This window comes from Lemur catta, chromosome 2 (genome assembly GCF_020740605.2).
Source record: "Lemur catta isolate mLemCat1 chromosome 2, mLemCat1.pri, whole genome shotgun sequence".
NCBI classification, from domain to species: Eukaryota; Metazoa; Chordata; class Mammalia; order Primates; family Lemuridae; genus Lemur; species Lemur catta.
The window spans coordinates 789,152-925,767 of NC_059129.1; the positions used below are offsets into that span (position 1 = coordinate 789,152).

Below are 136,616 nucleotides of genomic sequence, written 5' to 3' on the forward strand. Positions count from 1 at the left end.
CCTGCTAGCCTGGAGGTGTGTGCATGTGTGTGCATACATGTGCACAGGCTGCATGTGCGCACAGGCTGTGTGCAAGGCTGCATGCATGTGTGTGGGGCTGTGTGCATGCATGTACATGTGTGCACAGGCTGTGTGCAGGGCTGCATGCATGTGTGTGGGGCTGTGTGCATGCATGTACACGTGTGCAGGGCTGCATGTATGTGGGGCTGTGTGCATGCATGCACCTGTGTGCAGGGCTGCATGCATGTGTGTGGGGCTGTGTGCATGCATGTACATGTGTGCACAGGCTGTGTGCAGGGCTGCATGCATGTGTGGGGGGCTGTGTGCATGCATGTACACGTGTGCAGGGTTGTGTGCATATGTGCACGGGCTGTGTGCGGGAGATGTCCAGGCAACCACCTTGTCCCAACACCTGCTGATGGCACAGCTTTGGGTTGTGGCCTGGTGACGGTGCTGGTGGGTGCGGCCGGCTGAGGGAGCCTGTGGGGGCGGGGTCAGGGGCTTCCTGGCGCCTACCTAGGGAGCCGGGACTGCAGGGTCTTGGGACAAGGGTGGCAGGGCCTGCAAGCCCCCCGTGTGGGCAGACAGCACAGACGCCTGCCCAGGGTCTCGGACCCGTCGCCCTCCTCTCCCTGCTCTTGTGATGGCACCAAGCTGGGGGTGGGTGGGGGGCGGAGTGAGAGCCGTGGGCGGAGTGCAGGGAAGACTGACAGCAGCCGGGTCCTCTGCCTGCCTTTATGTATGTATGTATTTATATATTTATGTATGTATTTATGTATGCATTTATGTATGTATGTGCGCATTTATGTATGTATGCATTTACGTATTTATTTATGTATTTATTCATATATTTATGTACGCATTTATGTACGCATGTATTCATGTATTTACATGTGTTTATGTATTTATTTATGTATGTATTTATGTATGTATTCATGTATTTGTCTTTATGCATTTATGTATTTACATATTTATGTATGTATTTATTTATGTATTTATGTATCCACATATTTATTTATGTATTTCTGTCTTCATGTATGTATTTATGTATTTATTCATGTATGTATTTATGTATCCACATATGTATTTCTTTATGTATTTATGTATTTATTCATGTCTGTATTTATGTATTCATGTATGTATGTATTTATGTATTTATTCACATATTCATTTATGTATTCATGTATGCATTCATGAATTTATTCATGCATGTATTTATGCATTCATTCATGTATGCATTTATTCACATATGTATTTATGTATGTATTCATGTATACATGTATTCATGTATTTGTTTATGTATTTATGTATTCATGTATGCATTTATGTATTCATGTATTTGTGTATGCATTTATTCATGTATGTATTTATGTATGTATTCATGCATGTGTTTACGTATTCATTCATGTATGTATGCATTTATTCATGTATGTATTCATGTATTCATTGATGTATGTACTTATGCATGTATTTATGTATTCATGTATGTATTTATTCATGTATGTATTTATTTATGCATTTATTCATGCATTTGTGCATGTATTTATTTATTCATGTATGCATTAATTTATGTATTCGTGCATATATTTATGTATGCATTTATTCATGCATGCATTTATGTATTCATTCATGCATGTATTTATGCATTTATTCATGTATGTATGTATTCATGCATGCATTTATTTATTCATGTCTTTATGTATGTATTCATGTACTTATTTATGCGTTCATGCATGCATTTATTCATGCATGTATGCATTTATGCATGTATTTATGTATTCATGTATGCATTTATTCATGCATGTATGCATTCATGTATGTATTTGTGTATGTATTTATGTATTCATGCATTTATTTATGTATGCATGTGTTCATGTATGCATTTATGTATTTATTCATGTATGTATTTATGCATTTATTTATTCATGTATTTATTCATTTATTTATTTTTATTTATTTATTTGACAGCGTCTTGCTCTGTTGCCCAGGCCAGAGTGCCGTGGCATCAGCCTCGCTCACAGCAACCTCCAACTCCTGGGTTCTAAGTGATCCTCCTGCCTCAGCCTCCCGAGTAGCTGGGACTACAGGCATGCGCCAGCATGCCCGGCTAATTTTTTCTGCATATATTTTTAGTTGTCCAGATCATTTCTTTCTATGAAAGAAGTGGGGTTGTGCTCTTGCTCAGGCTGGTCTCGAACTCGTGAGCTCAGTCCTCCCACCTCGGCCTCCCAGAGTGCTGGGATGACAGGCGTGAGCCACCGCGCCCGGCCTTTCTGCCTTTCATTTCACGCTGCGCGTCTAGGTGGCCTCAGGGATGGCCACTCCCGCACCCTGAAGTAGTCCTCCAGGTCCCGCAGGCCGACTGCGGGGAAGTAGGGGCCGATCCTCTTCCGGACCCACCACTTGCCCTCGGCGGCGTGTCTCCCCCCGGGACGGCTGAACTTGTACCTGTAGTGCTCGCCTCGGACCCACCTGCGGGGGGACAGCACGTCAGCCTGGTGCCCACCCGGCCCCCCAGCCCGAGTCTCGTCCGCCCGCCGGGCTGTGGCGCTCAGAGGGCTCCTCAGGCCCTCTGAGCCTTCGCAGCCCCCCCCCCCCCCGTGGAGGGGCCGCCCCGGGGAGCCCCGCCCCGAGCACACCGGGCCCTGGCAGGTCCCCAGCTGGCAGGGAGCCCTGCGCGGAGGCTCCCTGTAGAGTCGGCAGGGTGGGTGTGGGTGCTCCGGGGGAAGAGACCCCTCAGGGGCCACCGCAAAGCACCCGCCCAGGAAGGGCCCAGAGGGCAGCACCCGGGCAGGGCCCGAGGCCGGTCACAAGGCCTCAGGTGACCCCAGCTCAGGAAGGAGTCGATGGGACCTGGGCAGGTGGGTTCTGGCACATGTCCAGGGCACCCAGGTCTCGGGCAGCTGACCTATCTCTGCAGCGTGCGGGGGACCCGCCTCCCTGGATGGGAGCCCAGAGAGAGATGCGGGTGGGGGTGGTGGGGACTCTCCCCCCACCCCATGTGCTCCCCAGTGACCCCGGGACTTAGGCCAGGCCGGGTCTCTGTCCCAAACCCAGCTGAGCCCGCCGAGGACCTGGGGTTTTCTGCTGGCGCCTGCGACTTGGGGTGGGACGCGGCCCTGTCTGCACCGTCCACAGTCACCCAGCGGCCGCTCCCCAGTTGTGCAGCAGGAGCTGGAAGCCTCTCGGCCCCTCGGGGCAGCCCCTGCCTGCGCCGCCCGCCCGCGGTGAGGGCTGAGCCTGCTCTCCAGGCTGGCTGCGCTGTCCTGTTCCCACCAGCAACACGTGTGACCCGCCTGGCTCCGTCTCCCCTTGTCTCAGCCATGCTGACGGCCTTGCGTCGCGGTGTGACCTGCGCGTCCCCCCACCCCTCACCGGGTCACACCCGTCAAGCGCCCGTTTGCCACGCGTTTATCCCTGTCCGGGAAGCGGCTCTGCACGTGGGGTGCCCGTTTCCAGTTGGGTTACTTTACTGTTGAGTTTCACGGCTCTTTATCTGTTCTAGGTTTCGGTCCTTTGTCAGACGCACTGATAATGCTTTGGAAACGTCTTCTCCCCGTCGTAGCATTTAAGAAAACCCTGTTAGCAGAGTCTGAGAGCAGAAGGTTTTAATTTTGATAAAGTGCAATTTACCGGGTTTCCTTTTCTGGGTCCTCCGGTTAGTACCGAGTCCGAGAACCCTTGGCTGCCTCGCGTCCCAACGCTTCCTCCTCCTCCGCTCCTGACGGTTTGCCGCTGTGCGTTTTACGTCTAAGTCCACACCCACTCTGCGGGGATCGTCCTTTGCCAACGGGCTCCCGGCTGACGAGCTGTCACACCGTGGGCACGGCTGGGTCCGTGTGTGGCACTCGGGCTCTGCGACACTGACCTGCGGGTCCAACCCCCTGCGACGCCGTGCTGGTTGCTGCCGGTGTGAGTCTTGGCACCCCAGACGGCTCCTGCACTTTATCTCTCGGAATGGTTTAGCTATTCTAGTTCCTTTACCTTTCTATATAAAATTTCGAATAACTTGTCTTTATCTACAAAAAAATCTTGCAGGGATTTTGATAGGAATTGTGTTAAACTTGTACATAAATTTGGAGGGTCTTACCCAGGCGTGGTGGTGCCTGTAGTCCCAGCTGCTCGGGAGGCTGAGGTGGGAGGATCACTTGAGCCCAGGGTTGGAGGCTGCTGTGAGCTGGGGGACGGAGCAAGACGTGTCTCTAAAAAAATAATAATGATGACTTGGAGGGCGCTGTCATCTTTACCATGTGGAGTCTTTCAACCGAGCAACACGGCAGGTCTCTCCGTTGATTAGATCTTTTACTTTGGCAGCTTTGCACTCCAGTGCTGTGCGTGTCCTGTTACATTTACACCAAGTATTTCACTTTTGTGAGTGACTGTATGTGGCGTCGTGTGTTTAGTTTAGGTGTCCGTGTTCCTTGCTCGTATTTGGGAATCCGACGGGGATGCCGGGGTCTGGCCTAGCAGCTGCCCCCGACACGGGCTAGGGATATTTGCATGAATTCTGTGCAAACATCACTAATATGCCCAATATAGTAAGATAATCAATGGAACATGTTCACTTGTCACGGGCCATTAATGCTTATTTGTCCCTCTCGTGCAGGGCTTGGCTGTCCCCGGCGCTCTGCTTTTGCGCAGGGCTGAGCGCCGTCCGCACACCTGCTGCCCGACGGGGCCCTCTGGGCTCCCCTGGCCTGACGGACAGAAAGGGCAGAGTGATCGTATAACCAAACGTGCACTGCAAACAGTGCAGCAATTTAAAATTATGATTCTAGCAGGAGGAGAGAAATACGTTTTTAAAAATGCCTTGGCCAGGTGGATCTGAACGACAGAAGAGAAATACAGTTGGGTTTTGTGCGTTGATCTTGTATCCTCTGGCTGTGCTGAATTCACTTACTAATTCTAGGAATTTTTGGAGTGGATTCCTTGGGATTTTCTGCATAGACAATCGTGTCATTTGCAAATGGGTGCAGTTTTATTCCCTTATGACCTGTAACCCTTTTCTTTCCTGTTCTTGCCTTATTGCAGCGGCCAGAGCTTCCGGCACGTGCGGAGCAAGTGGTCACAGCGACGTCCCTCGCCTGCCTGGCCCTGGGGAGGCGCTCACGCTCCCACCAGCCTGACCTTGGCTTCGGGGCTTTCACAGATGTTTTCCTTAACAAGGTGAGGAAAGTCCTCTCTTTTCCCATTTTTCCAAGAGTTTTTATCACGAATAGGTGTTAAGTCAAATGCTTCTTCCACAGCAATTGACCTGATCATGTGAGTTTTCTAGTTGGTTAACATGGTGGATCACGTTCATTTTCAAATATTGAACCAGCCTTCACTCCTGGAATATACCGTACTTGGTCATGGTGTAGCATTCTTTTCTATATATTGCTGAATTCCATTTACTAACGTTTTATTACAAAATTTTGTGTCTGCATTCATAAGGGATATTGGTTTGTAATTTTATCTTCGTGTGGCTTTGGTATCAGACAAACGCGAGGTTTATGATATTGAGATGTTTTCCCTTCTATTTTCTGGAAAAGACTATACAAAATAGATATTGATTCTTCTTTAAGCCTAGAAAGAATTCCCCAGTGAAACCATCTGGGCGTGGAAATTTCTTTTTGGAAGTTTTAAATTTCAAATTCAATTTCTTTACTACTTAAAGGGCTATTCAAATTGTCTATTTCATGCCAGGTGAGTTTTGGCAGTTTGTATTTTTTGAGAAATTGGTCTGTTTCCTCAAAGTTGTGAAATTTATTTGTGTATTTGTTCGTAGTATTCCCTTATTATCCTTTTTACAACTGCAGGGTCTGCCACCACACCCGGCTGAGCTTAGGTTATTGATCTGAGACCGGCTCTCTTCTCGGATGTACTCAGCGCTTTCCATCCGCCCCCGCCCCCCCCCCCCCCGACTGTCCCACAGAGTCTGACGTGTTGTGCTCTGCATTTCAGCCAGTTCAGTGGGAGGCACATTCTGTAAATGTCAGTTAGGTTCTTCTGGTTGACAGTAGAATATCGCCGTGTTCTATGTTCTTGCTGATTTTCCCTCCGGTTACTTTATCAGTTGTTGAGAAGGGTGTTGGAGAGTCTAGCGGTGGTTGTGGCCACGTCTACTTCTCTTTCAGTTCTGACTTTTCCTCATGTGTCGTGCAGCTCTGTGCTTAGTGCACACACACTTAGGACTGCTGTGTCGTCTTCTGTCATCATAGAGTGTCTCTGTCTCTGATCATTTTCTTTGCAGGGACGTCTGCCTTATCTGATATTGACACAGTCACTCCTGCTTTCTTTTCATTGATAGTTACATGATACGTCTTGCCCTATCCTTTTACTTTTAATCTGATCATAAAGTTGGTCTCCCACTTACAATGTTTTGACTCTGTGATGTTGTGAAAGTGACCTGCATTCAGTAGCGACCACACTTCGACCCACACGGTCATCCTGCGTGTCCCTGTCACAGTGCAGTAGTCAGTCCATTACATGACGTGCAACACGTTGTAACAGAGGCTTTGTGTTAGATGATTTTGCCCACTGCAGGCTAATGTACGTGTTCTGAGCATGTTGAGGGTAAGCCAGGCTGAGCTATGCTGTTCAGTAGATTAGGTGTATTAAATGCATGTTTGACTTACATTATTTTCAACTTATGATGGATTTTCTGGGACATAACCCATCATGAGCTGAGCAGATGCTCAACTGTGTTACCATAGTCGAAGTGACTTTCTTTTAGACATCATGTGGGTAGGTCATGGCCTTTAATCAGTTCTGCTGATCTCTTTTATTTATGTTATGGTTTAAGTCTATCATTTTGTTTTTCATCTGTTCTGTTTTTTCACTGGTGGTTTTCCCCTGCCTCATTATGGGTTATGGAAAAGTTTTTTAGAATCCCATTTTGATTTATCAATAGTTTGTAAGTGTACCCTTTGTATAGGTTTGTTTTTTTTTTAATTGTTGCTCTTCATACTACATCGTACACACACAACTAATCCTAATCTGCTGGTGTTGCCATTTCACCAGTTCAAGTGATGTACAGAAAACTTCTCTCTTTATGTCCATTTGCCCTGTCCCATTTATAATTATCTTAAATATTTCTTCTACGTAAATTTTGGACCACTTCAGAGAGTTTTATAACCTTTGCTTAAGCAAACATTGTGGACTGAACAGAGGGAGTCCTAGAAGGAAAAGAAAAAGATTTTGGGGCTAAAAAAAAAATACAAGAAATAATAACTAGAAGAAGGAAGGTCTACTGTTTTTACCCGTATTTTAATTCCTTTCTTTTAATTATCCCGGTGACAAATTCTCCTACTTTTCCTTCGTCTGAGACTCCCTTGCTTTCTCCTTCATTCCCGAAGGACGTTGTCGTCGGTCCAGGGTTCTGGGCCCTCACCCTGGGCCCCCACGGCTTCGGGTGAGAAATCTGCTGTGGTTCTGGTTGCTTCCCTTGTGTTTCTCGCTGTTTCCACAACTTTTTTCACTGTCTTTATTTTCAGAAATCTGACTTTGATGTGTTTAGCTCTGAATTTCTTTGGGTTTTTCCTGGGTGGGGTTCACTCAGTTTATTGACTCTTTAGGTTTGTGTCTTTTACCAAATTTTGTAAGTTTTCAGTTATTATTTATTCTAGTACTTTTTTAGTCCCAGGATCTTTTCCTTCTGGGACTTTGATGACACAAATTCTAGACCTTTTGTTACCATCCCACAGGTCCCTGAGGCTCTGTTCATTTGCTTTTGGTTTATTGTCTCATTACTATTCACACTGGGTAGTTTCTATGTTTCTGCCTTCAAGCTCATCGATTCTGTCCACCCCCCATGCTGGTACTGAGCCATCATTGAGTGTTTTATCTCAGTTATCTTGTCTCTCAGTTCTAAACTTTTCATCTGGTTGTTTTTAAAATCTTCTATGTCTTTGCTGAGACTGTATGTTTAAAATTTGTGTTGTGTCTGTAATGGCTCATCAAAGCACCTTTACAATGGCTGTTTTATGATCTTTGTGAGATGACTCTAATGTCCCTGTCATCTACTGTTTTTTTTTTTTCCCATTCAGTTTGCTATCTTCCTGGTTCTTGGTGTGACAAGTGAGTTTTCAACGGAAAAGTGAGTATTCTGGATACTGAGTCAGGAGAGTCAGGATCTTATTTGAACCTGTTGCAGGTGGCTTCTTCTCCGACTACGCTGGCAGAGGAAGGAGGGGCCCCACCCTGCTGCCAGGTGGGGGCAGAAGCCCGGTGGACACAGAGGTGGGTATTCCTTGCTGCCGCTGGGTAGGATGGGAGTTTTGGGTCTGCACTAGGCCCCATGACACCACGGCAGGGTGGCCCCATCACTGCTTGGTGGTGGTGAAAGTCCCAACTTTCCACCAGGCGTCATCTTGCTCCACTCCTGGGGAGACAGTGCTGCCAGGTGTGGGTAGGAATCCGGCCCATGTAGTCCCTGTGGACACCACCCAGTGGGGGCTCGTTCTTGCCCACGAGGATGAGAATCTCAGCTTCTATTCAAGTCCTCTGACGGCACCTGGTGAGGGTGGGCACCTCCTTACAGCCTGCTCGGAGTAGGGGTCCGGCCCCCCACTAGGTCTTCCTGGCACGGTGAGGCCACCGCTTCCCATGGTGTTTGGCCAGAGCAGCGTGATTATTCTCCGTAAGTTTCCGGTCCTTTGGCCAGAGCGAGCAGGCTTTTGTGGGGGAGTTTCTGTCCATATCTGCTGGCATTAACAAGTCGCCAACTTCCTCGTCTCCCAGTCTAGGAAACAAAGCAGAAAGAGAACCGAGAAACTCACTCCCGTCGGTGTTGCCACTTGGGTGCAGAGTCTCCTACTGGTGAGCCTTCCTCTCTCCACCTTCAGAGTCTTCCTCCATCTGTTTTCTATGTGGCGTCCGGGGTCTGTAGCTGCGCTCGGCGGGGGGAGCAGGGAAGAGCGTCTATTCCACCCTCACCCGCTGTAAAAAGTGAACTAGGGATGAAGTAAATGCAGACCCCGGCCAGGCAAGGAGTCCACACTCAGGCCCATGGTGAGGCCGCGGCCAGGCCCTGCCCGTCACGAGGCTGCACGTTCCAGCTGCCAGACAAAACACGCGTCACCAAGACATGGCAGAGGGACGTGTGCTCCACGGCAGTTTTAAATATTTCCGATGTTTTAAATGTTTCCCCTAAATATAATTCATTACCAGTTCACGTAAAAGATTAACTGATTTTTAAGTCTCAATTTTCATAACATCCATCCTCTTTAGACAGGACTGTGGCATCCAGAACACGCGGCTGTTTCTTTCCGTACTTCCTGGCTGGGAAACAGAAGATCTGACCTGTGCACTTCGCCGGAAAGAGGCTTCGCTTTGGGCCTGAAGGCGGCAAACCTTCCTCCTGGACGGCCCCGCATGCCCAGGAGGCTGCGGGCTGGGCTGGGTGCCCGTGTGGGGGCCTTGGGGTCACCCCCACCAGCCCCTGTTGGGGGACAAGGGCGCTTCAACACCAGGACGTGGCTGGTCTACCTGCCAGCTCTCACCTGGGCAGCCCAGACAGGACAGTAACAGAGAAAACCCATGTAGAGCTGGAGGCATGAGCTGGCTGGTGGCTGGCACACCTGGGGACGAATGTCTGCCTCAGGTGACTGTACTGTCCAGGCTCCACGCTCGGCCATCCTCTGTCCACCCCCAGGTTTGCTGGTGGCCCTGCCTGAAGGGGCACCAAGAGGGAGGGGCGGCATCAGTCCCTGGACAGCCTGAGGCCTGGCCCACGCAGAGGGACCCCCCCCAATCTCCACACTCCCCAGCCCCCCAGGGTGGGGAAGGGGTTCTGGATGCATCATTGGCCAGACTTGGGTGCAGCTGCTTCTCTGCAGACCCTCGTCCCCGTCCTGCCCCCAGCTCCGGGGCTGGGGCCTCCTTACAGCTGTGAGCGACCGACTCCAGGCTGCAGCCGTCCTGGCTCCCAGTGAGGGAGACCCCGGAGCTGCGTGTGCTGACAGGGCGCAGCGGAGGGGACCGAGCTCCCTCTGTTCCCAAACCTCCAGGTGGCCGCTGGGTTCTGAACCATGTCAGGGGCAGGGACACAAACGTTCAGAGGGCCCACCCAGCCTAGGTCTGCAAAGGAGGCCACCTGGGGGTCTCTGGTCACCCGCTGCCATCCCCAAATCCCCTCCCCGGCTGCCCCCCGAGCCCCTGGGCCCCAGCAGGGAGTCTGGGAGGGTCAGCCCGGCTCTCGCACACCCACCCATCACCCCGGACCCCTGCCACCTTTGGCTCCCACAAGTCTCTGGCCCCACATGGCCACCTCCCTGGGATGTCAACGAGTCACTGCCCAGGGTGGGCCAGGATGCAGGGCCCACAAGGCCCCACCCCTGCTGCACTGGCCCCCACATCCTCTGGCTTGACCTCCCCGAGGGGTCTGCAGCTGCCCCTGGCCCCCCCGCCTGCTGCCCCTCTAGGCAGGTGCAGAGCGAGCGCCTAGAGAACACAACAAAGCTGTATGGGGCTGGCCCTGCGGCTGTCACCTCTGCCTGGCTGTCCTGGGCTCTTCTCAGTCGTGACAGGTTCGGATGGGGGTCACACGAGGTAGGGGTTGGGGCCAGCCTCGGCTCTGAGGCTCCGGAAGGCCCCATCCCCCCGCCCCCCACGGACGGGGGATGGCTGTGAAGGTGGGCGGGGCTGAGGGCCCCAGCAGACGCCTGGCCGTGGGGGGAGCAGATCCCGCTCGGGGGCCATCCTACCTGGGGGGGTCTCTGCCAGAGAAGGGGTTGAGCGCCAGCAGGGACAGGGCCTCGGGGTCGTTGGCGAGGAGCCGGCCAGCCAGGTGGATGATCCACTCGTTGTGCTCATAGGTCTGGGGAGGTGAGGACAGGCGTGGAGACAGCGTGTGCCCCCCAGGCCGGCCCCCCCAGACCGTGTCCTCCTGGGCCTCGGGCAGTCCTGACTTCAGTGTGTCCCGGCTTTCCTGGAGGGGCTCCCGGGGGGGTCCACACCTCTGGGGGTCGCCTGCCTCACGTTCTCCCGTGGACCCTGCACCCGTGGGGCACTGCCCTGCCTGGGCACCGGGGTCTCGAGACAGGCCCCCCCCATTTCCTCAGGGTAAGCTGGGGGTGAGGTCACCGGCACGTTGGCGGCAGGACCAAATGGCGAGTCCCCCCCCCCCCCCCCCGCCCGCACCCCTGAGGGCTCGCGGGAGCCGGGCTCTCAGATGACAGCCCTCCCTCCCCCTGCCCCCCCGCCCCGGCTGGGCGTGTCGTGGGCTCCGTCATTGTCTCTGGCGGGATCGAGCCCCTCCCCCAGCGGTGTTCTAGGGGCCTGCGCCCCCCCCACCGCGGTGCTGGAGTGACCAGAGCCGGGACCCGCCGCCAGCACCCAGGGCACGCCCAGGAGGGAGGCAGGGGTTGTGCACTGAGGGACGCATTACCTGGAAGGCCGCGAACCACATGAGCCAGTCCAGGCGGTAGTGGTAGGGGGAGATGAGGCAGGGCCGTCTCCGGGGGTCCCCGGGCTTGCACTTGAACTCGTAGTCCTCCCACACCGCATCGGGGGCGCTGGCGTTGGGGCTGGCTGTGCCCTGCAGGATCACCTCCGTCCGCTCCTTGGTGACGCTGTGGGGAGACCGAGGCAGGCCTGGGGGGGCTGCAGCACGCCCACTCACACGCAGGTGTGCCTCTGCTTCTCCCGGGGCTGGGGGCTGGGGGCTCCCTGGCTGCCCACGTGCCCTCCGGGGACAGCCAGGCACCCCCACCCATCTCTGGTTGGGGTTACTGAGACGGCAAACGAGGTTCCTGGCTTTGGGCCCCCTGGGCCCCCATGGGCTGTTTCGGAGCCCCGGCTGGCACACGCCCCGCCCCTCCCAGCAGCCGAGTAGGAGATGGGGGCAGAGAGCCGGGAAGCCAACGCCAGTGCCCACCCCCTCTGAGAGTGACTGAGGGGCTGGCCCCTGAGATGCCACCTGTGTGCAGGGAGGACCACCAAGAGTGGCCAGGAGCTCCCTGCTGTTCCGGGTGGGGGCGCAGCCACACCTGTCTGGTGGCCTGGGCCCTACTGCCCACCCTCCCCACAAGGCCAGGACCAAGGTCGGCCTCTCGTGCGTCCGGCCCGCTGTGAGCCGCGGGTGCCTGAGCCGCTGGTTCCCTCCCGACCCTGTGCAGGAGCCTGGGCCGTCCACCCCAGGCCCCCGTGGACCAGCCCTGCCCAGGGACAGGGACTGCACAGCTGTGGCCGCCTTACCCAACCCCCTGCCGCTCGCCCACAACCCAGGTCCCTGGCGCTAAGGGTCAGGTGACATTCCTGCATCACCCAGCGCCCCTGGACGAGCACACATGGTGTCCTGGTCAGGGCCGAGTCTCCCCGAGAGGAGAGAGTGGGGAGAGCCCGCCCCGAGCCCCAGCCCCGTACCTTCCGAAGGCCCCGTAGGTGTTGACGATCCTGAGAGAGCTGAAGGAGGCGTTCATGACCTGCTTGTCGTTCAGCAAGTTGAGGACCACGGGGACGCTGAGCCAGGCCACCAGCACGCCCAGCGCGAGGTTGGCCGCCCGCCGCACCACACAGCCTGGGCCGAGAGGGGGTCAAGAGGGTCCACCAGGCCGGCTCCCGCCGCTGGGAGGAGCCGCGGTGCCCCCTTGGCCTGTGCCCGCGAGATCCAGCTGCCGTCCTGCCCCTCCAGGCCCTGGGACACCAGGGAGGTGCCTGCTGGCTGTGCAGGGAAGGGCCACCCACAGCCCCCGTCCCCACGCCCGGGGCACCGTTCAAGGCAGCTGCGAGGCTGAGTCCTGGCGGTCCTCACTAAGGGTCGGCAGGCCCTGAGGTCGCCCGCCCCACTCCCAGGGAGGACGCACGTCCCCCCTGCCACCGCCCTGCCCTGGGGGAGCCTGGGCCACCTACCGAGCCTGGGCTGCGGCCCGGCCCCGCAGGCGTCCTCTTGCTGCAGCGCCAGGACACGGGCCTTGAGGCTGCCCGGCCCGGAGGGAAACAGCGGCCCCAGGGTGGCATCATCGAAGCAGGCGAGGCTGGGCACGATGGTCAGCCAGTTCAGGAAGCTCAGGTTCCCGCTCACGATGAGCACCACCTGGGAAAGGGGCGGAGCTGGGGTGGGGACGGGGGGCTGCAGAGCCCTGCCCGCCCGGAGGAGGGACAACTGAGGGAAACACACAGGCCCCGCCCGGCCGGCGGTCTCCGAGCCGTCCCCCCGAGGCCCCGGGCGCAGCTGGCCCGAGACAGGCCACGGGGTGCAGGACCGCGGGGACACGGGGCGGAGCGGGGACTCGGCTCCCACGCGCCGGCGGGAGGCAGGAGCCTGGCAGAGACGCGGAAAGTGACGTAGCAATAAAGCGGGTTTTAAAAAATAACCAAACACAGAACGGACCCGTTTTAAGTGTACACTCCAGTGGTTCTGACAAATGTCTGCGCCTGTGTAAGCTACTACACTCCAGAACATTCCATCCCCAGCAAGTACCCTGGAGCCTGCGTGTGGTGACCCCGCCTCCCCGCAGCCCTGAGCCGACCTCGCACGGTCACTTTGCACATCGGCCACAGCGGGAGGGGGCGCCGCCCCCCCCACACCTCCCCCCAGGCATGTCAGGGCACACGGGGGGACACCCAGTTGCTGTCACCGGTCACGGTCCGGGTGCGTCTGTGAGCACACGCTGGCCCCGACTAGGTCGCAGGGCAGGGGTGGGGCGGGAAACAGACCGTGTTCCCCGAGGTGGCACCTCCATGTCCCGCCAGCCCTGGGCACGCGGCGTCGGTGGCCGGCCATTCTACAGATGGGGGCTTAACCAAGTGGCCCCGCTGACGACACTGAGGGTCTTCCCGGGGCTTAACGGGCAGCGGCGAGTCCCGTGTGGCCTGTGTTCACGTCCTTCCCACGGCGGTAACCGGGCGGAATCGCTGTGCAGCCTCAGAGTCTGTCGCAGCTGCCGGATGCAGGTCCTCCGCCCCGCGCACGCCCCCCGGGGCTCTCTGCTGCTGGGGCTTTGCCTGTCCCTTTTCTTTACCGTGTCTTTGCAAGAGGCGAAGTTTTCAATTTTCATGAAATCCCGTTTAACATTTTTTAAAATTTCACACTTTGTGCTTTTTGTGTTCCCTCTAAGACATCTTTGCTCACTCCGAGGTACAAAGACGTCCCTCTAGACATTCCATAGGTCTGGCTGCTGGCCAGTCTGATCCGTGCTGGTCAGTCTCTCACCGACGGCGTGGGGCTGGCTCAGCCGCACTGAGGGGCCAGACGGGAGTGAAACAGGCACCGTCTGGACCGAGGGGCACCTGTCCCGTTGGGGTCTGCAGCTGCCGGTGGGCCCTGGGCCAGCTGTGCCGAGGTGTGTCCTCCCAGGATGGCTCTGGTCACATCCTGTTGGCCGAAAGAGTCCCCCGGCCGAGCCCCAGCCAGCAGGGGGCGGAGGGCCTGAGCTCTTCCCACGGGGGAGGGGAGGGGAGGATTAAAACTCCACTGATGGTTTCTGCTTCGGGCTGAGGGAGCAGGCGCTGGGCTGGGGCACGTGCCAGGCAGGACAGACCAACCCTCGTCCCAGGACGCTGACTGCAGCTCTGACCCGAGGGAGGGGAACGGGGCCCCGTGACAGCCACGGCTCTCTCTGGGAGCGTCTGCTGGGCCCCTGCAGGGAGGGAAACCCCAGGAGCGCAGAGACCCTCAGGGCGTTGAGGAGTCAGAGGTCAGACGAGACCCACGCATGTGCCTCAGAGCCACGCAGAGGGCTCCGATGTCTCCCCCGTCACACGCCAGGCTTGTCCCAGTCTCTCCCTCGAACGGACCAGAGCTACGTGCATGTTCAGTGGCCGGAAACTTTCTCCCAGCAGACGCTTACCCAGTGCCACACACGCCAGACCCCAGCAGCATCCTCGGTCGTCCCCACGTCACAACCTCGCGGGAGCTCTGAGCAGAGCCCGGCCCGCCCGGAGCCCAGGTGTGGCCTGAGGCCACAGAGCCGTGTGGGACAGACACCGGCCTGGTGCAGCCACAGGAGCCCCGGGGGCTCGGTGCCGGCGCCGTGTGGACGAATTCGGCGGTGCCGGGACCCGCCCGGCCTGCTCTGGGTTGGCTCCGTGCACCTTGCCGGCCGTCCTCCTAAGAGAACAGGACCCTGTGCAGCCCGCGGCCCCCGCACTCCGAGGGGATCTCATCCTTCCTGTTTGCCTTTGGGGTCACGGAGCCCGTCCCTCGGAGGGGACAAATCTCACCACACGGCCCAGCTGTGCTCACCGCCGGCCACAGACAAGGGCGAGTGTGTCCGTGGCTGCAGAGGAGCGGCCCACGGAGCCCGGAGCAGGGTGAGGCCCGCAGGGCGCCCGGGGGCGGCACAGGAAGCCGGGGCTGCGGGGGTGGAGACGGCCCGGGAGACGCAGCAGCTGTTCCAGCCGAGCAGCCGACCCGGCAAGAGAGGGGCTGGGAACCTGGACGTTGCCCGCGGGGCTCTCGGTGAGCGGAGGACACGCGCCCGCGGGGGACACGCTCAGGGTCTCAGGAGGCCTGTCCCGTGGCCACGGACCAGGACGTGGGTCAGCGTCACGGAGACTGGAGACGCACCATGCGCAGCCGCGGGCCGAGAGTCTGCACCGACGCACCAGGCCACGCCGGGCGCAGGACAGACGTGTCCACACGGCGCAGAGCGCGGACACACGCCTGAGACTGTGCGTGACAGGTGCAGCCCGGGCAGGTCCGCGGGGCGGGAAGGCCACCGCCCAGAGGCTGCAGGGCGAGCGGGTGGGGGCTGCGCACCGTCACCGTGGCGACGCCACAGAGCTGCTCCCCCTGAGGAGACGTCCGCGGTCCGTGTGCTTTGCGGGAGCCCAGGGCGCCGTGCGCGCGAGTTCCCACCCAGCCCCCGGCAGAGGCGGAGGCCGGTGCCGGCCGGGTGGTCTGGCCGTCCCACCGTGGCTCACATGCTCCTCCCCAGGCAGGCAGGGCTCGGGGCCTGCGGAACCCTCCGGAGCAGCTGTGCAAACGGAGCGTGGGTGGAGGCGCGCACATCCCAGCCCCTCCCAGAGGAAGGAGCAGAGGAATCGGGCGGCTCCAAGGAAGTGGCTGCACTCGGAGCTGCCCCTGGGGTCACAGGGTGCTCTGGGCCCCAGATTGGCACGGAGAGGAGAGTGCGGCCCCGGCAGGGCACACGGAGGGTCACTCTGTCCCCCGCCCCACGTGCCCGAGAGGACCAGGCGGGTCGCAGGCGCACTGGCCTCCCCCTCCTTGGGAGGGCCGAGCCGGGCCCCCGAGCAGAGCCGGAGCCCTGGACCCGGCTGCGGCTGGAGAGGACGCGGGGGACAGGCCTGACCTCTGGGGACCTGGCTGGTGCCGGGGCCAGGTCTCCTGGGGACACCCAGAGCCCAGGGTGGTGACGGCCCTGGAGGCCCCGCTCTGCCTCCTCCCCGCCATGTCACCGCGTCACACCGTGCAGGTGTCTGGACAGGCGCAGACCCCAGGACCGGCCCGTCATGCCCAGGAGGCCCCTCCACATGCGGGGGGCCGTGGGGCCGGCGGGTGGAATCCTCGTGCTCGCCCTCCGCAGGCCCCGCCCGGTGCTTTCCAAACACGTGAGGTCTCGTCTCAGAGGTCAAAGGGCGCACCCCCAGTTCTGTGTCCAGGTCTGAGCCCTTCCCAGCGGCACCAGTGACTCAAGCTGCCCGAGCTGCTTCCGTAACGGGACGACCCGCCTTCCCTCGAGCTCCAGCTTGCACGGGGGAGCGGCCGGGTCGTCGGTGCAGCCGAGGGAGGCCGAGGCCCCGCCGGCCGGTCAGGTTCGCGGCCCCTGAGGGTGGGCACCAGCACCAGGGCTGTACAAGCAGCCAGTGGGCTTATTAACGCCCCAGCCCCGTGTGTCTGTCACCGTGGCGACCACGGGGCGTGAGCGGACCACATTCCTCCCCCCATGTGTCGTTTCCCTGGCGTGGCGGCTCCATGCACTCCACCGGGGGGAACAGGTGGGCTGCGACCCTCGGTGACAGAGCCCAGGCTGGTGGCTGCTCCTGGGGAGGCTCGAGCCCCTGCCCAGTGCCTCCCCCCACCGGCGGGGACCCCAGGAATCGGGCTCAGGGGCCACCCCTCCCTGGCACCCTGCAGTGCGGGTCCCAGCACGTCCTCGACAGCAGCCGCGGGGGGCTGGCGCCCCCGTCTGGGCCCTTCAGTGGGTGACGGGTAAACCCGCTGCGGTGCAGCCCAACGGTGGGGAATCAGGGCCGGAAGAAAACGGGTGACAGAGCCACGAGAAGACACGGAGGAACCTCAAACGCATGTTGCCAGTGAGACGTGACCTGGAAAGGCCACGCCCGTGGGGTCCCAACTCTGTGACACTCTGGCAGAGGCAGAGCCACGGGGATGGAAGATCAGTGGCCGCTGGGTGCTGGGGAGGGGGACGGACAGGGGAGCATGGGGACCTTCAGGGCAGCGAGGCCACTCTGCATGAGACTGTAGGGAGGACACGTGTCACGGTGCCTGTGTCCACACCCAGAGGACGTGCACATGTCCCCGTGTGAACCACGGACATCAGTCAACAATCCTGTCCCCGGTGCCCCCACCCAAGGCACAGCAGCGCCCTCGAAAATGTCCACGGAAGAGCGAGAGCACAAACGTCACAGCAGGCTCATGGCAAAGACTGGAAGCCACCCCACAGTCCACAGACAGACGGTAAACCGAGGCAGGACATCGCAGTGGACCCGGCCAGCAAGGGTGAACCCGACACACACACCGACAACGCGGTCGGACCCCACCCACGGCTGCACCGCGGCAGCTGCTCACAGAGGACGAGCCAAGCCGCACGGCCACAGCCAGCCCAGCCGGCGGGAAACTGACGGGAGAGCGCGTGGGACCCCTCCCGCCTGCAGGAGGGTGCGGAGCACTCAGGTGTATCGTTCGTCAGGACACCTTAGAGCTGTGCACCCCGGATGCAAGTTTTGCCTCCATAAAAACAAACAATATGTAAGACACAAAAATTTTAAAAATCCCAACTATCGGCCAGGCGTGGTGGCTCACGCCTGTAATCCCAGCACTCTGGGAGGCCGAGGCAGGAGGATCGTTTGAGCTCAGGAGTTCGAGACCAGCCTGAGCAAGAGCGAGACCCCGTTTCTACTAAAAAAAGAAGGAAATTAGCTGGACAACTAAAAATATATAGAAAAATTAGCCGGGCATGGTGGCGCATCCCTGTAGTCCCAGCTACTCGGGAGGCTGAGGCAGGAGGATCGCTTGAGCCCAGGAGTTTGAGGTTGCTGTGAGTGAGGCTGACGCCATGGCACTCTAGCCCGGGCAACAAAGCAAGACTCTGTCTCAAAATAAATAAATAAATAAATAAATAAATAAAAATAAAAGTCAATCCCAACCACATTTGTCTTGGAAACTGACAGGTGGGCGATCATGTTTGCGGGGAACAGCAGCAGAGATCCGAGACTGGTCACCCCCGGAGGAAGCGCGCAGGGCCCTGCCCTGGGAGTGACATGGGCCCCCCGGCCGTCCCCGCCAGCAGGGAGAGCGACCGCCCTGCACAGGGACCCCTCTGGCGAGTGAAAGGAAACTCTGCGACTTGGGAACCTTCAGGGCAGGGTCCCCCGACGTGGGAGTGTCCGTGCTGGGTGTGTCTGGCCCCTCCCGCCGCCGAGCCCCAGCCCCGGCCGCGCCTGGCGCTGCTGCAGGACTCGCTCGCTCGGGACTGAGACGCTGTGCGTCCAGCCAGGCGGCTGCAGGGGCCCTGGGGGCTGGGACGCTGCACCGAGGAGGCCCGGACACGAGCACAGGCAGCAGGGAGGCCGCCCCTGGGAGGGGCCTGTGACCCCCCAGGGCACCCCCCGAGGGTCCCCGCGGCGAGGGGCCTGGCTCACCTGGAAGAGGATCTGCAGCACCCCGTGCAGGACGCACATGCGCCGGCCCAGGAAAAGGAAGAAGGGCACCACCAGCTCCAGGAAGTGGTTGCTGAGCGTCTCGAAGCGGTGGAACCACCAGGGCGACCTGTGCAGGTAGTAGGCCATCGGGTTGGGCACCGGCTGGGTCTGCGGGGAGAGGGGCCCGTGAGCCTCAGGGACGCCGGGCAGGTGGCGCTGCGCCTGGCCCTGCCTGTCCAAGAGCCGGGGCCTTCCGGGGAAGCTGGTTTCTGAAGTAAAAGCAAGTTCTTTATCTTTGTTTTAAAACCGTCACCATCTAAAGCCATCGAGCACACACTTTCACTGAAGGAAACGCGGCAGCTTGAAACCGTCGGTGCCTAATCAAGAGCACCTGCCGCCCGCCGCCTCCTCCGGGCACTCCCGTGGGGCAGGCCCCGGAGCGCAGGGCACAGAGGGGCAGCGGCCACTCGCCCGCAGCCAGGAGACCAGCAGGACGTGGGGGCAGGCACAGCCACCTCTGGGCCCAGACCTGGCCCCGGCCCAGGGCGATGCGGGGGCAGGAGCCCCCCACGTGCCCCTCGGCAGCCCTGTGGGAGGCGGGCGCTGCCCTGGGCCCCTCGGAGCAGCCGTCCCTGGCTGACGGGGGAGCGAAGGACTCGGCGCTCGGGTGGCAGAAGGGAAACCTTCTGCTGGGCCCTTTCCAAAAAGCCAGTTGGGGTCCAGTGTGTCCCGGGGGCTGCAGCGCGGGGATGGGTCCCGCACCCTCCCTGCTCCTACAAATCCAGCGACAGTTTTGTTTTCGTTTGCAGTGAGGCTGGAAAAACCACCTTGACCTAAAACTCGGCTGTAAACCAGGGAGGTGGGGGCGGCAACGTTGCACCCCATAAAGCACAGGGCCCAGGGGCTCCCGAACTGCCGGCGTCGCGGCGGCCTCTGCTGGGACAGTCGGCCGCGGTTGGTTAGGGGACGATGACGACCTGTCGGAGCCCAGGCCAGCCCTGACCTCAGGTAACAGTTTACAAATTTGTGCTCCCCGAAAGAAAGAATTTTCAGTAAGAAAAACAGCAGGGAAATAGGAAGGGTGATGACAAGCGATTGGGGATCCAGGAGGCAGCACATCTTGGGGTTCACGCTCTCCCCTCGGAGCCCCCTCCCCCAGGCCCTGTGGGGAAAGGGGTCAAAGGGCAGAGACGTCTGGCCACCATTTTCCCACTGCAGAGGCTGAATCGCAGTCTGGGTCGGTGAGGAAGGGAATGTGTGTAATTCCCGTCCGTGGAGTTTCTTACAACGCTCAGGCTCTGCAGATTCACTTCACGGAAACCCACACCAGGTGCGCCCTCCGCCCACCCACGTGGGCGCCCAGGTGGTGAGACCCTCGCAGGATGGCCCCAGCTTCCCTGGGCTTGTCAGAAACTTGCATCTCTGGGCCGCCCACCCCCCTCAGCCCCAGGCAGGAGGCCATGCACGGGTTCCCGCAGTGGCCAGAGGGACTGGGTGTCAGCAAAGACCCTGTCCTCCAGCCGCGGGTCTGTGCCATGACCGTGACGCTGCTTCTGCTCACAGGGGCCCAGAGAGGCCACGGTTTCCAAACCTCCCCAACCACCGTGAGCTCCTCCCCCTTTGCCCCTTTAATTTTGCTCTTTCCCCTTTGAGAGAGAAATATGTAAGAACAGGGACATTCAAAAGCAACTGCATATGCAGGAAATCAGGGAGTGGCTGTGCAGGCTCAGAAAAGACCCGAGAGACCTAAGTCGACAGCTCGGGCTGATCCTCAACACGGACACTTCCTGTAACAGCCACAACCCAACAACAACAACAAAATCCACAACCAACCCTGGGGGAGAGAAGGGAATCTGATTTACATAGTTATACACCATTCGATTCAAATGTCCCACTTTTAATTAAAAATCACAAGGCACACAAAGAAACATGAAAGTACGGCTTATTTAAGAGAAAAAAAAACTGTCCCTGAAAAAGACCAGGTGGCAGATGTACTAGACAAAGACTCCAAAACAACTGTCGTAAAGAGACAAGAAACCAGAAATTCTGAAGCTGAAAAATATAATAACCGAAATGAAAAAATCACTAGAAGGATTCAAAGGCAGATTTGAGCAGGCAGGGGAAAGAGATCAGGGAGCTTGAACATAGGACGATGGAAATGAGTGAGTCTGAGAAACAGGAGGAAACAAGGTTGAGGAAAACCGAGCAGAGAGGCTGAGGGACCCAGGGACACCATCCCGTGAGCCGATACAGCCCTCACTGGAGCCCCAGGAGGAGGAGAGGAAGAGAGAGGAGCAGGGAAATTGTTTGCAGAAATAATGGCTGAAAACTCAAATTTTATGAAAGACATAAACAAACATCCAAAAAGTTCAAGGAACTCTAAGGAAGATGACGTCAAAGAGGCCGATGCCAGACGCACTGTGGTCAAGGCGTCCAGAAAGCAGCTCGTCACACCCAAGGGACCTGAGCAGGTTTCTTGTCAGGAGCGTCGAGGACAGACGCAGCGGCCGACACGCTCAAAGTGCTAAAACAAAAAAGCCACAGCCGGGCGCGGTGGCTCACGCCTGTAATCCTAGCACTCTGGGAGGCCAAGGCAGGAGGATCACTCGAGGTCAGGACTTTGAGACCAGCCTGAGCAAGAGCAAGACCCCGTCTTTACTAAAAATAGAAAGAAATGATTTGGACAGCTAAAAAAATATATATATATATAAAAATTAGCCAGGCATGGTGGCGCATGCCTGTAGTCCCAGCTACTCGGGAGGCTGAGGCAGGAGGATCGCTTGAGCCCAGGAGTTTGAGGTTGCTGTGAGCTAGGCTGATGCCACGGCACTCTAGCCTGGGCAACAGAGCCAGACTCTGTCTCAGAAAAAAAAAAAAAAGAAAAAGAAAAGAAAAAAGCCACAACCCCGACAACCAAGAACTCTCTGTTCAGCAAGGCCGTCCTCCAAGGGTGAGGGTGGCGTCCAGACGTTTCCGGATAAACGGAGCTGAGGACGTCGCTACCACAACCTGCCAGCAGTGCCGGGGAGACCCCCGCAGGGCGGGACGAGGACGCTGAGCAGTGAGAGAACCACAGGGAGGATCAGGGAGGATTGGGTCCCAGCAGAGGCAAGTCCCCGGCGATGGCCAGAGCGGGCAGTGTTGGGACAACAGCTTGTCATGCCACACCTTGTTCTCAACATGAGATACTGACACGTTTTACACAATTGTTAGTCTATGGTTGGGGACACACAATGTCTAATGATGCAATTTTGTGACATCCACAGCTGGAAGGAACAGGGACAGAGTTTTCGTATTAATATGTTACTGAAGTTAAGCTGATATAAATCCAAATTGGGGTGTTACAACTTTAGGATGTTAAATGTGACCCCCATGGTCATTATTTAAAAAAAGCTACAGAATCCACACAAAAGGAAACGGGAAAGGAACTTAAACGTGTTACTATTAAAGAACACACAGGATAGGATTATCAGCAGATAAGATGTGAAAGAACAAAATATTAGTGAATTTGAAGACATGGCAACACAAACTGTCTCAACTGAAAGACACACACATGCACGCACACACATGCATGCACACACATGCAGGACACACATACGCACACATGCACGCACATATACACGCACATGCACACACACTGGACACACGGTGCTGGTCCCACCTGTCCCAGTCACAGTACCCCCCCACACACACTTGCACATGCACAAACACACATGCACACACGCATGCAGGACACACACGGTCCCGCCCGTCCCAGCCACGGCACCTGTGCTGCCCTCAGGGCCGGCCGCGGTGCGAGCCGGCTGTCATGCCCTGGCTCGGAGCTGAAACTTAGAAGCTCAATTAACACCACACAAAGGCTCCTTTCACGGCTGCCTTGGGGACTTTACAAATAACAGGAGGGGAAAGTGATTTATATCCCCGGATCAGAGGTCAGCTTGGCACGGCTGACTTGGGAGCAAAACAACAACGTAAACTTCCACCAACTGCTCACGCGCACCCCATGCACCCCGAGGGGGAGGGGGGGAGGGAGAAGCTACGTGCGGACTCGAACGCTTGGCGCAGAGGGGACCAGGCTGGCGGCCGTGGGCTCCCCAGACACCTTCCGACACCCTAGTGACCAAGACCACGCCTGTCCTCGTCACAGCACAGCCGTGAAGTTGCCGGGTGAAGCATTTCTACGCAAGTGACATGTCCAGTACAAGGAAATTTTAAGGTACAGATTTGTGTAATCCAGTATTTCAAGGTTAAAAGTGTTCAAATTTGATTAATTTGTACAGAGCAGAGGGGTCCACACAGGAACCCAAGTTTGCTGCTAACGGCGTTTTCTTGCTGCTCCGAATGGAGCGTTGTGTACTTTGAAGCCAATCGAACAGGACACAAAGCTGCCGGCAGGTCAATTGCATTTATTTTTCTCCCCTTCACTGTCTGAAAGCTGCGGGCTCCCGTGGGCACGTCCGTGGACGGTTTCACTGAGCCGGCTGTGACCACACACAACCCGTGGGGCGGGGCCGTGCGCTCATTGGCGGAGGCTGTCAGGGCACGTTCGTCACTCCACGGTGGCGGCTCTGGTGTCCACGTGCCCCACCAGCTGTGTGACGTCAGCGGCTGAGCTGGGCGCCAGGGCCCCACCACTGAGCTTCCTGGGAACCGTGGGGAGCCACAGGGACGCTGGGCCTCTCGTGGTCACAGGGGCATGGGATTCAGGCTTCTGGGGACAGACGCCGCCACACGGGAGGCCCTGGGGGACCTGGCCGGGCCCTCGCTACTGTGACCTGGTGAGAAATTTGTGTCTGGCCGTGGCCCGGCCCCGGCTCACAGCTTCCAAAGTCCCTGGACGTCCTGAGTGACGGGTGAGAGGAGCCCGTCAGCCACACCTGTGATCAGAGGGACGTGACTTTTGGCCCCAGCCCCGACCTCTGGGACTGGGTCACCAGCGGCCAGGGACTGAGCCAGTTGTGCCCACACAGGAAGTCTCTGCAAACAGGTTCGGGGCTTCGCGGTTGGTGAGCGCAGGGGCTGCTGGGAGGAAGCCTGGGGGGCTTGGGGGTCCGAGCACCCCCACCCCCGCCTCGCCCTGCGTCTCTTCCCTCCGGCTGCTCTGAGCTGTGTCCTTCAGGACACACTGGTAACCGTGAGCACACGTGTCCCTGCGCCCCGCGAGCCGTCCCAGCAACTTGTCCGCCATGAGGAGGGGTCATGGGAGCTTGACCTGTAGCCAAGGCGGGCAGAACGTGGGGTGACCTGGGGTTTGAGAGGTGCCCGCTGTAGGGGCATCCTGTGGCCTTAGCCCGGGGGCCTGTGCCACCCACGGCAGGGCTGAGTCAGGGGCAGGACACCTGGCGCGTGACCACGGGGAGCCGAGAATGTCGATGTGTGAAAATCCGTGCGTTTGGGGTCACAAGTGCGGTGAGTGGAGACACAGCGTTTTTCTCTTTTCTCCCCAGGGTGGGAGGGGGACGGCAGCCACCCGCCTTTCTCTCGGTGTGACCACGAACATGGGTGACGTGTCCCCAGGATTTCTCCTGCTGTGGCTGAACCCACCGACAACTGCTGGGACATGTGACAGCACCGCCCCGTCTCGGGGACAGAGGACGGGTCTGCTCACCCCGTGCTCCGAGACTCGAGGGAGGGATCCCAGAGACAGACGTCCCTCCGGACGGCAGGGCCGTCACCTGCTCTCTGTGCGGCTGCAACTGTGCCCTCAGGGCTCCTCCTCAGAGGCTCTCTGCGCCCCCCACAGGGCAGGGGTGGCTCTGCCGGGCGGGGGGTCCCTCCCTGGCTCCTTGTCTGAGCCGCGCAGGGGACGGACAGCAGACGGCCTCACACCCCAGAGCAGACGCGCGAGGCAGACACATGGCAGACACACGACAGACACGCGACAGACACGCACAGCTGGGGCACCAGGCCCCCCGCAGCCCCGTGTTGTGCCCGGAGACAGAACTCGCCCCGAGCACCAGCCGCTCCCAGAGCCTCACCAGGGCCTCCTCCCAGCCACGTCTCAATCCCTGGGACCACGCGGCCACCATCCCTGCCGTCTCAATCCCTGGGACCACGCGGCCACCATCCCTGCCGTCTCAATGCCTGGGACCACACGGCCACCAGCCCTGCCGTCTCAATCCCTGGGACCACGCGGCCACCAGCCCTGCCGTCTCAATCCCTGGGACCACGCGGCCACCATCCCTGCCGTCTCAATCCCTGGGACCACGCGGCCACCAGCCCTGCCGTCTCAATCCCTGGGACCACGCGGCCACCATCCCTGCCGTCTCAATCCCTGGGACCACGCGGCCACCATCCCTGCCGTCTCAATCCCTGGGACCACGCGGCCACCATCCCTGCCGTCTCAATCCCTGGGACCACGCGGCCACCATCCCTGCCGTCTCAATCCCTGGGACCACGCGGCCACCATCCCTGCCCTGGAGGTGCAGACGGCCTCCAAGGGATAAATCGGGTGGCTGCTCCCTGACCCCTGCAGCCCCAGCGAGGGGGAGATGTCGCAGCCGCCTGGGGCTGCCCCACCCCAGGGAAACAAGGAGGCGGCTCGCCGGGCGTGGGCAGGGCCCTGGAGCGGGGCGCGGGCGCGGCTCACCTCGTAGTGGAAGTCCATGCAGGTGAGGCCTCGCCAGCACGGGTCCCCCCGGATCTTGATCAGGCCCTGCCGAGGCAAGACAGAGGCGGCGTCAGTGACGGCCACGGCCGAGAACCTGCCGGGCAGGACCGGCAGGGAACGGATTCACCTGGTGCCCGAAATGCCCCAGAAGGTAAAGCTCAAGCAAAGCTTCACGAAGGCGCGCTCAGACCTCTGTCAGAGAGCGTAACTCGGCAGGCACACGGTACAAGCACAAACAAACAGCGGCTCCTTTTCGCGAGGCCAACGTCCCCTGGGCTTGCGCAGACGTCCGAGCGTCACCATCGTGACACTGTGCTGCAGCCGGGGGCCCTGCTCACGGAGGAGCCTGCAGCGTCCTGAGCACAAACCCCCCTGCAGACGCCGAGGACCGCGCCAAAGCAGTGACTCCCGACTGCTACCGCCGCCGCCTAGCCACGAGCTCAGTGGGCCGGAGAGAAAGACGCGGCCGTGTCCGACCCGCGGCCGCCCCCTCTGCAGCACGCGAGGAACCCCAGGCTCAGCCTGGAGCACCTCCCCGTGAACCGCTGTGCCGCCCTGAGTCCCGAGGTGAGGACGGGGGCACCAGCGGGAGACACGGGGCGAGGCCGCCGTGGGGCTCCGTGAGCAGTCGGTCCTGCGGCCACCTCAGCCACCAGCGAGCGCCAGGAAGGAGGTGGCACCTGTGCCTGTCTGCTCTCTCCTGGGCACTCGAGACTTCCGACAAGTGAGAAACTGTCCCCTACCGGGACCAAAACCACAGCTTGTGACGCAGAGATTCTCCTCCAGTGTCTGTCTCTTACTCACTCGCTGAGTCGGAAGGTAAGAAACTACACAGATGGCGAAACAGCCCCAGCCTCCTCCTGAGACACACAGCGGCTGCTGCAGCTCCGACTACTGGTCAAGTCCCGCTGCCTCCATCCACCCCCCACCCCCCATCCACTCACCGCCCACCTGTCCTTCCACCCACCTGTCCTTCCACCCGCCCGCCATCCACGCATCCAGCGCACGTGGACCGAGTGCCATGGGGTGCCAGGCCCTTTCTGCAAGCCCAGGTCCAGCTGGGCCCGGAAGAGGCCACATCCTGGGGAGGGCAGCACGTCGGAGGTGCAGGGGCCAGGACGGGGTGTCTGTCTGTCCTGGTGGCTGTGACAAAGCACCACAGGCTGGGTGGCTCATAACAAGAGAATTTATTTCTCATGTTTCGAGGCTGGAGGTCTGAGCCCAGGGTCCTGGCAGGGCCAGGCTCTGGTGAGGGCTCACTGCCCGGCCACAGACGGCCATCTTCCCCCACATGCTCACATGCAGACAGAGGGCGAGGGGTCTCCGGGGTCCCTCGTACAGGGGCACTAGCCCTCGTCACCCGGGTGAGGGCTGCCGCCCGCAGAGGTGCTGGGAGTCTGGGTCCACCTGACACTGTCACCCTGGGGTCAGAAGTCCAGGTCACAGCAGGGCAGCCCTGGGAGGCAGGAAGGGCAGGGCACAGGCATGGCGGAGCAGGGAGGCCACCAGGGAGGACAGCTGGGCCCCAGGGCGGGATTTCTTCCCCTCCAGGGAGCCCCGGCCTGTCCCAGGCCGGCCCCAGCCCTCCTCCCTGCAGTGCACTCTCCCTAGACTTCCGTCACGTCTGCAAAGCAGCACCGGCAACGTGAGACCAGCGCTTGGTGATCACCAGGGACCACTGCCCAGCCAGCGGAGGGCGGAGTGGGGACAGGGCTGTGCAAGTCTCTGGCCACCGTGCGCTCGGCAAAGGCAGGGGCCTCTGCACCCTGCCAGCAGAGTGACCCAGGCAGGGCCGGGCCCTGGTGCGTGTCCAGCCCCAGATGTGTGCGGGCCGTGCAGCCCACAGGACAGGGCAGGGGACTGCGAGGGGCCGCGGCCACCTGACCCCTCTGGCCTGGGCCACTGGACCGCGAGCCCCCGACGTCACGGTGCCTGGGAGGGGGGCTGTGCGGAGGGTATCCGGGAGCGTTGCCACGGGAGATTTGAAGGACGAGTTAACTTGAAAACCACGGGGCTCGTCCTCTGGAAACGGGTTTGCTTAGACCACAAGAACATGGAGAGGCAGCGTCCGGCTGACGCTCCCACTGGGGGCACGGCACGTTGGTGTGAAAACAGCACTTCAGAAGTCAGCGTGTCCCGCGACCACGCTGCTGGCCACGGCGGAGCGCCGGCTGCAGGAACACACCACCGCACCGGGCAGGGGCGCGGCCGCCAGCACCCAGGTGCCTGGGAGCACCGCTCGGCTCAGAGCCCAAGTGGGACTCTTCGGAGATTCAAACCAGGAGCAGAAGAAAAAAACAAAATAATTAAAATGTCATTCAAATTCTAAGCTGATATGAGACACTTAAAAATCTGAAACATTCTTGCAGGAGCGGAGGATAATTATATTCCTCCCATCTAGCGATTCCTCCCCACGCTGCACATGTCACATTTTCCACGGATTTTTTTTTTTTTCTTCCAGAGCAAGTGTCAAAGGAACAAAGCCTTCTTTGAGGCTTTTTCAGCCCAAAATTAATTCTGAAAAAAATGGCACAGACAGGCCAGTAACGTGCCAGACCCGAGGAGCACAAGCGGCCACGTCCCTGCCGCCCTGGGCTCGGGAAGGGAGAGCGGGAGATGCCAGAACATTCCAGGGTGACAAAAGGTGGCTCAGGCCCTGCTGTGATGGGGGAAATGGACAGCTCCTATCCCAGTGCTCCATGTCCCTGAACATGCTTCTTAACAACTCCAGTCTGGAAAAGTAAAACACCAGCCGAGCGTGGTGGCTCACGCCTGTAATCCTAGCACTCTGGGAGGCCGAGGCGGGAGGATTGTTTGAGCTCAGGAGTTCAAGACCAGCCTCAGCAAGAGCGAGACCCCGTCTCTACTAAAAATAGAAAGAAATTATCTGGACAGCTAAAAATATATAGAGAAAAATTAGCCGGGCATGGTAGCGCATGCCTGTAGTCCCAGCGACTCGGGAGGCTGAGGCAGGAGGATCGCTTGAGCCCAGGAGTGTGAGGTTGCTGTGAGCGAGGCTGACGCCACGGCACTCTAGCCCGGGCAACAGAGCGAGACTCTGTCTCAAAAAAAAAAAAAAAAGAAAACATAAAACGCCAAGGTCCTGGGCCACGGACAAAAGTCACAGCCCCAGTGCTGCTGTGGACGCCGTGTCCCTGGCCCACCCAGGGCCCCACCCCAGACCCGCCCCTTCCCCCTGCTGTGCCCCCAGGGCCAGCGTCCCTGCTGACCAAGGGGTTCCCCCATCTGTACACGGGGATCATTCTCGGGGCTGCTCCTGTCTGCACAGGACACCAGGGGAGGAGCCCACCGACCCCCCAGCAGGAATTGAACGTGGGGGGCTGGGCTGGCACGCCCGAGCGGGTGGGGGGTCCCGGCTCCTCTGGGCGGCCACTTCTCTCTCTGGAGCTGAGCTCGGCGCACAGACGGGCCCCCGTGCTTGAGCGCCAGGCGACCGCTGCCTTCGAGATTCAGTCTGTGACCCGGGCGGCTCCCAGGGCCCACCTGTGCCCACCCTGAGGGTCTGCCTGGCTGTGGCCTCTCCCACCCCGGGCCGGTGTCTGCGCTTCCTGACCAGTGTTTTGTCGCGAGGACACAGGCAGCCGCTCGGGGAGGAGAGACCGAGCGAATGAAACTCCTGATGGCCTCCGCTGTGGGTGGCGAAGGAAGCGAAGCCGCGTCTCCCGGCTCCCGACACCGGGACCTCGGGGCTGCCCAGAGGATGGCACTTTCCACTGGGAATCGCACCTGGCAGCTCACCCGAAACCAGCTGCTCTGGGATTTGAGTTCCAAGGGACCTGGGCTTGGATTAACGCCCGGGAGTGAATTCCCACGAGCTCTAGGGCAGCGCCGTCAGCCCCCCGGCAGACAGCGGGGCGCAGGGCCTGGGGTCCCACCCAGCCCTCAAGCGCAGGGACGGCATGTGCATGCGCCACGCTGCGGCTTTCCGAGCATGCGGGCCAGGCAGAGCCCGGGAGTTCCGTCCGCCTCCCCCGCGGCGAGGCCCGTGGTCCCGCTATGTGCAGCTCTCGGGGCCCCAGCCCGGAGCCCCCCAGGCAGGGGCAGAGCCCGGGGGCCACCTCTGAGCCTGCACACCCAGGACGTGGGCCACCTACTGCCGCTTCCCCACAACACCCCTGCCTAACCCGAGCAGTGACCCGGGGCTCAGCGAGGGACTAAAGGGACGTGATTCCGCAGCTTGGGGTCTCAGGGCACTTCCTGCAAAGGCAGCGTCACCCGCCTGTCTGTGGGTGCCCACCCTCCTCCCGGAAGCCACCGCCCTCTCTCAAAGCAGCCCCAGCACGTGGGTCCACCCGGTCTACTGCGTCAACAGCTGTCTGGGAAACCTGACGGGAGATTTCGAGTTTACTACATATATATAAATATATATACGTATATATACACACAGATAGATATGTATCTGTGTATCTACATGCCTATATATATATATTTTTTTACAAACAACGTGTGATTAAACAGAAAACCACCCCCTGAATCTGGGACAGAACACATGCATGTGCACGGCAGGGTCAGCCGCCAGTTGCGGGAAACCACGTGGGCTCAAACGCAGTTAGGAAGAGACGTCACTAACGCTGTCCTCGCAGTCTCATCCTCACCCGCCCCAGCCTGGGGACCCTCTGGAAACCGTCTCCACGACACCCGCACGGACGGGCTCTGGGGAGGCTGCGGGGGCGGGCGGGGGACGTGGAAAGTCCACGGCGCTGGGCCGCGAGGCCTCTTTATGCCACAGAGGAACAGCCCATCCTCCCCCATGACAAACGGCCGACACCAGAGGCACACAGGGGTTGCCAGGGTCCTGCCCGGGGTGCAGCTGGGGCCAGAGGTCAGACACCGCAGACCTCATCTTCCAGAAATTCCCGTGACGCCTCCGCGGCGCAGGCAGAGGTCTGCCCCCTCTGGGTGCCCGCGGGCCGGGTGCCGGGACCTGAAAGAGCCTCTTTTCCTCAGTGCTGCCCCCGCTAACGCAGTCAGGCAATTAGAATAACCGCCCTCGCCGTGGAGTGGGGAGCCGGGACCAGGCAGGCCTGTCAAGGACACGACAGCCACGTCCCCAGGGCTGTGGCAGACGGCGGGAGAAAGGTGCCTGCCCGACCCCTGCCTGCTGCTCACCTATTCCAGCAGCTGCTGTGACTGCAGGACTCTGGATCGGGCGGGCTGAGGAGGAGGAGGAGGATGAAAAGGAGGAGGGAAGGGGCTGCTGAGGCCATGCGAGGCAGCACCCACGGCCCTGCCCGGCCTGCCTCAGTCCCCGCCACCCAGCGTGGGCCCGTCTCGTCCCCTTGGCACTCCCCTCCCCAGAAGCATCTCCCTGCGTGGCACCTGGCCACGTCTTCTGCCCACTCACTGCCAGGCGGCCTTCCTCAGCCATGAGAAGTCCCCTGTGGCACCAGGTTCCTTACGTGGCTGCTGCTGGGCAAGGACCACGGGAGAGCCCCTGCGTGGGCCACCTCCCCTCCCGGGAGGGCCTGGCGGCCCCCCTCGTCCTGCCGCCCAGCCCGGCACGCCCGCCACGCCCCACTTCCGCCTGTCCATCCGTTATAACCAAGTCACTCGCTCACTGGGCGTGCGGAGCCCACTGGGCGCATCTCACGCAACCATCGTGGGTAGAGAGCAAACCCGCGACACTGGATCTAAGCCAATGGGCTGAGCCACGATCCACAGGACGCAAACCACAGCCTGAGCACTGGGTTCGGTGCGCTCTGCCGTGCAGCGTCGGGCGTCGGCCACCCACCACGCAAACAGGACTGGGGACATCCCCCACAGAGCCGTCCTCGCTCGTGGTCTCCTTCCCGTCAGGCCCAGCCCCTCCCCCGCCCCCGCCTGCTCCAGACGCCACCCAAACACACTGCAGGCACCTGGCCCAGCCCACTGTCCACGCAGCCACCTGCAGTGGGGGCTGGTTCTTGCCACGGCTGCGTCCTGCTCCGAGCACGCAGGTGCCACAGCCCATGGTTCCGTGGCTGGAGGACACGTGTTGTTTACAGCATCCGGCTGTCATGGACGAAGCTCCTGTGAACGTTCCCGTCCGAGCCTGTGTGTGCGAACACGCGGCTGCTCTGGGAAGTCACCAGGTGATGCCGCTGGCTCAGGGGCAGGGGTGTGTTCCCCCGCACGGACCTGCCCGAGAGCCCCACGGGGTGGCAGTACCGTCCACTCCCGTGTGCGGGAATGCGGCTGCCCGCCTGCTCACAGCACCCCATGTCGACGGTGAGGTCTGGATCCGGGCAGCCCGAGCCCACTGCTGCCCCTGCCGGCGTTCGGCTCCATCAGTCTTTAATTCTAGCTGTTTGGGGGCAGGACGTAACATCGCAGCGCAGATTTACTCCCAATTTCCCTAAGAGCCAACATATCTGAGCAATTTTTCAAGTGCTTTTAATAGCCATTTGCATATTTTCTTTTGTGAAGTGTCTGCTAAAATCCGTTCCTTATTTTAAAAATCAAATTGTCTTTATTATTGAACTTTATGAATTCTTTATGTATTCCAGATACAGGTTCTTTGTCACGTAGAATGGTATTATGAATATTTTTCTCCTAATCCATGCCTTGCTATTTTCTCAATGGCATCTTTAGAAGAATAGAAAATTTAAATTTTGATGAAGTTCAAATTATCTACTTTTTTCTTTCATGATTAATGTTTTCTGTGTCATAAGAGATCTTTGCCTGCTGCAAGAATGCAAAAACAGTCTACGCCACCTTCAAGGGCTTTGTGTTTGTGACCAGTCTCAAACTCCCGTCGTGTGCAGCGTGACGGAGTGGTCGTGGTGCATTTGCCCCACATGGATCTCCAGGAGTTCCGGCAGGTGCGGAGGAAGCTTCTCTCTCTCGGTTGACTTGACTTGGTGACTTGTCCCAAACCCTGTCCGTGATGTCGCTGTGTGCCGAGCTCTACACCCTCCAACCCGCTCCGTCGACACGGTTATCTGCCCGCCTGCCCACGGCACCGTCTCCGTGACTGCGGTTCTGCAGTGAGTCTCGGAGCCAAGCAGTGAGGCTCCGACAGTCGCATTCCTGCTCAGCACCATTCGGCTATTGAGATCCTTGGCATTTCCAAATACGCCGAAGGGTCAGCTTATCAGTTTCTGAAAAAAAATCCTTCTGGGATTATGTCTGGGGTTTCACCCACAACCTCAAACACTTATCGCTTCTCTGTGTCAGGAACACCTGAAACCGCCTCTCTGAGGTTCCTGAAAACAGACACTGGGTCACTTTGGCTCTGCTCATCCACGGTCCACCGGGCAGAACGACTGCTCCCCGGCTGTGACCGTGCCCCCCACCGCGCTCTCCCCAGCTCCTCCCGCGCCAGCCCGGCCTCTGGTAGCCACTGTTCTGCTTCCCACTTCTCCCCGGCCACCGTCCTCGGCTCTCACACGCGTGAGAACAGGAGACACGTCTCTGTGCCCGGCTGATTCCACTGCACATGGCATCTTCCAGCACTACCCGTGTTGCTGCCAACGACAGGATCTCGTCCCCTCATGGCTGGACAGTGCCCGCCGTGTGCACACGCCACCTCCCCTGTCCCTTGACTGTGCCTGGCTACCGTGGACATGCTGCGGCAAACACGGGGGGTGGCGTCTCTCCCACAGACTGGTTTTCTTCCCTTTGGGACTGCTGGGTCGCGTGGTAGTTCCCCTTCCAGTTTTCTGAGGAACCTCCATTCTGTTCTCCATCGTGGCTGCGAATTTACGTCCCCACCAACCGTGCGCAGGGGCTCCGCACCCTCCCCGGCACCTGTCATCTAATGTCTACACCACCCAAAGTGATCTGCAGAGTCCACACAATCCCTGTCAAAACTCCACATGCATTTGTCACAGAAATAGAAAAAATAGTCCTAAAATTTGTGTGGAGCCACAAAAGACCCAGAATAGCCAATGCGATCTTGAGAAAGAAGAACAAAGCTGGAGGCAATGGCCAGGTGCGGTGGCTCACATCCATGGTCCCACCGACTCCGGAGGCCGAGGTGGGAGGATTGCTTGAGGCCACGAGTTCAAGACCTGCCTGGGCAACATAGCAAGACCCCATCTCTAAAAAACAACAAAAAAAGTGGGAGGTCTCCCACTTCCCGACTTCAAACTATACAGCAAAGCTGTGGTGGTCAGAACAAGAGGCTACAGGCATAGAAATAAGAGCCATTGACCAGTGGAACAGAACGGAGAGCCCAGAAGTAAACTCACTCATGTACGGTCAACTGTGATTTGACAAGAGCTCCACGAAGACACAATAAACGGGAAAACTGGATATTTACACTTGAAAGAATGAAACTGCACTGTATCTAACACCACTCAAAAAACTCACTCAAAATAAAGACTTGAATGTAGCACAGGACCTGAAACTGTAAACTCTACAAGAAACCATGGAAAAGCTCCTTGACGCCAGCCTCGGCCGTGACACGGCACCAGAGGACAGGCAGCGAGAGCAGAGGGACCGGCGGGGCCACGACAAACCGCAGAGCTTGTGCGTGGCACAGGGACGACCGGCTAAGTCAAAGGCGACCCACGAATGGGAGGAACCGTTTGCAAACCACGTGTCTGACGGGGGCAACGTCCAAAATGTGAACATCTGCGAAACTCATGTTAAACAGCAAAAAAACAACACGGTCATAATAAAAAGCGGGCAAAGGGTCTGAGCAGACATTTTCCCAAACACAATACACGAACGGCCACGGGTGTAGGAACAGTGACGGCTTCCCAGTGGAAGCCACAGCGAGACGGCCACAGCCACAGCCCATCCGCGTTCCCCCGGAGTTCCCGCCAACACCTTTTCCGTGCCAGGACCCCATCCGGGAAGTGTTTGACCGTCACGTTCTCGAGGTGGACAGCTGCCCCAGCTGTGCCGTCTCCCGGGACTTTGTCACCCGTCAGAACGCTGGTCGCTTGTTTGGAAGAACGTCTCTCCGCGAGGGTCTGTCTGAAGTTTCTCGTGACCAGACGGTGGCCGGCATCTTCTCAAGAACACAGGAGTGACGGCGTGTCCTTCTCGGACCCGCCCCCGCACGGATCCCTCTCCGCACCCCCCCTGGCTCCAGCAGCATCTGGAGGGGCCACGCCTGTGCCCCTCACTGACCTCTGCTTCCCGCCCTCTAGGCCTGGCCCCGCGCTGCCCACCCTCTGCCTGGATCCGAGGCCCAGAGCGCTGCCGCAGGGCGGACACGCGGAGGGGCCTCCCCGCAGACGGCCACCCAGGCCAGCGTCCACACGGCCCTGCGCTGGGTCCCGTGGGGTCAGGAGGGGCTCAGCGCCCTGGGCTGGGCGTCCCGCGGGCGTGGAGGGCGAGCCTGTCCCCGCCTTTCCACTCAGCTCCTCACCTGGCGGCCATGGGGCTCTCCCAGGACGGGCACCTGAGACACGCCAGCCACAAAACTGCAGGTGCCGGTTTCTGCAGGAACCCACCAAGCCGACCACGGGCTCTGGCTCTGACCCCAGAGCACATGCGTGGGGTGGGGTGCTGCCCACCGGCCCACCCGCGTCTGCCGCGGCTTTTCCCCACCTCGCTGCCGTCACTCTTGCCAACTCCATCTTTCTGCCTTCCGCTGCGGAGGTTCGTCACGTCCCACACCAGACCGTACCACCTGAGTACTGCTCTCCACGCGCCGACTGTGTCTCACCCGCTGGCACCAACCGTCAATCACACGCCACGAAAGGTGCTCTGCGTGTGCTGATGACTCACGGCCTTCTGCCAGGCGTCGTGGGAGTTAGTTCAACTCTTGGCACCACGAGCCTGGCACGAAACAGTCTGACAGCTTCTCCACGGGGCGGGGCTTCTCCATGGGGTGGGGCTTCTCCTCAGGGCGGGGCTTCTCCACCCAGGGCTTCACCTCGATGCCACCTCACCTACCCAGGCTGTGGTCCACATAAAGTCCTTTGAAACATTTCATACATTTTTATGCTTATTAAAGCCCCGGTGGGGGACGGCTCTAGATTAAGTCCCAGACGGATGAGGAGCCACAGCCTAGGAACATCTGTGCTGTGATTAGCGACGAAAAAGGCTTTCAATATTTTACTAAATGGAACTGCATAAACATCTTGTCTTTCTAATCACCTGGAAAAACATGTGTGGAGACATCGCACCTCACTGTGGGGGCTGCACACAGGGTGGCTGCTTGGACCCCACCCCGCGGGCTACTCCCCGATATCTGTGGCCACTCATGCTGGCCCTGGGCTGGGCCCTGCCACGGGGCCCCAAAGCTCCACCCCGGCCCGGTGGGAGGCAGGTACCAGCCTCTGGAGTGGACGTGGCCACACCCTGCTGCTCCAGCGCCCTCCGGGGCCCCGGCCACTGAGCTCCACACAGCGCTAACCCCGGACGGCCACTATACAGGGCGGGTGTCACGGCGTAGAGGGTGGGCTCTGGGAATCGGGCCAGCCTTGGACGTCCACACGGTCAAGACCATAAGGATCTAGAGCAGCAGAGGTGACCAAGCTGCCAGGTGTGCCCCGCCCATGTCCCTCACGTGGAGTGGCCTGCCCCTCCCTGGCCGCCAGGGCCACGGCAACGTCCGCGGGGCAGGAGCACCAGGGGCTGCAACACAGGGAGGGAGGAGGGAGACTCCCAGCCCGCGACGGCCTGGTCCCGCCTCCTCGTCCCCGGCTGTGAGGGGCCTCGGCGCTGGGGCCGTGCTGGGGTCTCCTGCTGCTGCAGCCGGGCTGCCGAGGCTGACGTGGCCGCGTCTGCTGAGACAGCAGGGAGCCCGGCCCTGGGGAGAGGCCTCAGGGGTCCCCGCGCCCCAGGCGCCCGTCCTGTCCAGGGGCCGGGCTGTCCGCTCCCTCGCAGAGGAGACGTCCACGGGCTCTGGTCAGGCTGGTGCTGGCTGAGACGTGAGGAGGGCGGGCGAGGGCCTCGGGGGGCCGCACGCACCAGCCGACGGGCCCTGGGCAGCTCCCACCGGGAACTTCGCCACCCACGTCTGCGGCTAGTGCAGCTGAGACGGCACCACAGCCCCGCAGGGCCCAGCCCTGACACACACGGCCCCAGTGCCCAGGTCAGGGCTGGCGGGGAAGCCGTGGAATGCTCCGGGCTGAGGCAGAGGAGGAGACGGCAGGATGACCACGTGAGGTCCTGGCACGGCAGCCGCCACCAGGGCCAGGAGCAGTCCTCGCGCCACGCCTGACTCCTGGTCAGTGGGCCCCGACCCCTCGAAATCTAAACAGTCACGCCCAGCACATCTGCACAAGGTTTCGTGTGACAAATGGAAAGTTTTATAGTAATTCTGGTATAAAAATTAAGGTCTAATTAACAAAGAGTGAGAAGCGGAAGAGAGAGAGTGAAGGCTGTCAACCTTTCTGCTCAGCGCAGTCGGAAGGAACCACAGACGTGGCCCCCTGAGCCCCCAGGGACCAGCAGGGACGCAGAGGACGGGCTCAGACAGAGCACCAGACATGCGTGGCCCGTTACGTCCACTAGAATCCAGTGAAACATCTGCCCCACGCACCTGGCTTTTTTATTTTGTTTTGTTTTTTTGAGAGTCTCACTCTGTCACCTAGGCTACAGTGCAGCAGCCTCACCACAGCTCACAGCAGCCTCAAACTCCTGGGCTCCAGCCATCCTCCAGCCTCGGCCTCCCGAGTAGCTGGGACTACAGGGGCACGACGCCCGGCCCGTACCTGGCTTTTGTAAGCGACACGCCTAAAACCAGGTGAGCGGGTGTCCACGAGAAAAGACCAGCAGGAGAGGGTTTCTGGCAGGAGAATCACAGACAACACGGCACGTGACTTTCATCCTTTAAAAACGATCTCTGCTGTGTTTCAGACACCCCAGAACCCACAGGAGGGACTGGGGAGAGGGAGCGGCCCAGGCGGCTGTTTCCTGCAGACGTGGTCATGCACACGGCGGGAGGAGCCAGTTGAGTTCCAGGCGCTCAACAGGCCCCTGCGGGAGGCAGGGGGACACGCGCTGGCCGGGCCGGGCCGAGGGAGGACAGGGAGCCGCAGACCAGCGAGGGGGACACGTCCCGCCTCACCTGGAAGCCGCACGGCCAGGCAGAGCCGCGGGCACAGGTCGGGAACGGTGCTGACAAACCGGAGCTCTACTCACCGCGCCGAGCATGATCCTGAACACCAGCCAGCGGAAGCCCCACAGGACGACCCGGGACGTGGGGCTGAGCCTGGGCAGCCGCGCCAGCGTCCACAGCGGGCACAGAAACACCCCTAGGAACCCTGTTTCCAGGAGCTGGGACTCCCACCCTGAAACAACAACCGAGATGCCAAGTGTTAGCAACGGCCGGACGTGCACAGAGAACCCACCTCTCCCACTCAGTGTAGCCAGAACCGTCCTTCACGTGGGACCGACCTCGCCACCCAGAGGCAGGACAAGCCGCCTGCCGTGTCCATCTGAACGGCAGCAGCGTCTCTGCAGGGGACAAGGGTGCACCTCGTCTGCCGTCCCTGTGCTCTGCCGTCCCGTGTGGGGCGGGAGCAGAGGGCACGGCACGAGAAACCCGACGGGTTCGTCCGTCTGGGCTCTGCACACGGTCGGGACGGCCAGTTCTCACAGAAACTCCCAGAGCTGAGCCCGTCGTGGACCTGGCTGTCCACGCAGCTCACCACCCTGGGGGACCAGGGACCCCACTGGCCAGCCTCCGCCGGGTGCTGGACAGGACCAGAGCCGACTGCTCCCACGTGACGCTGATGGACGCCTGGCACTGAGAACAGCACCTGTGTGGGCACACGGGGACGTGGCGGGGCTGGCAGGACCCGCGGACGGGCTCCCAGTGGGGTCCTCCTGCCCTGATGGAGACTTCCCTACGCCACAAAGTGTTTTAAAATTAAAAGCTTTTAAAGAAGCAGCTAACAAAGTAGCACTGAATGACACCTGGAAATATAAAATAAGCATCCCTGAGTCCCCAGTGACATGAATCATCAAATAACAGGTACACGGGGACCAGGACACACCTCCCTGCAGAAGAATCCTCACGACCCACGTAGACCCCAGGAGGCGGAGCGACAGGCCCGCGTGTGGCCGCGCACAGGCTCCTCCCACAGAGCGCAGGACGGGGCGGGGGGCATGGTCGCTGCGTGGACAAGCCCAACAGCGTGGGCGGCGGTGCCTGGGGACCGTGTGCAGGGAAGGCCATCGCCTGGTGTCGTCCTCCCCAACCCAGCAACGGTGAGAGAACCAACGACACCCGTGGACGGGCACCCGGTTCACATCCTAGCACCCCCAAAGCCGTCCAGGTCACCAAAACAAGGAGAGCCCGAGACACCGTCACAGCCCCCAGGAACCTGAGAAGACATGGTGACCGAGAGTCACTGGGATCCTGGGTCAGGAAGGGCCCCAGGGAAGGACCGAGAGAGCCCAAGCCTGTGTGGATGTCGGCTCACAAGCTGGGTGTGGAGTACGTGGAACTTGGTTTACTGGCTCTGCAATTTTCCTGTAAATCTAAAACTGTTGTAAAAGATAAAACCTATTTTAAAAAGTAGGAGCTGCAGGCCGGGCACGGTGGCTCATGTAATCCCAGCACTCTGGGAGGCCGAGGTGGAAGGATCACACAAGGTCAGGAGTTCGAGACCACCCTGAGCAAGAGCGAGACCCCATCTCTACTAAAAAAAGTAGAAACAAATTATCTGGATAACTAAAAATATACATAGAAAAAATTAGCCGGGCATGGTGGCGCATGCCTATAGTCCCAGCTACTCGGGAGGCTGAGGCAGGAGGATCACTGAGCCCAGGAGTTTGAGGTTGCTGTGAGCTAGGCTGACGCCACGGCACTCACTCTAGCCCCGGCAACAGAGTGAGACTCTGTCTTAAAAAAAAAGAAAAAAAAAAAAAAAAAATAGGAGCTGCAGGCTGTGCCCCAGCGAGGAGCCCTGAGGGTCCGCATTTCACTCTAACGACTGTGTCACCCACAAGACGAGACGTCAGCCTGCCGCGGAGGAGACAGCTGACAAATGACCCCAGTGCCCCCGCCGCGGGTCACTGGACAGTTCTGTCGGGAACCTGTGGTTGGAGAACACCGGGCTCTGACCGCAGGTCGGAAGGGGCCCGACTGTCTGGGGGCAGCAGACGCTGGAGCCCGAGACGGGTGCTGCAGTGTGTGGGGGGCACGGCTGCAGCAATGGGGTCCTTGGGGCCTTCGGGTGGGAGGACGCAGTGGGGGCAGGTGGGCCCTGGGACCCCCGAGCTGTCTTCCAGGGCTGTGCAGCTGCGGCTTGTCACCAAGAGGAGGAACACTGAGGGGCCGGTTTACTGGGGACCCACCTGTCACCAGGGACCCCAGGATCACACAGTGACTTAATCCCAATGAGATGGATCCCCAGACGTGCTGAATAAACGAGGCTTTAGACAAGGACAAGCACACTGTGGCTCCACTTACAGAAAGTTCTAGAACGTGCAGAACTGGTACAGGTTAAAGGAACCACAGCAGCAGCCGGGGAGGGACCATCACCGCCAGGCCCAGGGTGTGCGGCCCCCCAGCACGTCCTGAGCGGCCCACGGTCCTCACGCGGCCCGGGAGCAGGCGGGGACTGAGCAGAGGCCTGGGGGTCTCTTGTAGCAGGACCCCCCGCCCACACCCCCAGGGCCCCGATCTCCCCAGCGGAAGCGGGTGCCGCCGGCTGGCCACAGGCCCCTCGCGGATGCACTGGGCAGGGAAGGGTCGCGAGGACCCACCTGCTTCTGTTTTCTGTGCTCAGATCCTGTGGAATCCCCGCAGCTGTGCTGCCGGACAAGGAGCGCCATTGTTCTCGCCTCAGTGTGGGGGACGACGCGTCCCCAGAAAAACAAACAGGCAGCGCCTGCCAGGGCCTTGGTGCCGGTGTCCCTCCGGGCCGCTCTTGCCCAGCGCGCCCTGGGCAGCACGGGGCTCGGCCCAGCCGCAACCCACAGACCCGCCGGGGGCCTGTCCCAGCCACGCACCCCCCACGCACGACGGCTGGGCCTTGCTGCCCGCCGGGCCCTTCTCCTGGGGGAGGCGACAAGGGAGGACGGCGGCTCCGGCACCAAACCAACCCGCTGGAGAAGCCGCAGGCACAAAACCGAGGGAGCCGCTCGGCGGGAGAGGATGGGAGGAGGGCACAGCCAGGGACAGGAGGTGGCCGGGGGCGGGGTGCTCACTGTCCCCCAGGGACGTCCCCAGAGGCTCCCGCCTCAGGAGGACACCGTGGGGGGCACAGACACCGCCCCCGAGGCCAGGACCATACTCCAGGAGGCCATGGGGTGCGTCTGGCTCGGACCTGACAGGTGACTGGCCCCGACGCAGTTCTGACCACAGCCTCGGGGGCCGCCGCCCCATCCACGGTCCCCAGGTCCCGCCTGTGCTGTGCAGACTGCCAGTCGCGAACCCCGGCAGCTCAGCCCCACAGGTGTGGACCAGCCCCGGCCGGGCAGACTCGTGGCGCAGACGCCGTGGCAGAGCCAGCCCCTCCCGCTCGTGGCCCGTGCTGACCTCAAAGCCAGCCCACGTTCCACGTCCACCTGGTGGGAAAACTTGTCTGCAGGCGTGACGACACCTGAGCCCCGGGCCAGCTCTGACCGCTCCAGAGACGCGGGTAAATGCTCCACATGTAAGAGCGATCAGCGGCTGCGGTACAAATCCTTCCAGCGTCAGTGAAGAGCCCAGATGTCAAGTGGACAAAAGCTGGGGGGCCTCACCAAGGGGCAGCGACAGGCCGGAGCGGGTCAAGCGCCGGAGCCTGGCGCACCGTGGCCTCCGCGCCCCGCAGGACGGCACAGACGCTGGCTCCCGGGGCCACAGGAACACGCACACTCGGTGTGGGCCGCGGGCCACGTGACTGCTCCGTCCCTCCCTCCAGTCGTGGTGGCGAAACGCCCGCAGCTGTGGGCTCAGGTGGAAGATGCGGTTTCTCAGCACTAAACCTCCAAGTGCAAATCACTAATGATACGTGGACACGGAACCAGAGAGCCACGCGGTTCTCACCCCAAAACCGACGGCTGAGAACTCCTACTGCCAGCCCAGGAAGAGGTGTCATCTGACCTCCGACCTCCAACCACCCAAGGCTCACAGGGCCCAGGCATCGCCCTCCCACCAGCCTCGCTCGGCACCTATTTACAACCAGCCAGGGAAGAAACGCCCTAGGACCAGGCTCCAAGGAGCCAGAGCTGCAGACCTGAGGAGCACGGCCTGGGGACATGCAGGCTGGGCGGGTACAGCCAGGGCGGGACACCGGCGAGGGACCCCACACAGGACAGGGGCGGGTGGCCTGGCAGGTGGAGACTGCCTGGGGGCAGAGAGCCCCCTCATCCACAGGACGGCCCGGGGCTGCCCGCGCTGGAGGGCTGAGCTCGGAGGCACCTGCTCCCCAGCAAAACCAGCGCAGCCGCGGGGCCGCGTCCTCTGCTTATGGGAACCAGAGAGGCACGACGGGCTCCACCACGGAGGAGCCAGAAGATTCGCCGCCAGGAGGCCTCGTCCGTGCCCAGCGACTCGGGGCTCGCGGCAAACGCGGGAGGGAACGGGCACCGGAACCAGCGAGGGGAACTAGCGAGGGGGCAGCGCGGCCAGGGCTGCTATGGGGGCACTGGCATGACACGGCTGCTCGGGGCGGGAAGGGTGAGGGTGCACAGCTGGCCGCGGCTGCTGCGGTTGGTGGGGGTGTCTCGGTGGCCAGCCAGGGGGGACGTGCCCTGGCCAGGCAGCGCAGGGGTAGCGGCTGAGCGGCTGAGCTGGAGTTTTCATGTGAAAGCAACAAAGAGGCGATGGCAGTTTGAGATAAGAGGGGATGGAGCTGGATTTTCAAGACAATCGATTTGACTGAATTACATAGAACACGTGAGGCACCGGCCCTGCCAGAGGCGGAGTCGGGGCCCAGAGGGCCACACGGAGGCAGAGGGGTGGGGGGCACAGGGGGCTGAGGACAGAGGTGCAGGAGCAGGGAGGGGGCCCTGGGGACGGCACCCCCAGCCCACTTTTTGCTCCAGGTCAGCGAGGGCCAGACGGGAGCCACGGCATGGTCTGGCCGGAGTCACGGGTTACTGGGTAGGGAGCGAGGCCGCGAGGGGGAGCTGGAGCCGGGCGGGGGCCGGGGCGGTGGGCAGGGCAGACCACGCGGTCAGGTCAGCGTGTTGGGGCTGAGCCGCCTCTGACCACGGCAGACACGTGATTCAACAGGACGTCTCAGAGGCGCAAACCACCACGGTGGCCACGCCAGCAGGAAAACACCAACTGAGGTCTCATTAACTTTGTGGAAACTATTTTCGTTACTCCGAGAGTAATTAAATATAGCACAGATGGATCCTTCAAAAGTGACAGCCACCATCCGCACTAGAAGCAGGAAATCCATTAGCTGCGCTGCTGAAAGGGGTGCGGGAGCGGCCTTCCCGCCGCCGGCTGTCACTCAGCGCCGAGCTGGCCGCCCTCTGCCACCCCAGGGGCTTCTAATCGTGGCCCCAGAGAGAGCTGGGAGCTTTTAAAAGTTTCCTTAATCTTTACAGGTTATATTTTAGGATGAAAAGTTACGAAATAGCATTCCGAGATCTCGCCGCACTACAGCTAACGCGGGAAGTTGCAGCTCGCTGCAGCCCCCGAGCTGGACAGGCTGGCAAGCAGCTGCGGCCACCAGACCCGTGTCCAGACGTGGCCCGGCCGGCACAGGCCAGACCCACACGGCACTGTGACCGGCACACAAAGCCGCAGGCCCTTCTCCACGTGTCTCCGACTTCAGGGGACGTGTCTCGCGTGACCTCGTTTCCCGCGTACCTGCTGCACAGGGGGCAGTGAGGCCCCGCCACCGAGGCCCCGGCCTCCGATGTCTCACGGGCACCCTGGTGGCAACCAAGGCAACGCCAGGGAGAAAGCCTGCTCCTCCCGGCTGGCATTCGGGGTGTGTCTTCAGACCCTCAGATGCGTGAGCCACGCTTCTGTCACCCGTCCCGCTCTGCAAAGCCCCCTCCCAGAGCCCTGGTTAGCGCTGCTCGGTGGCCGCGATGGAGATGCCACCGAGGGTGGCAATGGTGGGAACTGCGTTAAGCAGAGCTAAGGTCACGTGTGGCCCGGTCTTGGGCCTGGCCCACGGAGGCGACTGCACGGAATCAGGCCGGAGCACACGCGTTGTGGCTTCCAACTCAGCCAGCTGGAGCCGCGCACAGAGCCCGTCCCGCACACACGGCCCGGTCGTCACCGCCCCGCACTGCCCCGCACAGCCGGCACCCCGGCCCTCGTCAGCAGGCCCCGCACGTGGGGGTCTCGTCCCGGCCTGCCGACCCCTCTGGCCCCCGGCGATGGCCAGACAGCATGGCCCCCGCGGCCCCGCGGCCAGTGCTCCTCACACCCAGCCGTCCTGGGGGTGCCCGGGGTGCTAGCCGCGCCTCCCTGGGCCGGGCTCTGCACAGGAGTCTCCAGACCTGGCCTGAGCCAGTCGGGTCCCTCCGGACACAACCGCGTCACAGCATCACCCGGACTCTGGGTCACATTCCCGTCAGGACGGCGTTTCGAGCGCGTTTGCGGATCTGCTGCTGGGCGGACGGGAAGCTCAGGCCACAGCCTGACCGCGGAGAGGCCCCGGTCAGCGTCCGACCTCGGCCGCGGGACTCACACCAGACAGCAGGTCGGACACGGAGCGCATTTCCTAGCAAGCAGACGTTCTTGACAGAGCTGGTTAACGGCCGCACGCTTTACATACAGTTAGCACAGGCTGCACACTCCCAGTCATGAAGCACTTAGCAAACCGTGAACGTGTATTTTAGGGACGTCCTAGGGCTCTGCAGAGAAACAGGAAGTGACCTCTGTAACCCATGCGCCCCCCAGCGACCCTCCATCCCCCATCATGGTGCTTGCTAGTGCTCGGTTGCCGTGACAACCAGACTTCCTGGCCCCAGGTGTCCCGGCTGCTGAGCTGTGTCCAGGTGTCTCCAGCAGCCTGAAAACAAAACCCACACAATGACCTTACGAGCTTTATTGGTTTGGGATAAATATGAAAATGCTTCCTGTAGACGGAAATTAGACTTAGCAACAGGGATTTTTAGGATTAATCTACTCCACGTATTTAAGCTATGCCAGGCTGCAGGGCACAGGCGTGACCATTCCTCTGCTTCCGTTTCCTGCGGCTGAAAATCAGCCGGAGCTCGCTGGGCCTGGGCGACCCGTCCGCGTGTCAGCAGACACACGTCCCCACCCACTCGGGGGTCAGCGCTGCCCGGTGTCCCCGGTGCTGCCGCCGGGCACAGGCTGCCACAGGTGGAGCCAGGCGTGTCCAGTCACGTGAGCTCCAGCACACCTGGGACGTGGGCGGGAGTCTCCCACACCACGGCCGGCACGCGCCCAGGTCAGAGGTCAGGGTGGCCCCGGGGCTGCTGCCCCCACAGACGTGGTCTCTGCCCCTAGTGGACACGCAGGAGCTCTCTCCCTGCCCGCTGCGGCCGTGCCACCCTGGCCGCCCTTACACTCCACGAAAGTCAGCTGTCCCCAGCCCTCCCACCAGGTCGGCAGTGACAGACAGCACCAGGGCACAGGGGCGGAGAGACCAGGGTCCGCTGAGAGATAGCCCCCCACAGACCCACCTGGGCACCCAGTGGCTGACCAGGCCAGAGTGTGTCCCCCTAGGGGGACAGGAACAAGGACTGGACAAGAAGAATGGATGCCCAGGCCCTAGCCCGGGACCCAGTAGCCTCTGCCGACAGCCACAGTCTCACCCAGGGAGGGGACTGGGTGGCACAGCAATGCAAGGGGGGGGCAGCGACACGGGGGGGGCAGCGACGCAGGGGGGGCAGCCACGCAGGGGTTGGGGGGCAGCCACGTCCCGGGCAGCAGGTGCTCGACGCCTGGAAAGGCCAGGAACGCTTCCTCCCAGAAAAACCCGCGCACAGGATCACGTCTCAGCCCAGGCAGGTGACAGGAGTCCCATCCATGGGGACCCCCCCATCAGCACGGATGAGCCCCCCACTTCCCTGGAGGGCCAAGCCCACTCGGCCTTGATTCTTACGACAAAAGAAATAAAAGTTATAAGGTTTGAAACAGAAAAAATGTGATTGCCTACACAGAAAATTTAAAAACAAAACAGAGAATTACAGAAAACGAGCTCAACTACTCAGCGGCATTAGCAAAATCGCAGGACACGACATTACAAAGGACCCTCGAGGATGCCTGGGCCCCGAGTCATCCTTCTGAAAAATAAGGGAAGGAATGAGGAGTTTGTCCGACCTTCCCAGAGCAGCTGGGTTTACGGCAACCAGACGGCTCGCGAGGGACGTGACTATGATGGAAACTTCCAGATAACCAAGGCAGGGCGCGTTGCAGTCAGCACCACCTGCGCAGGCCCAGGGGTGCCCATCCAGGGACGCCACAGAAAGGGACTCGGATCTGCCCCGAGTGCGCATCACACTCACGGCCGTCGGGGCAGCAAGGGCCTCAGGCCTGGCAGGGCGGGACTAGGACCACGAACAAGGGATGAGACAGGACAAAGTAGCTGAGGGGTGGACGGGGACCCGGCCCGAGGCAGGTGGTCGCCTGCAGAGCACTTTCGTTAGCAGGTAAGAGACAGAAAATGAATGAGCGAAGCCATCAGCTCCAGACGTTGGAAAAGAATAAAATAAACCCTTTCCTCCCAGGAGGAGGAAATCTACACAAAGTAACACTTCATGAGCTGGATGCATTTTTAAAAATCTGATGAATAAAACCATTTCTTTGAAAGGAGCCACAAAGGGGCCACCGACAGCCGTTCTGACCACGGGAGAGAAAAGGAGGGACCCGAGTGGCACTCGGGCCACGCAGGACCGAGACTGACGGTGGGCGGGGCCGCCCTGCACAGGGGACACGGAGCAAGTCCCGGAACCGCGGAGACTAGGGGTGCTAAGATCCCGTCACCCGCCACACGCAGGAAACATGGCCACCACGTCCTTGCCGTGCTCTGGATAAAAAGCAAACGCCGGCCAAACGCCCCTCGTCCCCACGATCTGATACACAGAAAACTACAAATGGCTGAGACGGAGTCTAGACAGAGGCACCAGAGGGACCCCGGACTGGAGCACGGACTCAGACCAGAACTCTGCGTGCTGAAGAGACGTTTCCGAACCAGAGACGGGAACGGGACATGACGGGAGAGATTCGGAGCGAACAGAACATCAATGATCGTGTGGACGCGAAGATGTCGTCTTTAGGATGCATTTTCTCCTAGGTGCCACTGGATAATTGTCACCGCTATTACTAAGTGAAAAAATGGAACGAAAGAAATGTACACAATACGGCCTGGTTTGGGTAAAGCAAACACTGACCCCTAAACCCTGTGTGTGTGCATGTGTACATGTGTGTGCACCGTGTCACGTGTACTTGTGCGCCTGTGTGCACGCGTGTGCGTGTGCCTGCTTGTGCACAGATCTGAGTCGGCACGAGAGAAGGAAGGGCATGACGGGAGGTTAACACGGCTGGAGGACAGAAACCCGATGAAAAGACCACCCTGAAAACGAGAGCCCCCGTGAGGCCGTGTGCACACGTGCAGAACGCAGAGCCCACCCCCCACACGGGCCTGCACACATGCTGGGGGCCCAGCGTCTGCCCGGAGGCGGCTGTCCTCTCCTCCCGTTCCGCGCTGGCCGCACACGGGCCACACGCCCGCCGCGGGTCCCGAGGGTCTCGGCCAGGAGCACCGGCTGCTCCCGGGGGGCAGCACCCTGGCCCGGCCCCGTTCTGCGACTCTCTGCTCCCCCGTCTTCCCTGCCAGCAGCAGAAGCCGGCCCCGGGCAGCACCACCTGCCAAGGCTGATGTCCCGGTGGCCAAGCAGACAGACAGCACGGTGACGTGGTGACAAAGAGGAAGGACCGGGCAGAAACACAACTGCTGGAGCCAAGAAAGACGCCAAGACTCTGGGGGAGAGCGTCGGGGATTCCAGAAAGGCGCCGGCCCGAGGAGGGGACTTGGTCCCAGAGGCCGAGGAGGTGGCCTGGGGGCCTCCCTCTCCGGTGCTCACGGCCAACTGAGGCCGCTTGTGGTGACAAGCAGCAGCAGCTGGGGGAGAACCCTCTGGAAGCTCCTGGGAGGAACCTGCTGAGCTCCCTGCGGGCAGGCCCTGCTCCGCACGGACAGGCTCTAATGAAAGCTGCCAACTGGGCCAGTGAGCCCCTCGTCACGCTGCACTTTTAAAGCATGAACTTAAGAGCAGCGAGGGTGAAGGGTCACACGGGCGTTTGGTCCCAGCTGGCGGGAGGCGCTGCCATGAGGGACGACCCCAAGCGCAGCGTCCAGGCCACGCGGCCCTCGCCTGGGTCAGGGACGGCCCGAGACAGACCCGGTGAGGCGGGGGAGGGGGCAACACCCGGCAAGCGCCCAAGACACGGCCTATCTGCGCCAGCCCCTGCGACCAGGGCGGACCCCTGCGCTCTCCGTGCCCCCACCCGGCCCCCCGCCGGCCCCCACTGACCTGCTGCCTCCTGGGGGTGCTCAGCCCGGGCCCCCGCTCCCCAAGCTCCAGCGCGGCGTCTCCCCAGCCCGCTGTGCGCGGCAGCACTCGCCGACACCTGGCCCTGGGACCAGCTGGCATTTATCTGCCGGGGCTTCGCCAACAGCGCTTCCTCCTGAAAGGAAGGCCGGACGCCCAGGCCCCGGGGAGTCCGGTTCTCACCTGAAGGGACTGCGGTTAACAGAGCACATTTTCCTATAAAGCAGAGCTCCCCAACCTTTTCGGCACCGGGGACCAGTTTCATGGAAGATAATTTTCCATGGACTGGGGTGCGGTGGGTGTCGTGGGTGGGGGGAGGTGGTGCGGAGCTCAGGCGGTGCCAGGCGGCCCGTTTCCCAGCAGGCCTTGGACGGTGCGGGGGATGCAGCACCCCCAGGCCCCATCCTGGGACTGCCACCCCTGCAGCGCCCGGGGGGAGCAGGGTCATGGCGTCCACCCCCAGGCCGGCCTCTCCACAGTCCGCACTGCAGTCTGGTTCCCCTGCTCGGCCCCACCCCTGCGTCCCGCCAGGAAGGCCCCGCAGTGCGGTGCCGGGTGGAGACGCCCTCACTGTCCCCGTGTTGCCTGCGGGCCGACCCTCCCACGCCCAAGCAAACTGAGCCAAAAACAACCACAGAAAGGACAGGTGCAAATGCCTTCTGGGGCCACGACGCTCCACGGGCGAAAGGGCCGGTCTCCCCCGACCCCCATGGCTGTGTCTGGGCACGAGGACCTTGCCAAACGGCCTGGGGGCAGCCGGAGGAAGCCCCATGGCAACCTGGCCCGTGGGAACCGCCCTGTCCTCATGCAAGGCTGCTGCTCGGTCCCGGCTGGCAGGTGCAGCTCCTGGTCACGAGGCCCTTCCCACGCATCTCTCTCCCACCCTCACACCCTGGTGGCCAACGGGACCACCCTGCGGCCCAGGCCTGAGAGCAGCCTGCAGACTCAGCGCTGGGGACAGGTTCCCAGGACTCAGCCCCGGGCACAAGTGCTGCGCGCTTCACGGCCAGACCTCACCAGCCCTGCCCCGGAGCTCCCCTTGTGGCCTGGGCACTTGGCTTGGAGCCCCAGGGGGGCCGAGACCAGGCTCGGGGGCTACGAACTTGAGAGGCGCCTGCAAAGAGCGCCTGGGCCTGGAGGAACCGGCGGGAGCCCCAGCTGGGCCGCCCAGGCCCGCGGCTTGCGCCCTCCCAGATTCCCGCATTGTCCTCAGACGCACAAGCACAGCACGAGGTTCGAAATTGGCTCTGGGGTCCAAGCTCACCAGATATCAAAAAGCACATTTCCTGCGGGGGGCAGGAAGCAGGCAGCACTCACGGGGCGCTGAATTCATTACCGCAGCCTCGTTCTTTGAAGTAAACGTTACCGGACTCGGCGGCCTTCAAAGCACGGCCACCTCTAGCCCCAGCAGAGCACAGACGCGGGAGTAACAGACACCGTGGTTTTCCTGTGTCCTGCAAAGCACAGCCCCACTCACGGCTTCTCCACGGGGCACACAGCCGCACAGCGGGCCCCAGGTGGCCGCATCTGAGGGGACTTTAAGGCAGCAGGAAAGTGCTGACAGAAACGCAAACACTCGGGCACGGTAAGGGGACCCCGCAGCCAAGCCCCACGTCACCCCGTGCAGACCTCCCCGCAACCCGCTGCCCCCGACGGCCTGGAGGTTGGAGCGAGAGGGGAGGGGAGGGTGCAGCCCTGCGCTGGGTGGGGGCCTGGCCGTACGCGCCGCTGAGCACTGCGGTGCAGCTGGGGCAACCGAGGAACCTGCGTCTCCTCTCAGTCTAACCTTAGAAACATGGCCGGCGCTGTGGGAGCTGCTCCGCAGGGAAGCGCCTCCCGCGGGCACGGGCTGCACCACGTCAGCGCGAGCCACGGGGCTGCTGCGTTCTCATTAAAGCCCCTTCGCAAAACCAAGACACACTCAGTGTAATTACTACTCACGTGAGCGCAGAGTCAGACACAGCCAGGGTGGGACAGGTGCTCACCGCGAAGAGCCACCTGCAGTGCGGCCGAGGAAGGAAACCGCAGGGAGCGAGCAGGCGTCTGACTTCCCTGAACACGGCCCGGCCCCGCCCGGCCCCTGGCTGCTTCCCGGTCTCCAAGACAAGCTCAGGAGAGGACGGTCCCAGGACCTGCGGCCGCTCAGGGCAGGGAGGGCGCGGCTGCACCTCTGGGGTCCCCACTCCTGCACGGTATTCGGAATGACGAGCTGCCGCACAGGGTGATGACAGTGTGGGGTCCGGTCCCCCGCAGGGGCTCCCGTGAGGAAAACGTATTAATGAGTCGGCAGTTTGCTTCAAAGTCCCTAAAATTATCACCTGCGACCAGAGAAGCAGTTACGTTTGTGAAGGCCCCCGGGCAACACCAACAGAAGCAAACGCGGAAGGCGGATTCACTTCAGCTCCCGGCCGGCTCCTGCCCGGCCCAGCCCCACGGCGCCCCTGAAGGCTCTCGCACCTCCACCCGTGCACACCTCAACTGGCTTCCGCTTCCGCTTTGCAGGTGGCTGGGGGGTGGGAGGGCAGCTCCAGCATGGCCCGTGGCAGCGCCTCACCCCTGATGAGGGAGCGGGAGGGTGGCGGGGTTTCGGAGACGGACCACCCAGCTCCCCTGACACCTACTGGCCTCCCCTCCCCGCTGTGACTCCGCCACCTCGGCACTGAGACGCAGGCAGCCGCCACCTGCCCTCGCGCAGCCCTTAGTGGGGCCAACGGTGCACGTGGTTTGCTGCACAAAACCCGAGCGCGGCCTCTCCCACCGCGAGCAGGAGCCGGGCCGGCGCTCTCCTTGTGCGTGGCCACCGGGAAGGAGGAACACTGTTGCAACTGCAGATCAATAAGTAGTGTTTGCTAGGAAAAGAAGGTTTGCGGATCGGAATGCTGGAGGGGAATTTTGGTATCACATACAGTTCTATCCACTCCACCAGGAGGCCCAGGCCTTGCGGGCGGCACCTTCTCATGTCTCTCCTCCCTCCTGAGCTCACCAAGGTTCCTTTCCTTTGATACAACTTTGTGCGACTAACAGGCTATGTGCCCAGCTGGTGGTGAGTAGGCCGTGTAGCGTCTGCAAATGGAGAAGGAGCCCCTGAAATGATCCTTCCTCGCAGACAGGACGTCCCCTCGGGCCCTGGTGCCAGCCGGGCTGGTGCATCCAGAGGGCGGCAGGCCTGAGACAGCTGATCATTGTTGCTTCAGACAGTTACCTGCCTTTCAAGGTGATTAGAATCAGGAAATTTTTTAATTTATATTTTACCACATTCTGATGTTCGTTTCTTTAGTAGATCCCAATTCCCGACACCACTGGTACTCAATACTGAAGGAATGAACGTATGTGAGGAACAGAACATGGGGAGCGGCCTGCAACGTGAGGACACGGCTCTGTGGCCAGAAGCCGTCGGGGGGCCTGGACCAGACGCCCCTCCCCCACACCCTGAACCCAGGAGAAGCCGAGCTGGGCTGGTCCCCGCGACCCCACGCACCTGTGAGGCCTTTACAGACGAAAACCTGCCTCTTCCACTTCCCTCCCTCAAGTCTGGGGAGTTGGCTGACCCACAGGCCCACCTGTGTCCCAGGACCCCCTGGAGGCCTTGAGCCTACCTGGTGCACAACCACCGTCCTCCCGCCCCCCCCACGTCCTCCCACCTCTGTCCTCCCACCCCCCGTCCTCCCACCCGCTGTCCTCCCGCCCACATCCTCCCGCCCCTGTCCTCCCGCCCCCTGTCCTCCCGCCCGCCGTCCTCCTGCCCCCCCACGTCCTCCCACCCGCTGTCCTCCCACCCCCCCGCTGTCCTCCCACCCCCCGTCCTGCTGCCCGCCATCCTCCGGCCACCCTGCCAGCGCCTCCGTTGCCTGGCAGGACGGCCAACACCTCCCTCTACCAGAGGAAGCACAGACCACCCTGCCCCTGGGCCACACCAGCACCTTGTGAAGTCCTCGGTGCAGACAGCACCCAAGGCTCATGTGTGCTGGGGGAGGGACAGCCTGGGCTTCACCCCGGGGAAGGGGTGGGGGTGGCACTGCTGGGCTCCCACCATCAGACAGGGCGGCTGCCGAAGGCACCTGTGAGCTTCCACCTCGGCGCTGGCCGCTCTCTGGGCGGGAGCCGGCTTGGGGGACGCAGAGGTTAACCCAGGGCTCGGCGCGCCAGGACACTGGCAGCAGAGGCCGAGCGGTAAGAACGGCGGGGGAGGCGCGTGGGGACACCCACCGACACGCGTGCCAGCGGTCCTCACTTACCGAAAGAATACCTGAAAAACAAACAAAGAAAAGTGTATTAAAATTTTGGCTTGTTTTAACCAAAGACTTATGATACGTTAAACCACGTGTTTCCCCGGTAAGTGAAGCCCCCACCCCACTGTGGGCCCTGGGACAGCGCGGGGTCAGGGCAGTGACGCGAGGACCCGCCTACCAGGCGCTGGGCCCAGGAGCCCCCCACGCCCCGGGGAGCAAAGACACAGCAACAGCGAGTTGCCATTTTGACCCCCCCCCCACGTCCCAGAGCACCCGGGGGCTGGGGTCACACGCGGCCCACCGACATCAGAGCCCACCCTGGGTGCAGGAGGAACACCTGCCCCCACCACCTCGGCCAACGTGGGGCCCAGGTCTCGGCTAGAAAGGGACAAGGCGCGGACATGCCCTGGCATGGTGAACCCCAAAACACAGAGCTCCGTGAGCCGGCCAGACACAGAAGGGCCCGCAGATGGGACTCCACTTCAGGAAGGGCCCGGAACAGGCTGGCCCCGAGGGACGGGCTGTGGGCCAGTGGCTGCCAGGGGGAGGGGACGGGGGCTGAGGTGGGCTGAGGAGAATGTTCTAGACTGAGGTACAGTGAGGGCTTCAGAACCCTGTGAACACACCAAACCACGGACTGGCCCCTGCGATGCCTGGACGTGTGGTGTGCGCAGCGCAGCTCGGGCCCAGGTGGGTGGGGCCGCAGGAAGGCGGGACGGGCGTGTGGACAGGTGTGGGGACGGGCGTGGGGTCGGGCGTTGACGGGCGTGGATAGGTGTGGGGACAGGCTCTCATGCCATCCGAAAGCTGCCTTCAGACGACACATTCTGTTCACGGGGACAGTGTGCATTTGAAACATGATCAAAGACCCCTGCAGTACAAGGACCAGGTGCTGGTGGGTGTTTCCACCCAGCCCAGCCCTGGCAGAAAGGAACGGGGGGACCCACAGGTCTGACTCCGCGAAGGAGCCTCGGGCGGCAAACAACGTCATCACACACACATCGGGGCGCACCGGTCAGACCTGCACGCGTGTTCCCTGCGTGAAACACGCCGAGCTGAGGGGCAGCGGGCGGGACAGGTGCGACACGTCGAGGCCTCTCACAGATGAGGAGCGGAAAACGCTCGTCCGGAGGAACACGGCAAAGGACCAAACACAAATCCCAAGGGAAACAGAGACAGCGAAAACAAACCAGGAAACGCTGTCGGAGAAATGTGTTCAAACCATATTTTTCACTTGTCAAACTCTGAGAGACGCTTTCTGGGAACGTGATATTCTGTGCAGGGGAGGGGACGCGGCCAGGCCCGGCCACCGCACACGGCTGCCTGCGGTGCAGCCGGCAGCACCCTCGCAACGCACTTCTGACCCGACAGCCCACGCGCTGAGTCGCGGGTCTGCAAAGCGTCGCGAGCCACAGAGCTTCTGATGAAGCGTCGTCTCCAGGGGCAAACACCAGACACGACTCAAACGCCCAAGGGCGGAGCTCGGTCACCACAGCGAGCGCGTGTGACGGGCGCCCACGGCCACCACACCTGTCAGCAAATGACGGCAGACGCCTGCGGTGCGCGGCCGGTGTGACCCCGATTCGTGAATAAAAAGCACACGCGTCACAGAGGCCGCAGGGCGCCAGGCGCCAACACCTGCTTTCTCAGCAGCGACTCAGACTCGGGACACGTCTGTCTCCACCGGCTTCAGCCGGGGACAGCAGGAAGCGCGATCAGACGCCGTCGCAGAACATCGGTGACACGGGAAGATATTCATAATCTGACGTGAAGTCAAAAAGTGTTTAGGTAGGTGTTTTAAATATTGTTATAAAATATTGCAATGAACATGATTTAAGAACGAAGTGAGACACACGGGGGGTGAAACAGGCCTGCAGGGGAGCCCCCTTCTGTGGGAGAGAAACCGGGCCACAGCGGGACGGGGCCCCAAGAAGATGCGTCTGTGCCTAATTCCCGAAACCACAGCTTGTTAGGAACAGAGGTCTCTGCAGAGGTCATTAAATTAAGGCTCTTGGATGAGATCGTCCTGGATTGTCCAACCACACGTGTCCGTATCAGAAGGCACAGGAACACGGGACAGGCAGGACAGGGGCACGGCCCCAGGCCCACTGAGACGGCCCTGCGGACCCACGCAGGGCAGGTGGGGGACACGCACAGAACCTCACTTCCTTTCAGTCCCGGACCCAGAACAAGCGTTTCGCCCTCGCCGGTCAGGACGGGGCCGTGAGTGCCAGCCGGCCTGGCACTGCTGAACGTCCCTGCAGCGCTGGCCTCGGCCCCGGCGCTCTTTGAAGTGGATCCGCCGTCCCTCCTGTCTAGGAAGGAAGCGCCAACGGCGGCCCCTCCGCAGGAAGGAGGACCCCGAGACACCCGACTTCCGTCCCGGTTTCCAGAGATAATCTTTTCTTCCTCTGGGGGCTGGGGAAGAGAACAGGGCGGTTGTACAGCACCCGGGACGGCAGCAGGGAGACCCTCAGGGCCGCTGCCAACGAGAAGCGCAGAGGAAGGGACCAGAAACAGGGCGTCTTGGCAAAGCCGACGCTGCCTGGAGAAACAGGAGCAGTCACGAGGGTGTCCCTCTGCAAGCCCCGCTGTGGAAAGGCCCGTCCCAGTCAGAGTTAGGCCCCTCCTTAGAGTCATTCAGAGCTGTGTGCAGGGACAGCCGTTAAACACCGGCTCCGTCTGTCACATGCCGGTGCTCCCCAGGACGCTCACATCCCTAGACCACGACAGACACCCCAAGCACTAAGACACGTGAGAGTCCGCACTGACACGCACGGGATCAGATCAATAGGTAAACGGGGACCAGGGACCAGCTCCCTGCAGAAGAGTCCTCACCCCCAGGGAGGCGGAGCCCCCAGGCCTGCGTGTGGCCGCACAGACTCCGCCCAGAGAGTGCCAGGCGCGACGGCGACGTCGCTTGTGTGGAGAAAGCCGACAGCAGGTCCCGCCGGGCGGGACAGGCCAACGTCCTACGAGATGAGTCGTCTGGGCAGCGGGCACCCACACCGTGTGAGGGACAGGCTCTGCGGTGACCACCAACAGCCACTGGGGTCGTACGGGCAGGTCTGCAGGAACGTGCCCCTTCCCCGCACACCAGCCAGCGGGGAACACCGGTCCCAGCATGCGCCAGAGCCTGTCCGAACTGCACACGTCACCTCGGCCACACAGAGGCCATGGGGCAGAGCCGGTCGTGGGCGCCAGCTTCCTGCCCTGCCCTGTGAGAGGGTGACAGGTGCTGACACCCTTCTGACCCAGCGTGGGGCCACCTGTGAGGAACACCAGCCTCAAGGCCAGCACAGCCACTGCGGGGGGGTCATGCTCACCTACAGGCACCCATGTGCCGGCTGCTGTCCCCCTGCACAAACCTCCAGGTGCCATGCTGTGCCACCAGGGCCAGGCCACGGGACCATCAGCCTCCGCTCAAATGCAACGTCTGGGAGACAGGAGTTCCCTGTGAGGCAGACACGGCCAAGCTCTCACCCGTCACGAACTCACTGGTGTCCTCAACGATACTCCTGTCTCATCCCAAGGGTCCCCTGGCCAGTCCCAGGGGGCATGCCCGGACAGAGTCCTCGTTCTGACCTGGGGACTAGGCCGGCTCCCTCCTGTCTCCCTCCCTGACAGACACGAGAGCTGCCTGGGACCCCCACAGCCTGCTGGCCCGTCACGACAACCACGCTGGGGGTGCGGGAGGCAGAGCAGGCTCAGCAAAGCTGCCTGGCCTGGAAAGAGCCCTGTGGCGGTGGCAGGAGAGTGACCAGACCACTGACCGGCCACGGACTGGCCACTGACAGGACCACAGAGCGGCCACCGACCAGCCACTGACAGGACCACAGAGTGACCAGGGGCCACCACGCGGCACTACTGTATCAAGTCCCCAGGACAGAGAGATCATATGGGTTTTAACATTCCGTTAAAAACACACAATTCTCTCTGTCTCTCAGAAAGTCCTTCTTGACTTAAGAAAAGGGGACCCAGAGTGGCCCCTGACCGCCCCTAACCACACGCCCTCAGAGGCGGCCCCTGTGACCTGGGCCACCGCTCCTGTCCTTGGACACTATCACACCAAAGCTCCTCCAGTCACACCCGACCACGGGGACAGGGCCTGGGGCGGCAGCCAGGGTGGCCAACACGCACCTCCAGGCCGAGGCTCCTGGGCCCCGGGGGCCTCTGCAGAAGCAGGAGATTGATTCCGAGCGTCTGTGGACGACAGTGACTCCCACGCTGGGACTCCATCTCCACCTCTGTGTCTGGAGAAGCCGACAGGCGGCCACTTGCGCAGTGGACGGGCCTCCAAGGAGGTGGCCAGCCCGGGCACAGCACAGACGGGCCTCCAGGAGCCTGCGCGGCGCCCAGCGGAAGGTGCTGGGCTGGACGGCAGGGCGCGTCCCTCCACTGCCACCAGCGAGCAGCCGCGCCTGTACCCACGAGGACGCGCTCCGGCTACGGCGTCCCCGATCTGAGCATCTCAGCCCCCAAGAGAGATGCTCTTCTCTCAGCGTAAATACACGGACGTGAGGGACAGACTGTGTCTAACTTTAATTTTAAACTTTGGGGTAGCAAGAAAGAGAGGCCTTTTCTACTTGGGGGGCCCTCACCGTCGGGGCGAGTTCTCAAGGTCACCTTTGCTCAAGCTTCTAACACCCCAAGAACTGCCATCCGCCGGGGAAACCAGGGTCCAGGCTGAACTGCGAGCACCTTCTATGTGGACGGCCTGCGTCCGGCTAAGCACCTCACCTGGGTATGTGAGGTGACACCTGTGCGTCCCGGGCCCACGGCCTCGCTCGTCAGGGCCACACCGCACCCAGCAGGCCCCGGTGCTGCCGGCGCAGACCTCTGGCGGCCAGGGCGGGTCACCACCCGTCTCCACCGAGAGAGCCTCAGCTCGCACGGGTTCACCACAAACAACGCGTGCGTCATTGCTGAGAAAACACACTTCTATTTCATCTGGCTTCAGGGAGCCTAAATTAATCTGAATCACGTTTTCTAACATACCCAAGGAGGGGGCAGAACATCTTTTCCAATGAAGAAATACAAGACGACAGTCTCGCCCCGAGTGCTCGGCTGGTCTTCAAAACCGTGAACGGGGGTTAATCTTTCCCGACCCGCACATCCCAGACGTGCCTAGAAATACCTTTCAAAGTCAAACTTGGGGCGGTGTGGGGCCCGAGGCACGTGTCGGGGCTGGGCGCTGTCCCCGCGTGTGCCACGGGTGCTCTCGCCTGCTGTGACGCCGGCCGGTGTCACCGCACCAGGGCACCTGAAACTCTCCTCCTCTGGGTCGCATTAAAACCACAACGTCTCAAAAAACCAGCAGCCTCCAAGAATCACAGAAAAACGTCGCCAGCGTCCCCTCAAGCCCGTAAACTTCCACGTGCACGGCCCAGGGAGACTGGGGGAGGGCAGACGCCAGACCCCGAGGCCACAGCGCCCCAAGAACACGCTTAGGAAGTGTCACATCCTGGTCCACGACCGAGGGAATCACCGTGTCCTGGGCCAGCACCACAGGGACCGTCAGGCCACGACAGACGCCTCCCCGGATGACAAACAGCCCCGCTCGGGTCACTGGGACAGAGGCCTGGACGTCTCCACCTCCGACACGCCCACACGGACGGACGCCCGCCCCACGTCCACCTCTGGTCTCCATGGCCACGAGGTCCACCCCTCCTGCCGGGGACAGGTTGCCCTGTGACCCCAACACCGGGACTGGTGATGGTTCCTATTCAATAAGGAAGGGGGACTAAAAGGGCCGGCCTCAAAATCCAGGCCCCCAGAGAGTTCCCAAAGCCCATCCGGCCTCGGCCTCCCCCAGGCTGGCCGCGGGGCGTCTCCAGGCGGACGGGCCACTCCAGCAGAACCGGGTCTTATTCCCCAACATGGCGGCTCCTGCAGCTTGGCTGACTGGCAACCAGCGGGCTGTACCGCGGCTGTGTGAAATGAGGATATCCTCCTGCATTCATCTAAGACGAAAGCGCGCTTGGGCTCTGCACCTGCCAGGAGGCCTGGGAGTGCGTTTCGCAGGGAGCATCCCCGGAACCGGTGCAGCAGGCTCCGCAGCGCGCACCTCGCTCCTGCCCACTTACCAGACCTGCCCCACGTTGACCAGGGACAGGTAGAGCGCCCAGAGCACGGCCATGAGGACCATGTTGGCGCAGCCGGTCACCAGGACGAAGGACGAGATGCCCAAGCCCAGCAGGGCCAGCAGGTCCAGGTTGAAGTTCATGTCTGACCAGTCCAGCAGCCAGAGGATGGTCGGAGCAGAGCTCAGCGCCTCCCAGCTGCGCCGGCCCTGGAAGTAGCGCTGGACGCCGGTCAGGTACGCTTTGCACGGCAGCAGGCCCCTGTCGCCAACCAGCTGCTTGTTCTGCTGGAAAGCCACCAAGAATGCCACCACTGGAAGAGAAGGAGGACAGAGGGATCGTGACCGGGACAAACCATCTGTGGACACTTGTCAGACGGTGGGGGGGTGCTTGGCAGGGTGGGAAGAGTTCAGACTGGAGTCGGTACCTTCTCAAAATCTCGGGGGAAATACTGGAAAACCTAACCTGGGGAAGACACGTTGTATATGTGAATGTATTTACACACATACGTGTTTCCTCTACCTACATGGGTGTGTAAATAAATTAGACGTCATTCACATAGCACACGTGTCTGCTCGCATGAACGCCGAGCTGGCTGTCCGGACCACTCTCCCCGTCTGCCACCATGAAACACGTCCTGAGAACCACAGATCGGGTGAGAGCGCTGCCCCCAAAACATGCCACAGGGCTCACAGTGTGTTGCTCACACGTGAGCCACGATCACCCTCCTCCCAACCACACGCTTCTGAGTTCACGTCCCAGGTCGCCACCCCCACGAGCCCCCCCACGTCCCCTGGGCGTCACTGTGGACACGACGCTGAACCACACTCCCATCTGGAGCCGCGAAGAACAAAAAAGTCAGTCAAAGTGACAAAGACAGACCACGGAAACGCAAAACCAAAGATAGCGGATGGCGGTGTTACCGCCACGCAAACAGACTCAGCAGCGAGGGAGGAGGGCGGAGGAGGAAGTTGCACAACGATAGGGAATTACAACAGCTGTCCCCAAGCTCAGAAAGACAAAGCTCACAGGGCAGGGACAGGATCCGTACGTGGACAACCGTGAGGCACCGATGAAAAGATCACAGATCTAACTACGTGGAGAGAGACACCACGTTCGTTCACGGGCTGGAGGAGTCAAAATCATTAAGGAGTCAATTCTCCCTACTTTGGTCCACAAATTCAACACAATCCGAACCAAAACATCCAGCAGGATTTTCTGTAGATATTAGCAAGCTGACTCTAAAATGTATGCGGAAAGGCAAAGGAACTAGAATGGCTAAAATAATTCTGAAAAAAAAAAAACAAAGTTGGAAGGCTCACATTACCCAAATTCAAGACTTCTATAAAGGCTGGGTGCGGTGGGTCTTGCCTATCATCCCAGCACTTTGGGCACCCAAGGCTGGGAGGTCACTTGAGACCAGCCTGGGCAACACAGTGAGACCCCATCTCTACAAAAATACAAAAGTTAGCCAGGCATGGTGGCACATGCCTGTAGTCCCAGCTACTCGGGAGGCTGAGGCAGGAGGATCCCTTGAGCCCAGGAGATTGAGGCTGCAGTGAGCTGTGATCGAGCCACTGCACTCCAGCCAGGGCAACAGAGCAAGACCCTGTCTCAAAACAAACAAACAAAAAGACTTGCCACAAGCTGATCAGGACAGCGTGGCACTGGTAGAAGGACGGCCACCTAGGCCGACGGAGGAGGACAGAGGCCCAGACACAGCCCCGCACAACTGCAGTAAACTGACTCCGTTTGCTTTTTCAACACGCCCAGGCCTTTCACAGGGGACTTGCAAAGCCAGCGGTGCGTGTCGTTGGCTTCCAAGTGGCCTGGAGAGAGGGACACACACTCACTGCCCACGAACTCCCAGCACCACTGAACGCTCAAAACAGAACAGAAGGGCGGGACTTCAACCATTCATTCCTCTTGGCTTCCTTTCCCTCAAATTTTCCAAAGAGCAGCTGGGAGTGTGGCAAACACGGTGCCACGGTTCTGCTGGCCGAGTCGGTCCCGTCCTGGTGCCATCGAGAAAGCCGAGCCACAGGGGCTCGAAATTTGCCCAGGGGCTCCAGGGGAACGAGGGGAAGCGGAAGACAAGCGTCAGGGTCCTGCCTCCCGCCGGCGTGAAACCACCTTCTGCCACCCTGATGTGTCCACGTCACCCGAGGACCACGCCACGCAGCGGGCCGGGAGGAGCCCACTTTCTTCTCTATTTATGGTCCATTAGGGTATTTTTCCAGTCCCAGCTCAGGCTGGACGCGTGAGCGGTCCCCAGCCGCCTCACTGCAGGCCCCAGCCGGGCTGCGCTGCTTGGGGCAGACGCGGGACTTGGACTAAGCGGACGCGGCGAGGCCAGAAGCTCGTCCAGGGCTAAGGACGCGGCCCTGAGACTGAACGGTGCCCTGCGGCCCCCCGGAAAGAACAAGAGCCTCACAGGCACCTGGTCACATGACGAGGAGGAGGAGCGCGGGACACAGGGCCGGTCTGCGGACGCTCACCAGCCGGTCTCCACAAATGCCTCCCCCGTTGGAAAAATGTCTCCCAAACGTTTGAACTTCAAAGGAAATGTCCTTTCGCTACACTCAGGCACGCTCAGCGGCTGCCCGCGAGCCTCTCCCGGCGCTCCGTCCGGCCTGTTGTCGGGGAAGCGCGCCGGGCCACGCAGGAGTCCCGCCTCAGCCCCGCGGTGGTGGCCGGACCACTGTCCACCTCCTCGTGACGGAGCGTCTGGATGAGTGGTGTGTCCAAGGTCACACAGCCAGGTGTCGGGGACCAGCTCTGAGCCTCACAGTTCCCACCGATCGCAAGCTTCCAGAAAGTTCTCTGCAGTGAACCGGCAACCATCAATCCAATTCCAACCAACTGCACTTACGTTATTTCCAAATAACTTCTCAATTCCAACGTGGCTTAAACACCTCACCTACCTATTGTGTGTAATTCCCATCAACAGTAAACCAATCTGAGTGCAGCCCCGGAAAAAACGGGCACAGACGTTGAACCGGTCTCGCTCTGGCGGGTCTCTCACGGCACCCACGTGGCTCCCAACACGGCTTCACGGATGGCGGCTTTCGCAAACACAGGAGCTGCCAGAAATCCCACGAGCTCTGCCCCCGCGGCCCTTGGCTGCCGACCACGGACCTCCCTCCGCACCCTGGAAGGGGTTTTTCAAAGGGCCCAGGAGCCGGGGAGGGGGAGGGCTGCGGGGCCCCAGAGCCGCTCTTTGCTGGACACGCCTCCCCCCGCAGGGCTCAACAGTCTACCGCGTCGACCCCGCAGAGCCCCTGCAGAATCAGGCTCTGCACTTCGGGCTCGTCTCTGAGACGAAGTGGGCACTAGCGTGTGCAGCCCCGTGCACGGGCCCCCAGCAGCACGCGCCACTGTCGTGTCCCTGGAAGGTTCCAGGGTGGCCCGGCTAGCCCCACCCGTCATTGGAGAAGACCAGGTCGCGCTTGTTAGCACGATGACCATCGGGAGGGGCCGTGTCACAGGGCTGCTCTGCCCTGCATCCCAGCGACCCTGAGTGCGGCACTCGCTCTTGGGCTCTGTTTCCTTGTCATACACAGGGACAGGGACGGGCCTGAGCACAGGAGGTACCAGCACCCAGGTCCCACGGCCCAGGCCGGGAAGTCCTGTCATGTGATCATCCAGATCCAGCCACCCCTGGCAGCAGCCACCTGTGCCCAGTGGACGGGCAGTGTCAGGCGTCCACTGCCACCTTGGCAGGGCAGCCACAGTCCTCCCAGGGGCCCCTCAAGGCCTGAGAGGTGAAGCTGGTGTTTGGGATACGTGAGCTGGAGCCAGGGGCCTGGACCCCAGGGCCGTCAGCACTCGATGCACACGGGCCTGCGGCTGAGCCTGCCTCCTGGCTGCCCACCGGGAGGGGGACGTCACCAGGGGGTGAACGTTCACCGAGAGGTGCCGGGCAAGGTGCTACAGCAGTGTCTGCTCAGCACCAGCAGCCTCTCAGGGACAGGGCCGCATGTCAAGATGACAGGCGGATCTTCATTCCAATCTGCTCCGCAGCCCTGCTGAGACGCGGCTTCCCTGTAACAGAACACGCTCCAGCCCCGACGGCGTCACTGCAGACGGCCCCAGAAACCATTCTGTGCACAGCTGAGCCGTGTGCAGTGAGCGCACCCCCAGCACCCACACACCCCGACACACCCAGAGACGCCTACGGCTGCTGGGGAAGCACCCAGCACCACACACACAAAACCGGGCTGAGGCAGGAAGAAGCTTGTTGCTGGCAGCCGGCCTCTCCAGTCTGCCTTCTAGTCTTCACTGGGCCTTTCTGTGTTTCTGAAGCAACCAGTTCTCCTGATCTCTCTGTCTGTATTACACGCCTTTGGAGAGACGCTGCCTGAGGCTGAGCCTGCCTGAGTTTAGGTGTCTTTTTTCTTTTTTCTTTTTTTGAGACAAAGCCTCACTCTGTTGCCCGGGCTAGAGTGAGTGCGGTGGCGTCAGCCTCGCTCACAGCAACCTCAAACTCCTGGGCTCAAGCGATCCTCCTGCCTCAGCCTCCCGAGTAGCTGGGACGACAGGCATGCGCCACCATGCCCAGCTAATTTTTTCTATATATATTTTTTTTGGTTGGCCAGATAATTTCTTCCTATTTTTAGTAGAGACAGGGTCTTGCTCTTGCTCAGGCTGGTCTCGAACTCCTGACCTCGAAGTTTCAGTGTCTTTTAACGGCAGTTTCTACAGAACAGGTTTGGCTGTGTGTTTCACTACAAGCATTTCAGCAGCCAGAAACGTTGTAAAACTCAACCTTGAGTGAAATATCTGGAGAGCCCCTATGGCACCCTGGAAAAACCCTGGGATTCTGTGGGACAGGGTGTGGCTCATGGGTCCAGTAAGATCCAGAACTTTCTAGAAAGAGGTAAATGCAGGATGACTGTCAGCTTGCACCAGGCCTCAGCCAGAAAACCACATCCCTGGAAGATGGGAAATTGGTTCCTTGATACAGCTGCAAAGCACTGATTCTACCCCAAATATACTCACTCACAAGACAGAAAAAAATGCGTATGTCAAAGCAAACTGCCCCATGCTGGGCACCAGGCTCAAAATACCCGCCTGACCCAGGTTTAACATCTACTGGAACAGAGAGTCCCTGCAGGATCAAAGGCAGCCTCTGCTCCTTGCAGAAGCCCCTGCGCGGGGTTTACAGGCTGCGCGAGCAAAGCCGCCGGGGCTCCCACGGCGGCAGCGCAAGCTCTCCTTTTAAAGGTCTATTAAAGTCTCACACATTCACTTATCTTGACTTCATCTTTTGCTAAGTGACAGCGCAAACTTCTAGAATGACTGTTGAGCACTGTGGAGGATAAAGCACCACTGGGGAGAACTATTGTTTCACAAGAGCTCGAGAGAGGGAAAGTGCTCCAGTGCACGCACGCGCCTAAGCTGGAGCCCACGTTGGCAACCCCACAGAACCCGACGGCAGTGCCCGCGTCTCACGCATGAAGCCCGGCCTCCCCCTCCACGGGAATATGCCAGCAAGCCGCCCACAGCGCTGTGGAACAGACGCTGCCCAAGAGCTTCTGCGATGGGACCTTCCTTCCGCGCAAGGAGAGGAGGTGAAGAAAGAAACAGACAGTCCCTGCCCACAGCGGACAACCGCGCTGGGCAGTGCCGGCCCAGCCCCTCTGCAGCCGCCGCTCGCCCTGGCACAGTCTCGCCTGGGCTCTCCCCCCACTTCCAGGCCTGCGTGAGAACCGCAGGGTTCAGTCTTTGTTACCACTGACAGGTTGGGCTTACAAGACACTCATCTGCGTGTTCCCTCATGTCCCCATGACCACGGGACCGTTCCCTTCCAAACCAAAGTTCTGGGTTTTACGGGACTGGGTGGGAGGGAGTTGGACACGTCCAGAAGTTTTGAGCCTGAGCTGACTTTTCTCAGAGCCTGCTGTGCAGGCTGGTCAGCAGGCAGGCCCCGCACAGCTGCGGCCTGGAGGGTCTCGGCCGGGGGGGTCAAATCCCTGAGGGAGGCGTCAGGCTGACCGGAGTGAAGTCCTCAGGCCCCTCGCCCCTCCCCACCCAGCCTCCTGTTGGAATCCTCCCCAAGGCGGGGTCAGCAGCTGGGTTGGGGATGTCAAAGAAGAAACTGCAGCGGGACCACCGGCCAGTCACCTTCCACTCCGCGCCGGGAGCCGCGGGGGCAGGAGGCTCCCAGACTGGGGAAGGGGCTGCAGAGGCCGGGAAAGAGCGGGAACTCTCACTCCCTTCGCAGCCGGGGCTGCCCTGTGCTGCGGGGCAGTAGGCGCACGCAAACCCCGGACCTGACAGCGAACCGGTGACTCCGAGGTTCGGGACAGGGGCCCTGGGGCCGCCACCGCCACGCAGAGCTGCACTGTGCCAACTTTGGGGGGCACCAGGTGGGGTCCAGGAGACGACAAGCGGGGCGCGGGCACAGACGGCAAAGGGGGCCAAGTGCAGTCACTGCTAAGCGACCTCGTCCTCCCCTCCCCATCCCGTCCCCTACCCCCTTCGGCCTCACCCCACCCAGACTGCGGCAGGTAGGAGGGGCGTGCGCGGGGGGCGGGGCGTGGAGGGTACGCGGTGCGGAGGGGCGGGGCGTGCGTAGGGGGCGTGCGTGGGATGCGGAAGTACAGGGGTGCGGGAGTACGGGAGTGCGGGAGTACGGGGGTGCGGGAGTACGGGGGTGCGGGAGTACGGGGGTGCGGGAGTACGGGGGTGCGGTGCTCGGAGGGGCGGGGCGTGCGTGGGGTGCGGGAGTACAGGGGTGCGGGAGTGCGGGGGGTGCGGTGCTCGGGGGGGCGGGGCGTGCGTGGGGTGCGGGAGTACAGGGGTGCGGTGCTCGGGGGGGCGGGGCGTGCGTGGGGTGCGGGAGTACAGGGGTGCGGGAGTGCGGGGGTGCGGTGCTCGGGGGGGGCGGGGGCGTGCGTGGGGGCGGGGCGGGGCGCGCGGCATAGCTGACGCCGGCGGGAGCCCGGGCCTGCCCGGCACTCACGGTAAACGAAAGCCAGGGCCTTCAGGAGCACGATCCTGGTCAGCCAGAAGGTGCCCGGGCGGAGGCGGGCCGGACAGTCCGCGGAATCGCGGCCCGCAGCGGGCGGCGACCCAGGTGCGGGGTCCGCGTCCCCGGTTTTCCGCTTCCTCAACGACGTCTGGGGCGCAGCCATCGCTGGGCCGGCACGGCGCATGCGCGGGGAGGGCCGCGCGCCCGGAAGCCCCGGCTCCGCCCTGAGGCCCCGCCCACAGCCCTGAGGCCCCGCCCCCGCCCACGGCGGAGCCCCGCCCCCCGCCGGCCCCTCGGGCGCAGCGGCGGGGAGGGCGGGGCTGGGCCCGCGAGGGGCGCGTGGCCGACCCGGCTCGAGGGTTCCCGCCGTCGCGGTCCCGCGCCACGGACGCCCCGGCGCGCTCCTGCCCCGCGTTCCGGGCGGGCGCCGCTTCCGGCGTGCGGGGCTGTGGGCCTGGGCCGGGCCGGGCCTGACACCCCCGGCACCTTCCGCCCGCCCCGGGCCCCAGTGCTGCTGACGCAGCCCACCGACGAGGCCACCGACCGAGACCGTGCCCGCGAGGCTCCCCGCTCTGACCCGGGCGGCGGGGCACGGCCGCAGGTCCCTAGGGGTGGGACGCACTCGGGGCTCTCAGAAGGAAATGTCTGAGGTGGGGGTTTTTCCTTATTTATTTGTAAGAACTCTTTACATATGAAATGCTGCTCTTTTGTGTGTAAGGCAAATGTTTTGTCCTGGGTTTGTTTTTGTTTTTACAGCTTGTCCCAGCCTCTCCATTTCATTCCTAGTGTTTTGACATAAATTATTAATATTTGTATGGTCAAATGATCCAGCTTTGTTGCTTGTTTAATTATATCTTCACCACGGCAGCGTGAGCCTCAGGAGGGCAGGGACTGGCTGGGCATTGGCTCGCCCAACTCTAGCCCAGCCCGGCAGCTGCGGGGACCCCTCCCCGGCCGCCAGCCCGCCCCGTGTTGGGCGACAGCGTACACGGACAGCTCACAGCTCACAGTGTGACTTTAAGTTTCCTTTTCTCCAGAAATCCCTCCCTCGGGAGCCCAGCTGCGAGGTGGGTTGGTAGAAGGTACTGCAGTGGGTGGAGCACCCTGTTCCGAGCAGGGCCGTGTGCGCCCCAGCACGGCAGGAACAGCCCAGCCTGCACCCTGCACCCCGTCCTCCCACGGGACCCCACGGCCCGCACCTCCCCGCCCCCCACTCAACGCCAGCTGCAGGACTTCTGGGTCCCTGCCTGGATGCCAGAGCTGCTCAGGGGACAGACGGCCGGGAGGGACAGCTCTAGCATCAGGTGTGACCCTGGGTGCTGCATTTCAGGTGGGGGCAGTCCTCACAAAAGGCCCCTTTGTTCGCAGCGTCCCCTCGCTGGGGCTGCCTTGTCCCCCCCGGAGGGGCACAATGGGGCATTGTGCACAGCAGAAAAGGGCCCTTGTTCCGCATCCAGCGCTCCGGGCTCCGGCTGGGCTCCGGCTCACTCTGGGTGTGCGCAGGCCCTGCAGGGAGCTCCTGCTCCCCTGAGCTTGAGTTTCCTGTGGGGCCCTTCCGCCACCGAGGCTGGGCTTGGGACTGGGGCATGTGGGGCAGGGCCTGGCCGAGGACAGGCTCTGTTCTTGCCCGTCCCTGCCCAAATCTGATCCAGAGTGCTCTGGGGTATTACTCAGCCATAAAAAGAAAGAACATTCTGAGACTCTACAACGTGAACGTCAAAAGTACCAAGCTAAGTGAGACAAGACAGACACAGAAGCCATGTGACGCGCGATTCCATTCACATGAAGCGTCCAGAACAGGCACATCGCGGAGCAGGGAAGTGGACTAGCGGCTGCCAGGGATGGGGAGCGCAGCAGGGGCTGTTAGTGGGCGTGTTTCCTCCTGGGGCTGCGAAAACTAGGCAGAGCTGATGGCTGTGCCACACCGTGGACGTGCTAAATACCACCTGAAATGGTTCATTTTGTGCTGTGTGAATTTCACCCCAATTAAAAAAAAAAAAAAACGAAAACAAAACGACAAAAGACAGTCCTGCATGGTGTGGCTGCAGAGTCACGGGGCCAGCGCTGCTGTCACCTGCCTGAATAGATCGTCCCACTTATACCAGACCTGCTTCTTCATCTGCATTAAGGAGCATCTGGCAATTTAAAAATAACATTTAGACACGGGTGTGCCTTACTCCCCAAGACTGTGCTTCACTTAGAAAAACAGAAACCTCTGCAAACCCAGACCAAGCTGCAGCGCCTGGAAGATCCGTGCTGGGGAGAGGGGCCACCTGCCGAGCGGGGTCTCTGAACGTGTCCTTTCTCCCCGCAGCTCAGCACCCTGCAGGCCACAGGCGGCGAGGACCCGCCCTGAGCTGCCTCTCGCCCGCGGGAGCAGAGGGGCTCCTGGACTCACACTGTGGAGCAGAAGCCATGTGACAAAAGGCCCAGCTGACGGGAGAGGCTGCCCCAGGGCCGCCCTGTGCTTCGGGGGAAAGCGGGAGGTGCTTCCTCGAGAGGAGCCGCCCGCTCGAGCAGTGGACGCCCAGGGTGGGACCCTGTCCCCGCTGTCCCGGCCTCTGCCAGCACCACCCCCAAGACCGAGGCACACACAGCCGGGGGCTGGCTGCGCTCCCAGCAGCTGCGGGCCGGCTTCACAGAGGAATGAGCCCCTGTCAGCACCTCGTCCAGCTGTCCCCCCGGCACCCCGGCCTGGCAGCTCCTGCCGCATCAGGGCCGTTGTCCCTGACGTTCAGTTGCAGCTGTCTCTGGCACCCACAAGGACTCAGCTTGGGCCCAAATCTAATTGTGCACCCTTCATTTACCCCAATTTTTCATGTCTTGAAATCTGTTTAAGAAGGGGGGCAGGACCCGTCGGTGCTAACCCTTCTGGAAGGGTGGTCAGTTTGGGCAGATGCCGCCGTGACTGTCCAGCGGCCAGCACCCCCGGAGTGAGGCTGGCAGGTGCGGTGGGGGCGAGTGAGCAGGTGTCATGCCATTTGCCGGCCGTCCTGGGACGGTGACTCACGGGCGGCTGTTCTGCTTGGCCCAGCCTCCTCCTGCACCCTCGGCTCCGGGCCAGGAGTGCCCCTGCCCTTTCCCCCCAGAAGATGAGGCCCTGTGTGGCCCTGCGAGCCGGCAAGCGTGGTTCGTAGGCAGAGTGGGAAGAAAACCTCCCAATGCAGTTATGTTCTCTGGTTATGGGGTCCCGTGGCAGAAAAAGAACGTGTAACTTTTTTTTCTCCTGGAATTCATATTCTGTACTGGAAGAAGTCTTGGAAATTGCCGCACCCAGAGGTCACAAACCGGATGCCAACGGGCTGCACTCTGCCCACAGAGAAGTATCAGTCAGTGTACGAGTCAACAGTTGCCACAGTAGTGCTGCGTAACAAACAGCCCCGGAACCACAGGCCCGCGGGAATCGGCAAAAAGGCAGACCCAGGAATCGCGTGTCTCCCGCCTCTCCCCTACAAGCCTCTGGGAGCAAAGCTTTGCTGCAGACCCTCGTCTGAGCCTCCCAGCTGCAGCCCCTCGAAGCAGCACCATCTGTCTTGCCGAGAACCACGCTGCTTTCTTCCACTCTGCCCACGTACCCGCCTGCGGGCATCTTCATTAAACCTTCCTTCAGCATGTTCAGAAAAATAAATACTTGGGAGACAGCAGAGATCTTTTTACAGGGTGTGTTTTAATTTGCCTGTGGTGCTAATGGTTCTCTGGGACGTTCCATCGTGGCAGAGCAGGTCAGCACTCGAGCCGGCCAGAGCCCTCTCACGGAAAAGGGATTTTTCTTTGTGACACGTTTATTTCAAGCCACCGTTTTCCTCCCTAGTTACACTTGAAACAGGGGTCTGCTCTGGGAAGTTTCAAATTTGGACATTTTGGGCAAGAAGCCTCACTAAATCTGAAAGCCGAGCTTCAAGGACGGACACTGGTCTTGGCAGCCTGTTTGGGCCCAGAAGGCTGCTTTTCTGAAGTGAGAGTCCCACCAGGGTCCTGTTCCCTCCCGCCTGTGGGCCTGAGAAATTCTCCGCAGGCCATGGGGTGGCTTCTCCAAGGAGCTCATACCCGGATGAAGACCCTGGCTAGGGTGGGCTGGGGGCTGGGGCCCTGGATCCAGGGGATGAGGCCCAGAATGGGGCTGGAGGGCCACGTGTCTGTCACAGAACCTTCTGGTGCAAGGCACAGAAGTCAACTTTGCATGGCACAGTTGGGGACGGGATCTACTACCAGCTGATGGAACGGAAACGTCCGGGGCGGAGACGGCTCGACCCCGAGTCTCAAACATCATCAACAGACTCGGCTTCCCTGGTGGAAGGTGCCCCCCTGGTTCGCTGCCCGTGGAGACCCCTGGCCCCGCCTGCAGGTGTCTCCTGGCTGCAGAAGCACCTCTGCCTGCCACCGAACACGCAGCGCCAAGAGCCAACGGTGCAGTTGGTGTCGGCTCCAGCCCAAGCCCGACCGGGAGGAGGGGCGGATGGGGCACAGCAGGGAGTGTGGGGACCCGCTACTGGCACGGGGTGATGGAGGCTGAGCGGCAGGGACCACAGCTGCTCCAGACACATCTGTGACCCGTGCAGGCGTGCACCTGCCACTGGGGAGAAACGGGCACTGGGCCCCCTCCCTGCAACCCTTTCAGAACGAGGACGGCCACCCAGGAGTGTGGGTTCATTTGTCAGGGGCTCCTGGCGCATGGCGGAGGACAGAGCTGATGATGTGGAGGGACACGTGGGGGCAGCGCGCCCCGCCCGGGCGCCCGGAAGACTCTGCTCCTGCAGGGCAAGAGCGAGCACAGGGCGGTCTCCATCGCGTCCCAGGGCTGCAGAAAGGGCGAGGGATGGGCAAGGCCAGTTCCTGGGCAGACGTCATCCTGCGCAAGGGGCCAGCCTTGACCCAGACCAGAACTCAGGCCCCAGCTGGCACCGTGAGCACCCCGAGACGCTACGTTAGGGGGCTCAGCGGAAGGTTGTCCCCGAGCCCCGTGAGCCCCCTCCGGCCTCTCCAGGGACCAGCGGGGCAGGTGGCTGTCTCCACCCAGCCGCTGCTCAGAGTCGCGCACCCCTCCGCCGTTCCTCTCTGCGACACCAGCCAGTAATTAAAAGCACCAATTAACCTCCGAGGCTGCGCGGGATGCGACGCCAACTGCCTCTGAGCACAGGGCCAGGAGGCCAGGCCAGGGCTATGGACATGCAGGACACGCCAGCCGGGCTCCACGGCGCTGCGCCCGCCCCCAGCGCTTTTCTCCTGAAGTCGGCACAGAACACGCACATGGCCTCCCTGGGCCAGGCGGCTGGTGGGAGGGACCACCGGGGACCAGCGGTGGGGGGGCGGGGGGGAGGGGACGACAGCCGTGTGGCTCCAGGAGGGCACTCAGCCTGCAGCCCCAACACATATGCTGTGCACACCCCCAAACACACAACAGACACACGCCACACCCCCACATACACACAACAGACACCAACACACAATCCCCACACACCACATACGCGATATACACCACATACACACACCCACATACTACATACATACACCCACCCCCCACATACACACAACATATACCCACCACACACCGTACACACACCATACACACACCACACACACAGAAATAAACACACGGCACATCACACCGCTATCCACACCCAGCCTTCCGGGGTCGCCATTCCTAGAAGCACGGGAGTGGGCTGAGTGGGGTCTTTGGCCTGGGGGCCCCACGGGCCGAGACTGGCCCTGTGTGGGCGTGGGCAGCACCTGCCAGCCACACCCCTGCTGTGCAGGTGCGCTTGGTGCCTCTGCGGGGTGTGGGTCTAGAAACCTCCTCCCTGTTAACTTCCCACACCCGGTTCAAGTTCCACTGCTCAGACCCTCCCTGAAGCTGCCCAGGACACGGGATGGCAGTGAGGGCAGGGGTGAGTCGTGCCAGCCCAGCAGGGCAGGGCAGGGCCAAGGGGCTGAGGAGAGAGGGGGAATGGGGCCCACTCGTGAGCATGTGGGGCCCAAGAGGTGGGCACAACAGTGGTTCCAACGGCTGCCCCTCAATTCTTCAACCACCAGGGCCTCTGTCATCAAATCCCCTGTGCTCTGTGCTGCCGCAGGGCCTTTGCACATGCCGCCCACCCCGGGAATGCTTTTTCTTCTCTCCATGAGGTTGGAAGCTTCGGGTCTCAGCCTACTTGTCAAAGGCTCAAAGAAGCCTCCCCAGACCACCCTTCTTAGAGGCCCCCCACCCCACCCAGTGATAAGGATCTCTGCCCTGGAGATGCTACTTGTTTGCTGGCTACCTGCCCCCGCCCCGAGGCCAGCATCTTCGGGAGGAGCATGGAGTGCCATTGCGGAAAGCTCCGGGCACACAGCAGGTGCTTAATCGATACTTGGGAACACACGGACCGACCCTAGACCCCTCCCTCTCTGAAAGCCAGGTCCCTGGGTCCACTCAGGAGCCAGTGCCCGAGGGCTGAGCTGAGCTCAGCACTAACAGAGGAGCAAGCCCAGGCAGTGCTCTGGCACTGCCCTGCGGATTGCAAGACGGACCAGAGACGAGTCTGAGGTCCCTGCAGCCCACGCTGGGCTCGAGGGCCTGGACCCTGAGCCCTCTCTCTCACCCGTGTTCCAGGACGTGCACAGTCGCCCTCTGGGCCAGCCGGGCCCACCCCTGGCCGCGATTACGCCCCTCCCCACTCACCCCATGGTGGCCTGCACAGGCACAACGGGCCACCCTGGCACCTCCTGCCAGCCCCTGGGTGGTCACTCGAGCCCAGGGAGAGGTGCAGCCCAGGTAGGACCTTGGACGGCCCTGACCGACCACTGTGTGACCTGGGCCAGGCACTGGACTCCTGGGCTCAGTGTCCCCTCCCCCAAGGGTCCCGGGGTGGGGACGTGGGTGCGGTGCCCTCCTCGGGGGTGGGGAGCCGCCCAGCACACCCACAGCAACCTCTGCCTCGTGGGCCCTGGCAACGCGGAGCCCTGGAGCCCTGTTGCCCCAGTGGCAGCCCAGGCCAAGGGAGGGGTGCAAGTCTGCTCCCTGGGGACCAGGGTGGGTGTGAGAGGCAGTACCTTTGGGTCAGGTCCCCACTCCTGTCCCCTCCACTTAAACCCCTGCTTTCGACTGCCGGGTCCCGGGTCTGGCGACAAGGTCCATGGCTCCCCTGGCAGCACCGCCCCCCGGGCCCCCACGGGTGATGCTCCGCAGACCACTGGGGGCCAAGGCAGGGACCTGGGTGAAGGGCGGGGCCTCCACGGGGGTGGAGAGCCCCCGCAGACGGGTGGGGAGGGGTCTTCCTGGGCAGGTGACCGAGCCAGAGGTGGCAGATGGCCGAGGGGGGGCAGCACAGCCACTCTGGCACCCAGCTCAGGCGGAGCCTCCCAGCGCACAGCTCGCCTTGGCAGCGCTGCCCACGGCTCCCCGCACCCCGCCTGGGGGTCCGCCCTGTGTGCCCAGACAAGGGCACTTACCCGCCACCGCGGGCAGGTGGCAGGCAGCCTGGCCCTGGTTCTTCAGTGCCCAGGCCGATGCCCCCCGAGAAAGGCCCGCCTTGAAGCCCCAGCTCCTGGACATGGTGCCACCCGTTCCAAATGTGAGGCTGCGGGTCCGGGCAGCCGCCGCGGCCACCATCTCCCGGCCGGCCAGAGCGAGCCCGAGGTTGGTAAGGCGCGCGCGGGAGAAGCTCCAGCGCGACCCGCCGACTTGCCCTTTGGAAACAGCAGGCCCTTCTGCCGGCCCGGTTGGAGGCGGCGCCACTCCGGGGCTGCGGCGGCCACTGGCCCAGACGTAGGTGACTCGGGAGCCATGTGCGGTGGGGGGACCTGGCACCCTTGCTTAGGGTCGCCGGGATACACTTTGGAGACGCCAGAGTCCCGCGTCGGCTGCCCGAGGGGCGGGGCTGTCGCCTCTCCGCGCCTCGGTCGAAAGAATACGGGCCGCGCTCGAGGACTGCGGGCCTGGGGCCAACTCGCGGGGGCGGCCGCGGGCGGGGACTCGCAGCAGTGGCTCGGCGCTCGCCTCGAGGGAAATGTCCCCTCTCCGACCCCGCCGCCCCCTCCGTCCTCCTCTCCGGGCGCCCCAGGCGCAGAGGCCAGGAGCTGCCTCCGCCTCCGTCGGACCACCCAGAGCCGCCGCGCCGGAGGGCCTCTGCGCCTCCAACCCCGGGGTCACACCCGGAAGGCCCTAGGCCCCCGCGTCCGGCCACGGCATCCGCCTGGTGGCCTCAGGGATTCGGCAGCCGGGGTCAGCCCAGGCCCCGCCCAGCGCTCCCGCCCCTCCAGCCGCCCGCCCCGGACCGCGCCCCCGCCAGCGCTCGCGCCGGATGCGGAGGGCGCCCTGCGGTTGGGCGCGCGTTACCTGCACGTGCGCTGCCCGCAGGCTCGCAACGAGCTGGCGGCTCCCGCACGTCGCGCCGGCCCGCGGACGGGGAGCCCGGGCTTCGGCGCCGCGCGGCTGAGCGGACCCTCCCCTGGGCCGCGGGCAGGCGGCAGCGGACCCGGCGCCTCTGGGTTGCGGGCGAGACGTCGGGGCTCGAGACGGGCCGCGTGTGTGTGTGTTGGGGACCCGCTGCCTTGCTAAGCATCGGGCTGGGGGCGGACCCACCCAGGAGCGGCGACCGGCCCGCGGAGGAGCGCGCGCCGCAGAGCCCGCGCCCGCCCGCCCTCCGGGCCCCCTTTTTCCTTCCCGGTCCCCCAGGAAGGGGGGCTCGCGGCGCGGGTCCTGGGATGCTGGGCGCGCCGGGCCCACGTGGTGCGGCGCCAGGCGGGGCGGGCGGGGGCGCAGCGGGAACCGCGGAGCTTTCTTTATGGGTGGGGGGGCGGGGGCGGCCGAGCTCCGCCCTCGTGGGAGTGGGGAGCGCCCCGACCAATGGGGAGACGGGTGGGGGGAGGGGCCTCGGGCGCCGCTTAAAGAAACTTGTTGCGGGTCTCGGAGCCGGGACGGAGCGGCAGCGGCGGCGGCGGTGGCGGCGGGGGAGCCCGAGCTGGGGCGGCGACGAAGGTCGGGCCACCGCGCGGCGACCTCGGGTCCCGGAGCGGCCAGAGCGCAGCCCGGGCGCCGTTGCACTTCCCCGTGCGCGCCCCTCCGCGCGCAGCCCCGATGCTGGACATGAGCGAGGCCCGCGCCCAGCCGCCCTGCAGTCCGTCCGGCACCGCCAGCTCCATGTCGCACGTGGAGGACTCGGACTCGGACGCGCCGCCGTCGCCCGCGGGCTCCGAGGGCCTGGGCCGCGCGGGGAGCACGGGGGGCGGTGGGCGGGGGGACGCGGCCGAGGCGGCGGACGAGCGCTTCCCCGCCTGCATCCGCGACGCCGTGTCGCAGGTGCTCAAGGGCTACGACTGGAGCCTGGTGCCCATGCCGGTGCGCGGGGGCGGGGGCGGCGCGCTCAAGGCCAAGCCTCACGTGAAGCGGCCCATGAACGCCTTCATGGTGTGGGCGCAGGCGGCGCGCCGCAAGCTGGCGGACCAGTACCCGCACCTGCACAACGCGGAGCTGAGCAAGACGCTGGGCAAGCTGTGGCGGTGAGTGCGCTGTCCCCTGGCCGCGGGCGGCGGGGACCCGGGACAACCAGCGGGGCCTGGGGGCGCGCGCGGGGGCTCGGAGGCGGCAACCCCACGCCGGCCTCCTCGGGCTCCGCGACCCGAGTGGGAAAGCAGCCTGCGGCCGAGATCCCGCACCAGGCGTGGGTCTGGGTCTGCCACGACAGCTGTGGCGTGTGCACCCCTGTGGTGTGTCTGCCCTCGGGCACATTCGCCAGCTCTGGGGACATCCTGCCGGGGGCCATGGCTGGCACCCGAGGTGACCCCAAGCCACTGTGAGCGGTCCGGGCACGAGGGCCTGCTGGGCTGGGAGCCGGCGTCCGGCAGCTCCCTGGAGGTGCCTTGCTTGGAAAGGGCGCCCAGGACGCCCGTGGGAGGGGGTGGGGCGGGCAGGTGGACAGGGTGCCAGTTCGCCAGCTGCTGCCTTCCCCACAGCCTCGGTCTCTCCTGGCCACCTCTGTGCCCGCAGCAGGGAAGGATGGAGGGGAGACGAGGAGAGAGCTGCCCGGCAGGGCAGGCTTTGTGCACAGGCTGGCTTGGTGAAGCTGGCCGTTTGGCAGAAAGTAGGACACAGCAGTGCAGGACTTGTTGCTGGGAACAGGCCACCCCCACCAAGCGTCCTCCACTTGGGTTTAAAATGGAAGTCTGTGGGTTTGGGGCTCTGGTTCCCTGTTTCCTGCTCTTCGCCTGGTGAAGGGGGGCCTGGAGCTTTCAAATCTGCCCTTCCTGCCTTCTGTCGGGATCTGGGGCACAGCCCTGCCCCCCTAGGCCTCTGCCCAGGCAGCTCAAGGGGAGCCGTGGGGAGCCTGAGGGGCGTGTGTGTTCCGTGGCGCAGGGAGGACAAATGCCCGGGTCTCGCCAGTGTTTCTGAAGTCTGGGGTCGGAGCGGCTGCAAGCCCAGCTGCCCGCCGGGTCCGGCACGGTTCCCGAAGCCTTGCTTTTGTCCACAGTGTGATTCTCGGCTGGGTCCTGCCGGCCGCTCTCAGAAAGCCCCAAAGGGAGAGAACAAACAGGCTTGGGAAGGGGGGCAGTAGGAGGAGAAAGACAGAGGTTTGGGGTCGCTCCTTGGGCTGTAAGGAGCACAAGTCCCCCAAGCCGGCACCGCAGCTCCCGCCTTCTGTTCTCAGCGAGGGCTGCGCCTGTGGCCCCTTCCCCGGCCAGGGCGTCTCGTCCTCTCCCTGCACCTCGGCCTGTGGGCCTGGCCGTCTGCTGCCAGCCCAGGGCGGGTACGCAGGGCACCCCGGCCATCCCACCTCTGCCCTGTGCCTGCAGCTTGCTGAGCGAGAGCGAGAAGCGCCCCTTCGTGGAGGAGGCGGAGCGGCTCCGTGTCCAGCACAAGAAGGACCACCCGGACTACAAGTACCAGCCGCGCCGCAGGAAGAGCGTCAAGACCGGCCAGAGCGACTCGGACTCGGGCGCCGAGCTGGGCCACCACCCTGGCGGCGCCATGTACAAGGCCGACGCGGGCCTCGGCGACGCGCATCACCACGGCGACCACACAGGTGGGCGCCAGGGCCCCATGGCATCTGAGAGTTGGGGAGGGGGGCAGGTAGGGGCGTGTCTGGGTGTCTGGCTGTGGCCAGGTTGAGCCACAGTGGTGGGGGCGGGGCTCACGGCCAGCCCAGCGCAGATGCCGGACACACAGCCGCCCTCCCCAGCCACCGTCACAGCCCATTCCGACCCACGAGGGGCTGCCCAGCCGACGGTTGGCTTGGCCTGGTCTGGTGCCCCTGGAGGTGGGGGGTTTTAGCGCGGCCAGCCAGACCGGCTGCGCCAACAGGAGAGCAGCCTGCACGGTGACACGGTGGCCGGCAGCAGCCCCAGCCCCAGGGTCAGACTGGCGAGTGGACTCCCGCAGCCGAGCGGCCTTGGCCACGTTGGCCGGAGCCCGGGAGCCTGGGTTTGCTCGGTGGTGCCGGGGAGGAGGTTCTGTGTGGCTTCACAGCGGCGGAATGCTAGCGCCGGCCACCCTCCCCCCACCGTGGTCTCCCGGGAGGGTCCGAGGTCTTCCCGTAGAACCGCGCTTAACGGAATTTTCTCGGCCAAGGAGTGAGGTCTGGGTCTGACTTTGCTGGAATTTCTGGGAACCGTAAAGAAACAAAAAGCCGTTCATTCCTACCTGCGGCAGTTGGCCTGCGGCGTCCCTCCCCTCGTGGCCGGCCGCGGCCCCTCCCGCGCCACAGAAGGGGCATTCATCCGGCAGTGTGCTCTCTCTGCAGGGCAGACCCACGGGCCGCCCACCCCGCCCACCACCCCCAAGGCCGACCTGCACCAGGCGGGCGCCGGCGCGGCCAAGCCGGAGCTGAAGCTGGAGGGGCGCCGCCTGGTGGACAGCGGGCGCCAGAACATCGACTTCAGCAACGTGGACATCTCCGAGCTCAGCAGCGAGGTCATGGACACCTTCGACGTGCACGAGTTCGACCAGTACCTGCCCCTGAACGGCCACTCGGCCCTGCCCGCGGAGCCCAGCCAGGCCGCCGCCGGCTCCTACGGGGGCGCCTCCTACTCTCACCCCGGGGTGTCCCCGGTGTGGGCCCACAAGGGTGCCCCGCCGGCCTCGGCCTCCCCGTCCGAGGCGGGCCCCCCGCGGCCGCACATCAAGACGGAGCAGCTGAGCCCCGGCCACTACGGCGACCAGCCCCACGGCTCGCCCGGCCGCGCCGACTACGGCTCCTACAGCGCCCAGGCCAGCGTGACCACGGCCACCCCCGCCACGGCCGCCAGCTCCTTCGCCAGCTCGCAGGGCGACTACACCGACCTGCAAGCCTCCGGCTACTACAGCGCCTACCCCGGCTACCCGTCCGGCCTCTACCAGTACCCCTACTTCCACTCGCCCCGCCGGCCCTACGCCTCGCCCCTGCTCAACGGGCTGTCCCTGCCGCCCACCCACAGCCCCACCAGTAACTGGGACCAGCCCGTGTACACCACGCTGACCAGGCCCTGAGGCCACCGTGCCCTGGAGAGGGGCCCCTGCCGGCGAGGACGGCCTCTTCTCCGCCAAGACCCGCCAGGCCCCCGGGGCTCCTGGCTGTGCGCTGGCCGGTGGGGGAGCGGCTGGGTCACCGGCCAAGTGCCTGCCAAAGCTGCAGAAACGCCTCTGTCACCAACGTCCGAGGCCTGCAGGTCTCCAAGCCTCCGCTGACAGACAGCGCTCTCTTTTCCTTCCTTCTCCCTCTCTGAGGTGGCTGGGGAGCCCCAAAGGACGGCCACTCGTCCCTCTTCTGTGTGGCCCGCGGGCACCGGCTCCTGGGGTTTGCGTCTCTGTCCCTGCAAAGCAGCAGCGCAGAGGACGGGGCAGGCCTGTGGTTTCGGCCGGGGCTGCCGGAGCACCAGGCCCGCCTGGGCACCGAGACCCCCTCGCACCAACGGAGGACGCTCCCGGGACGGCGGGTGGCCTGTCACACGCTCAGGCTTCGTCCACGCGAGCGAGCGCCCCGGGGACCAGCCTGTGAGACCCCGGCACTCCTTGTAGTCAGTCGTCCCGGGCAAGGTTTGGCTGTGATTAACAAAACTTCTCTCTTTTTATTTTATTTTTTGGTCATTTTTATTTTTGAAGCTTGAAAGTATTTGTTTGGAAAGCTGTTAAAGATGTATTTATGTTCTTTATTATTTTATCTTTAATTAATGAAGTAATTTGTGCAAAGAGTAGAATTTAAGACAAAATGGAAGCCGGGAAGCTTGCTCGGGGCCCGGCGGGGAGGAGGGTCACAGTGTTGGCGTCGGTGGCATCTCAGTGGTGGCATCTCAGTGCTCGGATCTGGCATTTGGGGAGGCCACCTGCCCCGGGAAGCCTCAGGGGCCTGGGCGCTGCCCCGCCCGCTTGGTGGCCAGAAACCCTGGGAGGAGAAGGGGTTTGCCGGGCAGCGTCTCTGGTCAGGCCGGGGTGCCCAGCGCCCAGCGTTAGGTTGGGGTGTGGGCGGCAGGGTTGGCCCTGCCCGCAGCCTGCCAGGTGGCGGAAGACAGGAACTTCCTGGGGAGGGCGGCTCAGAAACGTGACCATCTTTGCCGCGGGCGCCACCTCCCAAGCTGTGAGACAACCTTCTCCACAGAGCGTTCTCCTGGCTGCAGAGGAGCGGGACTGATTTAGCTACTCCGCTTCTGCCGTGCTGAGCATACGATAACCGCCTACTTCATGGAAACTCGTGCCTTTAAAACTTTGTAAATTTAAATACATCTGAGAAGTTGCTTCTTTTTACTTTTTCTACTTTTCCTACCTTTTTCTAGAAAAAAGAATTTTTTTTTTTGGCACCTCTCTCGGGGGGTGGGGACCGCAGCAAACTGGTTTTACGCGGTCTGTCCCCGGGCCGCGTGCGGGAAGACTGGCCTGCCGCAACGCGCTACGCTCTGACCAAGCAGCACTAACTTTTGTACAGATCAGTTTGGTAAAATTAAAAAGTGCTTTTTATCTACGTGGGCTGCATGTCGTGTGTTGCGTCCCGTGAGCTCCGGCGGCAAAGGGGCCGGGCCGGGCAAGGGCCGGTGCTCTCGGCATAGGCTTGGCCCCTGCTGCCGAGCCGGCCGACGCGGGGTCCCACCGAGGCAGGGCAGCCCCTCAGCCCGCGTGGAGTCTGAGTTTAACCCCCCGCCAGCCCTGCCGCAGCCGCCTTGGGAAGCGGGGCGCGCCTCCCTCCTCGGGGGCCTCAGTGGGCACAGCGGGTCCCGGGGGCCCATCGGGCCGTGTCTTCCTCTCGGGCGAGTCCCGGAGCCGGTGCTGGGGCGCTGGGCGGCGCTGGGAGCTGCCAGCGTTTTTCGGGCCCTGGCCGGGAGCCAGGCTGGGAGCGGGATAAAAGCCGCCCCACGGGGACTGGGCAGAGATGTCTGGTTGGAGGGAAGTTTCTAGGGAGAAAACGGCTGTGGGGAGTGACAGCCAGCAGGGACAGCCTTGTCCCCTTGCCAGGCCTCCTGGGCGCACGGGCTGCTCAGGGCTGGGGCCGCCACGTCTGTGCTGTGCGGACGCTGCCTCTCAGGCACCTTGTCGGGGTGGGAGGACGGTGCCTCTTACGTGAGCCCCAACAGGAGGGGCAGCTGCGTCTGCAGTTTTAACGGGGTGGCCCCGTGGGGCACCCACCCCGCCCCTGCCCCGGTCCACTCGGGGGCTCCCGCGTCCAGGCCCTGCCAGCAGCAGCGTCTGGGGAGGGCTGCGCCGCTTTACAAGGGTTCCTGACGTCCAGGCTGTGCCAAGCCCCCCGGGTGCAGGGCGGTCCGGGGAGGGGCTGCCACCGCCAGGCTCCTGGTGCCACAGCCTTCCCAGCCCCTGCCTTCGTGGAACCGGCCCAGCCTGTCCTGCGTCCAGCCAAGGCTGTCCGGGTCCATATGGCCCCCTAAGCTCGCGCATTGACACCCCGAACCAAGGAAAACCCCAGGTGTCGGGCTAGCTGACAAGCCAGCCAGGCCCCCCCGCAGCCCGGCATCCGCGCTGGGGCCTGCCAGGTTCCCAAGGGCTGGAAGGCTCTGAAGTTTTGTTTGGCCTTGGCGGGGCTCCTGCGTGTTAACTCCTGGGGGCCCGGACCCTCCATCTGGCTTGCCACAGGGTAAAAAGCCCCCTCGGCCCGGGCCCAGGGGAGCCTTCTGGGTTCTCCCCATCTGCGTTTCGCGGTGATTGAGGCTGCCCCCCCATGGTGCACTCACACCCCACCTGGCCGAGAGGCACACGCTGTCTCTGGCTCTCTGCACCCTCCCCTGCCCTCCGCCCCTGCCCTGTGTCCTCACTGCTGGGCCGGCTGCTGGCGCCCCCCCCACCCCTGGGCCCCCTCAGGCCAGAGGTCCTGGTAGCCTCCAGGCGCCGGGTCCCAGGGCTGCTCCCGGGTCGGGCTGCCCGGCCCTCTGGCTGGTGCGGTTTTGCTGCAGAAGGCGCCACCCCCCCCAGAGCCCCCGCTGAGACGCTGCTTCCAAGGCTGGCCGGGCTCCAGGCGCAAGCTCCTCCCAAGCCCAGCTCCCCCCGGAGCTCCAGCAGCCCATCCCGGATGGGCCAGCGGGAAGAGTTCCTCATTTCTCATTCCCCACCCAGAGCAGAGAGCGTTGTCTCGATCTCAGCCGAACAGAATTCCCTGTTCAGACCGAAAGGGGAAGTGGGGCTGAGGCCGCCCGGTTCTGGGGGTCTGGGAAAGCCCCGGTCGCCCTGGGACTGTGTGGCTCCCGGGCAGGTTTTCCACTTGGATGTGAGCTCGGGCCAGCCGTGGGGGCAGGCAGAGCCAGGACCCACTCGGTCTCCTGGGGTGGGGTCTGCAGTGAGGGGACGGCCCCCGAGTGGGGAGCCGCAGACTCGGGGGCCTGGCGTGGAGACCCCAACCCTTCCTCGCCAGTATCTGCCCAGATGCCAGGCCCCTAGCCGGGCGAGGATGGACGATCTTGCCGACCCCAGCCCCGGACAGCTGCAGGTTTGCTGGGGCTGCCATCCAAGGCGTTCGGCTCTGTGACATGTTTCTTGGTGGTGAGGTGACGTGGTGGCTACTGGGTGCCAGACAGGACCTGGACACCCCACGTGGACGGCGGCTGGGCCACGTTCTTCCAGGCATCACCACAAATCAGCCCCTCTCAGGACCCAGCCTTGGGCCGTGGAACCAGCACTTTGTCCAAATCCCCAACCTCTGCCCTGGATCGGTGTGGACCCCAAGATGAGGGCCGAGGGGCCCTACCGGAGCGCGGGCACAGAACCGTTCCCAAGGGAAGGGGCCTCCCGCTGTGGCTGCATCCATGCGTTGGCTTGCGCCCTCCCGCCATGGCCAGTGGGCACCTCAGGTGGGGCAGTGGCTGGAGCCTCAGCTCAGACCCCTCCGCTCGGTCCCTGCCCATGAGGACGCCCGCGTCTCCCAGCTGGGACCGGATGCCATGGCCCCTGGTCCCCACAGCCAGGAGCTGCCAGCCCAGGCCCAAGGCCCCTGCAGGGAGGGGCTTCAGCCTGCTGACCACCCGCCGCTGACCACACGCTGACCACACTCAGCCAGGCGTGTGGGAGCTGCAGGGACCTCCCGTCCCCGACCCCCGGACCCCAACATTCCGGAGTTGTCGTCTTTGTCAGGGAGGGACGAGCATGGGCAACGGGGCCCTCACCCCCACCTGCCCTCAGAGGTTCGTGGCGTCCCGGCCGGTGCCAGCGCCCCCCACTGCCGGCCAGTGTCCGGGAGGGGGCAGATCTGTCCCCAGATGGGCTGTGGGGCCTTCAGAGGAAAGAAGTCAGCGGCAGTGGCTGGGCCTTGGTTCCTACCTGTTGCTCGGGGACCGTCCGAGTGGGGCAGCGTCCCCGGCACTGCCCGCCTGGGTTCTGCTTCTCCATGGGCTCTGGGGCTTCCTTCAAGAGCCTCGGTTTCCCCACCTGAGACGGGACGGGCCCCGGAGCTGGGGGCTGGTGAGACCAGGCCCTGTGCCGGCCGAGTGTTCGCAGGTCCCCGGTGGGGACCGTTAGTGGTGTGGTTACTGCCTGGGCCCCGGACGCATCGGTTCGCTGTCGGCGGCACAGGGCAGTTTCGCCAGCAAGAAAATTACAGCGAAACTGGCAAAGCACGTGCCTCGTCCCACCCTGCCCGCGACCGAAACCCAGTGGGCTGCTCCCGGCCTCCCGGGCTGGGTCCCCCGAGGGAAGGCCGGGTGGGCCAGTCGGTGGTCAGCAGCTCTGCCCCTACCGGTGTGCTATCCTGTGCCTCAGTTTCCCCTGTGACACTGAGGTGCCTGGGAACCGACTGAGCCCGGCTGGGTGTGGCCGTGCTGCACGTGGGCCTTGCTGCTCTATCTCAAGCAGACTTGTCCCCGGAACCGCGGTCCTGGGTGCAGCGACACCCCTGCCCGCCCCTCACGGCCCTCCCCACGGGGCTGGGCCCAGCCTGGGAGGCTCCGTCCCGCCAAGGCCGGCCATGGGACAGCCTGGGATGCTCGGGAGACCCGTCCCCAAGGGCTGGGTCCTTCCGGTGACAGCCGGCAGCCGCCCACTCCCTCAGGGCTGTGGCGAGGGCCGGGCGCCCAGCCCTGGGGACCCCGCAAAGGGTTAAGGGGTGCGGGCAGCCATGCCCACCTGGGGCGGAGCCATGCTGGTGCCGGGCCAGAGCGCAGGGCGAAGGCGCTGCATCTTAATGAGTCGTCATTGCCGGCGAGGCCTTTGTCTGTCTTTATCCGGTGCACAATAAAAGAATTAATTAGACAGAAAATGGCAGGGCAAGGGACTGACAAGTCATTAAGGGCTGCTGAATGACCGGGAGATGCAGCGGGCACCGCCGCTCCGGAATAATGGCCGCGGCGCTTTGTATGCGCGGCCAGCAGGCCTCCGAGCCGGGCATTGTGGGCCCCGGCGCAGCCGGGCCGACGCAGCGGCCTCGTCTCCCAGCAGAGCGGGCGTGGCACCGCGGACAGGAGCCGGGTGTTAACTTCCCCGCAGACACGGTGGGCGTGTTTGCACCCAGACGGGACCTGGGGCGGTTGCGCTGCCCCTTGGACTTCACTGCCCGGCTCGGGGTACAGAGCCACACGGGTGTGGGGGTGTGGGGGCTCCCTGCTCTGCCAGAGGGGGAAGGGGGTGGGGAAGAGGAGGGGGAGGAAGGGGACGAGGGGAGGAGGAGGGGGGTGGGGAAGGGAAGGGGGAGGGGAAGGGAAGGGGGAGGGGAAAGGGGGAGGGGGCACCTTGCAGGACCCAGGAGCCCTCCCGAGCCGGCTGCCCACAGCGGCTGTGCCACCACGGCTGCCTAGATGCCACCAGGAGGAAAGGGCCACCCACAGCCCGGCCCTCACACTCGCGGGCCTGAGGTCCTCGCGGCTCCACGCTGACCAGGAGGCATCCGGGTGGCGGAGCCCGAGGGCAGAGGCTGGCGAAGGGCGCACCGCGGGGGCTGGGCCGGGTGTTCCTGTCCTGTGGGGCTGGGGGTGCAGGGAGGGGACCGCCCTGGCCTGTGGCAGCTCTGGTGGCAGGGACTCTCTCCAGGGGACATTCTTCCCCACCCAAACCCCGTGTTGGAGCCGAAAGCTGTCAGAGCCTGGCAGGCCACTGAGGGGCGGTGGCTCCGGGTCCAGTGCGGGCAGCATCTCAGTTCCAGTTCCGCCTCCGCGGGCCTCTGCCCCGGCCTCCTCCCAAATCCTCGCGATTAGCAGAAAGGACGCAGGCTCAGCCCAGGACCGTGGCCTCGGGCCTGTGGAGCACCGGTCGCCGAGGGGCAGGGGCGGCATTCCTGGAGAGGCCCAGCTTCACCTGGCCCAGCCGCTTTCTCTGCAGTGTCCTGAACCCAATGTGTTCCCGGCTTCTTCTTGCTTCCCTCCCTCGACAGGGAGCTCACTCCCTGTGAAGGTGTCTGTATTGGTGCTGGGCAGCTCAGAGTGTGTCAGAGCTTCTCAGATTCCTCCGTCTTCCTCCAGCTGTGCCCCGATGTCTGGGAAGACAGAGTTGGGGCTGCCACCAGGCACCCACTTACCACGCCGGGGCAGGCTGTGCTGAGGACAGGGCCGGGCAGAGTCTCTCATGGTCCTGCCCAGCAGCAGCCAGCCTGGCCGGCAAGGAAGTGGGCCGTGAATCAGTGAATGAGTGAATGAATGAATGGGGGTGGATTTGTTGTGTAGACCCAAGAAGATTTAGGGTTTTTCTGCTCGGAGAGGAGCGAATCAGCCGCCCCTGCAGCTCCCCCGATGGGTGGATTTTCTTCCAGTTTCCAAAGCAGCCTGGCCAAGTGTCACAAAAGTGCGTCATCGTGCGCCAGGACACTCGCCACACGCTGGCCGCCTGGAGGTCACGGGCGTCCTCCTCCGTTTTTGCTTCAGGGCTGGGCCCTGCCCACGGGCCGTGTTTCCTGCAGAAATAGCTCCGCTAAGGGTTGGACGGGCCCAGGGTGCAGAGGTGACGGCTTCCAGGTTCCACGGGGACAGAGGCGGCTGCATGAACCTGCCAACCCTGTCCCTGCAAAAAGCCATCTGTCAGACTTGCTTCCCAGGAACCAGTAAATCCGAGGGTAAAGGGAATTTCAGTTTGGAACGAGCAGTGATGATTTTATTTTCCTGACTGTGGATGACTTGATATTGTGGAAACTGGCCGGGGGTGGGAGGTCCCGGCTTAGCCTTTGCCCGGGGGGCTGTCTGCTGGGAACAGGTCGGGGGTCAGGGGTCGGTGTGAGGTCCAGCCCCTTCCTCCCTGGGCCTGAAGAGGGCTCAGTCCCGGGACCACCGATGGCAACACCCCCCGGACGCAGGGCCTTGGACGGTCCTGGTCCCATCTCAGCATCCCCCGCTCCCGCCATGGCCTCTTCCTGGCGGGATGTTGGCAGCAGAGGCAAACCGCCCCCCCTGCCCTGCCCATGCGGGAGCTGCCACCCACAGCTGTCCCACGGTCACACAGGGCCTCCCCTCCCCCAAGCTCCTGGGGACCCCTTTCTAGGTGGGACCCTGCACAGAGCAGGGGGGGCAGAGTGGGGGTGGGGGGGCCGGCAGCCAGGGTCCCAGGGCCGTGCAGGGGCAGCGCTGGCCCTGCACACAGTAGGTGCTCCGACAGTGCTCCCCGGGGAGCGGGATGCCAGCCTGATGCTGCGGAGGGGGTGCTCCTGGGGCAGGAGGCTGTGAGGGGGACACAGGGCTCGGGGCAGCCAGCTCCGCTGGGCAGGAGGAGCAGGAGGGAGGAGGGGAGCGGCAGGAACCTGCCCCGCAGGGCGCGGAAGGCCGCAGAGCCCTGAGGACAAGGACACAAACTCGGTGTGGCCACAAGCTCCCGGTGACAGGGACAGCGCCTGGTCTCTGCTTGCAGGCGGGGCTGGCGCTCAGGGCTCAGCACACAGCAGGTGCCCGGCCGCCCCCGCAGCGGACACCCAGCCACCACACGGAGCCAGGCCAGGGACAGAGAGCGTCAGTCGCCACGTTGTCCTTCAAAACCGGCCGATGCTGAAGCCCCAGGTCTGTGTTGGAAGGAGACTTCCTGTCGCAGGGTCGCGACAACGGTGAGAGTCTCTTTCCAACACGTGCCAGGAAAAGCCGGAGCCGGCGGAAGTCTCCGTATCCAAGTCACTCGACACCACCCCGAGGTCCCCAGCATGGCCCCTCTCAGAGCACTTCGTCCCCCATCTCGTAGCACCCAGGAGACGCCTGTAGGCAGGCGGGTGGCTCTGGGGACAGAGGGGTCCCAGGGCGGCTCCTGGCCCCAGGCCCAGAGCCCGGCTGCTGTGCTGGGAGGGTCACAGCCGCTTAAATCAGGTGGAAAATCGGTCCTCAGCCTCCCCTGAGGCCGCCATGTCCCCAGGAAGGCGCGGATTACCCAGCTGCCGGCGGCTCCTTCCTGCCTTTGCCGAGGAGATTCGATAGCCGGACAGCTGCGCCGGACCGAGCGCGGGAGGGGCCGTGGGCCCTGCGGACCCGGGGGCCAGGCTGTGCCGGGGGCCAGCGTCCTGCTGCCTGCCCCCTCCCCGGCATCTGGCCGCTGCCGCCCGCCGGGGCCTGGGCCTCCCGTGCAGGGTCTCACATCCCCGCCTCTGCCTTGCACCCCCTCCCCTCCCACGGCAAAGCGCAGGCAGCGCCGTCTGGCGAGGGGAGCCCTGGGGGTCTGCGTCAGGCCCCTCCCCAGGCGCAGGGCCCCTGCCTGGCTCCGGGAGCTGGTGGGACCCTCAGGCGGGCGGGTGGCCGCAGGGGTGGCATTGACCTCCAGGCAGGGGCCGGGGGGTGCTGGCCCCAGGGTGCCGCGGACTTGCGTGCAGAGGGACAGAAAGCCCACAGGTGCCCCAGGTCACACGCACTTGGTACACACGTGTGCACGCCCACCCACCCCCACACATGCACATACAGTGTGCGCCAGGGCCTGGTGCCTGGTCCACACGGGCTGCCTGTCCCCACTCACCTGCCCGTGCTCGGGCCAGGCCAGCAGGGCGGGGTCTTGCCACCCAGGTGCCCCCGGCCTAGCCCTCCCGCCCCCAAGGGGCCTCCTGGCGCCTTGTGCGTTTCTGTCCTGGGCACAGCAGGGAGGCAGGGGGGGCAGGGGGCTGGCGGGAGGTGGGGGCAGAGCCCACCCACGTGGCTGGTGAGCCCAGCCCTACCCCACCTGCACCCGGCCCTGCCCGGGCCTGAGCACGACGTCCCCTCCTGGCCTCGGTCTCCTCTGCTGCAACTGGGCGGGGTCGGGGGGAGCAGGGTGAGGGCCCAGGAGACCCCCGACCGGCCAGGCTTCCTGCGGGGCCATGGCCGTGGGAGGGGCCCCAGGCCCGACGCTGCCAATGCAAGCCGAGTGATGGCCCTGGTGACCGCGGAGCCCCCACAGGAGGGTGGGCGATGAGTGGGGCGCACTCGGGCAGGTGTGCCGCGTCCGGGTCGGCAGGTGTTTTTCTGTTTTTTTGTTTTTATCATAACCATTCTAACTGGTGTGAAGTGGTGTCTCAGGGTGGTTTAGATTTGCGTTTCCTGATGACTAGTGACGTGGGGCGTCCTTTCATGAGCTTGAAAGGTTGGCCATCGGCACGTCTCCTTCGGAGAAATGTCTGTTTGCATCCTTTGCCTATTTTCAGTGAGGTAATTTGTTGTTGTTGAGTTGTCAGGGCTCTTTATATATTCGGATACCAGTCCCTTGTCAGATAAATGATTGGCAAACATCTTCTCCCATTCGGCAGGCTGTCATTTTACTCCCTTGTTGGTGGCCTCTGGAGCAGGAAGGTTTTTAACGTGGATGAAATCCGATTTATCTGTTTCTTCTTTTGTTGCCTGCACTTCTGGCATCTTCATTCATTTGTATCTGGCCGCTGGAAGCCACGGTGCCTGAACCCTGTGTGAGCAGGGCGAGGCGTAGCTCCCTGTGCGTGGATGTGACCTGTGTGTGCAAGTGCTCACGCGGCGGGCAGAGAGCACCCGGCGTGGGGCACAAACGGCAGGTGTCAAAGGAGCCCAGGGAGACCAAGGCAATCAGGGAAGACTTCCTGGTGGAGGCGGCTGTTTCTTAATGATGCTGGGAGGACCTTGCCCCCTTCTGATGGTGGGGGCTCCTTGGTGTGGTGGGACCCCCAAAGACCCCTCCACATTGTGCTGCTCCCTCTGCCTTTGGGGCCCAGCCTCAGGCCCGGGAGCAGTGCGCAGCGAGACCACGGGGCTGGAGGCCGGCGGGTCATGGGTTCTGACTCACAGGAGCTGTCTCAAATTGGATGGAAACTGGGGAAATTGGATTAGGGCAGAGGGGAGCCAAGAGCAAACAGCGGGAAAACTCCCCGAGCGCCGGGCAGCCTGGCAGGCTCCGGGGCGGCCGCGCGGGGAGAGGCGCTGGACATTTCTCGGCGATCGCGTCATGTCCGAGGGCGGCCTCCGCGGGAGGACGGGGACCGGGCGCTGCCCTCCCTGCAACCAGCTTATCTGCGCTGAGCTCACTCGATTCCGAGGATTAATTTGGAAACAATTAAAATTCTGTGCAGCACAAGCGGCAGGCCGGGCTGGCAGGCAGGGAGCCCTTTCATCAGCGACGCAGAAATCTAATTAGCGCGGGATTAGGCCGGCCGCAAACCAGCGCGCGGGGCGGCTCCCAGAGGGCCCGGGATGCGCGCGGGGCGGCGGCAGGCTCTGCAGGGGCCCGGCCGGCCTGAAGGCCACCCGACAGGCGTCGTCCCGACCTCGACGCCCCCGTGGCCCAGCCCACGCTCTGGGACCCGGCAGACCCCCCGCAGCCGAGAGGGAAGGGCCCGAGGTCGGCGCAGGCTGCTGGGCGGGACCCCCTTGCGCTGCGCTTTGCCGCGTGGAAACACAGTGGACCGCGCCCAGCCTTGCCCCGCTGTTCCTCTCTAAAACGCGCCTTCCGATGCCTGGCCACCCCACCAGTGGCTCTTTGTCGGCCCAGCGAGACGCAGCGGCTGCTTTGCTGGTGTCAGAGGAGCCAGGTTTGGCCGAGAGGGGCTGAGCGCTCCCCATCGGGCCCTGGGGCTGCAGAGGAGCCACCTGCAGGGTCACCTGTTGGCAGGTGTGTGAGGACGGCAGGGCCCCGTGGAGCTGCCCCTCCCGGGCTCCACAGGCCCCCGTTGGGCACAGCCAAGAGGTGGGGACAGTGGTCCTCAGAAAGTCCTCCTGGCGACCTCAGGTCGGGGCTGTCCCCGGTGCCCTGGAAGTGGCGGGGGAGCCTCGGTCTCCCGGGGTCTGGACGCAGGCAGGTGGGGGCGGGGCGGGGCGCACTCCTCTTCGCGTGCGGGAGCCTCTGCCGCCGTGTGCCTGCCCCGCAGCAGCCTGGCAGGACCCTCTGAAAGCTGCAGACCCTCCTCTGGGCACGATGCCCCCCTCAGTTCCTCTCCCCGCACGGGGGCTGCCGGGCACAGGGACGGCTCTGAGGGTGTCTCGGCAGCTCTGCTCTGGCCCCGGGGCGGGCGGCAGTGTGAGCATGTGTGGGTGCGTGTGTGTGCGAGCCCGAGAGTTACACGCGGGGGGCAGCCACGCTGAGGGGTCCCCCTGCCACTCGGGGTGGGGTCTGAGGGCACCAGCCTGGGGGGCAGGGGCTTTCCCGGAACGACGGGGAGTCAAGGGCTGAGGAGGGCGGGAGCAGGGAGGGGTCACCCTGCGTCCCCCACCCCTCCAGGGACCCCAGAGCTGGGGAGGGGCTCGCCCCACCAGGCACAGGGAGAGTCCGGGGGCCAGGGCTTCTCACCCCTTCCTGCCCGGCCACGTGGCCCCACGAAGCCAGCGGGACCAGGGCCTGGTGATGTCCTAGGCGGGGAAGGGCGGGTCCTTCCCGGGGGTGGGGGTGGGGCGCAGACGTCTGCGTGAGCTAATGGGCTCGAACTCGGGCCCTGGCTCTGGCCTGACTGGGGGTCACAGGGCGTGGGGGGAGGCTTTGTTAGTGGCTCCGTGGGAGCCTGTTTGTCCCTTGGCTGTTTGGAGCCAGACAAGGCCCAGCCAGGGTGAGGGCCAGGCAGCTGGCCCCACCCAGCCCAGCCCGGAGGTCCCAGAGTTCCTTGCGGCTGCAGCCCCCGGGCAGCAGGTGAGAGGAGGGCAGGGCGGGCCGTGCCAGCAGACAGTCTGGAGGGGGTGGGAAGGGGCCTCAGGGAGGGAAGGGACTTGCCCAGGGTCACCTGGCGGCAGGGCGGGGCCTGGTGCCCCCACGCCCAGGAGGAAAACCCGGGCTGTGCCCCAGAGACCCCAGCTCTTGCCTCTAGGCCCAGGCGCTGGGGCTCTTGGAAGGTCCTTCCACAGCCTCTGCCCGCGGGCCCTGGCGCTCGGGCCGCCGTCCTCACCCCACGGCGACCCTGCCGGGGCTTTCAAGGTGTCCGAGCAAACTTCTGCTTCTGAGCGAATTCCCCACGAGGGAGGAAGTGGGGGTTTCCTGGCTGGAATGCGGGGTTCGGGGCAGAGGTGGCTGGGAGTGCCCGGCAGGCTGCCTCGGGGCGGGGGCTTGTGTCGGGGAGAGCCGGGGTCTGGCTGGGCCTTGCGGCAGCACCTGGACAAAGAAGGGAGGAGGAGGAGGTCCCGGGACCGTGGAGGTGGCAGAGGGACAGGGATCAGGCTGCCTCCAAGCCCCCCACCTGGCAGGCACCTGAGCCTCCGGACCCAAGCCCTGGAATTCACCTCACAGAGGTTGGGGCCCCCACCGGGCCCCCACGTGGTCCTCGATGTCCCGGGGGCTTGTTCATCACTGGGTCCTGCCTTCCCCGGATGGAATCGGGGTCTCTGCTCACTCCGTGCTGGAGCTGGGGGGGGGGTCAGTGCTTGTCCAGGGCCACGGCCCTGTCCCCAGGGTGCTGCCACTCTGAGCCCAGTGTGACCTGGTCTCTCCTTTCCAAGGAGCTGCTGGGTGGGTCTGGCCCCGGCGGGAGCTGGGTGAGGGAGCCGACCCGTGTCCCCATGTGCCTGGGAAACACCCTTGGAATCCGCTTGGCGTGGGGCCAGGCACCTCTGCAGGACCTTCCGCGTCGGCGAGCCCAGACAGCCCAGCCCACCTGGCCGCGCTGGCGGAATTCCCTGGGTGACGGCTGAGTCCCCGGCCCGAGGGACGCAGAGCTGCCGGCCGTTCGGCTCAAGGTCCTCCTGGCCAGGCAGCTTCTCCCGGGGGACGGGCCCAGGGCAGGGTGGGACACGCGGTCCCTGCTTCTTGGGAAACAGCACCTGGTAGAGCCTCCCAGAGGCCCAGCCCGAGGGGCCTGGTCTGGCCTGGGTGCCCAGGGCTCCCCGGTGGCCACAGCGTTGTCCTGAGGCGCCTGCGGGGCTCTGCGGGCCCTAAGGTGCACATCAGACGGGACCACGCAGTGCGTGGAGTGTGTCTTGGTGACGCTGGCCATGGAGCGGCCGGAAGTGTCTCCCTGGTACTTGTCACACTGACCACAGGCTACAGCGCTGACGTTTGGGTAAATTGGGTTAAATAAAATATCACAGTGAATTTCACATGTCTTTCGTTTCACCTTTTTTAATGTGGACGCCAGAAAATTCTAGATACGCGGCTCAGACTCGCGGTGGGTGCCCAGTTCCTGGAGCCACCCAGATGTGACCGCGGCGGCCAGAGAGGCAGGTCCAGCCCGGGGTGCAGGTGACGTCTGCGAGGACGTGGTCAGGGGCAGTTCCTGCCTGGCGCGTGCCCATGTTACACGGTGGGGGGGGTGGCTTCTGTCCTACTCACTGCGTGAGCATCGATTGAGCACCGGCTGTATGCTGGGGGTCGGTTGCCTTTGGCTGCAATTTCCTTACGGGGCGAATGGGTTCCCCAAGGAGACTTGCTCTAGTCCCAACCCCACACACCTGGGAACGGCCGGTGTCTGGAAACGGCTTTGCAGGTGCAGTTCGTTAGACGAAGGCCGTGCAGGTGCTGGTGGCTCGGTGCCCAGGGAGAAGCAGAGGCCGAGCACAGCGGCCACAGGCGGGACGGCCAGGGTGGCCGCAGCCACCAGCAGCCCCGGCAGGTGAGGATTGTCCTCCCCGGAGCCTCCGGAGGACCCACAGCCGTGCGGCACCTGGACTTGGCAGGCTGAGTTCGTGTTGGTTCCAAGCCCCCAGTCTGTTGCTCTGGGAAATCAGCCCTCGTCCCACGCGGGTGTGATGCCGTCCGGGGGAAGCGAGAATAACCCCGTCAGCTGACAGCCGCGTTCGCGGGCAGCGCCGCGTGGGCGTGCTCCAGCGCCTGCCTGCCGCAAATAACTCTCCACGGCGCCTGCTGAGCCGGGCTCCTTCTCCCACCTGGCCGTGGGCAGCGGAGGCTCAGAGAGGTTCTGTCACCTGCCCAGAGCCACACGGTGGGGACAGGGAGCGGGGTCTGGGCCGGGTGCGGTCCCTTTCCTGAAACTTGCCGTTAGGGTCGGAAGCGCAGGCCACGTGCGCTGGGCGCAAGGTACAGCTTTCGGTTTTGGAGCGCTCTGCGGCACACACGGATACAAATGTATTCATTCCGCCATCAGCGCCCGCCTCCCAGAACAGTTGTTCCCTTGCTATTTTTCTCCCTGTGGGCTGTGAGTTCCGGAAGGTTCCAAGCGATGACGCTGTGGTGGTGGCAGGGACGGTGGCTCCTGTCTCTGGGCACACAGCAGCTATCCTATCGGCTGGTGAACACAACTGTTCAATATCAGAACCGCTACTGCGTGTTCACAGATGAGCACGGAGCCGGGGAGGCGGGGACCCCGGCCGGCCCCTCCCCGAGGCCCAGAAACCGGCCCGCCTGCCCCTGGGGTCCCTGGGAGACGCAGGGTTGTGCGGAGCGGCTGTGTGAGCCCGAGGGTGCCGGGCACTACCGCTACGCTACGGGAGAGCGGGAAGCGCCCAGGAAAACCCCCGGGTCTCTGTCACCGGAGCCTCTGGTGGCCTGGTTCCGCCTCCCTGGTGGCTCCCTGTGCCGTGTGCACACGCGACTTTCCCACACCGTCTGGCACCGCAGGGAGCAGGCTCAGAACACGGCGACCGTTGCGCTGTTTGAGGAGCTGCCACACGGGTCTCCACGCGGCCACACGCGGCCCCTCCCTCACCCCCGCAGCGCCCTCCCCACGCCGGGCTGGGACCACCCCCAGCCTTGTGGCCTCCCCAGGACACCCCACAGAGCTCTTCTCCCAGCAGCCACATGCGAGGAGGGGAGAGGACTTGGGGTCCCCAGGAGAGACGGCCGCAGCCACCATGACCAGGCCCGGCGTGTGCGGGGGCCGAGCAGCCCATGGCCGTGCCGCTGCCGCGTGGGGCCCCCCGGAAGCCCCGAGGGCTCAGTGTCCTGGTGCAGGCGGGGCGCCGGGCTCTGCCCCTGGGGTCCACGGGGGACAAAGACACGGGAGCGTTGACCTCAGTGCAGCCGGCTCTGCGGCGTCATCTCCGCATTGCCCACGTCGGGACGTCCCACCTAGGGGGCGGCCCCAGACTGTCTGTGTGACGGAAAGCAGATGGCCCGGGACGCTCAGCGCTGGCCGGGCGGCCGGACCACTCGCATTCCCAGACGTGCGGCCGCTTCCCCTCGGCCCACCGTCCCCAGGAAGGAAGTCTGTGCTGCCGCCAGACACCACAGCTGCCCCCGCCCCGACGCGGCCCCCGTGATGCGACCCCCCAATCTTGACAGACCCGGGGAGGCCTCAGCCCCTCCCCAGAGCGAAGCCCCCAGCACACCGGGCCCACGCTCTCGGCCGGAGAGTGGCCACAGCTGTGTCCACTCAGCACCACGCCTTGGTCACCAGGGAAGCCCAGCCGCGGCCCACAGGCCCTCCAGACGCTCTGGTCCCGAGCACGGGCCTCTGTCCCCACGCCCTCCGCCCTGCGCCCTCCTTCCCCGGCCTGGCACCTAAGAACGCCCCGTTTCTCCCTCACTGCCCGGCCCTTCCACGGCACAGCTCACAGCCGGTCACCCCACAGCCCCGCCGAGCGCTGGCCGCCGTGGGCCCCACCCCCACAGCCACAGGACCCCCTCCTGCCTCTGCACCCCTGGGCGCAGCGGACGGCCCCCCACTTGCAGGCGTTCCCCGCGGCTGCCCAGCTCGAGGCCTCCCACTCCTGGGGGCTGTGCGTGGCCACACACGAGGGCCGGGCCCCAGGTCCTCCACGTGCATCTGTGACATGGGGACGGGGCAGGGGTCCGAGGGAGGCGTCTCTCACTTCCGGCCCCCGCGGGAGACCCACCCTGAGCACGGCCGCTGTGGGCCCTCCCAGCCCGGACCGGGCCCCCCCGGGGCCCCCGGCGCCTGCCCTGGCGGAGCCTCCTGTTCCGAATTGCGGCCTGGTCGGGCTCCCACGCTCCGCTCCCCTCCGGCTTGGCGACCGGGGAGGCTCCTGGCCCCGCGCGGGGTGTTCCGGGCGCTCTCCAGCGGGCTGGGCTGGGTGGAAAATGATCTCAGAGGGTGGAGTGGCCGCAGGCCTGGGGGCGCTCGGGGGGCTTTGGGGGGCAGGTTCCCAGGCCATAGGCCTGCAGCCCCAGGGGCACCGAGTTCCAGCCCATCCCCCGGCCCCAGAGTCACCGCCTGTGTCTGGCCTCAGCCCCGGCTGGAGTCAGGGAGGCCGGGGAGGGGCCCGCGTCCTCGCAGGTGACAGGGAGCAGGACTCGGCCGCGCTCGCTCAGCGAGGTTCTCTGTGGTCACATAGGCCACAGGGACAGCAGGGCCAGCAGCTGTGGCCTGGGCCATGGGGCGTAACAGGTAACAACAGGGAAAACAGGCGCCCCTTGGTCAGGGCCTTCCCGGAAATGTCCTCCGCGGGCGCCTAGACCAGAGGGGGCCGAGTGACCCTGCAATGGGGCCCAGGGGGGCCAGGCTTGACACCCGCAGGAGCTGGGTGCACCCGCTTGTCGGTGGGAGCCAGAGCCCGGGCTGCGGAGCTGTGGCGAGACGCTGGGGTCCCTGGTCGCCCGCCCTCCGGGGCCACTCCCCGGGCCGAGCAGGGCGGGGACCTTGCTGAGTTGGCTCCGCTGGGTGCCGGGCTCGGAGGGAGCTTCCCAGGATGCACCTCCTGCCACAGTTACTGTCCCCGTCACCCAGAGGAGGAAACCGAGGCTCAGAGAGGTCGGGGAGCCCCAGCCTGCGTGGCGGGCAGCCAGGGCCGACCACCCAACCGCACAGAGCCCGCACGGCGACCCCCAGCAGGCTGCTGCCGCGACGCCACACGGTCTCTGGTGGGCTTCGGGCAGGGGACACGCCCGGGGGGGCCAAGCTGCCCTGGAGGGCGGGGCCCCCTGGGGTGGCTGCGGCCGTTCTGGGCGTTGGGGGCTCGCGGATGTGTGGCCCCGTCTCTGCCTCTGTCTTTGTGTCCTTTGCCTCGAGGACGGTCTTTTCCACCTCTGTCTCTTACAGGGTCCCCTGCAAGGACTCCGGGCCCACCCAGGCCAGGATGATCTCCTCGGCAGAGCCCGGCCCTTCACACCTGCAAAGACCCTGCTTCCAAATGAGGTCACATGCAGTTTCTGGAGGACATGACTCGGGGGACCCCCTCCAGCCCACAGCCGCCGGGTGCACAGGGGGGGCCCAGAGCTGGGCGGGACTCCCTCCCACTGGCTGGCGCAGAAGGGCCAGACACCTGCCCCCACTGTCCTCGGCAGCATGGGATAGCGACCGCTGCCGCCACCTCCACGTCCTTGCAGGGCAGAGCCAGAGCCAGCTTTGGGCCACGCGGGAGGTGCCCTAGAACCATCCGAGGGCAGAGGCAGGGGGAGCAGGTTTGCGTGAGGCTCTCGGGTGAGGGCCAAAGACCAGGCGTGCGCTGGTGGTTCTGCCCTCGCTGCCCCCAGCGTCTGAGAGAAGGGGGTTGACGACTCTTGTCCTCCCAGACCACCACCTCCCAGGTCCCCTTGTCTCTGTCCTTCCATCCATCTACCATCCACCCTTCCGCCTGTCTGTCCATCTGTCAGTCTATTCATCCATCCTTCCATCTATCCATCCATTCCTCCATCCATCCAACTACCCTCCACCCTTCCACCTGTAGGTCCATCTGTCAGTCTATCCATCCATCCTTCCATCCATCCATCCATCCATCCATCCATCCATCCTTCCATCCTTCCTTCCATCCGTCCATCCATCCTTCCATCCGTCCATCCATCCTTCCATCCATCCATCCTTCCATCCTTCCATCCTTCCATCTATCCATCCATTCCTCCATCCATCCAACTACCATCCACCCTTCCACCTGTAGGTCCATCTGTCAGTCTATCCATCCATCCTTCCATCCATCCATCCATCCTTCCATCCATCCATCCTTCCATCCATCCATCCTTCCATCCTTCCTTCCATCCATCCATCCATCCTTCCATCTGTCCATCCATCCTTCCATCCATCCATCCTTCCATCTATCCATCCATTCCTCCATCCATCCAACTACCATCCACCCTTCCACCTGTAGGTCCATCTGTCAGTCTATCCATCCATCCTTCCATCCATCCATCCTTCCATCCTTCCATCCTTCCATCCTTCCTTCCATCCGTCCATCCATCCTTCCATCTGTCCATCCATCCTTCCATTCCTCCATCCATCCAACTACCATCCACCCTTCCACCTGTAGGTCCATCTGTCAGTCTATCCATCCATCCTTCCATCCATCCATCCTTCCATCCTTCCATCCTTCCTTCCATCCGTCCATCCATCCTTCCGTCTGTCCATCCATCCTTCCATCCATCCATCCATCCTTCCATCCTTCCATCCTTCCATCCATCCATCCATCCTCCCATCCGTCCATCCATCCTTCCATCCATCCATCCATCCATCCTTCCATCCATCCCTCCGCCTGTCTGTTGGTCCATCTGTCAGTCTATGCATCCATCCATCCATCCATCTGTCCACCAGCGTGTGTCCATCTGTCCATCCGTGTGGTCTTGCTGAGTAGTGCACAGGAGAGGAGGGAGCCACGGCCAGGCCCTGGCCCCTCGTGCCTCCCTCCCCCAGGCCCAGGCCTCCCCGGCGCCAGGCAGGCAGCCCAGCCGCAGTGCAAGCTCCGGGTGGGCGTGTGGCCTCCTGGCTCCCATCACTGCAGCTGAAAAGCATTTCCAGTTTATGGCGGCGTCAGGACCCGCCCTCCTTGGGACAGGGAGCGCAGGGAGGGACGTTTGTGAGTCCCCGCTGACTCAGACCAGAGAGGACAGGAAAGTGGGGCTGAGGCTGTGGGGGACACGGGGCGTGTGAAGCGCTGTGCCTGGGTGGGGGCTCCCCTGGGCCGCAGCATCCACAGGTCAGGACACTGTGGGCCGGGCCTGGTGCCAGCCTGGGCAGGGAGGGGCGGCTGCGGTGGGGGTGCTGGAGCCTGGCAGTGGGGACGTGGCCAGCCTGCCAGAGCCCTGGAGCCCAGCGGGGGGCTGGCCAGGGTGGGACGGGCTTTCTAGGGGAGGGGTGTGCAGAGTCCTGGAGAGGCCTGGCCTGATGCCCTCTGACCCTGCCTGAGCAGCCACTTCCCAGTGCTCGCGAGGCCCGGGCTGGATGGCCCAAGGCTGCTGGCTGCAGGGGTGGCCCTCAAGGGTCTGGGCATCGTGGCTTCGGTGGGCCGTGGGCCCAGGTCGGCACCAGCAGGTGGTCTCTCCCACGGGCCCAGCCGGCCTGGGAGGTGCAGGTGGGGATGCTGACGCCACGCCGTGCCACGTGGGTGGGGGGTGGCGGTCGGCGTCCACGGCCAGCCCGTGCCACTGCCCTGGACAGAGCCGGGCCCGTCCGCAGGCTCCGTTGCTGCCTGCCGGGCTCAAGTGCTCAGGCCGAGGCCTGTGTCCCCTCCCCAGTGTGGGCCGCAGTGGACAACGGGGCCTTGTCCAGAGTGGACGGGGCTGTGGGGGGAGGGGAAAAACCCGGTCACGGAGGGCCCCACCCCCGCTGTCATTAACCCTGTAAGGCCAGGGCGGGGGGGTCTCAGTGTGGCGCCTGCCGTGTGCGGCCTCTCCCCGGGTGCTGGGAGGGCGGGTGTCACCCTCAGAGCCTCTGCCTTGATTAAGTACCTGCTGTATGCGGCTGCTGGGCTGGGCCCTCCTCGTCTGTGGGATCGTCACCGCCCTGCACAGGGTGCCCCCGCCAGTGTCCCCCCTCCGCTCCCGCCACCAGCCCTGGTCCGCCGAGGCACCCTTTGGTCACCAGAAAGGCCTGGGGGCTGGCGCTCCAACACCGGGGTTTCCTTGGCTGCTCAGGGGGAGGCCCCCCGCCCCGTCCCCCACCCCCTTGCTCCCCCAGACACGCTCGGGGCTCCGGCCCTGTGTGGGGGAGGGGCCCACCTAAGACCCTGCCCAGGGCTCCCTCGGCCGAGCAGGGGACGACGTTGTCCGTCACTGTCCCCTGCGTGTGGCTGCTCCTCATGGGGTCTTGCAGCGGGCTGGAGCCCGAGAGGCCCCAGGACCCCCTGCAGTCAGGGAGGGGCGTGAGCAATCACCCCCCATAGAACTGGCGCTGCGCCCGCCCCCTGGGGTCTCGGGTGGAGGCTCTGACTGCAGAGCCAGGGACCCCCCTCGCCGGTGGCGCTGCCCTGTGCCCTTCCAGGGTCCTGAGCGGCCTCTCCCTGTCTCTGTGTCCCTGCGGCCCGTCCACCCCGGGGGGTCCTGCCTGCGCTGGCCACAGCCCTGGCCCGGCCCATGGTGCTTGGCGGGGCTCTGTCCTGCTGGGTGAGCCGTGGGTGTGCGGCCCGGCTGGGGCTGTCGGGAAGGCCCTGACCCCTGCTGGGACCCGCACAGCGGGGGCCCCGAGTGGGGGTCCGGCAGCCGCACCTGGCGAAGGCCGGAGCCCTGGGGCTGAGGGTGGCGTGGGCAGCGTCACGGCGGGGGCTGTCCTGCTGCCGTGACGCGTCTCAGGTGCCTCTGATGACAGCCCCGGCAGTGTGCCCCCCCCGTCTCCTGCACACTTACGATTGGGGGGCTCTCTCCTCCCCTGGCCGCTAGGGAAGCCCCCGCCACTCCTACAGGGACACCCCAGCTTCCTGCAGGGGAGGGGACAGCAGATGCCCCAGGCGTCCTCGCGGGGGCCAGGCAGGGCCCAGAGATCCGCGGCTGAGAGACGGGTCTGCCTGGGCCCCCCGGCCCGGCCCTCCCCGGGGCGCTGTGTGCGTCGCTGCTGAGGGGTTTGGGGCGAGTATGGGCGGCTGTTTGTGGTTCTCTCGGGTACCCGCCAGTTACGAGCTGTGGCTGGAGGGAACCGGAGCCCGCGGCATCCACAGCACCTGAGCGGTCGCACCTGGGGGCCTGGGAAGGGGGCCGAGGGGAGCTGGGCGAGGCTTGACGGGGAGTCACACGTGCTCCCAGAGGCAGGAGCCCAGCAGAGGCCTCTGGGGTGACAGGCACCACCTGGGGCTCGTTCTGCCTAATAGCACCGTGCCAGGTCCAGGACCCTGAAACGAGAGCACCCCCAGCTCTGAGCACCCCAAGCACAGTGACCCAGGGGCTGTGGCCAGGACAGCCTGGCCCTGCTCCCCTTCCTCGGCCCCCTTGCTCAAACACTCCTCCAGGGAGGAGAGGCCTCCGGAGGGCTTCCTGGAGGAGGTGGCACTGAGCTGGTGCCTGAGAGGCGGGGCAGAGAGTTCCCTTGGAGGCAGCCTGGCCCAGGCCCCGCGGAGGAAGCCCTCACCTGGCTCCAGTCAGTCAATTACACGCCCTTCCTGCCCCCCCCAGGGCCCGCGGCTCCAGGCAGGGGCGTCCTCACTGCCTGGACCCACTCTGCCCCGACGCCCGGCATCCCCGAGCGGCAGCGTCTGGCCCACAGGCTGGCATTGTGCTCGCAGCCCCTTCCGGAGCCACCAGCCCCAGGTGGCCTCTCGGCCGGGCTCAGGCCCAGGGGCGGCTGCAGCTGGGCGGGGGCCCACGGGGAGGCCTGCACAAGGCGCCAGGCGGGAGAGGCTTGCAGAGCCCAGCGGTTCGCCCGCGGCTCCGGGCCTGCGCCGGGTGTTTGGCAGAGACGCCGCCCCGCCGGGCAGCCAGGGAGGCACGGGCAGGAGGCGGCTCTCGGGGGGCTCTGTGGGCCCCAGGAGCGTCCCCCTGGAAGGGCGGCCACCGGGGGCTGGGCCGGGAGTCCAGACACAGGCCTGAGGCCCGGGCCGCTCTGAGCCCGTTTTCCCGTCTGCTAAACGGCCGGCCGAGCAGCGCGCACAGGGGCCGGAGGTGCTGCCCGGCGGCGGCGGCTGTGTCCAGCGAGGTGGGGGCCTCGGGGGGCACAGGACGCGTCCCGCCCCGGCTGCCCCACGGCCCGAGCTGGCGTCGCAGGGAGCTCCAGGCCCAGGGCCAGGTTTTATTCCGACTCGAATCCTGCCGTTGGGGCCAGCGCTGGCGTTTCTCTCTGCTGCCTCCCTAACATCTCGGCCGGGAGCCCCTGCGTGGGGACAGCTGCCCCGGCACCGGCACCGGCAGCCTGGCGGCACCTCCCGCAGCCGGGGGCAGGGGGGCGGCCTGGCCCAGGCTCCCGTGAAGGGCCGAGGCGGCTGGCAGGGGCCTGTCTGACCGTCCGGCCGTCCAGCGCCCCGGCTGGCTCCAGCTGTCCTCACCTAACGCCGCCGTGGGGGGGCTGGCGTCGGCCTCCACGTGTGCTCCCGCCAGCAGCGGGGTGGGGGCCGCGAGGGCAGCCTCCCGCCTGCCTGGGGCGCGGCCGGGGTCTGGCCCTGCTCACGGGGAGGGGCCGGCAGAGCCGGAGGACAGGCGCGTTCGGGTTTGTGACTTGGCTCTGGGAAGAATGGCACAGTGACCAGCCTGGCCACCCGCTAGCTCCTGTCACCCCTCAGCTCCCGACGCAGCCGCTGGCCACTCTCCACCCTCTGCAGGTGGGGAGACTGAGGCACAGAGAGGGGCTGTCAAGTGCAGAGGCTGCGGGTGGCCGAGGGGGCTGTGGCTGTCAACTGAGGGTCACTCAGCCAGGCAGGGGCCACGTCCACCACCGGCTCTCGGGGTCACCCTCGGTCTTGCAGGCTCGGGGCTGCCCTCCCGTGCGGCTCCCCCCACCTTCCTGCGTGTCCTTCCCAGCACCCCCCAGAGCCGCCGGGACCGCTCTGCCCCACCCGCCAGCCCCAGCCACTGCCCAGGCCACAGCACCGCCACGTCCCGGGGCAGCCAGGCCCTGGGCTGGGGCCCGAGGGGGTGGGGGCCGCCTCGCCACGGGCCGTCCAGCCGCGGCCCCGGCCACAGCCGAGCGGGCGGGGCTGGGCCGGGAGAATAGGCGCCTTCATGCTGCAGCCCCGGCTCTGAGCTGCGGCCTGGCCCCGCCCGGGCCCCCGTGCCACCCCCCGCGCCCGCCGTGCCCTCCTCCGTCCGCGCGGCTGGTGGCAGGGCCTCCCCGTGTGGGACCGGGCAGCCACCTGCTGCCCACAGCCGCGGCCGCACAATGGGCCCTTGTGAGCGGGCGGCGGGCGGCGCCTCTCGGCCCACCCTGGACTCAGAGCCCCGTTGTGTGGGGCGGCTGCCCTGGCTGGGCAGCAGGAGCCGGCGGGCTGGCCCACCCCCCTCGGCCACCGCGGTGCCACCCCGGCCCCCACCCCATGCAGCTCCTGCCCAGCCTCCCCTGGGGAGGGGCTCTGCCTGCCTGGGGGGGGCGGTTTCCAGGGCAAGAGCTCCGTGCCAAGGGCCCCCCCACCCAGGGCTGTCTCGGCAGCCGGGGGCTGAGCAGCCTGTGTGCCGCTGCCGTCCCCTGCAGGCCTCACCTGGGCCCCCAGGCCTCAGCCCCTCAGGGCCAGGGCACAGCAAGAACCACTGCAAATGACACAGCCCCCACCCTGTCCCCAGCTCCCCTTGAAGTGGACAGGGAGGAACGGGCATCTCGTCTTAGGGGAGCTCAGTGCCTGAAGGAGGCCACCTCCCTGGGACAGCAAGGGCACAGAGAAGCAGAGTTGAGCAGGGGAACAGGCAGGAGAGCCGAGCGCCTGGATCTAGCCATGCCTGAAGCCATCCCTCCAATTTCATGACCCCCAAATTTGTGCTTCTCATTTAAATCAGGGAGATTGGTGTTTGTGCCATTTGCATTGGAAGCTTTTGAGTGGATCCTGGGCAGGGGCTGAGGTCAGAGGTAACCTCACTCCCTTCCCTGCTGGGGAACCCGAGCTCCAGGGACCCAGGTCTAGCCCTGGCTGCCTGTGGCTCTTGCTGCCCTGAAGGGATCCTTTCCCCTCTGGCCGGGCAGACACGGCAGACTCCCCAGTGCACTGTGGGGCCGCCAAGCCGTCAATGCCTCCTTGGGGACCCAGACACAAGGTCCCTGCCCCTCAGGGCAGCGTACAGCAGGGGCTCCGGGCAGGGGCCTGTTTCACGTCCAGGCTCCAAATCCTACACATTGTCACCCTGAGGCCACACTGTGTCCCCTCCTGCCCTTGGCTGCGCCCAGAGCCCAGGGCGGCCCCTGCCCTGTCCTCCCCTTTGCAGACGTGCCCCGGCCCCGCCCTGTCCCCCAGCTGCGCTCCCGCCCGGCTGTCCCCCGCAAGCCCCGTGTCCCCCGGGCCTGTGAAGCTGAGGATTTCCTCCCAGCCGCAGCTGCGCTCACACGTGTGGGGGGAGGGGAGGGCACCCGGGGCTGCCTGGCGCTCACTGGCCGCCAGCCGGGGCGCCACCTCGGGTGGGGGAGGCAGGCTGGGGGCCGACACGGTCCCCAAGCGCTGCAGCCTGAGCATCCGTGTCAGGCTGGGGCCGGGGACGTGTGGCCACCCTGGCCTTGCCGTCTGCAGGGCCTGCGCAGGGGACGCTCGGAGAGAACCACGTGCCGCTCCGGCCCTCGGATCCTGCCTAGGGTCCTGGACGTGGGGCCGCGGGCCAGGAAGGTTCCGCTGCGGCACGGGGGCCCGAGGAGGTGGGAGCCCCTCCCAGGGGGTGGCCACAGCCCCCACGGGCTCCTCCCCAGGGGCCGCCCTCGGCCAGCGCAGGGTGGTGCTTGGCGCCGTCAGGGACGCCAGAGACGGGCTGCAGCCGCCGCTGCCTTATCGGGGCCGACGGGGGCAGCCCCATCACGTCACCCCGATAAACCGCAGCCCCCACCCCGCCCCGAGGTGGACACAGAGATAGGCTCGTGCGGTGCTGGGGGACGGCAAGTCACCTCGAGGACCCCCGCGGCCAGGTGCCACTCCACTTGCCTGCCCTGAGACCTCCTGGGCCTCAGCTTCCCCGTCCGAGGAGGGACAGTCCAGCTAGGGCAGCCACAGCCAGGCTCTGCAAGGGCGCTTGGCCTGGGAAGGTCACAGGGTCAAGTTCAGAGATTAGGCCAGTCCAGAGGCAACACAGTTGGTGCTTCATGGGTGCTCAGTCTTCCCGGGAGCCCCAGGGAGCAGCCCCGGCCGGGGTCCACACTCGGGCCGGGGGGACGCTCCAGGCAGGTGTCCAGCCCGGAGCTCCGGAGCCAACGGAGCAGCCCGGGCAGCCGAGCCGGCGAGAGGGACGCGGACGGCCCCGCTGAGGGAGGGTCGTAATAGCAAAGCCACCTCTTCTGAGGGAGAGGGTGACGCGCCTAGCGGTGCACACGAGGTCTGGGAAAGATGAGGATTCGCAGACACAGACGGCCTGGAACCTGCTGCTGGGTCCCTGCAGCCCTGCACGGCGACAAGCAGTAAAACAAACACCCACCTCTCCCGTGTCGCGGGGGGGAGGTTCCCGAGATGGGAAACCCAGACCCTCGGAGTCGCTGAAATCAACCACCACACGCTGAGGGTCTGGCGGACGGACACCCAGGCGGGTCACCTGCCCACGCCGGCGCCCAGCGCTGGGTCCCGGCTTCCTCCACGCCGCCCGGTGTGGGCGAGGTCTGTCCCGGGAGGGCGGCAGGAACCGGACTGCGGGGGTCTGGCCCAGGCTTCTGTCGTGGGGCCCGGGGGAGGCCAGGCTGCGGATCGGGGAGCTGCATCCCTGGAGACCCGGGTCGGGCCGGGCCCCAGCAACCCCCCATCCGACGTCAGACCTGGCGGGCTCTGCTCCCGTCCGGAACAGCCAGGGCCAGCGCAGCTCCTGCCCTCGGCGCCCAGGGCAGCGTCGCTGACGGAGCCCCTCACTTGGGACTTGCACAGCGCACGGCACAGCCCCCAGGCCACCACGGCCACCAGGCAGCCCCTGCAGGGGAGGAACGGGGGTGTTGCCTCTTGCCCAGAACGTCCCGCTGCCGTCCCGCATGTACCTGGGGGGCCGCTGCCCTCCCCACTGCGGCAGGCCCAGCACCCCGGCCCCTCTGTTCTCACCCGGAGATGCCTCTCCGTGCTGTGGCTCAAAGCCCTGGGGTCTCAGTGTGGGGACTGGGGGGCTGGGATGTCAGGGGTGCTAAGGCCACTGTGGAGTCAGCCTCTCGCTGGGGGTGAGAGAAGCATGACCAGGAGCCCCCTGGAGCCCCCTGGGCTGCAACACCCCGGGGCCCTGACACCCACCTGGAAGCTGATACCCCCTGAGCCCCATAAGCCCCCAGGCCCCGACACCCCCTGGGCCCCGACACCCCCTGAGCCCCGACACCCCCTAGGCCCAGCACCTCCACTGGGGCTCGACACAGTCCTGTTTTTATAAGGACACCTGCCATTGGATTTAGGGCCCCTCCCAATCTGGTATGACCTCATCTGAACTAATTAAATTTGCAAAGACGCCATTTCCAAACAAGGTCACGTTCTGAGGTTCTGGGTGGATGTGATTTTGGGGGACGCCGCTCAGTGCAGGACGGGCACCATGGTGGGAGGGGCCCCAGCACAGCCGGGCAGGGCATGGGGAGGGCGTGGGGGGGCATGGGCGGGGCGTGGGGAGGGCGTGGGGAGGGTGTGGGCAGGGCGTGGGGAGGCGTGGGGAGGGTGGTACAGAAGCCCAGAGCCAGGAGGGACAGGAGGGTGGCGTCGTGCCCAGGGCGGGCGCACGGCAGGCTGTGGGCACCGGCTCTCGGCCAGTGAGGACAGTGTGGGCATCAGGCCTTGAGGGGACAGCGTTGCGCAGGGCCTGGGGCAGCCTGGACTCTCTGGGGAGGGCACTGGAAGCGCAGGGGACACATGTACCGTGCCTGGTGCTCCAACCTCAGGACGCACGTGGCTCCAGGGAGCACTCGGCCAGCCTGGCTGTCTCTGCTCAGGGGACCCACGGGCCTGAGGACCCCAAACTCCAGCCCCAGCCCAGGCCCGGCCCCAAAGCAGGCAACTGTGGGCCAGGGCTCCGCACCCCTGGGACCCGTCCTTGGCAGCCAGGCTGGGCACAGGGCACACCTGCTTTGGGGCATGTGTGGAGGGGGCTTCCGGGCCTGCAGCTGTCGGCCCCGAGGACAGACGCGGCCTCCCCTCAACAGCTGGGCCGGAGGCTCAGGAGCCAGGACAGCCCAGGGCCACGCCGCCGGCCCCCCAGGACTGGGTACGGCCATGGAGATGCGGGACAGCCCTGGGCGGGCCTCCAGCACAGCCCTGTCCCTGGCCTCAGCCCCACGGGGCGCCCAGGCGCAAGGCGTGAACGGCTTGACCAAGGCGGCTCAGGCAGCAGCTGGGCCCCTCCCCCGCCCACCTCTGTGCACGGCCTTCCCGGCCACAGCTGGCGGCTGAGGGTCCCCGTGACAAGGGGTGGGAGACCAGGCCTCTCCGCAGGCCACCGGGCCTTGGAAGGAAGACGCCCTGGCTTCTCCCCGCTCCGTGCCTGGGACGTGGGGTCAGACCGCGGCACCAGGTCTCTCCCGAGCAGCCTGCCGCAGACCCCGGCCACAGGCTCCTGCAGAGCTCGGGTGGGCCACACCCACCCCCGCCAAGGGCCGGGGTCTGCACAGCTGGGCGGGCAGCAGCCCTGGCCTCTCTGTCCGCCTGCCCACCTGGCTGCGGTCCCCGACAGTCGGTTCAGCAAAGGACAGGCCCGCCGTCCCTGCCAAGGACGTGCTGGCCTGGCCAGCGCGGGACCGAGCGGCCGGCCTGCCGGGATTTGGGGATTTGGGGCCAGCTGCTGTGGCAGGTGTGGCCGGCCAGCTGCTGGAGGCGGGGGAGGGGTGGGCGCCCAGGCTGGGCCCGGCCAGGCTGCAAAGCCAGTGGGGGAGGGGGTGGGGGGACGTGGCAGGGTCTCCCACCCCCCAGCGAGATGGGTCCTGTGGCCTGGCCGGGGTCAGCTGGGCTGTCACCCCACGGGGAGTCCTGACCACACAGCGGAGGAGCCGGCACAGGCGGGAGCCCCCGCTCTCCGCCAGTCTTGGGGGCTCAGCGCTTGGCTGCGGGGAGCGCCTGAGAACGGCACGGCTGCCCCCCAGCGGCCAGCGCCAGCTTTGTTCGTATCGCACGGGGCTGATGGGGGCGAGGGCATTCAGGAAGGAGCCGGGCTGCGCAGTGGTGTGGTCCTCTCAGAACACGGGATCAGTGGGCAGCTCTTTTGGGGGGCTGAAGTGGAGGAGGGGGCCGGGAGGAGGCTGCCTGGGGCTGGGGTGGCCAGAATCAGGCCCAGCTGAGGATCCGAGAGCCAGCTGTCCCTGAGACAGCTCTGGTGAGGCTGGCCCTGGGCATTAACAGCTGTCCCCGGGGGCAGGTGGGTGACCCCGCACCCAGGCAGCAAGTGGCCCCCCCCCAGGGCACCCCGACCAGAGGGGACGGGGACCGACACACACAGGCCCCGCCGTCCCGGAGGACGGTTCTGGGAGGCAGCGAGTCCCAGCGGGTGGCCCCCACGACAGGCTCGGGCCGGACGCGGCTGGGCCAGGGCTGGTCTCAGGGGCAGGCCACGGGCTCGGATCCGGCGGTCTCTGGCGCCCTCCGGTGGGCGCAGGGGTCACTGCGTGAGGCCGGGCCCGGGCGGCTCCAAGGACCAGCCTCCGCGCGGGGCGGGACTGGCCACGCTCTCCGCAGCCACGGCCCTTCCTGGGCGCGGGCAGAGGCCGTGAGAGCCGGGTCCCAGCGCCTCCCGGAGGCCCCTGCGCCGGGCCACCCCCACGGCGCGGCCACGACGGGGTCCCGGCAGCTCCCGCTGTGTGGCCGTGCTGCCCCTGGCCCACCAGAGGGCGCCAGAGGCCGGCGGATGCCGAGCCCGGGGTCTGACCCTGAGAGCAGCCCAGACCCAGCCGCGTCCGACCCGAGCCTGTCGTGCCGGCCACCACCCACTGCGACTCGCTGCCTCCCAGAACCGTCCTCCGGGACGGCGGGGCCTGTGTGTGTCGGTCTCCGTCCCCTCTGGTCGGGGTGCCCTGGGGGGGGCAGTCCCCTACACCGCTGGGCCAGGTTCTTGGGGAACAAACGGGCACCCCGACAGAAGAGGCCCCAGGGAAACGGGGCAAGACGGGGTGAGTCCAGGGAGCCAGTGCTCTGGGGACACTGCTCAGAGGTGGGCAGGGATGACACGGCCCCCCGGTGCTGCCCCGGGCTCACGTCACCCTGCAGAGCCTGGGTCCTGTCCAGGCAGAGGACGGGTCTGACTGCGCAGGCCAGCACGACCGCTGGGTACGTTCCTGGAACACAAATCCAGTCGCGCCTGCTCTGCTCGGACACCCCCAGGGCCTCTGGTCACTCAGTCTCTGTCGGGGTCAGGCCCAGGCCCCCTGCCCACCCTGGGCCCCTTTCCTGCAGCCCGCCCAGTGCTCCCGGCCCCGCCCACGGCTTCTCTGCCCCGGGGCCTTTGCACGGCTGTTCTCTGCCCGAATCTGTCTCTCGGCCATCCCCATCACTGCCAGAGCCAGGCCCCCTCCTCAGAGAGGCTGTGCCTGTCCTCCCTCCACCTCCACATGGCTGTTATCGTCCCTCCCGTCACCCTGCTTCTCTCACTGTGTTTATTGCAACCTACAAGTACCTCTGCTAAATATCTTCTTTTTTGTCTCCCACCTCTCTGCTCGCTCTCACGGAACAGGCTGTCCGTCTGACCACAGGTGTGCCCGCAACCCCCGCACCCCTGGGACCTGCTCTGACCACAGGTGTGCCCGCAACCCCCGCACCCCTGGGACCTGCCCAGAAGCGCAGGCTCTCAGGCCCTCGCAGACCCGAGTTAGGCGCCCGGCAGGAGGCCCCCAGGTGGGTCTGTGGCCTGTGCAAGTGAGACCCCGCCCGGATGGAGACCAGTCGGTGATGCGGCGCCCTGGACACCCAAGACCACCAAGCCAGCCAGGGCCGCCTGCTGCCCTCCCCTGAGTGGGGACCCCTCCGTCGTCCTCAGGCTCTCGCGGGCGCTACAGGGAGCCCCACCCCAAGCTGGGGTCGACCGGGGGGCAAACTGTCATCCTCAAGGCCAACGGCACGGCACGAGGGCTGCCAGCGGGGAGCGTGCAAAGGCTGGGATGGGCGTGGGCGGGAGGAGGCCCAGGGAAGCTGCTCGCCCCGCCCCCCGCTCGCCCGCCCCACCCCTCCTGCTCCCGCCCCGGCCCCCGCGCTTGCCCTGGCCCCACCCCACTCCGCGCTCACCCCTCCCCACCCCGCGCTCACCCCCGCCCCTCGCGCTAGCCCCGCCCCCGTGCTCGCCCCGTCCCCACCCCGCCTGCTCTCGCCCCGCCCTGCCTGGTGCTCGCCGCGCCCCCCGTGCTCGCCCCGGCCCCTCCCCACCGCGCGCTCACCCCGCCTCACCCCGCGCTCACCCCGCCCCCGTGCTCGCCCCGCCCCGCCTGCTCTCGCCCCGCCCCGCCTGGTGCTCGCCCCGCCCCCCGCGCTCACCCCGCCCACGTGCTCGCCCCGCCCCGCCTGCTCTCGTCCCGCCCCCCCCCCTCGCCCCGCCCCACCCCGCCTGCTCTCGCCCCGCCCCGCCTGGTGCTCGCCCCGCCCCCCGTGCTCGCCCCGGCCCCACCCCACCGCGCGCTCACCCCGCCCCTCGCGCTCGCCCCGCCCCCGTGCTCGCCCCGCCCCACCCCTCTTGCTCTCGCCCCGCCCCGCCGCGAGCGCAGCAGCTCACTCGGCCAGAGGGCGCCGCGCAGGTGAGTGCTGCCCGCTGCCCTGCGCTCCCGTCGGTCCGCGCGGCTCTGTCACCCTCTCTGGGCCCCCACCACTCTGCGCGCAGCCCTGGCCGGGGGTCTCGCCGCGCGCCCCCCGCCTGCTGAGCGCCCTGTGCCCCACGCGCCCCCCGTGCCCCTCGCCCGGCACCTCCCCTCCTCGGCTCGCCCTCCGTCTCCCACCTCCTCGGCCCCCGCCCCGCCACCCGCCAGCCTCCCGACCGCGGACCGCCCGCCTGCCGAGTCAGGGCAGGAGCCACAGGACCCAGACACACCCCCAACCCCGAGCGTCCGCGGCGGGGCTCGCGCTGGGGGGCGCGGGCGGGCGGGCTCCGGGCTGGGCCGGCGGGAACGGGGAGCAGCAGCCACTGGGCGCGCAGGGAGGGAGTCGGGGCCGCGGTCGCGCTGCAAGGGGGGGGGTCCGCGATTGGGCGCTGGGGAGGCGGCTGGGGTCCTCCAGCTGCGGGAAGGCTGCGGGCTGAAGCCAGCGCCCCGGAGCCCCAGGGCGGCACCCACAGACTCTAGGCCTGGGGTTCACCGCGCTGGGCAGGCTGTCCCCTGCCAGGTGGGACGCAGCCCCAGGTCACAGCTTGGCACTTGGCGTATTCTCCCTCCCCAGAATCAGGTCTGCGAGGGCCTGAGAACCTACGCTTCTGACCGGGTCCCAGGTGTGCGGGGTTGCGGGCACACCTGTGGTCAGACGGCCAGCCTATTCCGTGAGAGTGAGCAGAGGGGTGGGAAACAAAATGTTTCCCAGAATGTCCCGGTGTGCTCCTCCACGCAGATGCTGGCCGGCCTGGGGCCCTGGGCAGCGAGGGCAGGAGCCCCCCCGTAGTTTGAGACAGTCCTGTCACCTGCCCAGAGCCTGCTGAGGAGAGGGGCTTCCTGGGGGAGCCGGCAGCGTGGCGTGGGGGCAGTGGGGGAGTCCTGGGTGGAAGGTGGTGCCAGCACAGATGACAGCCACCCAGCACTGATTTCCAGCAAAGTAATGAGAACTGTCCGAGGGAGTCCTGGGGGCAGGGGGCCTTGGGCACCCCTGCAGCCCTGGCTGAGGCCCCAGGGGGGCTGTGCCCGCCCCGGCCTCCCTCTGCTGCTCCGGGACAGTGACACCGCCATGCTGTCTCCTCATGGGAAGGGACGCTGCCCCTGGCCGACAGCCGCCTTAAGCACACACAGTATTTGGGGGGCGGTGCGGGGGTCGGGGCTGCCACTGGCCGGACACCCAGAGCCAGACCCCTGGTGGGGGAGGCCTGGACAGGGGCTGGGGCGTGGGGGCTGTCGTCTCAGCCACGACATGCCTCACCTTCGCCCCTGGGTCTGCAGCCCCCAGGGAAGGTGTGGGCCCCCGAGTGAGAGATGCTGCCCCCCCGCAGCCCCTTCCTGCCCCCCCCCAGTGTCTGCAGCCTGTGCAACTGCCCATGGCAGAAGCTGCTGGCCCTGCAACCCTTGCGGGGCCAGCCTGGGGGGTGGCAAGGGCAAGCTGGACCACCCAGCCCTGGACCTGGAGGACGCAGGCCCCCAGGAAGCCTCAGCACCCCCTTTTCCGAGAAGCCTGGGTGCCTTTCCTGATGCTGAGCTGTTTGGGGCAGTAATTAGGGAGCCCCCTCCCCCCGTGCGCCAGGCCCTGCTGCAGCCTCGCACACGGAGTGCGCACACGGAGCGTGTTTCTGTGTCCTCTGTGCAGGCTGCAGCCAGGCTGGGAGAAGCCGTGACTCACCCAAGACCACACGGCTGGTGGGGCTGGGGCTGGGGCCTGCCCCCCCCCCACTCCCTGATGTCAGGCTAGAAGCTGGTGGAGCAGGTCCTTCCTGGTGGGGGCTCTGGGCCAGAAGGCCCCAGCACTGGCTCCCCCTCCCTGGGAGGAAAGGGCCTTGGGGGCAGTTTCCCCGGGGGAGGGGCAGCAAAGGAGCCTGTGGGTCTCCCTTCCGGGGCAGGCACAGAAGGTCCCCCCATTTTTAAAACAAACGAGAGCTCCCGCGGAGACTTCTAGGAGGGCCGTGGTCTGGAGACCCCTGGGGTCTGGGTGGGCGTCCAGGTGGACAGGACCCCGGCAGCCTCCCCACCTCGACTTCGTGGGGAGCTCGCAGCCCTCAGCCTGCTCCGAGGGCCCCCCAGGCACCCAGAGCCCAGAGGGGCTCCCCTGTGCCCCAACACGCCAACTCCCACGTCAGACTTCAGAGCAGCAAAGAAGGAAAACAGAGCATTGTCGTGCGCCTGCCTGTGGGAACGCAATTCTGCAACCTTCTTAGTCCCACAAATTACACACTCCCCTCCCCGTGGGCCAGTCGCCACCTCAGAGCCCGGCCACTCGGGCAGGGGGGAGGGGGCCAAAGCCCTGCGGGGGGGGGTGCAGCTCACAGGCCTCTGCAGCTGCAGGGGTCCTGTCCGCCCAGATGCCCCCAGCCCGCTGCTGTCCCCACGGCCCTTCCGCAGGGTAAAAACGGGGGAGGGGGGGTGGCTCCTGCGCCTGGCCCCGGGGAACAGGGATCAGCAGCCTCACTTGCTGCCCCCAGGAGCTGGCATCCAGGTGGTCTCTCTCCATCTGAGTCTCGTGGGAGAGGCCCCGTGCTGGCTGGGCACAGATGCTGGCTGGAGGCTGGGGTCACTGGGCACCCCTCTTCCCTAACACAGGAGAACGCTTGCCACAGGGACCCCGGGGGCAGGCTCTCCAGCTGCAGTCGTCCCCACACGTCAGAGCTTGACTTTAACAGGTCAGGTCTGGAGGTGCCCAGCGAGCACCTGCCCCGCTCCCTCCCCAGCCTGGGCATCTCTGTCCCATGGGCAGCAAGTCCTCCTGCCCCTCCTCCACCTCACTGATTCTCTCTCCAGCTCCATCCACGCTGGAGTCGTCCCACTGCCTTTGTGTTTGGTCTTTTTTGGTCTAAATACATTTTTCCATCCCAGATTTGCAATTTTTATTTTGTTTTTTGTGCGTGTATGTGTACTTTCACTTTCAAGATTTGTAATTTTTAAAAATAGACACCTGTTCATTTCACTTTTTAGAAGCCAAATATATTTCATAATAATTTATCTAAGTCATATCATGTTTATTTCTAAGTCATGTCGTTATTTCACCTGAGTGAATCTGCTGGCTGCCCTTCCCCGGTTGGTTTCTGAACTGCATTTCCCAGCGCAGGAGTGTTGGTGTGTCGGCTCCCGGGGAGCAGAGGGGCTTCCCTTTGTCATTGGTCACGTGTGGGTCCTGGGCTCCCCCCACCCCGGGCTGTCCCCCCCTCGCCTGCCGGCTTCCAGCCGCCCCCGCCCAGCCCTTGGAGCCCCTGGTCCAGGGCTGGTCCTTCCCTGGCCGCGGGTGGGGCTGTCCCCTGTGCTGAGGCGACTTGGGGTCACTGTAGGTCAGCTGAGCAGACCCAGGGCTCGGGGCGGCACCTGCTGAGTGACCTGGCGTCACACTGCCACCGTCCCTGCCTGGCAGTGCCACCTCTGCGCGCCCACCAGGCTGTTTCCCCTGGGCTCAGGCGGGACATTCTGTGCACTGCACGTGTCCACATGTTTATGAGGGGCCTCATCTGCCCTGCCCACGGGGGCCGAGGCCCACAGTGCCAGGCCTGGCGTGCGTCCCTCAAAGCAGCGGTGACTACGCCCCGTCCGGCCGTTTTCCAGGTCCTCCTAGCCCAGCGGGAGCACCTGTCCTGGGAGCACCTGTCCTGGGAGCACCTGTCCTGGGAGCACCTGTCCCAGGGGGCACCTGTCCCAGGGGGCAGGCTGGCCGGCTGCTGCCAGTGCAGGGACCTGAGCGGTTGGCGCTGCCTCATGGCCAAGCTCTGGGGGCTGTGCTCTCCAGAGCCGGGGACGCTTCTGCAGCCTGTGGCAGACCCGACACCCTGGCGGGGTCAGCTTTGGGGTCACCCAGGACAGCTGCACCTCCCACACGGGTCAGCAGGGCTGCGAGGGTTCCAGGGAGGTGTGGAGGGCGCCATGCCAGGCGGTATCGACAGCCCTGCCCGTCCCGGCTCCCGGCCACCTGCCCGGTTGCTCCTTCCTCTCCAGGCTTGTTTTCCAAACAATTTGCTTAATGCGATTCCCGGGCGGGTTGAACATGACTAATCGTGTTTACCCCGTAATCCCGCTGCCTCCGGCAGGCGGGGCAGCCCGGGCAGGGGTGCTTGGACGTCCGGACTCACGGCCCTGCGTCCGCCCTTCTCTTGCAGAGTCGGACGCGCCCTCGGGCCGCCGCCATGGAGCCCCTGTTCCCGGCGCCCGGCTGGAACGCCTCCCCCGTGGCCGCCCCGGGAGGCGGCGACAACGGCACGCTGGCGGGGCGGGCGCCCGCGGCGGGGGCCCGGGCGGTGCTGGTGCCGGTGCTGTACCTGCTGGTGTGCGCCGTGGGGCTGGGCGGCAACTCGCTGGTCATCTACGTGGTGCTGCGCCACGCCAAGATGAAGACCGTCACCAACATCTACATCCTCAACCTGGCGGTGGCTGACGTGCTCCTGCTGCTCGGGCTGCCCTTCCTGGCCACGCAGAACGCTGCCTCCTTCTGGCCCTTTGGCCCCTTCCTGTGCCGCCTGGTCATGACGCTGGACGGCATCAACCAGTTCACCAGCGTCTTCTGCCTGACCGTCATGAGCGTGGACCGCTACCTGGCCGTGGTGCACCCCCTGCGCTCCGCACGCTGGCGCCGGCCCCGCGTGGCCAAGCTGGCCAGCGCCGCCATCTGGGCCTTCTCACTGCTCATGGCGCTGCCGCTGCCGCTGTTCGCGGACGTCCAGGAGGGCTGGGGCACCTGCAACCTCAGCTGGCCGGAGCCCGTGGGGCTGTGGGCCGCCGTCTTCGTCATCTACACGTCCGTGCTGGGCTTCTTCGGGCCGCTGCTGGTCATCTGCCTCTGCTACCTGCTCATCGTGCTCAAGGTGAAGGCCGCGGGCGCGCGTGCCGGCTGCCGGCGGCGGCGGCGGTCAGAGCGCAAGACGACGCGCATGGTGGTGGTGGTGGTGGCCGTGTTCGCGGGCTGCTGGCTGCCTTTCTTCGCGGTCAACCTGGTCAACCTGGCGGTGGCCCTGCCCGAGGAGCCCGCCTCCGCCGGCCTGTACTTCTTCGCCGTGGTCCTGTCCTACGCCAACAGCTGCGCCAACCCCATCCTCTACGGCTTCCTCTCGGACAACTTCCGCCAGAGCTTCCGGAAGGTCCTGTGCCTCCGCAAGGGCTACGGCACCGAGGACGCGGATGCCACGGAGCCACGGCCGGACAAGAGTGGGCAGCCGCAGGAGGCCACGCCGCCCCCGCACAGCCCCGAGCCCAACGGGCTCATGCAGACCAGCAGGCTGTGAGCCCAGTCGCCCCCGGGGCCTGCGGTGCGCTGAGGGCCCCGTGCCGGCACTGAGGACGGGGCTGCCGGCCGAGGGTGGACACAGCGTGGCCGGCAACCCGTGGCGACCACCTGCCTCCCACCAGCCTGCGCCGGGCGGGGCCCCCCAGAGCTGGGGTCGGGGCAGCGCTCGGGGCCTCCCCGCCGCGTCCCGCCCATGTCAGCCCCCCCAGCCGGGGCAGCGGCTTTTCCTGAAGCTCCTGGGCAGGAGGGTCTTCCTGACCCTCAGTGTGAGCTGGTGACCTGCCCACCCCGCGGCCCCGCTGGGCCCCCCAGCTCCATGTGCCCTCGTGTGTCACCCTCACGTCCCCCCGGTCAGAGTCCAGGTGCCACTCTGTGAAATTAAAGGCCCCCAAAAGCCTCTGCCCTGGCTCTGCTCCCCGGCGCCTCTGCACTGTGGCCTGGCCTCGGAGGACGCGGCCGGGAGGGCCAGAGCCGTGCTGGGCCCTGGTCAGCCAGGTCACGCCTGTCTTGGGGGCTCCAGCCCCTGCCTGCAGCCCCCACCGGGTGCTCTGGCCACAGCTGCTGTCCGAGAGAGAGGGAGTGGCCCGGCGGGGGTAGGGGGACAGTCTGCCCTCCGGCTCCTCGGGGTGCAGCCAGCCGTGCCCGCTGGGGTTGGTTTTGTCGTGTGGGGCCCAGTGCCGGGGCCTGGCGAGGGGCTCCCACTGGAGGCCGGTGGAGACCAGGGGACCACGGCTGTGTCTCCTGCTTTTGGGCAGGGCCGGGCCAGGAGAGGGGCAGGGACAGGAGAGAAGAGGGGACAGTCCTGGTGGCTGTGGGCAGACAGCAAACGCCGTGCCAGGCAGGCAGCGGCCGCGTGGTTGTGAACGAGCGCCAGGCCCCTGCAGACCTGCGCCATGTCTACCAGAACAGGGCGTGTCCTCCCGGGAGGCGCAGGGGCGGCTGAGCCGTGCAGGGCAGGCCGGGCGGGCAAACAGCTCCAGACGGGCTGAGCCTGGGACTCTTTCTGAGTGACAAGGACACTCATGTCTGACAGCCGCTCTCCTGGATAAATCGGAGAATAAATGTTTGATTCTTTCTCAAAGCAAATACTGTCCCTGCAGCCGGCGCCTCCGGCCCCAGCGCGGCTCGAGGCTGTGGGGGGGGGATGGGTGGGAAGCGGGACCGGACGGTGCGGTTTGTGAACGGGGTGAAGGGAAGATGGAAGGTGTCTGGGGGTCCCGGGCTCCGACAGCATCGTCACGCGGGGTGGGGTAGCTTCTCCACAGGGAGCTCGTAGGGTTCCGCATCTGCGTCACCAGGAACCGGTGACAAAACCCACCCCCAGGTCCAGCATCCCAGGGCAGGTGCCCGGGGCCCTGGAGGAGCCGACGCATCCACCGCGATCCGGCTGCCGCGACCCGGGCGCAAAGCGCGTCTGCTCGGTGACTGGGGCGCGAGCAGATGGCTGGGAAGTCTGCCCGGATCAATGTCCCCATCGATCTGTGGTCCTGCTCGCCCAGGGCCGGCAGCCGAGCGTGGCGCGGGGGGAGGACAGCTGCCAGCCCTGCCGCCAGAGGTGACGATGCCCTCGAGCCCCGATCCTCGGGCGCCCTGGCCACCTCGGCCTTGACCACGCCAGGCCCCACCCTGTGCCCACGGAGTCTCCATGACTCCTGCCAGGCTGGCACGGTGGGGACAGTAAGTGCAGGTGGTGTCCCCAGCAGCTGGGCCTGGGTCGCTGTCCTACTTCCCGCAGCCTGGGCTGGCCGACCGCAGAAGCAGGGCACATGTGTCGTCCTCTGGCAAATGATGGTGTGCGCCTACTGTGTGCGCCAGGATGGGGTTCGGTCGTGGCCATCCAAAGTCCAGCTGGAAGAGCATTCCAGGCAGAGGGAACAGCATGTGTGAAGGCTCAGAGGCAAAGGTGCACAGCCAGGCGTGTTCTCTGCCTTGGGGTGGGTACAGGGCTGTGGGGGCAGCAGAGGGGAGCGGGTGGCCCCCCCATGCCCTGCCCCGAGGGGAGCTTTGTCCCAGCTGTGGGGTTGAGGAAGGACAGCTGCACTCACTGCAGCCGGAGAGAAGGGCCCAGAGAAGGGAGGAGGCCGGACCCGGGGCCAGAGCAGAGTCTGTGAGTCGTCCAGGCGCCGGGTCACGGTGGCCTGGCCCCGGGCGGGGGCTCTGGAGGTGCTCGGGCAGAACTGGCATCCCTGGCAAGGCCTGGGGAAGGAGGCAGCGGCACCAGGCGGGTTCCTGCTTGGAGTGTGTCGGAGGACGCGTCCCGGGGTCTGGTAGGCTGGGGGGTGTTCCAGAAGGCTCTGGGCAGCCCCTGGACCCTGGGCACCAGGCTTGGCTGGTGGGGACAGTCCCTGGAGCCACAGGGGAGGGACGAGAACCCAGATGCTCCAAGGGCCCCGTGTTAAAGGCCTGGCAGGGCTCAGGCGGGTGTCCCAGGAGGAGCTGGGTCCCCGGTGGGCCCGCCGCCCTCCTCACAGTCCTCAGCCACCACCCGGGGACAGCGCGGGTCTGTGGGCGGCCAGGACACCTGCGGGGGCCACAGAGCTGCTCCCCGAGAGCCCTGGGCTGCGGGTGGCACAGAGCAAACATCCTCGGGCGGCGGCTCTGTGCGCTTGGGTGGGTTTTATTGGCCGCGGCTACGCAGGCTCCCAGAGTGACCTCGCGAGACATCCGGCTCTGGGGGCAAGGACAAGTGGGGGGGGAAGGGTGGCTGTGAGGCAGCCCCCAGGTGGGCGTCGTCCTCCCCACAGCGAGGGAGCGGCTGGGCCGTCTGGGGGGCCGACAGGCCCTCCCAGCCCACCCCTCCCCGCCAGCAGGGGCAGCGTGGGGCAGGGCGGGGGCAGGAGGAGCTGGCGGGTGGGGAGGTGGGGCCGGGCAGAAGTGGGGGCTCTCTCAGGACCACTGCAGCAGCCGCCAGCCCCAGGGGGGACCCCAGGCTGGGGGGAGGGGGGAGGGGGGGCCACGGCCTGGTGGGTTCTCCGTCTGGCCCACCCTGGCCACAGCCGCGTCGCCCCCACCCCGTGACTCTCCCTGTCGCCCCCTCCCACCCTCCCCTTCCCCCAGACACAGACCTGTTCACAGTCTCACCCACCCTCTCCCCGCTGCAGCCCCCACTCCTGCCCCTGCCGCGGAAGCAGGGGTCTCTGCTCCAGGGTCCGAGGGATTTTGCGGCAGGACACTGCGCAGTGCGGGGGGGGGGGAGCCTGACATCCTCAGGGGCTTTGTCACCCTCGGGGCACAAGCAGGGACAGAGGAGCTGAGGAGCTGCCTGATGGAACAGAGGCCTCCAGCCGCCTCTCTCCTCCCTCCCTCCCGCACCCTGCTGGGCTCCCGCTGGCTGGACACGCCGGGAGCGGCCAGTGTGGTCCATGGCGGTCAGTGACCGCAGAGTTGGGGGGGGCTAACAGGAGACATGGCCACTCCACCCGAGTCCCTGTCTCGTGGTCATGAAGCCCGAGGGGGTGGCCAGAGGGTGAGGGGTGCCCGGGAGCCACCCTTGTGCCTGTGGAAGCCGAGCCCTCCCCTGCACAGGGCCCAGGTCCCGCCTGGCGCCGCCTCCTCCAGGGGGCTTGGAGCTCCGGGAAGGGACGCTGGCCACGTCCTCTGGCTCCCGGCTCTGCCCGGGGCCACGCCAGGCGGTCCTGGAGGGAGATGGGGGTCCCACTGCTTCTGCCCCCTGGCTCTCTGCACAGTGCAGCGGCCCGTGCCACCAGGTCCTTGGCCCCCAGGATGACTTTCATTCCTTCTCGTGTCTTCCCAGTGTCTTCCCAGTTCCCGTTTCCTCGCGGGTGTTCCCCGCGTTCCGTGCAGGTTCCTGACGGGCGGGAAGCGCCTGTTACCGGGTCCGGGTCGGGCGCAGCACGGTGGGTTCTAGTTCATGAAATCAGATGCGTCCTTGACCTACCTGGAGGATCCTTCCACTTTTTGCTTAATTGGGAGGTTTTTCCCCATCCAGAGTAGCTAAACGTGCCCATATATTTTCAGTATTTTGGTGAAATGCATATAACAAAATTTTAGCACCTTACCCGTGTCTGTGCCCAGTTCAGGGCAGCAAGCGCGTCCCCACGGCTGTGCACCGGCTCCATGTCCTGAACGCTGCTCAAAGCACAGACGGACGCTGTCCCGTCAGACCCCGCCCACCACGCGGCGTGTCTGTGGCGACTGCAGGACCACGTGTGCGCGGAACCACCCAGCGTGTCCTTTGTGACGACCGACTGCACCCAGCACAGAGCCCTCGGATTCAGCCGTGTCGTGGCGTGTGCGGTTAGGGCCGAGTCCTGTCCTCCCGGGGGCACACGCCACACGCCGCGTGTCGCCTCCCCGTCGTTCGCGCTGCTGCAGCCAAGCAGCCACCTCTTCACACTCGCGTTGGCCACGAGGTTTCAACATGTGAACTCTGGGGACTCGCTCAGGCCATAGTGTCTATTTTTGGCTACTGGGAGTGACGCTGCCACGAACACGCGTGTAAGTCCCACATACTTTCAATGGTTTCAGTGCCAAGAGCTCTTTATTCAGCGGAACTTGGTCTTGGCACACGCGTGACTCTGACATGGGAAGAGGCCCCTCCCCACGGCCGCCTGCTCTCCTGCACCCTCGTCCTTGGGGTGACAGCTTCCGTGTGTCTCTGCGTGGGGGCCACGCGCCCATTACATGCACGCTGCATTCGAGTACCCGCTAGAGACCGTGTCCGCCAAGGCTGAGCTGGGTCCAGGTTCCCTGCAATTCTCTCGCCGATTCACTCTTCCGGGTTCCCTTAAACATGATTCTTATGACGTTAAAAAGTGGAATTTTTACACAAATGTTCGTAATAGCCTCATCCAAGTGTGCGTGGACAGAGGATGAACAGATGTGGCCTGTCCGTGCCATGGAACAGTTCTCAGCCTTAAAAAGGAAGGACGCTGTGACACTCGCTGCCGCGGTCCCCAACCTTTTTGGCACCAGGGACCAGTTTCACGGAGGACAGTTCTCCACAGACCGGGGCGTGGGGGGAGCTCAGGGGTGACGCCAGCCACGGGGACGGCTGTGAATACGGGTGAAGCTTCACTCGCTCGCCCCGGTCCTGAGTTCCACGGAAGACAGTTTTTCCACGGAGGGGCTGGGGCAGGGGGGCAGTGGAGCTCTGCAGCCTGGCAGTTGGGGACCGCAGGGCCACAACACGGACGGACTTCAGAAACAGCATGCCCAGTGAGAGAGGCCAGAGGCAAAGGCCTCGGCTGCTGTGGCTCAGCCTGGGTGGAAGGCCCAGAGCAGGGGCCGCAGAGACGGAGCAGAGGCTGCCGGCCGACTTCCTGGGGGACAAGAACACTCTGGGACGAGACAGAGGTGGAGGCACAGCGCCGTGGACGTGGTAGACCCCACTGTCCCCTCTAACAGGTGGACTTTATGTTATATGAATTCCACCTAAATATTTAAAACCGGGTCTTACTGTAATTTTGCTACGCGGATAAACTGAAAGGGGATAAATTGCGTCCCAGCGAGACCGTCACCGGAATGTCACATCCTCCCCGCGGGGCGTGCCGTGGCTGTGCTCACGGTGGCTGTGGCAGCCACCCCGCCCCCCTCTGTCCTCTGGGTGGCGGGCAGCAGCGAGGACACATCGACCCCGCATGCCTGGCCTCGTTCCGCAGGAGCGCCCGCGACACCCGCCCGCCAGGGGCCTCGATCGCCCTGCAGAGAGTCCTGACCTCGTCTCGTCCTCCAGTGCTCAGTCGCTTTTTAAGGTACATAGACCTGGATGGTGGGCAGGACGCAGGGGCCGCCGCCCATCCTGGACCTGCCCGCAGGGCCCCAGGAGGCACTCTGAGGCCTTGGCCCGTCCTGCCCCCGCAGGGTGTGCTAACCGAGCGCGTGCCGACGCCCACGGCCACGGCAGACTGTTCCCGGCCTGTCCCTCGAACGCGCAGCCGGTTCCAGCCCTGCCTGGTCCTGTCTGGGCCTTGACTGGGCCTGGCTGCCACCCTCAGCCTGGTGGCAGTGTTTTCTGGGCTCCCTGGAGCGGGGACAGTGTCCTCCCAGCCTCCCGTGCCCTGTGGCACCAGCTCTGCCGTTGCAGAGGCCACAGACCCGCAGGGCCAGGGAGCGGGGCCGTTGTCGGGACGCCCGGAGCTCCCTGTGCAGCTGTGAGCATGGACGTCTTCCCCCCGCCCCGCCCGACTCCCCCTCGGGGCTGGGACCCCCACCCCACTGCCTCTGCCCCTTGGGGCACCTGCAGCCCTTGGCCCCCACGGGACCCTCTGGGACCCTCTCTGACACAGGGCCCCCTGTGGGATGGGGACGCTGAGGCCACAGGGCAGGCCAGGGGGACATGGGAGAGGGCTGGACTGTGGCAGGAGCCCGGCTCTGGCTGCAGGGGCCTTGGTGTCCCCTTCGCCTGGGAAGGAGGCCGTGTGACCACTGCACCCGCCTGGGGGCCCAGCCGGCTCCCGGGAACCCTGCCCGGGCGCCCTGGACCCTCAACAGGTCAGGCCCCTGCCCAGGACACACAGCTGGGACAGCCCCTCTCGGCCGCCTGGACTCAGCATGCTCGGGGGGGGCAGGAGGAGGACGAGGACACAGGGCAGAGGAGCCACCCCGGACCCTCCACCTCCCTGTTGGGCCCCTTCATCTCCACAGCAGGACCCTCCCTGCCCAAGGCCCCGTTGGCGCTGGAGGGCGGCTCTGTCCCGCCCACTGGTTGCTGGGCGCCCTGGGCGTGTGTGGCCATCCCAGGGGCCAAAGTGCAGCCTGAGGCTCTGCCCACCTCGGTGTCCAAGGGTGGCGGCCGATGGGGACAGGCAGGGCCCAGGCCTGGGAGTACCCCCCCTCCACCAGGCCTGTGGCTTTCCTGGGTCCCGACCCCAGCAGGGCCAGGGCATCACCAGCCCAGGACACCCCCAGCTTGAGTGACACCCCAGCCCCCAACACACAAGGAAAGGCTCAGAGGGGTCGCTTGGGGATGCAGGGGCTCAGGTGAGGGGTGGGCGGCCGGAGAGAGCCCCTCCCCCTGCAGATGGGCCCTGCGTGGGCAGCAAGTGGGGGTCCCACTGACCCCCCACTGCCCTGCTCTGTCCAGGGCTATGCTGGGCCCCAGCCCTGCCTGTGGGGACAGCTCCCAGGACGCGTGTGTGGGTGTCCTGCAGACCCGGGCTGGCCCTCAGTTTCCCACGTGTCAAGGGTGCAGCCCTCTCTGTCCGCAGGGCACGAGAGTTTGCCAGGTGGGGGTGGCCGGCAGGGCACCCAGCGTCCACTCAGAGTCGCGAGTGGCAGTGGCCGAGCTGGGCCCCGACAGTCCTCGGCCGGTGTGTCTGGGGCCCTGACCCCCTGCAGGCCTGCCCTCCCCCGCCCAGGCCCCTCTGCCGGACCAGCCCCGCCTGTCACCCCGGCCTGGCTCAGGGTCCTGCAGGGTGACAGCCTCCGCCCCACGGCCGGGGCTTCCAGGGGTGGGGGAGGGCACAGTGCCCCCTGCTGCACCCTCACCCCGTGTGGACAAGGACAGGAGGGTGAGCTTGAGACGGACGAGCCAGTCCCACCCCCTGGGAGGCCGTGGCCCCTGCCCCTCCCTCACCAGCTGCCACCCTGGCCGGGTGAGCCCTGGCGTCAGAGCAAGGAGCCTGTCCCCTGGGAGACCCTCTAGGGGTGAGGGAGGGCGGGTGGCCGGGAGGGCGGGGGAAGCCCCCAGTGACGTGAGCGTGACCAACCTCTGTCTGCGTCCTCCTGCCTGGGAGGACAGGGACACAGCTCGCTCGCCCCTCCCAAATGGGACCCTCCCTGCTCCTGCAGTGTGGCCTGGCCACGTGGCCCGCTGCGGGGGTCTGGGCACAAGAGGCCACTGTGGGTGTCAGGGGCTCGCCGAGTTCTGGGCACGTCGAGGTCTGATCTTCCTCCAGCCCTTCCGGACAGACCAGGGACCCCCCGAGCCCCAGAAAACCAGCCCCTGCCGCTCCGTCGGGCATCTCCTGCCAAGGACGAGCCCCTGCAGGCCAGGACCCCCTCCCTGGCTGTCATGTGCACCTGCCGCCTCTGACAGCCCTGGAATTTGGACCAGTTTCCCGCTGGAATCTGGGTCCCCAGAGGGCCGGCGTCTTCCTTTGCCGACTCGGCAGGTGCCTTGCAGTGTGGTGCAAACGTCCCCACTCGGTGGTGCCGACACAGCCTTTATTCGCAGAGCGGCCAGGGCAGTGAACACAGGTGAGCAACGGGCCCCGCCGGCCCCCGCCACACGCCCATGCCACAGGCCTCTGCCCGCGTGGCTCCGCGTGGTCCCTTCCTGTGTCCGCCCGCGAGGCCGGGCCGTGCGTCAGGCGGTGCCATCGCGAGATGCCTGTGCGCAGTCGGCGCCCAAGCACGGCTGCCCCCGCGCTCCACCGGGACGCTGCGGTCAGGCTGGGGTCCCGGGGAGGCCGTTGCGGCGGGGACGCGGCACGGGGGCTCCCGGGCACCGCCGGCTAGAGCTCCGCGGCCGGCTTGACCAGGTGGCCGCTGAAGGTGATGTACAGGTCCCCGCGCTCGCCGTAGACGGCGTTGCCGCGGTCGCGCCGGAACATGCGCACCCAGACGGCGTCGCCGGCGGCCAGCGGCAGCAGCAGGCTCTGCGCCTGCATGACGCTGCGCTCGCCGGGCTGCGTGTACAGCACGGCCGTGGGCCGCCGGTTCAGCATGACGTGCAGGTAGGTCTCCTCGCGGTTCCAGGTGTGCACGTTCAGGCTCAGGAAATAGACACCGGGCACCGCGCAGCGGAAGCGGCCCGCGGCCAGGTCGAAGGCGCCGTCCAGGTTCACCAGCTCCGTGTCGAAGGGCACGGCCTCCACGTCCTCGCCGCTGTGCAGCGCCTCGCGCCTGCCCACCGAGAAGGCCGCGAAGGCGCGCTGGCACGGGGCGCCCGGGGGCCCCGCCTGCCCCTTCTGGCCTTTGCGGCCCTGCGGGCCCCGGAAGCCCGGCGGACCCTCCTTCCCACTCCTGCCAGAGCGACCTCTGACCCCTGCCTCGCCCTTCTCACCTGCAGGGGCGCAAGCGGGGCCCTGGTCAGGGTCAGGGCCAGGCCCCATCCGCCAGGCCAAGGGCTGGGGCTCGAGGGTCTCCCCGGCCGTGTGGCTCTCAGCTGCCCTCAGCCTCGGAGCCTGTTTCCTCTTTGCCCCTCCACGCGGGAGGAAGGGTCTCAGCTGGGCTCTGACAGGTGGGAGGGTTGGGAAGTGCTTATCCAAGTCTAACCTAAGTGCAGCCTGCTGTCCAGCCCGCAGGACAGCGCAGCCTCTGTTGAGGGTCTCAGACCAACAGGGCCTCTCCCTTCGTAAGAGGCCTGCCGCTTGGGGACCTCAGGGGCTCAGCTCCCTTCCCCAAGGGCCTCAGCACCCCCTGTGGGCCACAGCCCCTCCCCAGGCTGGGCTTCTTCCTGTTGGAGCGGGTAGCTGGGTCCCCCCCAGCAGGCAGTGGGGACTGGCGCTCACTGTCCCTGCCTCCCAGCCCCTCCTCCAGACCCCAGGTCCCTGCTCTCAGCGGGGAGGGGTGACCTTGGACTCTCACCTTTGAGGATTGAGATGTCTATGGTGGGCCGTACTCGGGGCAGCCCCCACCGCGGGTCCCCGGCACTCCCGTGGCCGTACGGGCTGGGGGCGGCGGCCGGGGGCCGGGCCGGGTGGCAGCACTGCACACAGGGCCTCCTGGGCAGCCCCAGGCCGGGCCAGGCCGCCGTGGGCAGCAGCAGCACCAGGAGCACCAGGGTGGAAGCTGCCATCTCACTCAGGGCCTGCGGAGGAGACGCCCCCGCTGGAGCCCCCGCCCCACGGCAGCCCGGCCCTGCCCTCGGCTGGCTGGCGGAGACGGTGGGCGGCCGGGGAGCTCCTGCTGGGGTGGGCGGTCTGTGCCCCGCGCTGCTGCAGGCACCCTGAGCCAGGGGTCCTGTTCTCCAAAGCTGGGGACCCCACGCCTGGCAGGTGGAGGGAGCCGTCCAGACCCAGGAGCAGGCAGCCTCCCAGGACCCCCCGGCCGGCAGAGCCCTCGGGAGCGGCTGCTCCAGGGAGACGCCAAGGCCCCCCGCCCCCACGGCCTCCCTGGGGGCTCGGTCCTGCCCCACTGCATAAGCGGCCCCACCCTGGGCTCCCAGGGCAGAGCCTGGGGGACTTGGGCGGCCACCCGCGAGGCCCCCGAAGCAGGGAGGATGGTCCTTAGCCCCCGCCAGGCCGGGGCCTCCTCCCACCCCAGCAGAGCCCACCCTGCAGCCCCTCACGCCAGGAGGGCTAACCTGGCTCCACTTGAACTAGATGGGCTTCCCTCCCAGCTCAGCCGGCAGCTGCCCCAGGCCAGCCTGGGCCTCAGTTTCCCCCTGCAAGTGGGCCCTGCTTGTCCTGGTCCCCACAGGCTGCGTCTGGGCCCCGAGCCAGGCAGGAGGCCTTGCCCAGGGCTGGTCTCCCACAAGGCAGGCGGGTGGGGTCGGGGTCCTTGACCTTCCCTGCACCAGCTCTGCTGGGCAGAGACCAGACCCCTCCTTCAGGAAGCCCTCCGGGATTGCGGCTCAGGCAAGTTCCGTCCTTGTGCACAGTGGGCCTGAGGCCCCCGAGCGGGCGAACTTCTCTGGCAGTTGAGACCCCTCCTCTGCCTGAACCCCCAGAGCCCAGCAGACCCTGACTTGCTCCCCCCCCATCCCACTGGACCCCCCACGACCCTCCTGGACCCTTCCTGTGGAGGGCGTGACAAGAGTGGGAGTGTCCCTGGGCAGGCCTGGAGCTCTGCGGTCCCTGGTATCCCGGCCACCGGCCCCCTGCGGCCCCCGCGAGCGGCAGTCGGGCTGGCTCCTCCTCCGCTAGGGCCCAGAGGGGCCCCCAGCCCACCCGCCCGGTGCTGTGCAGACCCCAGCCGGCTCTGCAGCCCCTACCGTCCCGGACGGCGCGTGCCGCTGCTGCTGCTGCCGCCTGGTCGCCTCCTGCCCGTCTGCCCCGGCCGTCAAAGAGCCTTTCACGCTGGCCGGCGCCTGCGGCTTCCTCTCCCCGGCCAAGACCAACAGGCCGAGGGCCAGCTCTGGGCAGGGTGCTCACCGGGCCCCCGTCGGCCGCGCCGCCTGGCTGGGGCTCCGGGTCCCTCCCGCCAGCCTCCGGTGCCGCGCCTGGTCGGGGGCTGGTGCGGGGTGTGCGGCCCCCTCGGTGGCAGAAGCCCAGCCTGCTGCCCCCCGGGGGCACGGTGATGGGGGAGCAGCCAGGAGGCCGGAGCTTCGGCTGCGCTGGGCCTGGTGGGGGGCCCAGACCAAGGCCCCCGTGCCGTGCCGGTGACGCACGGAGCCCTCACACTCCAGCCAGGAAGCCAGGGCTGGACCCAGCGATGGGGCCCTCGCCCCCGAGATCCCCCAGGGGTCCAGCCTTTCAGCGGAGGAGGGTGGCGCCCGGCAGGAACGGCCCACGGGCCTCCCAGGACACGGCACGAGGGGGGGCTGCATCCTCTGCAGCCTGAGGTCAAGTCCACAGGGCCCTGGCATGGTCCCTGCTCTGACCGTGGGCCTCTGGGCGGGGACACAGCCATCCCCCAGGCCTCCTGCTGGCGGAACCGCCAGACGTGGCAGAGAAACTTGACGGTCGGTGGTGCCAGAGGGCAGGCTGCGGGCAGGGCAGGGCAGGGCAGGGCCCCCCACCCGGTGCCAGGTCGGAGGGAAGGACACCAAGGTGGACCCTGCCCATGTGGCTTCCCGGGGGTGGTGAGGTCATGGCAGGGCCCCCCAGCTGCTGGCCCTGGGAGGTGACAGCTCACACCCGAGCAGCCCCTGGCACAGCTGTGTTCACCTGGCCTTGGCCATGGCGGCGCAGGTTGGGGACCAGGCCCTGCAGCTGCCCGAGTCAGCCCTGCACTGCGGGACCAGGGCACCAGGGCCAAGTGGGGGCTCCTCTGTGGCTGCCCCGTCGTGGCCACAGCGGCAGCTCAGAAGTGGCCCGAACGGTCCCCTCTGGTGGGCGGAGACTGGTGAACACACCATGGGACCCGCAGGCTCCGGCCAGGGTTCAGGTCCGAGTCCCTCTCCTTGGGCCTCCCCCTCAGGGCTCCGTGATGCCAGCAGAGCTGTCCCCCAAAACAGAGGGCTGTTCCCTGGGGGGCACGGGGCCTCCCCAAGACAGGGTGAGGGAGGAGGGTCCCTGGGTCCCTCTGGGCCCTGCCTGGAGCGTGTGGCAGGGCAGGCGTCCACGTGTGCACCTGCGGGCCTGGGCCGGGCTCTGGGTCTGCGAGGGCACAGGGTGCGTCAGCGGCGGCAGGATAGCGCGTCTCGTCTCGGGGACAGAAATAGCCCTGGCTCAGACAGGGCCGCCTGCGTCACCCTGGCGACGGGGAGCGGCCGAGCCTCGTGGCCCCAGGGCCCTCCGTGGACATCCCGCAGCGGCATGGGGGGGCAGCACGCCTGGCGCCCCGCTCGCCGGCCAGGAGGGCTGTGCCGCCACCTGGCGCTGAGCAGACGCACCAGCAGGGCCGCCCTGCCCTCACCGCTGCCCGCACGTGCCGGCCCTGCCGGAGACGGGTGGCCCCGGGGGTCAGGATCTCATTGCTGGTGTCCAGACGGCCAGGTGCAGCAGGCAGCCCCCGTGTGCCCCAGCCCACCGGTGGCCTGAGCGTGGGGAGGGCCGGGCTGAGGGTGCACAGCTCCTGTCACTGCCACCGTCACTGCAGACCCCATGGGGGAGGGGTGCAAGAGCGCGGACCCGAGTGACCACGTGGGACCCAATGTGCCGGGCGGCCTGTGCCAGGCTCAGCCCACGGCGTCCCAGGCTCAGCCCACGGCGGCTCGGACGCCAGGGGGAGCCGGGTGCTCTGCAGCGGGGGTGGGCGGCGTCCTCCGGCCCTCCACTGCTCACCGCGTGCCTCCCCGCTGCACGGAGGGGTCGTCCCCACCCGACCCTGGTGGGTCTGTGACAGCAGGGGGCCCACGGACCCTCCCTCCCCGGGCGCCCTTCTCTACACGATGCCTCAGTTTGGTCCCGTGTCCCCAGGACAGCCCCGCGTGGCACCAGCCCTCCTCCCGCTGGGGACCTGAGTCACCCCTCTGCCTGGGACCCCAGTGGGGGAGGGGCTTCCTGGACAAGCCGCCCCGACCTTGCAGCAGGGGGTGGGGCACTCAGGCTACAGGGACCCCCCCCAAGGGGCTTCTGGGCAGGGGGCTGGGTCCTCAGCTGCCTGCGTCCAGGTGGCCTCGGCAGGGGTTGGACAATCCGGGGTCAAGAAGGGGTTCAGGAGGAGGAGGGGCCCCTCGAGGCGCAGCCGGCCGCCGGCCTGTGTCACGGAGCCGGGCGGGGTGGGGCGGGCACCAGGGACAGGCTTTCAGGGGCCTCGGCCTGTCTGCAAAACGGGCTGTCTCAGAGGGTCCCGCCGGTCATGGGATGGCCTGGGGCCTGGCAGCTGCGGCCTCCCCCCAGGAAGCAGGGAGGGGCCTCCCCGGTCCCGCTCCTGTGCCTTGGCCTATGCTGCGGAGGCCAGGCCCCCGCCTCCAGGAAGCCCTCCCTGCCCCGCCTGCTCACACGTGCCAGATCGCCCCGCCCCCAGCGGTGACCACTCCAGCAAGGCTCCTCCCTCAGGCACCCCGGCCCCTCCCACGGCCCAAGGCGGGGGCGGGGGAGGGGGGCCTGGGAGTGGCGTTTCCTCCCCGGGGGTGGCTTCCCAGGCGGGGAAGAGAGGTCTGAGTGAGTCGGGGAAAGGCACCTGCTCCTCCCCTCCCAGCAGCAAGTTCCACCTCGCTGAGCCCCAGCCCAGCCAAGCTGCCCGGCTCAGGGCCAGGCGTCTGTGGGGAGGGGGCTGCTGCGGAAGGGGATGCTGTCTGGATGGGGCTCAGCCTGGAGGGGCCCCCTCCCGCAGGTGTGCTCAGCAAAGGGAGGAACTTCAGGCAGAGTGAGCTCCCCGTCCCGAGAGGTATGCAAGTATGCCAGGGCCTTGCAGAGGGGGTGGAGTGATGCCGCAGTCCTATGTGGTGTCCCAAGGCCCTCGACTGCGGGGTGAAGGGTCGGAGGAGGAGCCGGCACTGGTGGGGGCCGACAGGCAGCTCTGGCCACGCCCCCGAGGCGCCGCCCTGGTCTCCCACGGCTGGGGCGAAGCCAGGCTGCACGGGACAGAGACGCCTGCCCGGCGGCGGCACCAGGACCCCACCCGGGCCACGGGGCAGGAAAGCTAACGTGCTCTTTATTGGGGTGGGGGACTCGTGGGCCGGGTCACTGGTAGCCCGCCAGCTGCAGGACAGTGGGGTAGCGGGCGCGGTGGGCCATGCACTTCTGGCGGTCGACGAAGAGGCTGTTGGTCTTGACTGCGATGTCCTTCTCCAGGCTCATGCGCGTGTCTTCCAGGTTGCGCAGCGACTGCTCGGCTTCCAGAAGCTTCTCCTTCAGTGCCGCGAGGGACATGTTCAGCTCCTCCACCTCGCTCATCAGCCTGCGGACGAGACCAGCTGGGAACCCTGGGCAGGGGTCCTGGCCAAGACCCCCCGTAGGACCCCTGGGTCCCAGAGGGAAACCCCCAGAAAAGCGGCGCTAGGACCACAGCCCGAGCCGCGGGGGCAGAGGGAGGCAGGGGCAGGCGGGTGGGGCGTCGATGGTGACGTGGCCTGGGCACCTGAACTGGGCGGTGTCTCGGCACAGCTCCACGTTGGGCCGCTGCGCGCGCTGGTGCAGCCGGGTCTGGGCCACGCGCAGCGGCGCCTCCTTGTCCTTGATGGCCTGCTTCAGCGCCCCGACGTTGTGCTCCTGGTCCGTTATCTCCCGCAGGGTCTGCGGGCCACACAGAGCCCGAGGGCCAGGCTGGGTCTGGGGGTCCCCCACACACGGGCAGGGCCCGGTGGGCCCCTTGCTGCCCCCCAGGCTTCGGCCAGCAGGGCAGCCTGTCTGGGGGCTCTGGGGGGGGCTCGAGGAAGGGGCGCCATGTGCCGCCACCTCAGCCTTCCCCACGGCCCCAGCCCTGGCCAAGGACTCAAGGGGCTCCGGGCAGCAAAGGCCAGGCTGAGTCAGAGCCCTGCCAGGCCCGGTGGGGTCACCCCACGAGGTGGTCCACGCCCCCCAAACTGCCCCCTGCCTCCATCCTGCCTACACCTGACAGCCCCTCCTGAGCGCCACCTGGTGGCAATATCCGCGCACCACCCCCAAAATCAGCGGTTCTGCACATGCTCGGTGAGCACCCAGACGTGCGTGCACCTGCTCCGGGGCTCCCTCAGGCTGTGCGGGGCCGAGAGGGGCCACGGGGGCCTGGTCGGGGCCCACCTGGTTCAGGTGGTGCTGCAGCTTGTGGCGCGCGTCCTCCAGCTCCTCGCAGCGGCGCTGGAAGGCCAGGTTCACGGCGTCGCACTGCAGCCGCAGGTCCTCGCCCGCGTCCTGCAGGACGCAGTGGATGAGCGCGCGCAGGTTGGCCGAGGCCCTCCGCTCGCGCTGGGCGCGGCACAGGTTGTCCTGGGTGAACCTGGCCCAGGTCTCGGGCGTGGAGGCGCTGCGGGCCGAGCGGGTGGCGGGTTGGGGGGGCTCCGGCAGGGCTGCCGCCCCCGCCCTCCCCGCGCCCCCGCGCCCCCTTCCATCCCCTGTCCCCGCCCCACACCCCGCCGTCCCGGCGCCCCGCCCCGACCTTCCCAGTCCCCCGACTCACCCCACTCCCCCGCCGTCCCCCACCCCCGCGCCCCCCCGTCCCCGCCCCCAGGCCCCGCCCCTTTGCTGCGCGGCGACGGGCGGGTCGCGGGCCACAGCGCAGCCCGCCCACCTCTCCGCGTTGGCGGCCGAGTGCGGGTGCGACTGCACGTCGGTGCTCTGGTTGCAGTAGCGCGCGCAGCGCTCGTCGATGCTGTGGGCCTCGGCCTTGTCCGACCCGTCCCGCTCGCAGGTCTCCTTGTGCTCGCGGTTGAGCCTGCGGGCGGCGGGCGGCTCAGCGCAAGGCCCCCGCACCCCACAGTGGGTCCCCTCGGCCGGTTGGCGGGTCCAGGAGCCCCCCCAGTCTGGGGCCGATCTGGGCCCCCCTTGCCCGGCCTGATCCCCGTGGTCCTCCGCATCCTGCCCCAGCCCCCAGGGGTGCGGTCGCCGGACCCACCGGATCTGGTGCACGGCCTGCGCGATGGTTCTTTTCAGCAGCTCCTGAATGTTCCGGATGAGCTCCGCCTCCTGGGGGAGGGGGCCCCTGAGCTCCGGAGCCCACCGAGGTCCCGCTGGGGCCCACCCTGCTCAGCCACTTTCCTTGAGGGTGGGGCGCAAGCCCCGCGTCTCTCTGGGTTCATTCTGGGCTTTTGAACCTTCTTTTTGGTGTGTTGTAAGTGGGGTGTTTTCTCCCTGGGACATCTCCAGGCGGCTGGGAGGGTCACCCAGGGGCAGTTTCCCACACACCTGGGCTCTGGGGCCGTCACTGCCAGGGCAGGTCCGAGGCCCCCCCAGCCCCGCGGACCGGATGCCCCCCAGGTTGCCCCTCGGGGCTCTGGGCTTGCAGGGGCCGTCCTCACCCCCGGAACACAAGCTGCCTGGACGCCTGCGTGTTCCACGTGGGAACAGCCCTCTCCCCTGTGACCGGGACTCTCCTCTCGACCTCGGGCTGCATCTGGGGGCGTTGGGGTCCTAGTCCCACGTGCCTCTGTCGGGGGTCTGGCCCCTTCCTGACCAGGGTCAGTGTTCTCACCACTGGGCAGGCCAGCGAGGGCTGGGCGGGGGCAGGAGAGGGAGGGAGGGACCCAGGGTTCCAGCCTGGGCCTGGGGGTGTGGCACGGGGGGCTCCCTGAGGCCCTGGACCCGCTGCCCCCATCCTGCAGCAGTGGTGAGGCCCAGGCCCTCTGCGGAGCCAGCGCCTGCAGCCAGGCCTGGTACGGCCCTGATCCTCAGGGGCTGCCCCAAGACAAGTCCTGCTGGCTTCAGAGGGGACAGGGGCCGTTCGGAGGAGACAGGACCTGGGGGGAATCTTTGAGGCCAGGGCTCCTTGTAGGATGAACGGTGCCAGCACCTGCCTCCCGTCCGCACTGCGGCACTGGCCCGTGCCTGGACCCCCACCGTGGGAGCAGCCGTCCCTGCCAGGGGTGTCCTGGGGTGCCCTGCGGCTCAGCCCCCGGGACCTCAGGGTCAGCCTGAATTTGCCTGGACTCCCGTGGGCTGAGGGGGGGTCCCAAAAGAGAGACAGTTGCTTGCAAGCGACGCCCCAACGGGGTCGAAACCACCCCTGTGACTACAGGGACAGGCGTCTAAGACCCAGGGTCCCGTGTGCAGAGGGCGTGTGGGCTGGCGTGTGGCTGCACACGGCCACGCGGGGCACGGGGTCCACAGCCCCGCCCGGGCCCTCCAGCCTGAGCCACGCGGCCCCCCGCACCTTGAGCAGCTCCACCTCCACGCAGTCGCGCACGAGGTCGGGGTGCTGGCGGCGCTCGCGGCACTGCAGGTTGTCGGTGACGATGCAGAAGGGCAGGGCCGTGGCGTCCAGGGCACGCTCCAGCCGCTGCTTCTCGGCCAGCAGCAGGCCGGCCTCGGCCGCCAGGTCGTCACCCTCGCGCTGCAGCTCCGACTTCCAGCGCTGGATGTCCTCAAGCCGCTGGCCCACCTTGCCCATGGAGTCCTGCTGCGTGCGCCACGCCAGCACCTCCGTCTCCCCCATCAGCTGCCGGCTCTCGTGCCGCTGCCGCTCCGACTGGTCGCGGTCGGCGAAGGCCTGGTGGCAGCGGGCGCAGCAGTTCTGGAACCACTCGTCCTCCAGGTACTTGGCCGTGCGGAAGCCGGCGGTGGCCAGGCCCGAGGACGTGTGGGCGCCCGTGTTGCGGGCCACCTCGTACACCTTGTGGGGCAGCTCGCAGGGCGGCACGGACTGGGGGGCTGGCTGCTTGGTCACGAGCACGTCTGTCTGCTCCATGGCGCCGGCTGCCTGAGAGGGGCCCGGCGGGGACCGGGGGTCGCGGGGCACGGTCGGCTGGGTGCGGTCAGTGGGGCAGCACCAGCCGCTCTGTCCCCAGGGCAGGATGGGGCTTCTGGTCGCCCTGGTGACACTGTATACACCAAGGGCCTCCGGTTGCTGGGCAACGGGGATTCCCCCCTTCCCCAGCCACGGGAGGGGGTGTTCCAGAGGGCAGAATGCCTCTTAAAGGGCCAGGCGGGCTCAGACCCCCTGCTTGGTCCAGCCACAGCCCAAGCCGAAGCGGCTCCTTTCTCCCAGAGGGCCCTGGGGCCGGCTAGTCCTGTCCCCCCAGCAGGGCCTACCCCGGCGCCCTCTCCCCCCGGTGGGTTGTCCAGCCTTTGCTTCCTGGGTCCGTCCTCCCCCCTCCTCCCGCACCGGGCTCTGGGCTCAGCTGTGAGCGGAGAGTGACGGCTCTGCCCACCTGAGGCTCCTTTGGGGCGGAGGGGCCGGGGCTACTGCAGTGGGCGCTGGCGCTGCTGCTGGCGGCAGTGTTCCCGCTGTCTGCAGCCCTACAGGGTCCCCTGCCTTTCCCCATGGCCCCAACACCACATGGTCCCGCGGCCAGGCCCCCGCCTGCACCCGCACCTCCCTCCTGCCACCAGGACCCCCCCCAGGTGAGCTGCTCTTGGGTGGGGAGTTGAGCTTGGCCTCTGCTGGGTGTCTGGACTCAGGCGCCCAAGTCTGCCCCACGGCGGGCGGGGGGCAGCTCCTGTCATGGGAGGCTGTCCCTAGGTCACCCAGGGCCAGGCGGTGAGGCTGAGGCCATACGGGCAGGAAGCCTCGGCCCCAGGCTGAGGACACAGGATGTCCCCATCCCTGGGCCCCGGGGAGCCCCCAGTCCGGGGCAATGCCCAGTTCGGCCAACAGAGGGCGCCAGTGTCCGCGGGATACGCCCTCATCCCGCCTGGACCACCTGGCCTGGGGTCCTCGGCCCCTCCGCCCTCCGCCTCCCTGGGGACCCCACCACACAGTCCTTGGAGCAGGGCACCCACCCCTGTCCCCGTGCAGGCCCTGCTTGTGCTGCCCCCACGGCCCCACTGCCCCTCACTCCGGCCACAGGAGCTCGAGCCCTGCGGACACGCCTGGCCCCGGGGCACACCCGGCCCACGTGACCTCCCCACAGCGGGGCTGTGGCATCTACAGCCTCCAGCACACAGTAGGAGCTTCACAAAGGTGGGCTTTGGGGAAGGCAGCCCCTTCCTGACCCCGATCTCTGTTGCTAAGGAGACCCCCCTCCGTGAGGAGGCACGAGGCCCCGCAGAGACGGGAGACGCAGCAGGACCAGGTGGACGGGGAGGTAAGGCCGCGTGTGGCGGGGGAGGTGGGGGCCCAGGGCTGCAGCCCAGCGTCTGTGCCCGGCGAGGCAGGCAGCTCACGCCTGTCATCCCAGCACTCCGGGAGGCTGAGGCAGGAGGATGGGTTGAGGCCAGGAGTTGGAGGCTGCAGTGAGCTGTGATGATGCCACTGCACTCCAGCCTGGGCGACAGAGCGAGACCCTGTCTCAAAAAAAAAAAGTATGTGGCTTGGTGGCCTTAGCACAGTCTCAGCATCGTGCAGCCATCACCACTGCCTGGTTCCAGAATTTGTCACCCGAAAGGGGCCCTAACCCCTCGTCAGCACGCCCCATCCCTGCGCGGCCATCCTGCGTCCGCCTGTGGCTTGCTGTTCCGGACGTTTCCTGTAACGTGGAGTTGCACAGCATGTGGTCTTGGCGCCCAGCTTCTCCCTGAGCGTGTTTGCAGGGTTCAGCCGTGTCGTAGCGTGTCGGCGCTTCCCCGCCGTCCACGGTGAATACCAGTCACAGCATGGCTGTCGTGAAAGACGCAGCAGTGAACACGCCTGTTTCCAATTCCGTGGGTCGTTATTATTTTTTGATACTCGGTAGATGCCAGTTGCAAACTCTCGACAACCGTGACTTGCAAACATGGAGACGAAAACACGGCAGGGCATGTGGGGAGCTCTTATGCTCCACCTTCCTTGTGTCTTAAAAATAACGAAAACCTGAAAAGCTACCGCCGCCACCACACCCCGTCAAACCAGGGAAAAACAGCAAAAGTGATAAAACCCAGTGTGTGCAGAGCTGCGGGGAAACCCGCACTTGCCTGTGTCGTGGGCTTGTCGCGAGAGGGCATTTTGCTGGGTGCTCTGCAGAGACCTGAGCTGCTCCCGTGGCGACCCGGCAACCCCAGCCCCAGGAAATGACTGCAAGGAAAGGGGGGGGGGTTACAGAGAAATGAAAAAGGTATTGGTACCAAGCTGTATGGCAATGAAATTTGTCATCGGAACAATGTGGAAAGAGATCAAGCATCCAGCAGCAGGGCGTGTGCAGCCGCAGCGAGGCCGGGTGCTGTGGACTCCGTGGACTGGCGTCTGGGATCCGGGACACAGACGTGCGCTGCGTGCAGAGGTGTCATAAGGCAATGCTGTGCCAAGCAGTGGGGCACAAAGCCACCTGGCACTCTACCTACGGCCTGACGGGGGTGAGGGACGGGGTGAGCCCCCCACCCGGGCAGGAGGAGCAGCCACTTGTAGGATCCCGGCCCGGAGCGGCCAAGGGGTGGGGCCCGGACTTGGCCCCCAGGAGCTGGACAGAAGCCAGGCGGCTGGGACAGGCCTGGCCATCCCGAGGGGCTGGCACAAAGGGAGGACCTGTGGGCCCGGGGCTGGTGGGGGATCCCTGAGGACAAAGTTTCGTCCCTCCTGGCCCCAGGGCCACAGCGCTCCCGGGTCCACGTGGAGCCCTGGGAACTGCGTGGACCCTCCGTCTGTGCTTCCCCTGCCCGGGTGACCAGGGCCCTCCAGGCAGCTGCCCCCACACCCACGTCCCCGAATGGGGGTGGCTTGGGTCAGGGCCCCTGACAACCTGCGAGGGGACCCAGGGCATAAGGACAAGTAAGCCACAAAGATGACAGGTGTCTGTCACCACAGCAAAGTCTGGCCATCCTGACAGCCTGGGCTGGGCCTGGGTGGTCCCCAGTGTCCTCACGCTGCCCCCCCCACAACAGCTACAGGTGCCTCATCACACCTATGCTGGCCCCATCTTTGAATGTTCTCCTCCAGGAAGTCTGCCCTGATTGCCCCCAGCAGTCTCTGGACCGGCTTCGCTCCCCCGTCCTCAGCGGGCAGCTCACAGGCACGTCCCAGCGCCAAACCCTCGCTGTGGTGAAAGGAACTCGGAACTGGCTGAGGAAACGCGGAAGCCCAGACTCCGGGTTCCAGCCGCCGCCTGTGGGTGGGCAGGGGGCAGCCGCACGGAGCACCTGCTGAACAGACACCCAGCGACATGGCGCCAGCCAAACGCCGCCCTGCCCACGGGGCCTCTGGCGCCTGCTGGCAGCGTCGCCCGGTGGGTTTAAGACCAAACGGAGGCCTTGCTGGGCGCTGAGAGGCTCCGTGCTTCTGAGAGGGACGGTCCCACGGTGGCCCTGGGCTCCGGGCTGAGCTGTGCCCCCAAATCAACGCGCTGAAGCCCCAACCCCCGGGACAGCATTAGGAGGCGGGGCCCCTGGGAGATGTTGGGTTAGCTGAGGGGATTGGCGTCCTCGGAGCCTCCCTCACCTTCACCCTCCCGCCACGTGAGGACACGGCGCCTGCAAGCCGGGAGCAGAGTCGGCCGGAACCCTGACCCGGGACGTCCAGCCCCAGAACCGCAAGGGGCTGAACTGCTGTCGAAGCCACCCGTCCACAAGGAGTGTCACCGCAGTGCCGCCTGGACCCCTGCCCCCTCCGTGGGCTGGTGCAGGAGGGTGCCGCGGGCTGGGGTGTTGCTGACGGGGCACCCAGGGCAGAGCCCCAGCAAGGGTGGGACGTGCCACAGCCGGGGAAGGAGGGGGGCATGCCATGCGCCACTCAGCCCCCAGCACCTGCGACACAGGGGCCTCCCCGTGGTGCCCGGGCCGCCCGTGGGGTCCACCGTGCGAGTCGTCTCTCTCCTGCCCTCGCGCTGCCGCCCGGGGGGCCCTGCTGATGCAGACTCTTGAGGCCTTCTCGGGGGGACACCTCCCCCCGGGGGTGCACTGTTCCGGGCCAGGGCATCCTAAGCCCAGGGCTGCCGTCTGCCTCTGGGCAGAGCTTCTGTCAGAACAGCCGAATCCCTGATTCATCAGCTCAGTCTTATCTCCAAAACCTCCTGCAGTTTCCTGGAGAACAGGATTAAAGACAGGATTTACCAGAGATTCTGTGTCTGCCGGAGCAGGGCCAGGAACAGGCAGTGTGGCAGAGGCCACGGAGGGCTCAGTGGCCGGCAGCGAGCGTGGCTCCCACATTGACCAGGCACCGGGGGAACAGCCCACGTAGGGGGTCCCCGGGCCCCGCGCCTGTGCCGCCTCCCCCACACAGATGTGGAAACTGAGGCTCTGAGAGACCAAGTTGCTCCCTCACGCTGGGACCCCAGCAGGCAATGGGATTGGGGGTGCCACACGGCCACCTGGGAAGGCTGTCAGAGCTGCCCGAGGGCTGGGCGTTCTCCCAGGGCTTGTGGCAGTGTCGTCCTCGGGGACCCAGCCCAAGGGACAAGGTGGGGGCAGCCCAGGGAGCCGCCCCTCACTGGACCCCAAGAAAAATCAAATGCAGGGGCTGGAGGGCCCCACGCCGCACGCTCTCACGAGCCCCTGGCACTGGGCTCCCAGCAGCCACCACCAGGCGACAGGAGCCCCAGCCCGTGGGCCAGGCCAGGGCTGGCTCCTGCCCCTGGGAGGGGAGCTCCGGCCTCCCAAGGGAGTGTTCTGCAAGTTCAAGGCCGGGGTCCTGCACCCACTTGGATTCACGTAACAGTAATTTATGTAGATTGCTCTGATGTTTCCAGAGTAGGGGCCCCGCCCCGCCAGGTCTGTTTGCTCACCCAGCCCTGAGCAGCTGAGGCGCCTTCCCCCCACCTGGGAGAGCAGGGGGACGGGGAGGGGGCCGCACCCCAGGTCTGCCCACCTCGGCTTCTGCCAGCTGTGGGTGGCCGTGGTGGCCCGTGGGTGGCCTGTGCATCTGTGTCCACCTCCGGTCCCACCTCCACCCCACCCCTGCAGGCCACCACGGGGCGAGACTTCTGACCGGAGCAGGAGCCGGCATGCCTGGGCCTCAGCCCCGTCCCGCACGCCCACAGCCCGCGTGGCTGGAGCCCAGGACTGGCAGCACCCGCCTCTGGGACCCCAGCATGGGGCGCTCAGGCCACTCTGCCACTCTGGCAGGCGGGGGCTGCTCGGGGGAAGTGCCAGGGAGGCAAAGGCTTGTGGGTAAGTGAGGGTGACCTCGCGGACTGTCCCCAACTTTCCTGCATCTTACTGGCTGGGCCTGGCGGGAGCTGGGGGCCAGGAGCCCGTGTCTGCAGCCTGCGGGGCGCATCTGAGACGCCGGCAAGGGGGGGACTCTGAAGGCAGAAGCGCGAGGCCAGCCCCACCGCAGGGTCCCCCGAGGGCCCACAGTGGGTACCATCTGCCAGG

General features: G+C 64.9%; 5 protein-coding genes across 9 annotated transcripts; 2 read left to right on the plus strand and 3 right to left on the minus strand.

Annotated features, from left to right (window-relative positions):
* Positions 1 to 2,275: 2,275 nt before the first annotated feature.
* Positions 2,276 to 65,188, minus strand: LMF1 (lipase maturation factor 1). 4 transcript variants are annotated; one of them, XR_006733159.1, is made up of 12 exons: positions 64,996 to 65,188; positions 58,032 to 58,341; positions 51,952 to 51,962; positions 37,427 to 37,575; positions 25,358 to 25,423; positions 18,769 to 18,936; positions 12,832 to 13,015; positions 12,346 to 12,499; positions 11,369 to 11,552; positions 10,686 to 10,798; positions 9,483 to 9,652; positions 7,479 to 9,261 (listed from the first exon to the last, which is right to left on the minus strand). XR_006733159.1 is itself a non-coding variant. In XM_045541046.1 (11 exons), exons 1-11 carry the CDS (start codon positions 65,186 to 65,188, stop codon positions 2,286 to 2,288), a joined length of 1,719 nt encoding a protein of 572 aa, XP_045397002.1. In that variant the 3' UTR covers positions 2,276 to 2,285. The 4 variants fall into 4 exon arrangements, 3 of the variants coding, with proteins under 3 accessions (XP_045397002.1, XP_045397003.1, XP_045397004.1); XM_045541046.1 differs by lacking the exons at positions 7,479 to 9,261; positions 9,483 to 9,652 and adding an exon at positions 2,276 to 2,472; XM_045541048.1 differs by having other exon boundaries at positions 7,479 to 9,652.
* An 8,723-nt stretch (positions 65,189 to 73,911) lies between these two features.
* On the plus strand, positions 73,912 to 78,892 carry SOX8 (SRY-box transcription factor 8). Its single transcript, XM_045541051.1, has 3 exons — positions 73,912 to 74,481; positions 75,772 to 76,001; positions 76,719 to 78,892. Exons 1-3 carry the CDS (start codon positions 74,060 to 74,062, stop codon positions 77,441 to 77,443), a joined length of 1,377 nt encoding a protein of 458 aa, XP_045397007.1. The 5' UTR covers positions 73,912 to 74,059; the 3' UTR covers positions 77,444 to 78,892.
* Positions 78,893 to 112,217: 33,325 nt separating this feature from the next.
* Positions 112,218 to 113,366, plus strand: SSTR5 (somatostatin receptor 5). Its single transcript, XM_045541052.1, has one exon. It carries the CDS (start codon positions 112,274 to 112,276, stop codon positions 113,363 to 113,365), a length of 1,092 nt encoding a protein of 363 aa, XP_045397008.1. The 5' UTR covers positions 112,218 to 112,273; the 3' UTR covers position 113,366.
* An 8,111-nt stretch (positions 113,367 to 121,477) lies between these two features.
* On the minus strand, positions 121,478 to 124,289 carry C1QTNF8 (C1q and TNF related 8). The gene is made up of 3 exons (XM_045541053.1): positions 124,208 to 124,289; positions 122,860 to 123,082; positions 121,478 to 122,335 (listed from the first exon to the last, which is right to left on the minus strand). Exons 2-3 carry the CDS (start codon positions 123,068 to 123,070, stop codon positions 121,785 to 121,787), a joined length of 762 nt encoding a protein of 253 aa, XP_045397009.1. The 5' UTR covers positions 123,071 to 123,082; positions 124,208 to 124,289; the 3' UTR covers positions 121,478 to 121,784.
* A 3,169-nt stretch (positions 124,290 to 127,458) lies between these two features.
* Positions 127,459 to 131,338, minus strand: TEKT4 (tektin 4). Of its 2 annotated transcripts, none has more exons than XM_045541055.1 (6): positions 130,609 to 131,338; positions 129,355 to 129,425; positions 129,031 to 129,174; positions 128,478 to 128,766; positions 127,903 to 128,057; positions 127,459 to 127,722 (listed from the first exon to the last, which is right to left on the minus strand). In XM_045541055.1, exons 1-6 carry the CDS (start codon positions 131,140 to 131,142, stop codon positions 127,506 to 127,508), a joined length of 1,410 nt encoding a protein of 469 aa, XP_045397011.1. In that variant the 5' UTR covers positions 131,143 to 131,338; the 3' UTR covers positions 127,459 to 127,505. The 2 variants fall into 2 exon arrangements, with proteins under 2 accessions (XP_045397011.1, XP_045397010.1); XM_045541054.1 differs by having other exon boundaries at positions 128,544 to 128,766; positions 130,609 to 131,254.
* Positions 131,339 to 136,616: the final 5,278 nt, after the last annotated feature.

Coding starts and splice junctions, on each gene's coding strand:
- SOX8 (XM_045541051.1), top strand. CDS start 74,060: ATGCTGGACATGAGCGAGGCCCGCGCCCAGCCGCCCTGCAGTCCGTCC. Junction 74,482..75,771: donor ACGCTGGGCAAGCTGTGGCG/GTGAGTGCGCTG, acceptor CTGTGCCTGCAG/CTTGCTGAGCGAGAGCGAGA. Junction 76,002..76,718: donor TCACCACGGCGACCACACAG/GTGGGCGCCAGG, acceptor CTCTCTCTGCAG/GGCAGACCCACGGGCCGCCC.
- C1QTNF8 (XM_045541053.1), bottom strand. CDS start 123,070: ATGGCAGCTTCCACCCTGGTGCTCCTGGTGCTGCTGCTGCCCACGGCG. Junction 122,336..122,859: donor AGACATCTCAATCCTCAAAG/GTGAGAGTCCAA, acceptor GCGCCCCTGCAG/GTGAGAAGGGCGAGGCAGGG.
- LMF1 (XM_045541046.1), bottom strand. CDS start 65,188: ATGCGCCGTGCCGGCCCAGCGATGGCTGCGCCCCAGACGTCGTTGAGG. Junction 18,937..25,357: donor GCATGGACTTCCACTACGAG/GTGAGCCGCGCC, acceptor CTCTCCCCGCAG/ACCCAGCCGGTGCCCAACCC. Junction 13,016..18,768: donor TGCTGCAGATCCTCTTCCAG/GTGAGCCAGGCC, acceptor CCCCTTTCCCAG/GTGGTGCTCATCGTGAGCGG.
- SSTR5 (XM_045541052.1), top strand. CDS start 112,274: ATGGAGCCCCTGTTCCCGGCGCCCGGCTGGAACGCCTCCCCCGTGGCC.
- TEKT4 (XM_045541055.1), bottom strand. CDS start 131,142: ATGGAGCAGACAGACGTGCTCGTGACCAAGCAGCCAGCCCCCCAGTCC. Junction 128,058..128,477: donor CTGAGGGAGCCCCGGAGCAG/GTGCACGCACGT, acceptor TGTGGCCCGCAG/ACCCTGCGGGAGATAACGGA. Junction 127,723..127,902: donor CGAGACACCGCCCAGTTCAG/GTGCCCAGGCCA, acceptor TCTCGTCCGCAG/GCTGATGAGCGAGGTGGAGG.